The sequence below is a fragment of the Camellia sinensis genome, chromosome 15, assembly GCF_055761805.1.
Source record: "Camellia sinensis isolate YWXY chromosome 15, ASM5576180v1, whole genome shotgun sequence".
In the NCBI taxonomy this organism is placed as follows: Eukaryota; Viridiplantae; Streptophyta; class Magnoliopsida; order Ericales; family Theaceae; genus Camellia; species Camellia sinensis.
Window position 1 is genome coordinate 67,493,716 of NC_138975.1, and position 144,179 is coordinate 67,637,894.

At 38.4% G+C, this 144,179-nt stretch overlaps 1 long non-coding RNA gene and 1 pseudogene across 1 annotated transcript; both read left to right on the forward strand.

The window, feature by feature from the left end:
- The first annotated feature begins 31,776 nt into the window (after nt 1-31,776).
- Nucleotides 31,777-45,399, forward strand: LOC145813960 (uncharacterized). The gene is made up of 2 exons (XR_014357449.1): nt 31,777-33,200; nt 34,207-45,399. It is a non-coding gene; the product is annotated as an uncharacterized LOC145813960 (long non-coding RNA).
- A 5,792-nt stretch (nt 45,400-51,191) lies between these two features.
- Nucleotides 51,192-77,082, forward strand: LOC114323246 (protein SEMI-ROLLED LEAF 2-like; annotated as a pseudogene).
- Nucleotides 77,083-144,179: the final 67,097 nt, after the last annotated feature.

Below are 144,179 nucleotides of genomic sequence, written 5' to 3' on the forward strand. Positions count from 1 at the left end.
GATCGTTAATGGTTCTTATTGTTAATATTATGTTTCTTGCAAGTATGTTGATTTGAAAATCTAAAGGCATCATTGTGCAATACATTTTACTTATTGTTGACAAAGAATACTAACGTTATGTGCAAGATATCTATAGTGATTCATGATGAGCCAAGGGAACGTATGAGCACTATGGAATTATGGTATTCACGTATCTCTGATATTATTCAATCTGTATAACATGCTTACCTTTTGTTCATAATTATCAGGAATGTCCTGTTAGACTTAAGTTAACTAAGTTAACTAAGTTAACTCATGTGACTGATGTAACGGTTACCATTAGTACTCTGTTAGTTACAAGTCAACTATGTTAACTTATACGAGCGATCAAACAAAGGTGTATGCTTCTATGTGCTACTGAGTAATAGATCAAGTGAACTACGCCGTTTCCTAAAGAATAAAGAGAAATTATGTTCATTCTTGAAGAACGAATTTTGAGTAAATATGAGACTGTTATAGGTTATCAAGGGTAGAAACCTTCGATGAATCAGAATACTTGGAAAGCTATGTGTATTCGCGTGAATGAGAATTTATTCAGAAACCACGACATAACGACAAAAAGGTTTAACATGTTCTGTAACCCTCCTGAGAATGTGAATTATTTTATCTTTGTTAAGTATACGATAATAACATGATGTGAGAAGAAATGCCCTATTTCCTAACGTGTTACGTTTTGAATCACGGAATGATTGTTCACTTATATAAAGGTATTTAAGGTATTCTTAGCGCAAGGCCCTTACCCGGGGGTCATAATACCGTGGTTTAAGTATGTTACAAGTATACGAATGTTACAAGTTCAAGTATGGTACAAGTTTATGTATGTTACAAGTTCAAGTATATACAAGTCTACGTATGTTACAAGTTTACAAGTTTAAGTTTGTTACAAGATTACGCAATGTTATAAGTTTAAGTCTGTTATAAGTTCACGTATGTTATGAGTTCTAGGATATTACAAGTTTTTAGTACCGAGGAACAAGAATGCTTTATATGGACTTGTTAGCACTATTGAAGAGCCAGGTATAATTAAGTTTGAATTCTGATTTTTGTTTATGAATTAAGTAAAATGCATATGTATGAATTTGTTCTCGTTTATGATATGACATGACATGTATGGTTGGTCTGTAAAACCTATTAATTACTGGTATGGAACAAAGTGCTACTTGGAACTAAGTGCTACATTGTGAGCCACCTCTAGAGTCCATGTGAGCCACCTCTTGAGTCCATACATATATGAATGAGGCTTACAGCCAATCTGGGCCTGTGGCCATTCTATATGATCTATGAGGCCAGAGGCCATTCTGTATTTTCGGTATGGAGCAAAGTGCTGTAGGGAACTAAGTGCTGCAATGCGAGTCACCTCTAGAATCCGTACGAGCCACCTCTTGAGTCCATACATATATGCAAGTTATGAGGCCTATGGCCATTCCAGATAAGTTATTATAATATGAAACAAAGTGCTACACGGAACTAAGTGCTACTAAGTGAGTCACCTCTAGAGTCCGTGTGAGACACCTCTTGAATTCATACACACATGTTTCAAGGGCCTCGTGCCACATGTTCAAGGGCTTCATGCCAACCTTTTATGGGCTCTATGCCAACTTTCAAGGGCTTTATGCCAACTTTTCAAGGGCTTCATGCCATATGTACAAGGGCTATATGCCACCATGTTTAAAAGTTTAATGCTAATATGTACAAGGGCTATCGCCACTTTTTTTTCAAGGGCTTAAAGCCAGTATGTTCCAAGATATTATGTTTCAAGTCAATATGTTTCAAGACTGGGCCTTAGGCCATTCAAGAATTAATACAGAATCAATTAACCTTATGCCTTATTATTTATGTATGCATATGATATGTATTTTAATTCAAGTTGAGCATTGAATCGTTATGTACTATTATTCACTGAGCTTCGCTCACTTTGTGCTATGTTTGTTCTGTAGGTAATCACTTTGGGAGTCCGTCTTAACCCTTGATGCTCACCCTTCAGTTGTCAACCTCAGTTTGTCCAGGCTCCCAGACCAAGTCTATGCATTTATGTCAAGTTCTGATAAGATTTTGGCTTGCACTTTGATTATTTACCTAAGGTTAAAATGTATATATGTGGTCCCTTTTTATACCAATGTTCGATTATGCAATCATGTATGTGTATGGATATGTAGAAAAAGAAAATGGCCCTCACGAATGTGATCCTGGCATGTTAGGTTTAGCTCAATGGATGCTTTTCTGTGTTATTTTATTATATTAAGTGCTTCCGTTCAAGCCCCATATGATATGTATATCAGGTTAAGTGCCCGTTTCTGTATGGGTCATGCCCGAACTTTTAGGGGCGAGTTTGAGGCGTGACATGACCCTCATAGTAAAAACGAGCTTAGTGGCCTTCTTGCTAATATCTTGGACAGTGAGAGTGACGGGACTCGTGCTGAGTTGCCAAGGGAAGTTTGTGAATATCCAGTCATATTTCCTGAGGACCTTACTAGTTTGCCACCCCACCTGGAGATTGAGTTCACCATTGACTTAGTGCCTGGAACGGCACCAATTTCTATGGTGCCGTATAGATTTGCACTCGCAGAGTTGCATGAGTTGAGGATTCGACTCCAAAAGCTTTTAGACAAGGGTTTCATTCGCCCTAGTACATTGCCTTTGGGAGCACCGACTCTCTTTGCAAAGAAAAAGGATGGGTTGTTGCAGTTGTGTATCGATTACCGTAAGTTGAATCGAGTTACCGTCAAGAACAAATATCCCTTACCCAGAATAGATGATTTGTTTGACCAACTTAAAGGGTCTTGTTGCTTTTCGAAGATAGATTTGAGGTTGGGGTATCATCAGTTGAGAGACCGGGAGGAAGACATCCAAAAAATGGCCTTTTGTACGCGTTATGGCCACTATGAGTTCCTTGTAATGCCATTTGGGGTGACAAATGCACCATCTTCCTTTATGGATTTGATGAACCGAGTTTTTAGAGAGTATTTGGATCACTTTGTGGTCGTCTTTGTAGATGACATTCTAATTTATTCGACTTCCAAGGAAGAACACGAGACTCACTTGAGGGTAGTGCTTGACTTGCTTAGAAAACATTAATTGTATGCCAAATTTGAGAAGTGCAAGTTTTGGTTCACCGACGTGAAGTTTTTGGGCCATTTAGTGTCAAGGGAGGGAGGAACTGTAGATTCTTCAAAGATAGACTCTGTAAAGGATTGGGAACAACCTAAAAATGTTTTTGAGATCCGGAGTTTCTTGGGATTGGCGGTTACTATCGGCGTTTTGTGAGGGACTTATCTAGATTTACCACACCTCTGACTAGATTGACTAGGAAGGGGGTTAAGTTTGTGTGGACTGAGACTTGTGAAAAGTCTTTCCAAGAGCTTAAAAGTAGATTGACTATGGCACCGGTGTTGATCATTCCGGAGAGAGGTTTGGGTTACACCGTTTATTGTGATGCGTCTCAAGATGGGCTTGCTTGTGTTTTGATGCAAGGGGGAAAGGTTGTAGCTTACGGTTCACGACAATTGAAGACTCGTGAAAAGAATTACCCTACCCACGATTTAGAGTTAGCTGTAGTAGTGTTTGCCTTGAAAATTTAAAGGCATTACTTTGTGAGAATTCTCTACTGGGCTTTATGCTCACCCCTATGGGTTTTGGTGCAGGAAAGGACATGGTGAACCCACCAAATTAGGGGGTGGAAATATGTTTTGAGAGCACAAGGCTCTTTGTTGTGATTGTGAATTTTTGTAAGCCAAAGGCTAAACATGTATGGGTAAAAGAGACCATTTTGTGTAACCGGGCTTATGCCTTGGAAGATGTAAGCCCTTAAGGGCATTTTAATTACTTGAGACTAGATGCTTCACATGCTATAGATTCATGTGTTTTTCATACCGTTGAATGTATAATTCGCATGTGGAACTTTTGTATAAACTTTGTTGATTAATGATGTAAAGATGGGAAAATTGTTATTATTATTTAGTGGATTTTGGTTGACGTAGTTAATTTATATTGGATATTTTCGGGGCGTTACAACTTGGTACCAGAGCTACCGAGTTTGAATACTTGGGTGTAGACACCCCATTTTTAACTGTCCTCAAGACTTGGACGTCACTGTTTGAACGCTCGGTGATCATCCATGTTCGTGTTTGTTTTGAGTTCCCGGAGGCCTCGGCCGCGCGCCTTGCCTCAAGATCTCTTAACTTGCCTGTTCTGTGCTTGGTTTTGCACCAAGGACTTGTGTTTTGTGCTTCTGAGGGTGGGAAGAGGCTTGTTAGTGATCCCTGAAACCCACCGGCCGTGGCATGATGCCACCGGCCTTGTTTTTTTTCTACCGACCAAATGTTTGGTCGGTCGGCATTCTCTTAGGTGTATCGGCCTTTTTGTGTGGTCGGCCGACCATTTATTTGGTCGGTTGTCTCTTTTTTTGGCCGATACCTCCTTTTTGCCTTTTTCAGGCATTGTGCATGCCAGCTGTGCCAGCTGGAGTGCACAGACCTGTCCTCCATACACATGTGTGGAGGAATTTGCACTTTTTGCACCCTTTTGGTCTAGCTTCTTGAGGAAGCTTGGACCTTTGTCTTAGCTTCCTCAAGAAGCTTGGACCCCTGTCTCAGCTTCCTCAGGAAGCCTTGGCCCATTAGCCATAGCTTCTTTAAGAAGCCTTGACCCCTTTTGTTTAGCTTCTCTTGGAAGCTTAGGCCTTTGCCTTGTCTATATAAGAGGGCCCTCCCTCTCCTTTGGAAAGGTTCAGCAAAATCAGAGTTATATAGCATATATACACCACTCTCTCTCTATATCTTCCTCTCTCTCTCTCTCTCTTCATTTGTATGTGTTAGAGGGCCTAAAAGGGTGTTTTGTTCTAAGTTTTGCACTAAGACACCTAGTATTACACCATACTTCGGTTTTGGAGGTGTTGAGAGTTTGTTCTTGGAGTTTTGAGTTGGTTTTGATCAGAAAAAGGGGGCTGGACTTGCTGTTCTTGAAGTGTTCTTCAAGGGTAAAATCTATTGCTTTATATTCCCCAATCTTGCACTAGCTTTTAACCTACTTTGCATGCTGTTTTCAGCTTTGTATATAACTGATAAAAACTTTGATTTTTCATGCTTAAGATGTTTCATTAAGGTCTCTTTTGTGTTTGGGGTCGACTTCCTCCTCTTAGGCCTTGTTTGGCCCCTTTTGTGCCTTCTTTGGTTGAGCTTTGAATACTTTTGTGCATTAGCCTTCTCACCACTAAAATCCAGAGGATTTTCAGTGGTGAAGAAGAGGTTTTGAAGACTTGCATAGAGGAGGGACACCCCTCTCCCTTTGTGTCTCATTTGTTCATATTTTTGGCTCATAAAGGTAGCATGCATGCTTAGTTTTGTTTGGTCTTGTTTCAGAGGTTATTTGGAGTTTATTGAGCATGTTTTACCTCTGTTCTATGTTGGTTCATTGACCCCTTGCATCCATAATGTACTTGCCTTGTATTCCTCTATTTTGCCTAGAAATGCATCTTGCCTTTAGACCTCCATGCTTGTATGTTCTAGCTTGACTTCATGAAGCTTTTGGTCATATTTCATCATGCTTAAGGTCTGTTGGGTGCTGATTTGATCATGTTTTCCATGTTTGGTATAGCCCCTTTGCATTTTGGCTCGTGAGCCTTGAGTGTGTGAGTCATTAGCTTGCATTACCTAGGCTATTTCAGTGATTTGGAATCACTTATTATGCCATTTTAGTTCATGTTTTGTGCTTACATGCTTGCATTTGCTGCCTTTTCAATGCCTTGAAGAGATGTGATCTTATGCTCCATGTTTGGGCCTTGGTGTATGCTTCTTTGTTCAAATCATTTAGAGGTCATCTAAGTGAGTTTTGGGGGTTATTTTGGCATATTATAACTCTGTTTTTCATCACATAATCCATGCCATGTTTGGTTGGGGTGGGTGTAGAGCAATGCTCCCTTTTGTGGCTTTGAATGCCCTTTGTTTTGGGCCCATTTCTTGGCATGTTTTGACCATGTTTCATGCATGTTCTAGTCTTATTTTGGAATGCCCTATGACTGTTTTTGGTCATTTTTGTCCTTTGGGGTTTGGTTGTCATAGCTATGGTTTGAACCCCCTTGTTGGCCTCAAGTTTGGGGCCCTATTGCATGCCTTACTTGCATGTTTTGTTTGAGTTGGCATCACTCCTCATGAGATTTCAGAGTTTATTATAATGCCATATCCTCATATTCATCGCATTTCACTTATGCTTGAAGGTTGTGCATTGTGGTCTAAGTAATGGACCAATTAGTAAGCTTGTTTGCTTTGCATTTTTGTTGCCTTCACCAATCGTTTTGGTCATTGCTTTGGGATGGGCTGAGGTCTCCCAATTATGGTTTAGGTCCACCATTGCATGTTTTGACATGTTGCATTACTTTGGTTTCATGCTTGCATTGTCTCACCTTTGTGCGTTTGCATGTTGTTTAGCTAGTTGCATTCCATATCCTAGTTTGCATGATAGGTTGCATTGCATTGTATCTTACATGTTTGGCACATTGCACTTGGCATGTTTGTTACCTTAGCCCCATATTGCATGCTTGAGACATGTTGCATACTTGAGTCACATTGCATACTTGTATTACATTTTGCTTAGTTTGGGGTGTCAAACCAAGCATGAGAAATGAGGGGTGTTCGTACTCAAAGTGACGTAACGCACCTCAATCCTCGGTCGCCGATGTCCTTGATCTTAACATGATAGGGCGTGTAGCACTCATGTGTCTTGTTGCATTCATTCACATTGAAATGCATACTTGACTTCTTGGACCATCACGCATTGAAATGCACGATTGGTGGTCCGAGGGTCAAGTGCCAAACTCCCTTGAGCCCATAGCATGATAGGGAGAGTGGCCATGCACACATCGCTTTGAAAATTCCATACCATGCACTGTCTGTCCTCTGCTGCTGTCAAAACAGGGCTCTGCAGGAAGAAATGGCCGGCCGACCACTTTTGGTGCCGACCGACCATCAGTGTCCAGCCGGTGGTTCAATATTTGGTCGATAAGCCTATTTCCATGGCCGGTGGATTTGAATTGTGACCGGTGATATTCCACAACACTCAGGGAGTGATTCAGAAGGATTCTAGAAACCTTCATAAATTTCAGAGGAGCAAGGCAGTGTAAACAGAGGCAACAGTGGCATGGTACTGGGTTTTCTGGCAAGGTGAACCGAGCATGCATCATCCCATCATTCCGAGGCGGGGCTGCGGCCACTTTCCTTTTGTATTTAATTTGTTAATTAATTAGAAGCTTTGTAATATTTAATTAGCTACAGTAGTTAATTATTTGTTTAATTTGTATTATTCTTTTGGTCCCTCCGGGCGAGGGCAATTCTGTAATAAGTGTGTGTGAGTGTGTGTATGTCTTCCAACCCCCACTTCTTTCTCCCTTTTACTTACCTGCTTTCAATGGTTAGTATTAGGGCATATTTAAATTAGCATACCTTATGCTATGCATGCGTGCATCCATACATTTGTCTTGCATGCACCGAGCTCGGCGCATCATACTAACTACATTGTATTTCAATTCCAAGTTGAATACGTGTTAGTTGTAACATCATCATATGCCATCTTAGAATAGCCGAGCCTATTGCAGTTGTATCTTGCATGTGTTGCATTAGCCATCTTAACATGAACTAGGATCATGCACATGATTATTAACTAGTTTCTGTTTTGGCTTGGAATACTCAGTAAGCATTTATGTTTTAGCATCCTTGCATGAGTGTAAGTGTTGCCATGATAGCATGCTTACCATGAGGCTATGTGCTTATGTGATATTACTGCCTAAATGCCTGTGGGTGAAGGTTGGATTGCTTGAGTTGGAACAACTCGTTGAAATCCGTATTTTAGCTTACTTGCGAGTAGCAAATTTCGAACCATTTTCCGAACAAATGGATATGCAATGCTTTGTTCCAAATTAAGCGATCTAGTCTATACTTTTGTGTTGTGCGCATCACATAATAAGATTAGCTAATTAATCAGAATAAGAACACATAACGTTTTCAAAACTAGATATCATGGTTAGTAGAGGCCGATCTTCTGATCGGGCGAGCGGGGGTTCTCATAGCTGACCTTCCCCAATCGTACCCAAGTTCCCGAGCCGAGGCAACTTTGGTGATGACAGACACGTGGCCTTAGGCAAATGAGTCAGGGTTTCCTAAATTCCCCTATAAAAAATATTTAGGCGGCGACTCTGTATCTGGCAAAACAGTCCATGTTTGGCACTTCTTTACAAAAAATCTGTTTTCAAAAACGATTTGCCGGATTTGGACTCTTTGGTTCAGATTTAGAACCGTGACAAATTTGAGTCCTGAACTGTGGTGAGCCCAAACGAACGGAACGGGGATTCATTCCTCCCGGGACGTGCGGGGACGTCTATATTGGGGCTTGCAGGAAGTAATTGTTTTGCCACAATGGGTTCATTTCGCATGATTAGGAAATGTTTTGTTTTTCGTGATTATGTGATAACATGCTTATGTGACTATATGGGTATGGAATTGCGCTTTTGGGATGTTATTTGTGCCTATTAGATTCCTTGAGATCTTATTAGAAGGGTACTTGATCAATACTCGTTCTACTAAGAATTCTAGGTTTTTCATTGGACGAATCTCATCACTAAAGGATAATCCGTATGTGCTTACGTGACTAAGTGCTTATGTTGAGTGAATTGAATTGTTTGTGTGGGAAAGTATATATGATTATTGTATTTAACGTGTGAGGCAAGTTGCGAGCACATTTGGAACTATGTGTTAAATTGTTTATCTTGATTCTCTATTAGGATGTCAGGAAGGGGTCAAACTCGTGGTGGTAGAGGTGGAAGGTGTGGTCATGGTCGCCAGGGTGTGCATGGGGTACCGGTCCATGAGGTTCCGGTGCAAGAGGAGGGATTTGGCCGATCTAATATAGCCAAGGAAGTGGGGCAAGCTAAGATACCGGGGCAAGCGGGTCAAGCCGCAATGGGGCCCTAGCCCGAGAAATGGTGGGGCCATTGAGGGAGTCCATGAACATACTTAGGGCGGAGAACCAAGCTAGGGAGAATGCCATAGGGACAAGGGCAAGATTCCTCACGAGGGAGTTTTTGCGGGCGAAGCCGGATTAGTTCCATGGTGACCCCGAACTTAAGAAAGCAAATGAATGTCTGAAACAGACAGTGAAGACATTCGAGATGCTTCACATAGAAGATAGTGAGCTTAGGGTGACTCTTGCGAGTTACTATCTCAAAGGGGACGTGGGTCAATGGTGGAAGTATGCTAAAGGCCGAATAGAACCGACATGGGAGGCATTTGTGGTGGCCTTCCAAGACAAGCATCTACCTGCCACTGCTAGGGAGAGGTTGAGATGGGAGTTCCAGGACCATAAGCAATTCAATATGTCTGTGGCCGAGTTTGGAGGGGCCTTTTCTAGTTTGTCTCGGTTTGCAACGGAGTTGGTAGTGACGGAAGAACGCCGATGCATTGAGTTTGAGAAGAAGCTTAGAACCGAGATCCTGTTCAAGGTTGCCGGGAACATGATCCGGAACTATGACCGTCTTGTGGAGGTGGCCACGCATGTGGAGATTACCATGGAGGGCGAGAATGAGTGACTTCGGAGTTCGAGGTCTAGGGGCCATGGGTCACAAGGGGACTATAGGCCCAACAAGAAGAGCAGAAACACCTTTTCATCCTAATCTCAATCATAACAGTGTAGATCTACCTTTCCCTTGCCTAGTGCGGTCTTGGGAAGGAGTGCACCGAGTGGGTTTTCTTGCTTTAAGTGTGGCCAACCAGGTCACAAGGCCTTTGCATGTCCACAGAAGGGAGGAGGACAGTAGATGTTGCCACAACCACCACCTAACCGATCTCAGAGTCAGTCTCAGAGTAGAGGGCCGGGGCCTACTTGTAATCAGTGCGGTCAGTCAGGGCATATGAGGACAGCTTGCCCGCAGTTGGGAGGCACATCTGGTACATCAAGGTCGAGGCAGACTCAGAGCCACCAGCAGGCTCACTCCGTTCAGACTTCGCGAGTTAATCAATGAGCCGCTTCGACCCAGTCAGTACAATAGGCCTATTCTCTAAGAGAGGAGCAGGTTGATCAGAGGCCACAAGAGCACGTGTATGCTGTTACTACACCAGAACAGTTGTCGGGATCCTCAATTCTGAGAGGTATTTTTCGTTGTGTGTAATTCTTTGGCTAATGTGTTGATAGACACGGGTGCATCTCATTCATTCATATCTGCTACACTCACATTTGTATTGGGGTTTAATGTGGCACAGTTAGCGTCTCTGCTCAGAGTAGAGTCACCAGTTGGGGGTACAGTTGACTTAGATTGGGGGTGTCGTGGTTTTGAGATAGAGGTTGTCGGGTGCTGACCCCCGTTTGCTTTTGTGGTTCTAGACATGTCGAGTTTTGAAGTTAATCTAGGCATGGATTGGTTTTCCTCGTATCGAGTAGTGATTGATTGTTTTCGTCAGAGGGTCACAGTGTGCACCTCGAGTGGTGATTGTTTTTACTTTCTGGAAGACCCGGTTGATAGGGTCTTGTCGCCAGTATTTGACCCTCGTAGTAGAAACGAGCTTAGTGGCCTTCTTGCTACTCTCTTGGATAATGAGAGTGATAGGACTCATGCTGAGTTGCCAAGTGTCGTTTGTGAATATCCAGTTGTATTTCCCGTGGACCTTACTAGTTTGCCACCCCACCGGGAGATTGAGTTCGCCGTTGACATAGTGCCTGGAACGACACCAATTTCTATGGGGCCGTATCGTTTTGCACCCGCAAAGTTACATGAGTTGAAGATTCGACTCCAAAAGCTTTTAGACAAGGGTTTCATTCACCCTAGTACATCGCCTTGGGGAGTGCCGACTCTCTTTGCAAAGAAGAAGGATGGGTCGTTGCGGTTGTGTATTGATTACCGCAAGTTGAATTGACTTACCGTCAAGAACAAATACCCCTCACCCAGAATAGATGATTTGTTTGACCAACTTAGAGGGTCTTGTTACTTTTCGAAGATAGATTTGAGGTCGAGGTATCATCAATTGAGAGTCCGGGAGGAAGATATCCAGAAAACGGCCTTTTGTACGCGTTATGGCCACTATGAGTTCCTTGTAATGCCATTTGGGTTGACAAATGCACCAACTTCCTTTATGGATTTGATGAACCGAGTTTTTAAAGAGTATTTAGATCATCTTGTGGTCATCTTCTGGATGACATTCTAATTTATTCGACTTCCGAGGAGGAACACGAGACTCACTTGAGGGTAGTGCTTGACTTGCTTAGAAAACATCAATTGTATGTCAAATTTGAGAGGTGCGAGTTTTGGCTCACCGACGTCAAGTTTTTGGGCCATGTAGTGTCAAGGGAGGGAGTAACTATAGATTCTTCAAAGATAGACTCTGTTAAGGATTGGGAGCAACCTAGAAATGTTTTTGAGATCCAGAGTTTCTTGGGATTGACGGGGTACTATCGGCGTTTTGTGAGGGACTTCTCTAGATTAGCCGCGCCTTTGACTAGATTGACTATGAAAGGGGTTAAGTTTGTGTGGAGAGGCTTGTGAAAAGTCTTTCCAAGAGCTTAAAACTAGATTGACTACGGCACCGGTGTTGATCATTCCGGAGAGAGGTTTGGGTTACACTGTTTATTGTGATCCGTTTCGAGATGGGTTTGGTTGTGTTTTGATGCAAGAGGGAAAGGTTGTAGCTTACGGTTCACGACAATTGAAGACTCGTGAGAAGAATTACCCTACCCACGATTTAGAGTTAGCTGCAGCAGTGTTTGCCTTGAAAATTTGGAGGCATTACTTGTATGGCAAGAAGTTTGAGGTTTTCTCCGATCATAAGAGTCTAAAGTATTTGTTTTCCCAAAAGGACTTGAATTTACGTCAACGGAGGTGGATGGTGTTTTTAGAAGATTATGATTTCGAGTTACACTATCACCCGGGAAGGCCAATGTAGTGGCCGACGCCTTAAGTCGAAAACGCGTGAGTAGTTTGGCAAGTGTGGCCATTCAGGAATGGGTTATGTTAGGGGATATAGGCCAGTTTGAATTGCATTTGGGTGAGTCCGAAGAAGGTGCAACATTGTTTACTTTGTGTGCTCAACCTGTCTTAATTAGCAAAGTTGTAGAGGCGCAACAATGGGACCGTGAAGTAGAGTTAATTCGTGATAGAATCTCCAATAGGAAGGAAGAAAAGGGTTTGAAAATTCACTCGGATTAGAGCGTACGTTTTCTAGTCCGTTTCTTTATACCTAAGTCTTGTAGAGAGGAAGTGCTTCGAGTGTTCCATCACTCATGCCTTGCGGTACATCCTGGAGGCACCAAAATGTATCGTGACCTTAGCCATCAGTTTTGGTGGAGGAGTATGAAGCAGGAGGTCACATCCTTTGTGTCCAAGTACCTTACTTGTCAACAAGTGAAGGTTGAACATCAAAGACCAGTGAGTTTGTCACAACCCTTACCAATAGTCGAGTGGAAATGGGAACACGTTACCATGGATTTTGTAGTTAGGCTTCCTAAGACACAGTGGGCAATGACGCCATTTGGGTGGCTGTTGTTAGGTTGACTAAATCTACATTTTTCATTCTGATGTGTACCAGCGATTTAGTTGAGCACTTGGCAGAGTTGTACGTTAGAGAGATAGTTCGACTTCATGGGGTTCCAGTAACCATTGTATCGGATAGGGATCCTCGTTTCACCATTCGGTTGTGGCAAAGCCTTCAAGAGGCAATGGTAACTAAGTTGACTTTTAGCATCACTTATCACCCTCAAACCGATGGGCATCGGAACGTACTATTCAGATTTTAGAGGACATGCTTAGAGCTTTTGTCCTAGATTTCAAAGGGTCTTGGGAGAGGCATTTACCGTTGATTGAATTTGCCTACAATAATAGTTATCAAGTTAGTATCGAGATGGCACCGTTTGAGGCCTTGTATGGCCGACCTTGTAGATCACCAGTTTGTTGGGTCGAGGTAGGGGATGCACCGTTGTTGGGTCCGGAGATTGTTAGAGAGACAACCGACAAAGTTGCTCTCGTTTAGAAAAGGTTAGCTACTACCCAAAGCCAACAGAAAAGTTATGCCGATAAGAGGAGACTACAGACGCGCCCCGAGGGCCTCATGCTACAGTTCGGACTCAAATTGTCACGGTTCTTAATCTGATCTCACAATGTACAATGTGAGATTGATAAATCACCAAAGAGCCCAAATCCGGCAAATCGTTTTGGAAAACTGATTTTTGTAAAGAAGTGCCAAACATGGACTGCTTTGCCTGATACAGAGTCGCCACCTAAATATTTTGTTTTAGGAAAATTTAGGAAACCCTGACTCGTGCCTAAGGCCACGTGTCCGTCATCAGCAAAGTTGCCTCGGCTCAGGAACTTGAGTACGATTGGGGAAGGTCATCTATGAGCACCCCTGTTCTCCCAATCAAAGATCGACCTGTACTAAACATGATATCTTGTTTTTGAAAACACATGTGTTCTTATTCCGGTTAATTAGCTAGAATTACTATGTGATGCGCACAGCAAAACAAGTATAGACTAGATCGCCTAATTTGGAACAAAGCATCGCATATCTGTTTGTTTGGAAAATGGTTTGAAGTTTGCTACTCGTAAGTAGACTAAATCGAGGATTTCAATGAATTTCTCTAATTCAAGCAATCCAACCTTCACCCACAGGCATTCAGGCAGTTATAACACATAAGCAATTAGCCTCATGGCAAGCATGATGTCATGTTAACATTAACACACATGCAGTATGCTGAAGCATAAACACTTACAGTGTACTCCAAGCCAAAATAAAGAACTAGTTAGAAATCAATGCATGATCCTAGTTCATGTTGAGATGGCTAATGCAGCACATGCAAAATGCAACTAGATAGGCTCGGCTATTCTAAGATGGCATATGAAATACGACTTGATAACATGCTGTTGAACACGTATTCAAGTAATGTATTGAAAGTACAATGAGGTTAGTATGATGCGCCGAGCCTGGTGCATGCAAGATAGACGAATGGATGCAAACATGCAGGCATAAGTATGCTAGGCAAATGAATGGATGCAAACATGCAAAGCATAAGTATGCTAATTGAAACATGACCTAAAACTAACCAACAAAAACAGGTAAGTAAAAGGGAGAAAGACGTGGGGTTGGAAGACATGCACACACGCACGCACACTTATTACAAAATTGGCCCTCTCGACGAAGGGTCCAAATAAATAATACATGCCGGCTAATTAACTAACTAACAAGCTAAGTAATTATTACATAACCGAATTGAATAACTAGCTACAACTAATTATTACAAAACTTAATTAATTAACAAATTAACTAACTACAAATGAAAAGCAACAAATAAAGCCGCTCCAGCTCTGTTCACAGAAGCAGAAGGGTATGCATGCTCGCATTCGGTTTCTCGCCTTGAAACGCTCTTCGGTTGCTCTTTAGAGGCTCTGTCTGCAGGGTTTCCTCAAGGAATTCCTGCTGAACCTTACCAAAAACATGCTAGGTAGTGCATCAGTGGCCTGCTGGCCATGGGGAGCCACTACCGACCAAAAATGAAGGGGTGTCGGCCAACAACAAGGCACTGCCGGCTATCTGCAAGGCACTGCCGGCCACTGATGTGCTGGGACACCAAGCTGCAGTAGAGCACAAAACAGAGAAAATGGAGGGTCTCCCAAGGGTATGTACGCACTATGCCACCCCATATCATCTCAAAACATCAAGGGAGAGGCATAGTTAGATCTACGACCATCAATCACGCATCCCAATGCATGATGACCAAGATCTAACTTGTGCAAATCAATATGAAATGAATGCACAAATAAACACATAAAGACTAGAACTCTATCATGGATAATCAAGAGCGTCGGCGACCGAGAATCGAGACACGTCTCATCACTTGAAGTATGAAACGCCCCTCGTTCCTCGTGCTCGAATTAACACTTTAATCCAAACGACAATGCAAAACAAGCATGGCCTAGACAATGCTAACTCGAACATGCAATCATGCAATATGACTTAAGCGTGCAAAATGCAGTGTAATAAACATGCAACAACATGTAATGGAACTAGCACGCGACAACATGCAAAGGTAGAGCAAGCATATAATAATATGCAAGACGAGCATGCAATAACATGCAAGGATGGACTTAAACCAAGATGGGCAGCCCTCAACTATGCCCAAATCACTGGCCAGAAGGTGCTGAATTGATGGTACAAAATGCTAGACAAGCATGCATGCCAATGGGCCCAAGAATTAAGGCATAAAGATGCAACTCTTAAGCACACTTGAGAAGTGAAAAGCATGCAAGTATGACAATACTACATGCTTTGAAATGATGTTAGGAATGATGCCAAATCACACACATAACACAAGCATGGCATGCATGAAGCTCAAAAGCTAAGAACTAGCAAAGGGACTTAAACCAAAGCCATACAAGGCAAGCCCCGAAGGACTAAGGGCACCTAAAACAGTCCCTAGGCAGGTCAAAGTGAGACTAAAAACATGCTTGAACCTAGCCAATACAAGCTAGAACACAAGGCCAAAAACATGGAGCATGCAAGGCTACAAGAGGCAATGCACTACACCTATTAAAACCAAACACGGTATGACTTGGACAGCATAAAATAGAGTTACATCATGGTATAACAAGACCAAAAATGCACTGCTATGATGACCCAAAGGCCTAGGCTTAATGGCATCCACAATGATCCAGTCATGAGGCATAAAGAGCCAAGGCTCCAAGGCATTAAAAGCATGTCAAATGCAAGTGTATGGCCACATTTCGTGGACTGAAATAACATTTAAAATGATGGCAACGCATGCAAACATCACATGTATGGCATGGTAGAGGCTTCAAAACCCAAGACTAGCCTAAGCATTTACACTATAGCTATACAAAGCATGAGTAATATGGCCATGGCAGCCCAAAACAGTGTTAGAGCACCTCAAAATAAGAACAAAATCATGCTGGAGCAAAGCCAAAATATGCTAGGATGATGAGTCAAAGCATCATGGACATAAAGCTAGTAAGCAAGATTTGTTCTACAAGTATATGGAGCATGAAAACTACGACCAAACCAGAAAAAGATAGAGTCATGGCATGCCAAATGATAACCAAATACATGTTGAAATGGACTGAACATAAGCTAGGCAAACATGCTACTTTGATGAGCTACAAATGGGATTACACTACACATACAAGATGCATGCAAAAGGTGACCAAACCAGCCATAGACCGAGCCAAGGAAGGTCCTAAAAGTCACAAAAAAGGACCTGAACCAAGCCTTAAAAGTACAGAGAGGCATGCTCCTTTGGAAGGCCAAAAATGCAAGCAAACAAAAACCAAAAGAGAGGGGGCCACCCCCTTTGATTTGAGGCCTCAAAACCACATTCCTACCACTAAAAATCCACTGGATTTTAGTGGTTAGAAGGCCAAACCAAGGCTAGCTCGGAGGCCTTAAGGCATGGCTCAAAACAAGGCCAAACAAGGCCAACAAGAGGGTTGAAGACCCTCAACAGCCAAATGACCTTAAACAAACTTCAAAAGCACTTAAATGCAAGACTTTTTTTAGTTGAAAGAAAAGCCTAAAAAAAATGAGAGGATGGCCAAAATGAGGTACAAAAAAGTGCTAAAAAAGGGAAGAAACTCACCCTAGAAGATCAACTTCGAAACCAGCAACTTCATGGGGTAAAACCTCACTTTCAGAGTTCAAGAAGTCCTCCCAAGAACCTCAATCCAAAGATGGTGGTGTATCTCTAAGTGTTGTAATGTAAAAAGGCAAGGAAAATGGACTTCAAGGCACAAATCAACAACAAAATAGAGAGAGAGAGAGAGATATTTCTTCTCAAAATGATGAACCTCTGCTAAGGAGAGAGGCTCTCTCCTTATATAGAAGAAAAGCAATGCAAAGCTTCTTCAAGTAGCTTGGCAAGAGCTTCATCCCTCCATACACGTGTATGGAGGGCAGATAAAAGGATTCCAGCTGGCTCAAAAGACCTGGAGTGAAACCTGCTGGGACAGGGGTGATGCCGGCCATCATGGATGGCCAGTAGTGGTTCACTGATGGCCGGCAGGCTCAATCAATGGCCGGCAGCAACAAAGTGAAGGCCGGCAGGGCCAAAAGGTGGCCGGCAGTGCACCAAGAAACACATTCTGAAAGGACCAAGTCATGGTCAAAGAATGGGGCAGAAAGGATACAGGGTTTGGAAAGCTCGAACCTATGACGTTCCATTGCAAAAGTTGAATACCCGATGAGCAATCGAACTTGTGTCCGGATGTACCTGCAAGCACAACCAAGTCTTGAGGACGGTCAAAAATGGGGTGTCTACAGAGACGACCTTTGTCTTTTGAAGTGGGTGATCATGTGTTCCTTAAGATCTCACCCAGGCGGGGTTTAATGAGATTCAGTAAGAGTGGAAAGTTGTCTCCGAGGTTTTTTGGGGCCCTTCGAGATATTAGAGAGAATTGGGGAATTGGCATATCGATTGGCCTTACTGCCACAACTTTCGGGGGTTCACAATGTGTTTCATGTGTCTATGCTTAGGAAGTACGAACCTGACCCTTCTCACGTGCTAGATTGGGTTGATTTGGAGGTAGATGAGGATGCCTCTTATGAAAAGCGACCGGTTCAAATATTAGATACCAGGAGCAAGTGTTACGGGGTAAAACTTTACCGTTAGTGAAGGTATTGTGTAGGCACCATGGGGTTGAGGAGACAACCTTTGAACGGGAAGCGGAGGTCCGCTCCAAGTATCCAGATTTATTTGAAAAGGCTTAGTAGTTTTAACTTGTAATATTCACTAATGTTGGAGGGAAAGTGTGCTAAAATTGTTAATCATATGTTATTGAGAATCAGTGCAGATCCCTACTAGACATATTTGTTCATCCCACATTGTTTTTACCATTTTCAGGAACGCAGTCAGAAACGCCGGTTTGAAGATTTAAGAAGTCTATTTTCTTTTATGTGTATTTGTCATATAAAGTGTGAATGAAAGATGTATTGTAATTTGGGATTGATGAGTGTTTAAAGTCACATATGTTTTGGGTTGTTGACTCATATGAGTGTTTAAAGTCACATATGTTTTGGGTTGTTGACTCATATGACCATTGTCTTATTCTTTCAATACCAGGAAGTAACTTCTCTTAGGCTGAGTAGCCGCCAGATTAGCCTCATGCTTTCTTTAGTTTGGGCACAATCTGTCTCTCCTGCAAATATGTCTGGCAACTATGAAGCAATTGCTCATACATACAACCTGGTGCTGATGTTCTCTCGTGGCAAGGTAATTGTTGATTTGTATTCGGTTTTACGGTTTATTCTGATGTTCTTTTTTTTTCTTTTTTTCTTTTTTTTTCTAGAATGTTATTCGGATTGTGGAAGTTTCATATATGTTCATAACACATCTGCATCACAATTTCTATTAAAATCCTAAACAAGGAGGTTTAGCTTTTTGAATTTGTTTGGCGTCCCCTCGGCCCTTGTAGAGACTTGGTTCCTTCAACTAGAGCATAAAACTTGTGCCATACATCAGAACTAATTAATGTTATCTTGTAGATATGGCTTCGATTAGTTTTGTTAATAGCATGTATGCGTGTTTACATGTTGTCTTGGTTCCCTTGCTTTTCCCTCTTTTCCCATTTTTTTCCTCCTTTACTCGTTCCCTTGTCTTTTGCTTTCTTTAGTCTTCCCCTTATTCACTTAGCAACACATGTCTTGATATTGCTATGATTTACATTCACATTGTGCTTTCATTCATCAGTCATTCATTACATCTTTAAGTTTCATATTATTCAACTTTGTAATAATTTGCCTTTGTTATAAGAGAAACCATACAACAGGTTCTTATTCCTCCACTTTTGTAGTTTTTTAACAATTATTTATAATTATTTGACGAAAAATTATTACAAACCATCCTGACCAACCACTGTCTGCCAAATGGGAGTTGTTCCACTACCATCTTTCTGCCCCCCAGGTTACCAAAAACCAAGTGCCATGGTAGCTTTCTATGCTATTGTGGAACTTCCTTTATCAGATATAGTTCCCCATGAGATCTGTGATTTTGGAAATTCATTCATTGGATCATTAGGCATGTTAAATCAGATTTTCCATGACATGTGGTAATCTGGTAGTCTATGGTAGATTTTGTTAATTCTGTTAAATTTGATCAATTCACCATATGTAATAGCATAATTATCCTTTGTTTGTCTCAATATCTTTTTTTGAGCCTTTTTTTTTTCTTTTTTGTTTCTTTTTTTTTTTTTTTTTGGTATACATTTGTAGGTCTTTTCTTATTACAACTCATCATATAGCGATTCCAGTTTTGACCCGTCACTTATTGTACTCCGAATTTGGGTTTATGTTTTCTAAATGTTGTTCATTTTCTTTTGCTCTTTATTTCTCCTTAAATTTGGTTATTTGGTCATTTTGAGTGTGTTTGGAGCAGGTTGGTTACTTAGTTTTCAATGCTTGTGTTGCCCAGAATTTTGGTCTTTCGCTCGAGCGGGCCTTCTTGCGCTCGACCGGGGTTTGCAAACACTTAGTACTTTGCACGTCTACAAAGTACTGAAGGAGTGTTTTCCACGCTCGAGCGGCGTTTCCTACGTTTGAGCGGATGGACGCTTGAGCGTCCATTCTTGCGCTCGAGCGATTTGTTTGTTGTTTGCAAAAGTAATAAACGTGTGTATTCTGCGCTTGAATGGGTCTCTTTTGCGCTCGAACGAAACAATTTTTTTGTGTCTGACCCTCGAGTGTCAACTTTTCCACTTGAGCGGACTGCACGTATATTAGATCGCAAAAGTGACTTTTTACATCATTTTTTCATATTTTTTCATCCTAAACCCTAAAGTTGAGTGCCCCTCTCTCTAAAACCCACCTTCTCTTTACTTTTTCATCTAGATCTAGTGATCTCTTCACCCTACTTCCTTTGATTGAAAGATTGAGCTTCTCAAGATCTTCATTTTTTATCCGAACGAACTTGGATTTCGGTGTCTTTGGAGTTTCAACCTTGCTTTACTTGGTATTCTCTTCTTGAGGTAGGGATTTTCTACACTTTGTTATGATTTTTAACTTAGTTATTTTGTGGTTGTGTAACAACGGTGGGGTTTGGGGATATTTTGAGCAAAACCTAGGGTTTGGGTAAATGTAAAAGAGGGGTTTTTGGTGGAAACGAAATAAATGGGCATGGGGTTTGAAAATGAAGTCATGTTGTGTCAAAATGAGTGATTTTGGTGTTTGGATTGGTATTTTGAAAAGGGGGATATTTGCCCTAAAATGATTATCATATCTATTTTGTATAAACGGTTGAAATTGGTGTTGCAAACATGGAATTGAGTGAGTATTGAAATAGATGATGGAATTGAAAATATAATGCCTCACACACTTGGAAATTTTGATTAAATTATCTGTCATGAGATTGTATATCTGTATTGGGCTATCGGTGGAGGATAACTTTGATTGTTGTAGAAACTGTATGTGGATTAGGTGAATTGAAACTAATCACTCATTGGTTGTCATTGAATATGATTATGTGTGAATACATTGTATATGTATGGTTATTTGGGAGGAGAAATGGGATGTACTCCATGTGTGATTATGTGTTTAAATACATTGCATATGTATGATGTTTAGGAGGAGAAAGGGGATGGACTCCATTATAATTAAGTTGGTCGAAGTGTCCTGGGTGAAAGTCCTGAAATTTTATACATGGGTGCCAATCTCGCGGACGAAATATCTATAAAATGGCAAATTGAAATTTTATACATAGATGCCGATCCCACGGAAGAAATATTCGTAAAATGGCAATTTGAAGTGTTGATATGTTGGTGATGTGATTTTACAACCGTTGAGTTGTAGTCTCATTTGGGTTATGAAAGAAATAATGAAATTGACTTATATGTTGAAATAAATTGGAGGAAAACATATTGGAACATGAAATTGGAATTCTATGGCACTATAAAGTGTGAATGTTTTATTCTGGACATTGTATATGCACATAGCACTTATACCTTTGTTAAATCTCATATATTGGGTTAGATTATTCCTACTGGGCCATGGCTCACCCTATTTGGGAAAAACATTTTCAGGTAATGATGGTATGCCACCACCAAGGCAATAGCACTAGAGGGACTTTCGGGAAGCAAGAGTTTCTTGTTTTGTTTTATTTTTGTATAGCCTAGGGCTAAAATTGTATGAGTTAATCTCATTTTGTTGTAACCAAGTCAAGGCTTGGAAAGGTGTAAGCCCATAGGGCATTTATTTACGTTGGACAATTCTGTATCATTAACTTTATATAATGAAATGGCCATTCACTCTGATTTATGTTGTCATTTATATATGTTCTCGGATTATATTTATTATGTACTTTTGGGGACGTTACACATCATGTTTGCAGAACTCCAGTCGAGAGGCTCTAGTCTAAAGTTTTCCACTAGCTTGTTCCTTGAAAAGAATTTCTCTCATTGAAGGAGGTTAGCATCCAAACCAACTATTATGCTTATATTTTTGTAGGTTGGATGGAATTGCAATTAATTTGCCTATATATGGTGCTTCTTCTTCTTCTTCTTCTTCTTATTCTTCTTCTTCTTTTTTAATTTTTACTTTTATATTTTTATATATGTTTTGTTCTTTATTTCTGTTTTTGTTGTTTAATGAAATGCCATAATAGTGATGTAATGAATGAGTAAGATTGACTTAGTGGGACATCGATTGTGCCAACTAAAGACATGTCCTATTGTTTCCACAGGGCCATTGCCAATATCACGACGCAGATCCCTCTTTACTTTGGAAACTTCGATGATTATCCTTTCATCGAAAGCCTACAATATACTTCCCTTCTTCCATGTGTAAAGGTTGCTCTTATAGATAAAACGATACGTGGTTCATTGCAGATCAGGGTTTTATTTCCATATCCTTATCAATTATTTCCTAAAGCAATCAATGCTGGTGAATGCCAATTCTTTTTTTCTTTTTTTTTGCATCGTCATTCTTATTTACATTATGAAGACTACCTCGTATTGTGAAAATAATATTAGTATAGTATAGACTATACTAATATTATTCTCACACGTATATGCTTTACTATGTTTATATTTTCTAAGGTGGATCCGTTCCTACATCTGGTGAAAGATTGCAAGTTACAAGCAGTTGACACTGGTTCTCCCCTTCCCAAAACTGTGTATGGATCTAAGGAAGATGATAGTTCTGCTTCAAAATCTCTCTTAGAAATAAAAATCACAGAGGACTAGTCTAGGGAATCCTTAGCATCTGTGATTGTGAAGAATTTGGATAAGTCATCATTAGATGTAAAACTTTGGCTTCTTTTGGAAGTATCCTTTTTTGGCTTTTTAGTTCGACTTATTTTTGTGTTTAGTGATTTTTTTTAAAAAATAATGTTGAATTTTTTAAATTTAAAAAAAAATAGAAAATACAAATGGTAAGCCAATTTTCGTAATTATATAATTTGGCTTATTTTTGTTTTTAGTTAAACTTTTTTTCTTTGCAAATTGATTCAAATTTTGTAAATTTTAGAATGATCTTGTCACCACGGACTTAAAAAAATTAAAAAAAAAATTGACTCAAAATTTAAAAAAAAATTCAAATAATTTACAAAATCTTTATAGAACATAAATCAGCGACAGAAAACTTTGTAAGCCATAAATCTTTGTATCATTATACAAAGATCAGAATTATAAATAAATCAGTGATTTATGGCTTATAAATCTCAAAATCTTTATAAGCCATAAGTCTTTGTAAAGATTTATTTATAGATAATTATATGAATGCTTGTAATTAGTTCATTTATTTATAAATAATTAAAAAATAATTATAAAGATTTACAGGTATAAATAAAGGTTTATGGTAGCCGCAAATCTTTATAAGCCATAAAGATTTAATTTAAAGATTTATGAGTGACAGAAATCTTTATAATTATAAGCCATAAAAATTGACTCAAAATTAAAAAAAAAAAAATCAAAAAATTCAAAGGTTTATTTGTAGATAATTAAAAAATAATTATAAAGATTTATGGGTATAAACAAAGATTTATGGGTATAAATAATTATAAAGATTTCCTTCAACCCCTTTGTTGAAAATTTCCTATAAATATAAGCCAAAAATTTCCTGTAAAGATAATTATAAGCCAAAAAAATTTTTCATTATCCCTCTGCCCCTGCACCATAAACAAATAGTAAGTTATAATTGTTGGAGAAGGTGAGACTTATGATTTTGGTGAATGATGATTAGTGAAGGAGTATAGACACATGATACTTCGAGTGTTTGTTGCATTAGGAGTGAGGCATTCAGTATTCCAAGGGTGAGCTACTGGTATACCTCTTTATCTTTTCTTTGTTCAAGCACAGACAACAAAATAATGGAAATCATTTTTTTTTATTTATTTATTTAGATTGGTGAAGAACCCTCAAATGTTTTTTTTTAATTAAAATTAAAATAGACTCTTCTTGATTTGTTTGGCTCAATATTATCATATGTGTGAATGAGAGAGTGGAATTTGCAAATATACAAAGGGATGCTCTACCATTTTCTCTCTTTTCATTCTTGCTTTGCCTTTCACTCAACCACCTCTCTCTACCATCTCTTCTCATTGATTTGGTTCAACCATTGATAAATCTCTAGCCTTTCCTTTCTATCTCCAACAAAATTCATCATTTTTAACAAAAGTCACCTTCTCCTCTAAATTTTAGGTGTGATTCACAATTTCCCGGTGACCTTGAAAAACCCATTTCATATCGATATTAATCAACCATGGAGGGAGAGATGAAAGAGATTTTTCTTAAAATTTACCAAAAGATAAGAAAAACCAAGTTTGATAAGTATTGTGCCGCCGCAAATGTAATTTTTGAAATTTTAAGTGCATCCTTCGAACAATTTGGAGAGGGAAGAAAACTTTTTTTCTTCTTCTTGGTATTGGTACTGCTCTACTGATTGTGGTCTTTGCCATTAGAGAAATCGTTTGGATGAAGAAAAAACACATTTCGGTTAGATTTCTCGATTTATTTGGCTTGATAAGTGCTCTCGTGCAATTTTTTTTTTCAATGCTTCAATTGAAAGTATCACTCAAGTTCTCAGTTTTCTCACTCTTGCTTACGGCAGCCATCATGGGTCACAAGATTTTTTGGGAGCCACGCCATCATCGCTGTTATGCCATGCTATATTGTGATGACTAGGTGTGTCACTAGTTTCGCTCTTCGTTGTTTGACCTTGGGTTTGCGTTAATAGAGTGTCGGGATTGACTTCGAGCCTTGTTGAGTGTTTGGGGTTTGTGGTGTCCGAAGGGCTATTCTCAATTGAATACTTGTTCTTGTTATTCGGTATTGACTTTCACTTGTCTTGGAGAGTGCGAGGTTGGGTCCGGAGTGCGTAGATTTGAGCTGAGGAAGTTCTGGGCTGGAGAACCAGGGCTGCACGTGTGGGGCACGTGGGACGCACATGCGGAGAGGGGCCGCACGTACTAGAGGTGAGGCCGCACGTACAGAATTCAAAAGAGGTTCGGGGCAGCACACTGCAATATATGCAGGTGTGGAGCAAGGTGCGTACGGAGATGGCCGCACGTGCAAGAATGAAGGTCGTACGTGCAGAAAGGCGGCTCTGCACGTGTCGCACGTGAAGGACACTGGGCAGTCCGAAAACCCTATTTTTTTTTTATCTTTTAGTGCTGAATGTATCTCATAGTTTCAACATCTGCCTCTCTCCAAAAACACTTTTGCTCCTCTTTCGTTCTAAAAACCTTCACCAAACACTAAAAATCTTTTATTTTTTGCAATCCATTGGGTCTAGATCTATCATCTCTCACAAGTCTTGAAGATCAAAGCCAAAATTTCACATTGTGTGGTGGAACTCGAAAATCCCTCATCTTTGGCTCTAGGGTTTCATCATCCTCTTCATCAAACTCGAGGTAGGGATTTCTTAAGTTATATATATAGGTTTTGCAAGGATTGATGAGGGTTTTGGATTTGTTTTGGGTATAATGTGAGGGTTTGATTTTTGTTCATGAATATAAGTTTCTTTCAAAAAGGGGGTTTTAAAATCTCAAATTTTTTTTAAAGATAATGTCTTGAGGGTTGTAACCATCTTGGTCAAGGGAATAGTGACTTCATTGGTATCACTTTCAAAGGTTCTGTGTGTGTGTGTGTGTGTGTGTGTGTGTGTGTGTGTGTTGTAAAAAAAAGAAGAAAACCTAGAAATTTTGGGGATTTTTCTTGAATAAAGGAAGATAAGGGTTTATGGGTTGCTATATATGTATATATACATAAATTCATAGTTTCATGTCATGATAAGTAAAGAAAGTGGAGAGTTTTCTTGTTTTATTACAATGTGTGTGTGTATATATATATATTGATGTTGGGTTCTCTACACATGGGAACTATTGAAATTGGAGATTGTTGTGTAATTTTTGCTATAACCTTAAAATGGTGAAAATGATAGAAATGCCTGAATTGGGGACATGTTGTTATGTTATTGATAATTGGTAACAAATTTTGGGCTATTTGTAGAATATCATTGCAAGGAGAAAAAGGAAATTTGATCATGATGGTATGTTGTTGATATTATGCTGGAAGTGGACAATTATGGCATTGCATATTCATTCAATCGAACATTACAAGATTATTATTTAGCTTTGGCATGTGTATAGACATTACAAGCATTATAGTGTTGCAAGTTTTGAGTTGAGATGTGAAATCATTTACTTTGAGAAAGAAATAATGCAAAATGAAATTATTGAAATGTTTTGGGGTAAATACGTTGGTAAGTCCGGGGGTGAAAGACCGAAAACACGCGCAGAGGAGGTACCACTTTCCTTCCGATTAGCAATGGGTAAAGTGGGGTTTTTGGTAGTGCTTGTTTAGCCTACATGCAGACACCAACCTAGGGATTACCTGAGTCGTATTTACCGCCCCTATTGATTAAAATTGGTAGTGTCAGAATTGTTGAGATTTACAAACTGTTATTGAAATATGATGATTTTCAAGAAGGGCATGTAATGAAAATTTTCTTTAAAATGGCATTGCATGGCATTTGCATTTAACATTGGAAGGTTGCATAACTGTATATACTTTGTGAGAATTCTCTACTGGGCTTTATGCTCACCCTTATGGGTTTTGGTGCATGAAAGGACGTGGTGAACCCGCCAAATTAGGGCGTGGAAATATGTTTTGAGAGCACAAGGCTCTTTGTTGTGATTGTGAATTTTTGTAAGCCAAGGGCTAAACATGTATGGGTCCAAGAGACCATTTTGTGTAACCAGGCTTATGCCTTGGAAGATATAAGCCCTTAAGGGCATTTTAATTACTTGAGACTAGATGCTTCACATGCTATAGATTCATGTATTTTTCATACCATTGAATGTATAATTCGCATGTTGAACTTTTGTATAAACTTTGTTGATTAATGATTTAAAGATGGGAAAATTGTTATTATTATTGAGTGGATTTTGGTTGACGTAGCTAATTTATATTGGATATTTTCAGGGCGTTACAACTTGGTATCAGAGCTACCGGGTTTGAATACTTGGGGCTCACGGGAAGTAGTTGTTTTGCCATAAAGGGTTCATTTCGCATGATTAGGAAATGTTTTGTTTTTCGTGATTATGTGATAACATGCTTATGTTACTATATGGGTATGGGATTGGGGTTTTGGGATGTTATTTGTGCCTATTAGATTCCTTGAGGTCTTATTAGAAGGGTACTTGATCAATACTCATTCTACTAAGAATTCTTGATTTTTCATGGGACGAATCTCGTCACTAAAAGATAATCAGTATGTAGTTACGTGACTAAGTGCTTATGTGGAGTGAATTGAATTGTTTGTGTGGTAGAGTATATATGATTGTTGTAGTTTAACGTGTGAGGTTAGTTGCGAGCACAATTATGTGCTAAATTGTTTATCTTGATTCTCAATTAGGATGTCAGGAAGGGGTCAAACTCGTGGTGATAGAGGTGGAAGGCGTGGTCAGGGTCGCCATGGTGTGCATGGGGTACCGATCCATGAGGTTCTGGTGCAAGAAGAGGGAGTAGGCCAAGCTAATATGGCCGAGCAAATGGGTCAAACTGAGATACCGGGGCAAGCGGGTCAAGCCGCAATGGGGGCCCTAGCCCGAGAAATGCCAGGGGCATTGAAGGAGTCCATGAACATACTTAGGGCAGAGAACCAAGCTAGGGAGAACGCCATAGAGACAAGGGCAAGCTTCCTCACGAGAGAGTTTTTGCAGGCCAAGCCAGATGAGTTCCATGGTGGCCCCGAACCTAAGAAAGCAGATGAATGGCTCGAACAGACAGTGAAGACATTCGAGATGCTTCACATAGAAGATAGTGAGCTTAGAGTGACTCTTGCGAGTTACTATCTGAAAGGGTAACGCGGGTCAATAGTGAAAGTATGCTAAAGGCCGAATAGAATCGACATGGGAGGCATTTGTGGTGACCTTTCAAGACAAGTATCTACCTCTCACTGCTAGGGAGAGGTTGAGGTAGGAGTTCCAGGACCTTAAACAACTCAATATGTCTGTGGCCAACTTTGAAACGGCCTTTTCTAGTTTGTCCCGGTTTGCACTGGAGTTGGTAGCAACGGAAGAATGCGGTTGCATTGAGTTTGAGAAGAAGCTTAGAACCAAGATCTTGTTCAAGGTTGCCGGGAACATGATCCGGAACTATGACCATCTTGTGGAGGCGGCCGCGCATGTGGAGATTACCGTCGAGGCCGAGGAGGAGAGACTTCAGAGTTCGAGGTCTAGGGGCTAAGGTTCACAAGGGGACTATAGGCCCAACAAGAAGAGTAGAAACACCTTTTCATCCCAATCTCAACCACAACAGTCTATATCTACCTTTCCCTTGCCTAGTGCGGGCTCGGGAAGGAGTGTATCGAGTGGGTTTTCTTGCTTCAAGTGTGGCCAACCGGGTCACAAGGCCTTTGCATGTCCACAAAAGGGAGGAGGACAATAGATGTTGCCACAACCACCACCTAACCTATCTCAGAGTCAGGCTCAGAGTAGAGGGTCGGGCCTATTTGTTATCAATGCGGTCAGTTACGGCATACGAAGAGAGCTTGCCCGTAGTTGGGTGGTGCATCTAGTACATCAAGGTCGAGGCAGACTCAGACCCACCAGTAGTCTCACTCAGTTCAGACTTCACGAGTTAATCAAGAAGCCGCTTCGGCTCAGTCAGTACAATATGCCTATGCTCCGAGAGACGAGCAGGTTGATCAGAGGCCACAAGGGCATATGTATTCTATTACTGCGCCAGAACAGTTGCCGGGATCCTCAGTTGTGAGAGGTATTTTTGTTGTGTGTAATTCTTTGGCTAATGTGTTGATATACACGGGTGCATCTCATTCATTCATATCTGCTGCATTCGCATCTGCATTGGGATTAGAGGTGGCACAGTTAGCGTCTCCGCTCAGAGTAGAGTCAACAGTTGGGGGTACAGTTGACTTAGATCGAGGGTGTCGTGGTTGTAAGATAGAGGTTGCTGGGCGCTAACTCCCATTTGTTTTTGTCTTGCTAGACATGTCGAGTTTTGAAGTTATTCTAGGCATGGATTGGTTGTCCTCATATCGAACAATGATTGATTGTCTTCGTCAGAGGGTCACAGTGTGCACCTCGAGTGGTGATTCTTTTTACTTTCTAGAAGACCAGGTTGATAGGGTCTTGTCGCCAGAATTTGACCCTCGTAGTAGAAACGAGCTTAGTGGCCTTCTTGCTACTACCTTGGATAGTGAGAGTGACAGGACTCGTGCTAAGTTGCCAAGGGTAGTTTGTCAATATCAGGACGTATTTCCTGAGGACCTTACTAGTTTGCCACCCCACCGGGAGATTGCGTTCACCATTGACTTAGTGCTTGAAACGACACCAATTTCTATGGCACCGCATAGATTTGCACTCGCCGAGTTGCATGAGTTGAAGATTCAACTCCAAAAGTTTTTAGACAAGGGTTTCATTCGCCCTAGTACATCGCCTTGGGGAGCGCCGGCTCTTTTTGCAAAGAAGAAGGATGGGTCGTTGTGGTTGTGTATCGATTACCGCAAGTTGAATTGAGTTACCGTCAAGAACAAATACCCCTTACCCAGAATAGATGATTTGTTTGACCAACTTAGAGCGTCTTGTTGCTTTTCGAAGATAGATTTGAGGTCGGGGTATCATCAGTTGAGAGTCTGAGAGGAAGACATCCAGAAATTGGCCTTTCGTACGTGTTATGGCCGTTATGAGTTCCTTGTAATGCCATTTGGGTTCACAAATGCACCAGCTTCCTTTATGGATTTGATGAACCGAGTTTTTAGAGAGTATTTGGATCACTTTGTGGTCATCTTTATGGACGACATTCTAATTTATTCGACTTCCGAGGAGAAACACGAGACTCACTTGAGGGTAATGCTTGACTTGCTTAGAAGAAATCAATTGTATGCCAAATTTGAGAGGTGCGAGTTTTGGCTCACCGACGTCAAGTTTTTGGGCCATGTAGTGTCAAGGGAGGGAGTAACTATGGATTATTCAAAGATAGACTCTGTACAGGATTAGGAGCAACCTAAAAATGTTTTTGAGATCTGGAGTTTCTTGGGATTGGCGGGGTATTATCGGCGTTTTGTGAGGGACTTCTCTAGATTAGTCGCGCCTTTGACTAGATTGACTATGAAGGGGGTTAAGTTTGTGTGGAGAGGCTTGTGAAAAGTCTTTCCAAGAGCTTAAAACTAGATTGACTACGGCACCGGTGTTGATCATTCCGGAGAGAGGTTTGGGTTACACTGTTTATTGTGATGCGTCTCGGGATGGGCTTGGTTGTGTTTTGATGCAAGGGGAAAAGGTTGTAGCTTACAGTTCACGGCAGTTGAAGACTCATGAGAAGAATTACCCAATCCACGATTTAGAGTTAGCCGCAGTAGTGCTTGCCTTGAAATTTGGAGGCATTACTTGTATGGAGAGAAGTTTGAGGTTTTCTCTGATCATAAGAGTCTAAAGTATTTGTTTTCCCAAAAGGACTTGAATTTACGTCAACGGAGTTGGTTGGAATTTTCAGAAGATTATGATCTCGAGTTACACTATCACCCGGGGAAGGCCAATGTAGTGGCCAACGCCTTAAGTCGAAAACCCGTGAGTAGTTTGGCAAGTGTGGCCATTCGGGAATGGGTTATGTTGGGGGATATAGGCCAGATTGAATTGCATTTGGGTGAGTCCGAAGAGGGTGCAACATTGTTTACTTTGAGTGCTCAACCTGTCTTAATTAGCAAAGTTGTAGAGGCACAACAAGGGGACCGTGAAGTGGAGTTAATTCGTGATAGAATCTCCAATGGGAAGGAAGAAAAGGGTTTGAACATTCACTCGGATCAGAGCGTACGTTACCTAGACTATTTGTTTGTATCTGAGTATTGTAGAGAGGAAGTGCTTCGGGAGTTCCATCACTCACACCTCTCGGTACATCCGAGAGGCACCAAAATATATCGTGACCTTAGCCATCAGTTTTAGTGGAGGAGTATGAAGCGGGATGTCGCATCCTTTGTGTCCAAGTGCCTTACTTGTCAACAGGTGAAGGCTGAACATCAAAGACCAGCGGGTTTGTTGCAACCCTTTCCAATAGCTGAGTGGAAATGGGAACACGTTACCATGGATTTTGTAGTTGGGCTTCCTAGGACACAGCGGGGCAATGACGCCATTTGGGTGATTGTTGATAGGTTGACTAAGTCTACACATTTCATTCCGATGCGTACTGGCGATTCAATTGAGCACTTGGCAGAGTTGTACGTTAGAGAGATAGTTCGACTTCATAGGGTTTCAGTAACCATTGTATCGGATAGGGATCCTCGTTTTACCGCCCGGTTGTGGCAAAGCCTTCAAGAGGCATTAGGAACTAAGTTGACTTTTAGTACCACTTATCACCCTCAAACCGATAGGCGTCAGAACGTACTATTCAAATTTTAGAGGACATGCTTAGAGCTTGTGTCCTAGATTTCAACGGGTCTTGGGAGAGGCATTTACCGTTGATTGAATTTGCCTACAATAATAGTTATCAAATTAGTATCGAGATGGCACTGTTTAAGGCCTTGTATGGCCGACCTTGTAGATCACCAGTTTGTTGGGCCGAGGTAGGGGATGTACCTATAGACGCACCCGAATGTCCCAGGAAAATCCCATTTTATTCATTGGGCTCACTACATTTCAGACTCAATGTCACGATTCTTAATCTGATCTTGCAAAGTGCAATGCGAGATTGATAAATCACCAAAGAGTCCAAATCCGGCAAATCGTTTTGAAAAACTGATTTTTAGAAAGTAGTGCCAAACATGGACTGCTTTGCCAGATACAGAGTCGCCACCTAAATATTTTATTTTAGGAAAATTTAGGAAACCCTGACTCGCTACCTAAGGCCACGTGTCCGTCATCACCAAAGTTGCCTCGGCTCGGGAACTTGGGTACGATTGGGGAAGGTCATGCAATGAGCATCCCCGCTCGCCCAATCAAAGATCGACCTGTACTAAGCATGATATCTTGTTTTTGAAAACACATGTGTTCTTATTTTGGTTTATTAGCTAGAATTACTATGTGATGCGCACAGCATACAAGTATAGACTGAATCGCCTAAGTTGGAACAAAACATCTCATATTTGTTTGTTTTGAAAACGATTTGCTACTCGCAAGTAGGCTAAAATGCGGATTTTGCCACCCTCAAGTGGGCTTAGGAAAACATTATTTTGCCACTCTCAAGTGGGCTTAAAACTCGTAATCAATGAATTGTTCCAATTCAAGTAATCCAACCTCCACCCACAGGTGTAGACACCCCATTTTGACCGGCCCTAAGACTCGGGCGCTTTCTTTTGATTACCCGATGATGACAATTAGAATGTGTTTCTCACAAAATTCTCAGTAAGAAAGATGGAATTTAAGTTTTAATCCCAACCTTCACCCATTTTTTTGGCCAAACTATTTTAGACCTTAAAACCCTCTTTTCAAAATATGTTTTTTTTAAATGTTTCTACGATGTCCCGAGGCTTCCATTTCGATTAAAATATTGCACTTTTCAGTAAACCGAGTAAGGACAAAGTGGAAATAAATGGAAGGGAGGTGAAATTTTTGAAAAATATTTAAAAATATCTTCTTTATAGGTTTGGAGTTGAAGGAAATAGGAGGGGATGAAAGAAAGCTGGTTTAGGAAAAGGATGAGTATCAAATCATTAAGAAGGAAATGAGCAGTCTTCACTAAATTAGGCATTTCTGTTTTTACAATTGGAATTTAAATGTGAGGCTACCACCATTAGAAATTAGACTTCTGGGGCTTCAATTTAGACCCGAGAACCACCTTAGACCAAGTCCAAATAAGGGAGATATGCCCATTTGAAGTTGAGCTTAAGAGCAGATTTTGTTGATCTAGCCCGAGACAGCCTTCACTAAATTAGGCATATCTATTTGTACACTTGGAATTTAAATGTGAGTCCACCACCATTGGAAAGTAGACTTCTGGGGCTTCAATTTGGACTAAAGAACTGCCTAAAACCAAGTCCATATGGGGGAGATATGCCCATTTGAAGTTGGGCTTAAAAGCAGATTTTGTTGATTCGACCCAAAACAACAATAGCCCATTTTTTCCTGGTTTTGGTTCGGTTGGGACAACCCATTTACCCATTTTTTGAGCCATTCAAGTGCATCCACTCATCCTCCATTATACCTAATCATCCTCCATAGTCAAAAAGATATTTTGTTTGCATCCATAAAGGAGTATCCCATGCAACCACCTTGAAAATTTGCCCTCCTATCACATTCTTGTCTCCCACCTTGTCTCCCACCTTCTTTTTGACCTTTACTCTCCGCCTATATAGAATGATCATATTGTAAGAGATGAGGAGGACCACGAAATTGAAGTGAAAGGAGAGAGAAAAGAGTGAAAAAAGAGAGAAAATTTGAGTTGTTTAGCCAAAAATATTCCTATCTTCCATATACACCCCATACCTTCCATAGCTACTGAAATTCCTCATTTCCATACACCAAAACCACTCAAAAAATTCTGATATAGCCAAAGATCAATCGCCTCGATCATAAGGAAGAATGTTTAGTTATTGAAAGTGAGAAAAACTAGAGAGTTAGCCACTTTCCATACCACAAACTCCATAAACTCCATAATTTCGAATTGAGGATTTGAGAACACACTTCCTACACTTGAGGGTGATCAAGAGGAAGTTTGGAAATCAAGAAGTTCAATCTTTCTTTGGAAGGTGAATTTTTAATCTTTCATTTTCTTATATTTTATATCTTCTATTTATATTCTTGCTTCTTATTTCATTGTGTTTTGTTATAATCCAAGTGGTTTGTTTATCTCATATTTATTTTCTTACTTTATATTTCATAGTGTGTTGTTATAATCCTAGTGGTTTGTTTAGCTCATAATTATTTATTTATTTATTTTTATTCGCATACTTTAATTTCATATTAGTTTTGTTGTAATCTTGCATGTTTTACCTCATATTTATTTTTTTCGTGTATTAGTCTCATTTTAGTTTTGTTGTAATTTTGCATGTTCTATCTTATATTTGTTTTATTACTTTAGGTTTATGTTGTGAGTTTGCACTTTTTTTATTTTATTTTATATTTATTTTCTTTTTTTTAATCTAACCGGTAGTGGTTAGTTGAGCCACCTACATATTTTTTGTTTGTTCCTTTTCTTGGTTTCGCAACAAGACAGGTTTTGCTTGGCCTAGTTCGCCGGCCGGCCTATTTGGCCGGTCGGTTAGCTTCTTCCGAACAAGATGGCGTAATCTCCCAATATTGACCAATTTCCACCAGCGGTTCTAAAGAACATGAAGCTTTTATTTTATTTATTTATTTTATTTTGAGTGTATTGTGAGGTTTTTATTTTGTTGTAATATTCTCCTCATCCCTCTCTAATTTGGTTTGTAATTATTCTTTAAAATGTTGTAATAATTCCCCGCCCCGCTTCTTTCTATCCCGTTCTTTTACTTGCTTTCTTTATTTGTACATAAACATCATATTTATTTTTCATCATAGTTATGCTTTGCATCCATGTTTCATGCATCTTGATTCGGCTAAGTTTGCATTTGTGGATTTAATCAATTCCTATGTGATTATGTGCGCTACCTCATGTTCTTGAGATGATTCACATATCATATTTTAGAAGCCGAATCTTTAGTTGCATCTCATGAGTGAATTGTATTAGGGTTTTGTATATAAGATCATGCATATTTTACTAATTTTGTTTTGCAGCTTGTTCGTGGGACATCAAACATGTGAGTTTTTATGCTTTAGCATCCCGTGTGTGTGGGTTTTTCTTACTATGTCTAGCATTCTACCATGAGGCTAGTTGCTTATGTGATATAACTCTATGAATGCCAGTGGATGGAGGTTGTGTCGCTTAATTTGGAATGATGTTGATTTTTCATGCTTGTAAACTCAATTCATTTGGGTTGTACATCGTCAAAACTCTTTCAAAATGAATGGCATAGTCTATACTTGTATGCTTCACATAGTAAATTTTAGGATTTATTAACTAATCAGAACATGAACATATAAATAAAATAAAATTCATATCATGGTTAGTAAAGGCCGATCTTTGATCGGGTGGGCGGAGGTGCTCATTATTGACCTTCCCCTCTCATACCTAAGGTTCCGAGCCAAGCATCCTTGGTTACGACGAACAGTGGCCTTGGCACGAGTTATGGGTTTCCTAATTTTCCCAAAATAAATATTAGGTGGCGACTCTGAGATCTGATGACGCAGTCCATTTTTGACAAAATTGCAATAAAATGGATTTTCAATAAAAGTTGCCAAATCTGGACTCTCATCTATGTTTCACATTGCACTTGTGAGAATAGATCAAAGAGATCTCGGGGGTCCGAACTGTTTAACGCGCGCGGGTACCCCCCGGGCATGTTACAGTTTCTGGTGACTCTGCTGGGGATTTTATGAAACCTTGACTCGAACTCCATGATATGACCTTTATTTTCAATTATATGTTCATTGCATTGCATTCATTGGTGCACTTCAAGTCCTTGTGTTGCCCAGATACTGGTGGGAGCACAGGTAAGCTTTTTGTGACACTACACCTATTTTTATGATACTTTAGAGGCCTTGTGTTGTAACTTTTTGAGATTTGTCAAAAGGGTAGCTTTGCTATGTAGCCCTGCTATCTAGCTTTGCTATCTAAGGTTCTCAGACTCCGAAGAGAGGCTATTTGACTCTTCTGATTTCCTGGGATCTTTATTGGTTATGACCCAAAGGACTCTTTGGTAACGTCACCTTGGCTTCAACCCGTAAAGTAGAGCCAACCTTGTACATATAGTGAGCTATAGTACCTTTCAAATTAGGACAGGATGCTTTCCCATTTCTAGGATGTATGATACCGCTTGTGTGAATAGTGAAACCCTAGATCATTCCAAGCTAGGACAAGATAACCCTACCCTCTTTGGGGGTGTTTGTTCTCTTTCCTGCTTTATGTGTAATGTATTGGATCTATACAGGGGTTCTCAAATTCGAATGAGTGGCTCAAGCTGTTCAGTTTAGCACCATTACTTCAAAAACAAAAAAATAACAAAAACATAAAATCAAAAAAAAAAAAAAAAAATTTGTTAAAAAAAAAAATGCCGATATCCCACAAAGTTGACCATCTCTGTGATTGGGGAGTGACCACCTGTTGATTGCATGAGCTTTATTTTGAATGTTGTGGCTGGCCCACACTTTGACTAGCAATTTATTTTGAATGTTGTGGCTGGCCCACACTTTGACTAGCAAAATTGAGAATGGTTTTATTCTGAGTTCTAAATTGAGTATTGAGTCTAAGTTTGACTCCACCAAGTTTGTAGAGTCAGGCTCGAGTCAGCCTAATGAGTCAGAGTCTGTTGATTTCGATAGTGCTAACCTAGACATTTCTGTCCTGTCTAGGTCCTCTTTGTCATTTTCTTTTGAGTATGTTGTCAAAAGTCTGTTGCCATTGCTGAGTCATAGTCTCTTTTCAATAAACAGAAAAACAAAAAAACAAAATGCCATAAAGTCTGCCTACTTCTCTGTGCCTTAATTCATTGCATTGACCAAAGTTTTTCAAAACTTTTTCCAAAACTCTGATGAAAACAAAGAGGAAGAATTTCCTCGGGATTTGCAAATTTTGATCAACTGAGAAGAAGAGAGGTGTGCTAAGCCTTTGATGAATAAAATCATTTTTGTTAATGTGGGTACTGAGAATGATCCTAGCTTTCCAAATTGGTTCTATCTTATCTTCGTAAGAGTACGGGTGATTAGTCACTTTGTTAAAAGATTTCAAAAACTGTTTTTGCGTGGTCCTACGAAGACATGCTTGGAATTGATTATATAGCATAAGATCCCTCTTGACTCGTGGTCCGACCTCCTTAGCTCCTTAGCTTTCAAACCTTGATTCGAAGTATTCAATGATCATTCAAAGTGTAAGGCTTGCATAGCCGAATTGGAAATAGCCCTTGAACTAGGGGCCATGATGTGATTCAAATGGAGGCAGCCCTTCAACTAGGGGCAATAAGGTCGAATATGATTTAGATTGGAAATAGCCCTTGAACTAGAGGCAATGATGTGATCCAGATTGGAAACAGACCTCGAACTCAGGGCAGAGAATATGATATCAATTTGAAACAGCCCTTGAACTAGGGGTAAAAGTATGAGGCTTGGATAGCTGAAATGGAGGCAGCCCTTAAACTAGGGGCAATAAGGTACCACCCTTGAGAGGCTCGCTGGGTTGAAAACTCGGAAGAGCGACCCAGGCAAAAGTTAGAGCACAAAAAAATAAATAAAAATAAAAAGAAAAATGAAAAGCTCGCAAGGTTGAAAACCCGAAAAGGGCGGCTTTGGCAAAAGTTAGAGCATAAAAGGAGAGTGTCAATACCCGAGTGAACCTTAGCCAAAACTATGTAGGGCCAGTGATTCAGATTGGAAGCAACCCTTGAACTAGGGGCAAGAAGGTCGGATGTGATTCAGATTTGAAGCAGCCGTTAAACTAGGAAAGGTTGGATATGATCAAAGAGTTAAAACTGAATCGTTTCCCAAAGAAGACCGCATAGAAAGGCAAAACCCATAATTTGAGAGAATGAATTTTATTATTGAAGGACAGTCGGGTTCCTATCCACTACACTAGGGGCAACACTAGGGGCAAATTCAGACCCATTTAGTCTAGTCCCTACATCATCATATCTACTGGTCAAGTGTAGCAGTCGTTCTTATAGATGGCCTAGAGATTTCACACCCAATCAACATGGTCAAGTTAAAATAAAAATAACCCTTGAGAGGCTCGCTGGGCTAAAAACCCGGAAGGGCGACCCATGCAAAAGTTAAAGCAGAAAAACAAAAAAAATATATAGAAAAAAAAATGAAATGAACAAAAAAAAATAAAATAAAAATAAAAAATAAAAAATAAAAAATAAAAAAAATAGAAAAATGAAAAAATGAAAAGCTCGCAAGGTTGAAAACCCGAAAGGGCGGCTTTGGAAAAAGTTAGAGCACAAAAGGAGAGTGTCAATACCCGAGTGACCCTCAGCCGGAACTACGATGGCCTGATTCCTATCTTGAGGATACGTAGGTAGCTTCATCTTGAAGTTTGGCCCTAATAATTTTTCAACTCATTCATCTCGTCCATGTTTGCTTGGTGTGTCTTTAGTCGACTTGGTTGTCCTATCCGTGTTTGATTGGTGTATCTTTGTTCTGCTCAGTTCAATTGGTTTGATTTAACTTGGTTCAATTCGGTTCGATTCGATTTGGCGGTTCGGTTCGGTCTGGTCTGGTTTTGCTCGACTTCATTCGGTTCGGATTGGCTTGGTTCGGTTGGCTTGGTTCAGATATCACCTTTGATTATCTGGTTTGGGACTATGCACCCCGATGGTTGATCCCATGTTGTTTGAGTAGTGGCCATTTGCAAAAATAGGTTTTGATTAATTTGAATGAAGTTGACTGATTTTCTCAAAAATTATTCCATTTTTTCAAAACTTGGACCATTCTTTGGATTTAAAAAGGGAAAATTTTTAGTGCTCACAGCTTAGCTTATGTGATTTCAAAACAGAAAATGGAATAAGTATGCTAATCTAACTCTTATGTTGATCAAAACATGTTTACAAAAAAATCAAGAGACAAAAAAAAGGGAAGGCAATGAACTAGGGGCATAGTCGAGTCGAAGATTCTATCTTCTCCACCACTCGAGTCAACTATTCAGTATATATAAGTGTGTATTCATACCAATCAGGGTATTCATACCAGTCAGTGTATATAAGGATGTTCCTTTCATACCAGTCAGTATATTTATACCAGTCGGTGTATTTATACTAGTCAGTGTATATAAGTGTGTTTGGATTAATTTGCTTCTTTTTTTTTAGTTCGTTAGGTCATTTGTTGATTCAGGTCAGTAAAGAGTCAATGTCTAATTCAGAGTTCAAAAATTCAATCATTCTCAAATTCAATCAAACAAATTGTTTTCAAGCTTAAAGTGATATGCCAGTCATGCTAGTGATGAGCAAAAAAAGAAACTGGTTTTATTGAAGTCAGGGGAGGACATCTCCGATTACAGAGATTCAACAAAAAAAAAACACAAAAAACACAAAAAAAAAAACAAAGAGAGAGAGAGGAATCTTTTTCTTCTTTCTTCTCCGGCAACAACCCGGCAGCGAAGATTGCAACCGGCTTCATTTGCACACAACTTCGTTGCCTGACTTTACCATCAGCTGCCTCATTTCATCTTTACTCCTTCGAAGCTTTTGAAGACTCTGCCTCGGCCTTGGCAGAGTTTCCAAAGGAGATTATTCCCCGTCGGCTATCAAATTGGTTGTGCGAAGAAACTCCGAATCGAGTCACAGAGGTTGTCAGTCGTTTCAGCTCTTTGTTCTGCTTTTTCAGCGCACTAATTTCTACTCGAGCGTCTTTGTACATACGTTGAAGAAGGGAGAGTTGTGCGTGTAACTGATGTACTTCACATGTCCTGTTCTGCAGTTGTCGAGACAAGTTGGAGACCGCTGTCATAGTCTCCACACATGACCTCAGCGTATACGAGTTTGCTTCGATGTCAGATTGTGCCGCCATGATTTGTTCAACTGACATCACTGGAAAGTTAAAAACAGGAGAAGGAGGAGGAGCTCGTGGTTGAGGTTCAGGGGAGTCGAAATTGGTCATCTCTATCGTAGACTCGTTTAGGTCTGGAAAAAGAGTGAGAGAACCTTGTGAAGAGGCCATGGCAGAGAAGAGTAATGCAAAAGAAAGAGGTTGCAGAGTGGTGACAGAGAAAGTTTACAGGCTTTTGCTCTGCCTCTCTCTTTCGCAGGCCTCAACTTAAGAAGAGGATGAAGCCAAAGAAGAAGACAAAGAGGGAGGAAGGCTCAAGACGATCATTGACAATCGGGGCAGGACTGGATAGCCTGTCGATCAGGCGCCGCGATTGTTGAAATTGTGCGCCAGACACAACGCTCGAAGAAGATGACGGAAGAGAGAGTGAGACAAAAATAGGAGAGGAGGGAGAATTACATATATATATATATGTATATGTATTGTATATTTATGTATTATATACATTTATTCGACTATTTTTGTCACAAGAGTGGCTTGGTGAAGTGGTCTGATTCGATGTTTGAAGGATGGAAGGCTGAGCCCGAGGTCAGGGGTTCGAATCCCACAACAAATGTTTCTTTTGTTTTCTTTTGGTTATATATATATATATATATATGTCTCGTATACCTACATATATATATATATATATATTTGTTTGCATATTTTGTCACAAGAGTGGTTTGGTTCAGTGGTTCGGCTCAGTGGTTGAGGACTAGGAAACTAAGCTTAAGATCAGAGGGCCGAACCCCCGTATCCATGCATTTTGTGTTTATCCTTTCTTTTTGTGTGTTTTGTGTACGCACGCTGTCATATACCGTATATATCTATGTATATATCCGTATGTCTTTGTATATGTCTGTACATATCTGTATATGTATATATCTGTAGATGTATATATGTATACCGTATGTACATATCTGTGTGTATTTTTGTCTGTATATGAATATATGTATACCGTATATGCATGTCTGTGTATATTGTCGTATTTGTATGTATTTTGTCTATACATGGTATATGTATATGCTATTTGGTTCGAACATACAATTCCTTCTTTCATTCTGTGCATCTATCGCACAATAATCTCACTTCATGCACCTACCACATAAATGCATCAGATTCAATCGCCCTGTCTTGGGCATCGCACTGTCTTGTGCATCATCAAATTCAATCGCACTATCTTGTGCATCATCAAATTCAATTGCCATGTCTTGGGCATCGCACTGTCTTGTGTATCATCAGATTCAATCGCCCTGTCTTGGGCATCGCACTGTCTTGTGCATCATCAAATTCAATCGCCCTGTCTTGGGCATCGCACTGTCTTGTGCATCAAATTCAATCGCACTGTCTTGTGCATTATCAAATTCAATAGCACTGTCTTGTGCATCGTCAAATTCAATCGCCCTGTCTTGGGTATCGCACTGTCTTGTGCATTAAATTCAATCGCACTGTCTTGTGCATCATCAAATTCAATCGCCCACCCTGTCTTGGGCATCATACTGTCTTGGGCATCGCACTATCTTGTGCATCATCAAATTCAATCGCCCTGTCTTGGGCATCGCACTGTCTTGTGCATCCAATTCAATCGCACTATCTTGTGCATCCCTACATCGCACTATCTTATGCACCCCCCACTTGCACTGTCTTGTGCACCCGTATTGTGCTATCTTGCGCATTCACCCATATCGCACTGTCTTGTGCACCTGCATTGTGCTTCATTACGCTATTCTGCGCATTCACTCAAATCGGTTAAAAACAGTCAGGTGTGCCTATCTGTTTACACCACCCCGGTTAAAATACAGTCAGGTGAGCCTGTCTGTTAACACCACCCCGGTTAGAATACAGTCAGGTGAGTCTGTCTGTTTACATCACCCCGGTTAGAATACAGTCAGGTGAGCCTGTCTGTTTACACCACCCAAATCGGTTAAAAATAGCAGATGAGCCTGTCTGTTTACACCACCTCTTCTCCTCTCGCGTGAGACGCGTTAGGATTGCAAATCGGTTAAAAACAGCAGGTGTGCCTGGTGTTTACACCATCTTTCCTCCTTACATTCTATGCATCTAACGCACAATAAAGCACCTACCGCACAATTTTGATTCCATCACACTGTCTTGTACAATTTCAATTTAATCGCACAATCTTGCGCATTACACCATCTTGTGCACTCCCTTGGTCTAGGAGACCTTAAATCCTCTAAAGGTGCAATTCCTTTGGTGTTTGTCGTGCCCGAACGACTTCAGGTGATCCGGTATAACCACCTGCCTGTGTTTGCAATGAGTTCCTATGAGACCAACTGCGACGGTGGAAACTAGAGTTCAAATGGCAATGCCTAGAATGAAAAAGGTTTGGAATTTCCGAGATTAAAGTCTGGTTTAAATACCCAGGGGTGTATCCCCAGCTTGAAATCTGTATGGCAGCCCCATAGGTTGAGGTAGCATGTATGCACCTCAATTCTGGATACTGAACCAACCTAGTCTGTCACCCCATTGGAGAATAGGGAAAGTTGTGAATATGATCAGGAATAAAAGCGGCATCGGTGGCTCCTACATGTAGAGGTTACCCCTTGTCATTCTACCATACCTTCTTCCACTTGCATGAGATGCGTTTGGATTTCGAATCCACCTTTACTCCTTTTACGTGAAACGTGTTAGGATGTCATTTTCTCTGGTTAAAACCTTCCCCCTCTCCGTATAAAATACGGTTAGGTACGCCTGTTGGTTACACCATTGTTGTTCTCCTTGGTTAAAACCTTCCCTCTCTCCGTATAAAATACGTTGAGATACGCCTGTTGATTACACCATTGTCATTTTCTCGGGTTAAAACCTTCCCTCTCTCCGTATAAAATACGTTGAGATACGCCTGTTGGTTACACCATTGTCATTTTCTCTGGTTAAAACCTTCCCTCTCTTCATATAAAATACGTTGAGATACGCCTGTTGGTTACACCATTGTCATTTTTTACTTGGTTAAAACCTTCCCCCTCTCCGTATAAAATACGGTTAGGTACGCCTGTTGGTTACACCATTGTCATTCTCATTGGTTAAAACCTTCCCTCTCTTCGTATAAAATACGTTGAGATACGCCTGTTGGTTACACCATTGTCATTTTCTCTGGTTAAAACCTTCCCTCTCTCCGTATAAAATACGTTGAGATACGCCTATTGGTTATACCATTGTCATTTTCTACTTGGTTAAAACCTTTCCCCTCTCCGTATAAAATACGGTTAGGTATGCCTGTTGGTTACACCATTGTTGTTCTTCTTGGTTAAAACCTTCCCCCTCTCCGTATAAAATACGGTTAGGTACGCCTGTTGGTTACACCATTGTCATTCTCTTTGGTTAAAACCTTCCCTCTCTTCGTATAAAATACGTTGAGATACGCCTGTTGGTTACACCATTGTCATTTTCTCTGGTTAAAACCTTCCCTCTCTCCGTATAAAATATGTTGAGATACGCTTGTTGGTTACACCATTGTCATTTTCTACTTGGTTAAAACCTTCCCCCTTTCCGTATAAAATACGATTAGGTACGCTTGTTGGTTATACCGCCATTCCTCCTATCGCGTGAAACGCGTTGGGATTGCAAGTTTACTCGGTTAAAAACATCAAGTGCGTCTGGTGTTTACACCATCTTTCCTCCTTTCGCGTGAGACGCGTTAGGCTGTTGTTTCACTCGGTTAAAATTATGTTGTGACACATTTGCATGTGATTTTGTGGCACATTTAATGCAATGCACCCCCTGTTATGTTTCATATCATTTGCACGAAGCTTGCCTCTTCATTGTTGTCATCTTCATATCTTTATCATCACTCCATGGCATTGTATTGCATTGCATAATCATGAATTTTCAAACAACTGGCTTCGCAAAGCGTGTAAGTCCAACCTTCAAACTGCATTTTGAGCATGTCACTTCCATTCTGCCCCTGAACTACGCTGGTTTGATTCCTTGCAAAAGGATACGTAGGCAACCTTCGGGTTCAACCACTTGCATTGCATCTTGTTTGTTTGCCCAAGTCTTACGGCCTTGTCAAAAGGGTCGTCTTTGGGCTTTGACATTCACTCACGTCATGAAATGACTTTGAGCTCTGTCAAAGAGGGGCAACTGTAGACACCCCATTTTGACCGGCCCTAAGACTCGGGCGCTTTCTTTTGATTACCCGATGATGACAATTAGAATGTGTTTCTCACAAAATTCTCAGTAAGAAAGATGGAATTTAAGTTTTAATCCCAACCTTCACCCATTTTTTTGGCCAAACTATTTTAGACCTTAAAACCCTCTTTTCAAAATATGTTTTTTTTAAATGTTTCTACGATGTCCCGAGGCTTCCATTTCGATTAAAATATTGCACTTTTCAGTAAACCGAGTAAGGACAAAGTGGAAATAAATGGAAGGGAGGTGAAATTTTTGAAAAATATTTAAAAATATCTTCTTTATAGGTTTGGAGTTGAAGGAAATAGGAGGGGATGAAAGAAAGCTGGTTTAGGAAAAGGATGAGTATCAAATCATTAAGAAGGAAATGAGCAGTCTTCACTAAATTAGGCATTTCTATTTTTACAATTGGAATTTAAATGTGAGGCTACCACCATTAGAAATTAGACTTCTGGGGCTTCAATTTAGACCCAAGAACCACCTTAGACCAAGTCCAAATAAGGGAGATATGCCCATTTGAAGTTGAGCTTAAGAGCAGATTTTGTTGATCTAGCCCGAGACAGCCTTCACTAAATTAGGCATATCTATTTGTACACTTGGAATTTAAATGTGAGTCCACCACCATTGGAAAGTAGACTTCTGGGGCTTCAATTTGGACTAAAGAACTGCCTAAAACCAAGTCCATATGGGGGAGATATGCCCATTTGAAGTTGGGCTTAAAAGCAGATTTTGTTGATTCGACCCAAAACAACAATAGCCCATTTTTTCCTGGTTTTGGTTCGGTTGGGACAACCCATTTACCCATTTTTTGAGCCATTCAAGTGCATCCACTCATCCTCCATTATACCTAATCATCCTCCATAATCAAAAAGATATTTTGTTTGCATCCATAAAGGAGTATCCCATGCAACCACCTTGAAAATTTGCCCTCCTATCACATTCTTGTCTCCCACCTTGTCTCCCACCTTCTTTTTGACCTTTACTCTCCGCCTATATAGAATGATCATATTGTAAGAGATGAGGAGGACCACGAAATTGAAGTGAAAGGAGAGAGAAAAGAGTGAAAAAAGAGAGAAAATTTGAGTTGTTTAGCCAAAAATATTCCTATCTTCCATATACACCCCATACCTTCCATAGCTACTGAAATTCCTCATTTCCATACACCAAAACCACTCAAAAAATTCTGATATAGCCAAAGATCAATCGCCTCGATCATAAGGAAGAATGTTTAGTTATTGAAAGTGAGAAAAACTAGAGAGTTAGCCACTTTCCATACCACAAACTCCATAAACTCCATAATTTCGAATTGAGGATTTGAGAACACACTTCCTACACTTGAGGGTGATCAAGAGGAAGTTTGGAAATCAAGAAGTTCAATCTTTCTTTGGAAGGTGAATTTTTAATCTTTCATTTTCTTATATTTTATATCTTCTATTTATATTCTTGCTTCTTATTTCATTGTGTTTTGTTATAATCCAAGTGGTTTGTTTATCTCATATTTATTTTCTTACTTTATATTTCATAGTGTGTTGTTATAATCCTAGTGGTTTGTTTAGCTCATAATTATTTATTTATTTATTTTTATTCGCATACTTTAATTTCATATTAGTTTTGTTGTAATCTTGCATGTTTTACCTCATATTTATTTTTTTCGTGTATTAGTCTCATTTTAGTTTTGTTGTAATTTTGCATGTTCTATCTTATATTTGTTTTATTACTTTAGGTTTATGTTGTGAGTTTGCACTTTTTTTATTTTATTTTATATTTATTTTCTTTTTTTTAATCTAACCGGTAGTGGTTAGTTGAGCCACCTACATATTTTTTGTTTGTTCCTTTTCTTGGTTTCGCAACAAGACAGGTTTTGCTTGGCCTAGTTCGCCGGCCGGCCTATTTGGCCGGTCGGTTAGCTTCTTCCGAACAAGATGGCGTAATCTCCCAATATTGACCAATTTCCACCAGCGGTTCTAAAGAACATGAAGCTTTTATTTTATTTATTTATTTTATTTTGAGTGTATTGTGAGGTTTTTATTTTGTTGTAATATTCTCCTCATCCCTCTCTAATTTGGTTTGTAATTATTCTTTAAAATGTTGTAATAATTCCCCGCCCCGCTTCTTTCTATCCCGTTCTTTTACTTGCTTTCTTTATTTGTACATAAACATCATATTTATTTTTCATCATAGTTATGCTTTGCATCCATGTTTCATGCATCTTGATTCGGCTAAGTTTGCATTTGTGGATTTAATCAATTCCTATGTGATTATGTGCGCTACCTCATGTTCTTGAGATGATTCACATATCATATTTTAGAAGCCGAATCTTTAGTTGCATCTCATGAGTGAATTGTATTAGGGTTTTGTATATAAGATCATGCATATTTTACTAATTTTGTTTTGCAGCTTGTTCGTGGGACATCAAACATGTGAGTTTTTATGCTTTAGCATCCCGTGTGTGTGGGTTTTTCTTACTATGTCTAGCATTCTACCATGAGGCTAGTTGCTTATGTGATATAACTCTATGAATGCCAGTGGATGGAGGTTGTGTCGCTTAATTTGGAATGATGTTGATTTTTCATGCTTGTAAACTCAATTCATTTGGGTTGTACATCGTCAAAACTCTTTCAAAATGAATGGCATAGTCTATACTTGTATGCTTCACATAGTAAATTTTAGGATTTATTAACTAATCAGAACATGAACATATAAATAAAATAAAATTCATATCATGGTTAGTAAAGGCCGATCTTTGATCGGGTGGGCGGAGGTGCTCATTATTGACCTTCCCCTCTCATACCTAAGGTTCCGAGCCAAGCATCCTTGGTTACGACGAACAGTGGCCTTGGCACGAGTTATGGGTTTCCTAATTTTCCCAAAATAAATATTAGGTGGCGACTCTGAGATCTGATGACGCAGTCCATTTTTGACAAAATTGCAATAAAATGGATTTTCAATAAAAGTTGCCAAATCTGGACTCTCATCTATGTTTCACATTACACTTGTGAGAATAGATCAAAGAGATCTCGGGGGTCCGAACTGTTTAACGCGCGCGGGTACCCCCCGGGCATGTTACAACAGGCATTCAGGCAGTTATATCACATAAGCAGTTAGCCTCATGGTAAGTATGCTATCATGACAGTCACACACATGCAAGGATACTAAAGCATAAACACTTACCGAGTACTCCAAGCCAAAACAAAAGCTATGTTAGAAATCAATGCATGATCCTAGTTATGTCAAGAATGCCTAATGCAACACATACAAAATGCAACTAAGATAGGCTCGGCTATTCTAAAATGTCATGTGAAATGCAATTTGATACGTGTATTCAAACAGGAATTGAAATACAATGAAGTTAGTATGATGCGCCGAGCCCGATGCATGCAAGACAAATGAATGGATGCAAACATGCGAGCATAAGGATGCTAATTGAAACATGCCTTAAATCTAACCATCGTAAGCTGGTAAATAAAAGGGAGAAAGAAATGGAGGTTGGAAGACATGCATCACACACACGCACACTTATTTACAACAGTTGTGCCCTCTCGACGGAGGGTCCGAATGAATAATACAGAACCAACTAGCTAATCTAAGCTAATCTAATTAAACTAGTTATTACACAACAGAATGAATAACAAGCTATAGCTAATTATTACACAACTCTAACTAATTAACAAATTAACTAAGTTAGCAATTAAATAAGCATATAAACTATATGATGTAGGCTGCCTCAGCTCTGCTTTGGATGACAAAGGATGCATGCATGCTCGAGTCGCTTTGTTCGGAAATCCCTCGCGACGCCCCGATTTGCCTCTGTTTGCAATTGATCTCAGAAACTTGCACCAAGCTCCAGAGAGATGAAACTCCACCTTGGGAATCTGTAGGGATGCTACCAACCAGATATTGGCCTTGGAGACCACCGGCCAACCACTTTTTGTGGGGAAAACCAGAAAAAGTGGTCGGCCAGCCACTTTATCTGGTCGGTCGACCAGTTTTTGCTGCTGGTTTCTGGTTTTCTACAACAGAGGGCAAGAAAAGGGCATGGCAAAGTATTTGCAACACATGTATGCGCGACCACTCTCCCTATCATTACATAAGCTCAAGGGAGTTTAGGTCTCGGCCCTCGGGCCACCAATCACGCATCTCGATGCATGATGGCCGAGGGGCCGAATTGCCAACTCAATATGGAATGAATGCACATACAAACACCTAAAGCCTAGAACTCCGTCATGTATAGTCAAGAGTGTCGGCGACCGGGAATCGAGGTACGCTTCATCACTTCAAGTATGAAACGTGCATCGTTTCCCGTGTTTGGACTAACGCTTATTCCAAACACAATGCAACAAACATGGCATGCACAATGCGACTCAATCATGCAACTTAATGCAATACAACTAAGACATGCAAACATGCAAAGGGGTAAACATGTGAACATGCAACTAGCATACACAATGCTATGAATTCCATGGCATACACAATGCTCATGACACTAGCATACATAATACACGTGGCAACTAACATACACAATACAATGAATATGGCATGCACAAATGCAATGTCTAATCATGCAACCACATGGCATACTCAATGCACAATGAACTCAAGGCACCAAAACACACACAAACATGCATAATGCAATGGCCTGAGTCTAAGGCACAAAATACAACTCTCCAAGAGCATTGAAAAGATGAAACATGGAGTACAATGGCATGTGTACCAGCACTGAAATGGAATACAAAATGACTTCGAATCATGCAAACAACTCACGCAATGCATGTTGAAAGACTCAAGTATCGAAAGCTAGTGAAGCATATTACACTAGAGACATGCAAGGCGATGCTCAAATGACCAAACCAACCCCAAACAGACCCTATGCAGGCCAAAACAGTAGCAAAATGAGTTGGGATGATGGCTTTGAAAGGCACAAAAATGGGGCTCATGCAATGGCTCACAAATAGGGCATAAAAGCATAACTCTAAAGAGCACTTAAAGAGTGGAAAAATATGGAAGTATGGCAGCCCTACATGCTCTGAAATAACATTCCCAATGATGCCAAAACATGCAAATATCTTGAGTTAAGCATGCAAGAGACCTCAAAACTCAAAGCTAGTCAAGGCTATTACACAAGCATGCATGGCAAGCATCATTCGACCAAGAGGCCTCAAAACAGAGCTAAGGTAGCCCAAAATATGAACAAAACCATATTGGAGCAAAGCCAAAATGTGCTAGAATAAAGAGCCAAAACATCATGCGAACCAAGCTAGTAAACAATATTTACACTACAAGCATATGGAGCATGTGAGAGGTTACCAAACTAGCCAAAATCAGAGCCATGATATGTCAAATGATGACCAAAAACCCACTGAAATAGAGCTAAAACATGCTAGATTGACATGCTACCTTGATGAGCCATAAATAGGAATACACTACACATATGAGAAGCATGCCAAGGGTGACCAAACCAACCATGGAAAAAGTCTAGGCAGGCCCTAAAAGTCACCAAAAAGCGCCTAAACCAAGCTTTGAAAGTATGAAAATGTATGCTCCTTTGATAGGCCAAAATGCAAGTAAACAAGACAAAACGAGAGAGGGCCACCCCTCTCTAATTTAGGACCTCAAAACCACATGCCAACCACTGAAAATCCACTGGATTTTAGTGGCTAAAAGGCCAAGCAAGGATTAGCTCAAAGGCCCTAAGGCATGGCACAAAACAAGGCCAAACAAGGCATGCAAGAGGGTAGGAGACCCTCAGCACCCAAGAGGCCTTAAACAAACATGTTAAGTGCTCAAAAATGAAGCTTTTTTTAGTTGAAAACAAAGCTCAAATAAGCATGCAAGTATGGCTAAGAGAGTGACCAAAACAAAGCTTAAAAGGGAGAAAAGAGGTTATCCTTGAAGCTTAGCAAAACCAGCAGATTTTTTGAACCAAAAACCAGCTTTTCAACCTCCAAAAAGGTCCTCCAAGAACCTTAGTTCAATGGTGGGGTGTATGGTTAAGAGTTGTGGTGTAAAGGTGAAGAACAACACACACTTTAGGCACCAAATATAGAGATATAGAGGGAGATATACACTTGTGCCTTAGGCAAAAATCAGAACCTCTAGAATGGAGAGGGAGACCCTCTCTTATAGAAAAAAAAAGGATTCAAGCTTCTTGGAGAAGCTAAACTTGGATGCAATCCCTCCATACACGTGTATGGAGGATACAGTTTGTGCCCTCCATCTCGCACAGCTGGCATCCATTCAGTCTGACAAAACAGGGGGAAAGCAGCCGACCAGAAAAGGTGGTCGGCCTGCTACTTTTAGTGGTCGGTCGACCACCCAAAGTGGTCTCCCAGGAAAAAAAGAGGTCGGCAAGGGGAAATGGTGGTCTCCACACTGAAAGCAAGCCAATGGTGGGGTGGGAAACCAGAAAATGTGACCCAAAGACCAAGAAAACCAGTTTCCCGACTAGAAAATCGGCTGGCGGGGAGAAAAGTGGTCTCCAAGGATAAAAGCTGGTCTCCCACCCTTGTACCACTTCCCAAACAAGGAAAGTAAGGTTTGTACCCAAGACAAACCAAAACGAATGCATGACGAGGGTTCGGGAGGCAAAACGCGCGGTCGGGAGCCCCGAAAACCAGCTGTCAAGCTTCAAAAGTGGCGTACGATCGCAAAAGTGGTCTATCGGACCACAGTGTCCCTCTAGATAGAGGAAACGAGGTTTGTTCCAAAAACCGTGCCAAACGGAGAATGTTAAGCGGTCCTGAGCCGAGGCGCACGGCCGACGGCTCCGAAAACCGGAAACTAGTCTCCAAATGGGAACAGTAGCCTACGACCACGAAAAGTAGCCTACAACCACTGAGAGATAGTCTACAAGACCTCTCCCTCCCTCCAAGAAGAGAAAACAAGACTTGGTCCGCGGATCGAGTTAAAGTACAAAGGGTCCCGAGGTGTGGAAGCAAGGCTCTCAGCCAAGAACTCTGAAACCTCGAAACAAGCACAACATGCGCAATCACCGAGCGCTCAATCGATGACGTCTGAGTCTTAAGGTCGGTCAAAAATGGGGTGTCTACAGTACCTTTGTTGGGTCCGGATATTGTTAAAGAGACAACCGAGAAAGTTGCTCTCATTTGGAAAAGGTTAGCTACAGCCCAAAGCCGACAGAAAAGTTATGGCAATAAGAGGAGATGACCTTTGCCTTTTGAAGTGGGTGGTCATGTGTTCCTTAAGATCTCACCCAGGCGGCGTTTAATGAGATTCGGTAAGAGTGGAAAGTTGTCTCCGAGGTTTTTTTTGGCCCTTCAAGATATTGGAGAGAATTGGGGAAGTGGCATATCGATTAGCCTTACAGCCACAACTTTCAGGGGTTCACAATGTGTTTCATGTGTCTATGCTTAGGAAGTATGAACCTGACCCTTCTCACGTGCTAGATTGGGTTGATTTGGAGGTAAATGAGGATGCTTCTTATGAAGAGCGACCAGTTCAAATATTAGATACCCGAGAGCTAGTGTTATGAGGTAAAACTACATCATTAGTGAAGGTATTGTGGAGGCACCATGGGGTTGAGGAGGCAACCTGGGAACGGGAAGCGGAGATTCGCTCCAAGTATCCAGATTTATTTGAAAATGCTTACTAGTTTTAACTTGGAATCTTCTCTAATGTTGGAGGGAAAGTGTGTTAAAATTGTTAATCATATGTTATTCAGAATCAGTGTAGATCCTTACTAGACATATTTGTTCATCCCATGCTATTTTTACCATTTTCAAGAACGCAGTCGGAAACGCCTGTTTGAAGATTTGAGAAGTCAATTTTCTTTTACGTGTATTTGTCATATAAAGTGTGAATGAAAGATGTATTGTAATTTGGGATTGATGAGTGTTTAAAGTCACATATGTTTTGGGCTGTTGACTCATATGACCATTGGTTTATTCTTTCAATACCAGGAAGTAACTTCTCTTAGGCTGAGTAGCCTCCAGATTAGCCTCCTGCTTTCTTCGGTTTGTGCACAATCCATCTCTCCTACAAATATGCCTGGCAACTATGAAGCAATTGCTCATACATACAACCTAGTGTTGTTGTTCTCTCGTTGCAAAGTAATTGTTGATTTGTATTTGGTTTTATGGTTTATTCTGATGTTCTTTTTTTTCTTTTTCTTTTTCTTTTTCTAGAATATTATTTGGATTGTGGAAGTTTCATCTATGTTCATAACACATCTGCATCATAATTTCTATTAAAATCCTAAACAAGGAGGTTTAGTTTTTTGAATTTGTTTGGCCTCCCCTCGGCCCTTGTAGAGACTTGGTTCCTTCAACTAGAGCATAAAACTTGTGCCATACATCAGAACTAATTAATGTTATCTTGTAGATTTGGCTTTGATCAGCTTTGTTAACAGCATGTATGCGTATTTACGTGTTGTCTTGGTTCCCCTGCTTTTCCCTCTTTTCCCATTTTTTTCCTCCTTTACTCTTTCCCTCGTCTTTTGCTGTCTTTAGTCTTCCCCTTACTCACTTAGCAACACATGTCTTGATATTGCTATGATTTACATTCACATTGTGCTTTCATTCATCAGTGATTCATTACATCTTTAAGTTTCATATTATTCAACTTTGCAATAATTTGCCTTTGTTATAAGAGAAACCGTACAACGGCTTCTTCTTCTTCCTCCACTTTTGTAGTGTTTTAACAATTATTTATATTTATTTGACGAAAAATTATTACAAACCATCCTGAACAACCACTGTCTGCCAGGTGAGAGTTGTTCCACTACCATCTTTCTGCCCCCCCGGTTGCCAAAAAACAAGTGCCATGGCAGCTTTCTAGGCTATTGTGCAACTTCCTTTATCATATATAGTTCCCCATGAGATCTGTGATTTTGGAAATTCATTCATTGGATCATTAGGCATGTTAAATTAGATTTTCCATGACATGTGGTAATTTGGAAGTCTATGGTAGATTTTGTTAATTCTGTTAAATTGGATCAATTCACCATATGTAATAAGCATAATTATCATTTGTCTGTCTCAATATCTTTTTTTGGGGCTTTTTTTTTTCTTTTTTCTTTCTTTGTTTTTTTTTTCTTGGTATACATTTGTAGGTCTTTTCTTATTACAACTTATCATATAGCGATTCCGGTTTTGACCCCTCACTTGTACTCCGGATTGGGTTTATGGTTTCTAAATGTTGTTCATTTTCTTTTGCTCATTATTTCTCCTTAAATTTGGTTATTTGGTCATTTTGAGTGTGTTTGGAACAGGTTGGTTACTTAGTTTTCAAACCTTGTGTCACCCAGAATTTTGGTCTTTCACCCGACTGGGCCTTCTTGCGCTCAATCGAGGTTTGCAAACACTTAGTACTTTGCACGTCGGCAAAGTACTGGAGGAGTGTTTTCCACACTCGAGCAGGTGGACGCTCAAGCGTCCAATTTTGCGCTCGAGCTCTTTTCTGCTCAAACAAAACAAATTTTTTGTGTCTGACGCTCGAGCGTCAACTCTTCCACTTGAACGGACTGCGTGTATATCAGATCGCAAAAATGACTTTTTACATCACTTTTTCATATTTTTTCATCCTAAACCCTAAATTTGAGTGCCCCTCTGTCTAAAACCCACCTTCTCTTTACTTTTTCATCTAGATCTAGAGATCTCTTCACCCTACTTCCTTTGATTGAAAGATTGAGCTTCTCAAGATCTTCATTTTGATCCGAACGAACTTGGATTTTGGTGTCTTTGGAGTTTCGACCTTGCTTTACTTGGTCTTCTCTTCTTGAGGTAGGGATTTTCTACACTTTGTTATGATTTTTAACTTAGTTATTTTGTGGTTGTGTAACAACGGTGGGGTTTGGGGATATTTTGAGCAAAACCTAGGGTTTGGGTAAATGTAAAATAGGGGTTTTTGGTGGAAACGAAATAAATGGGCATGGGGTTTGAAAATGAAGTCATGTTGTCTCAAAATGAGTGATTTTGGTGTTTGGATTGGTATTTTGAAAAGGGGGATATTTGCCCTAAAATGATTATCATATCTATTTTGTATAAACAGTTGAAATTAGTGTTGCAAACATGGAATTGAGTGAGTATTGAAATAGATGATGGAATTGAAAATATAATGCCTCACACACTTGGAAATTTTGATTAAATTATCTGTCATGAGATTGTATATTTGTATTGGGCTATCGGTGGAGGATAACTTTGATTGTTGTAGAAACTGTATGTGGATTAGGTGAATTGAAACTAATCACTCGTTGGTTGTCATTGAATATGATTATGTGTGAATACATTGTATATGTATGGTTATTTGGGAGGAGAAAGGGGATGTACTCCATGTGTGATTATGTGTTTAAATACATTGCATATGTATGATGTTTGGAAGGAGAAAGGGGATGGACTCCATTATAATTAAGTTGGCCGAAGTGTCCTGGGTGAAAGTCCTAAAATTTTATACATGGGTGCCGATCTTGCTGACGAAATATCCGTAAAATGGCAAATTGAAATTTTATACATGGGTGCCGATCCTGCGGACGAAATATCGGTAAAATGGCAATTTGAAGTGTTGATACGTTGATGATGTGATTGTATAACCATTGAGTTGTAGTCTCATTTGAGTTGACTAGTCTAGGGAATCCTTAGCATCTATGATTGTGAAGAATTTGGATAAGTCATCATTAGATGTAAAACTTTGGCTTCTTTTGGAAGTATTCTTTTTTGGCATTTTAGTTTGACTTATTTTTGTGTTTAGTGATTTTTTAAAAAAAATTATGTGAAATTTTTTTAATTAAAAAAAAACACAAAAAAGACACAGGTAAGCCAATTTTCGTAATTATATATATATATATATATATTGGCTTATTTTTGTTTTTAGTTATAGTTTTTTTTTTTCAAAATTGATTCAAATTTTGTAAATTTTAGAATGATCTAGTCACGATGGACTTAAAAAATAAAAAATTTGACTCAAAATTAAAAAAAAATCAAATAATTTACAAAATCTTTATAAAACATAAATCAGCGACAGAAATCTTTGTAAGCCATAAATCTTTGTATCAATATAAAAAGATCAGAATTATAAATAAATCAGTGATTTATGGCTTATAAATCTAAAAATCTGTATAAGCCATAAATCTTTATAAAGATTTATTTATAGATAATTATACGAATGCTCATAATTAGTTCATTTACTTATAAATAATTAAAAAATAATTATAAAGATTTATGGCTATAAATAAAGGTTTATGGCAGCCACAAATCTTTATAAGCCATAAAGATTTAATTTAAAGATTTATGAGTGACAGAAATCTTTTTATAATTATAAGCCTTAAAAATTAACTCAAAATTAAAAAAAAAATCAAAAAATAAAAAGATTTATTTGTAGATAATTAAAAAATAATTATAAAGATTTATGGGTATAAATAATTATAAAGATTTCCTTCAACCCCTTTGTTAAAAATTTCCTATAAATATAAGCCAAAAATTTCTTTCATTATCCCTCTACCCCTGCACTACAAACAAATAGTAAGTTAAATTGGTGAAGAAGGTGAGACTTATGATTTTGGTGAATGATGATAAGTGAAGAAGTATAGACACGTGATACTTCGAGAGTTTGCTGCATTGGGACTGAGGCATTCAGCATTCTAAGGGTGAGCTCTAGGTATACCTCTTTATCTTTTCTTTGTTCAAGCACAGACAACAAAATAATGGAAATCATTTTTATTTAATTTTTTTATTTTTATTTTTTAGATTGGTGAAGAACCCTCAAATGTTTTTTTAAATTAAAATTAAAATAGACTCTTCTTAATTTTTTTGGGTCAATATTATCATATGTGTGAATGAGATAATGGAATTTGGAAATGTACAAAGGGATGCTCTACCATTTTCTCTATCTTTTCATGCTTGCTTTGCCTTTCACTCAACCACCTCTCTACCATCTCTTCTCTTTGATTTGGTTCAATCATTGATAAATCTCTAGCCTTTCCTTTCTATCTCCAACAAAATTCATCATTTTCAACGAAAGTCACCTTCTCCTCTAAATTTTAGGTGAGATTCACATTTCCCGGTAACCTTGAAAAACCGATTTCATACCGATATTAATCAACCATGAAGAGAGAGATGAAAGAGATTTTTCTTAAGATTTAAAGATAAGAAAAACCAAGTTTGATAAGTATTGTGCTGCCGCAAATGTAATTTTTGAAATTTTAAGTGCATCCTTCGAACAATTTGAGGAGGGAATAAAACTTTTTTTTTTCTTCTTGGTATTGGTACTGCTCTAGTGACTGTGGTCTTTGCCATTAGAGAAATCGTTTGGATGAAGAAAAAACACATTTCGGTTAGATTTCTCGATTTATTTGGCTTGATAAGTGCTCTCGTGCAATTTTTCCTTTCAATGCTTCAACCGAAAGTATCACTCAAGTTCTCAGTTTTCTCACTCTTGCTTACGGCAGCCATCATGGGTCACAAGATTTTCTGGGAGCCACACCATTGTCGCCGTTATGCCATGCTATATTATGATGACTAGGTGTGTCATTATTTTCGCTCATCCTTGTTTAACCTTGGGTTTGCCTTAATAGAGTGTCGGGATTGACTTGGAGCCTTGTTAAGTGTTCGAGGTTTGTGGTATCCGGAGGGTTTTTCTCAATTGAATACTTGTTCTTGTTATTCGATACTGACTTTCACTTGTGCCGGAGAGTGTGAAGTCAGACCCGGAGTGCATAGAATTGAGCTAAGGAAATTTTGGTGCGGGGCACGTGGGCCGCACGTGTAGAGAGGGGCTGCACGTGCGAGAGCTGAGGCCGCACGTACAGAATTCAGGGGAGGTTTTGGGTAACACACTGCAATATATGCAAGTGCGGAGCAAGGTGCATGTGGGGATGGCCGCACATGTAGGGATGAAGGCCGCACGTGCAGAAAGGAGGCTCCGCACGTGTGGGACACGTGTCGCACGTGCGTAGAGGGGCCGCACGTGCAAAATTCAGGGGAGCTTTGGGGCAGCACATTGCAATATATGCAGGTGCAGGGCAAGGTGCGTGCGGGGATGAAGGCCGCATGTGCGGAAAGGAGGCTCCGCACGTGCGGGGCACGTGCCGCACGTGCAGGACGCTGGGCAGTTCGAAAACCCTATTTTCTTAATCTTTTAGGGCTGAATGTATCTCATAGTTTCTACATCTCTCTAAAAACCCTCACGAAACACTAAAAATCTTTGATTTCTTGCAATCCATTGGGTCTAGATCCATCATCTCTCACAAGTCTTGAAGATCAAAGCTAGAATTTCACATTGTGTGGTGGAACTCGAAAATCCCTCATCTTTGGCTCTAGGGTTTCATTAACCTCTTCATCAAACTCGAGGTAGGGATTTCTTGAGTTATATATATAGGTTTTGCAAGGATTGATGAGGGTTTTGGATTTGTTTTGGGTATAATGTGAGGGTTTGATTTTTGTTCATGGATATAAGTTTCTTTCAAAAAGGGGGTTTTAAAATCTCAAAAAAAATTTAAAAGATAATGTCTTGAGGGTTGAAACCATCTTGGTCAAGGGAATAGTGACTTCATTGGTATCTCTTTCAAAGGTTCAATGTGTGTGTGTGTTTTGTAAAAAAAAAAAGAAGAAAACCTAGAAATTTTGGGGATTTTTCTTGAATAAAGGAAGATGATGGTTTATGGGGTGCTATATATGTATATATACATAAATTCATAGTTTCATGTCATGATAAGTAAAGAAAGTGGAGAGTTTCCTTGTTTTATTGCAATGTGTATATATATATTGATGCTGGGTTCTCTACACATGGGAACTATTGAAATTGGAGATTGTTGTCTAATTTTTGCCATAACCTTAAAATGGTGAAAATGATGGAAATGCATGAATTGGGGACATGTTGTTATGTTAATGATAATTGGTAACAAACTTTGGGCTATTTGTAGAATAGCATTGCAAGGAGAAAAAGGAAATTTGATCAGGATAGTATGTTGTTGATATTATGTTGGAAGTGGACAATTATGGCATTGCATATTCATTCAATCGAACATTACAAGATTATTATTTAGCTTTGGCATGTGTATAGACATTACAAGCATTATACTATTGCAAGTTTTGAGTTGAGATGTGAAATCATTTACTTTGAGAAAGAAATAATGCAAAATGAAATTATGGAAATGTTTTGGGGTAAATACATTGGTAAGTCCGGATAGAAAGTGTAGATGAAATTGACTAAGTTGGCCTGAGTGTCCGGGGTGAAAGACCGAAAACACGCGCGGAGGTTCCACTTCCCTTCCGGTTAGCAACGGGTAAAGTGGGGTTTTTGATAGTGCTTGTTGAGCCTACTTGTAGACACCAACCTACCGATTACCTGAGTCGTATTTACTGCCCCTATTGATTAAAATTGGAAGTGTCGGAATTGTTGAGATTTACAAACTGTTATTGAAATATGATGATTTTCTAGAAGAGCATGTAATGAAAATTTTCTTTAAAATGGCATTGCATGGCATTTGCATTTAACATTGGAAGGTTGCATAACTGTATATACTTTGTGAGAATTCTCTACTGGGCTTTACGCTCACCCCTATGGGTTTTGGTGCAGGAAAGGACGTGGTGAACCCGCCAAATTAGGGTGTGGAAATATGTTTTAAGAGCACAAGGCTCTTTGTTGTGATTGTGAATTTTTGTAAGCCAAGGGCTAAACATGTATGGGTCCGAGAGACCATTTTGTGTAATCGGGCTTATTCCTTGGAAGATGTAAGCCCTTAAGGGCATTTTAATTACTTAAGACTAGATGCTTCACATGCTATAGATTCATGTGTTTTTCATACCATTGAATGTATAATTCGCATGTGGAACTTTTGTATAAACTTTGTAGATTAATGATGTAAAGATGGGAAAATTGTTATTATTATTTAGTGGATTTTGGTTGACATAGTTAATTTATATTGGATATTTTCAGGGCGTTACATATATGATTACCATGAATTTGGTTTACTACTATTGACTGAGGTTAGACAACAATACAAAGAGATTATACTCGAGTGCCCCTTCTGCACTATGCCCCGCCAGCCAGATCACAAGTGGTTGTATTTCCAAGATGTCGCTGATGATCTTATTCATGATTCTATGGCTCATTTGGTTCCTCTTCCGTAGTCTGATACGTATACAGTCTAGCTAGGGTAGGGTTATGTTATATGCTAAGTTGCTTTGTACAGTCATATATATATGGTATATATTACTGATTATAGGATTTCTCATGATGTAAATACTATATTGTACATAGTTACGCGCATATATACCTGACTTTCAAATTGAATGTATATCGTTATATTATATATCCAACATCTTTTATATATATTTGTTGCATACATGTTTCATATTGTTCTCAATGTATTATTTTTTTCTCAAATCTCTCTTTTACTTGTCTAAACTAAAATTTTAACCTTTTGATCCTTATGAATTTATTATTCGTGTACTAGCCAATCATTCCGTTTTTCAAAATTTTTAACTTATTTTGGGAATAGAAATATAGATGTATTAATACCATCTTAATCAATAATCAGTGGCATTTATTTCAATGCTAAAATTTTGTAAATTTTTCATCTTCCTTTTTACTTGAAAACAAATTTTCTACTATCTTTAGTTCTTTGACACGTATGAGGTTAATCTAGTTTTGCCAAAAAAAAAATGATCATATATAAAGGATTGTTTCTCCAGTTACTTGTTTTTAGATAAAAATGTCAAAAAGTGAAAAAAAAAACCGAAAAACTTTTTAGTCACCAAAAAACTTCCTTGTTTGCGAAGTAAGGTTTTTAGCCAAAAAATACTATTACTTGTCAAATTATTTTTCTACTTTTTTTACACATCTTTTCATTATATAAAAAAAAAATCAAAATCAAAATGTTACTAAAAATATCAATTCTCAAATGAACCTTAAGTCACAGATCTATATGAAAATGAACACTATACCCTAATATACAAAATGTGATTAGTCTAAATATGTAAACCTCTTACCCAAAAAGTATAAATGACCCCATTCAAAATGATAGCTCTCACTATTGCAACAAATCAAAATATATATATATATATATATATTGTTGGCCCACTCTTTAAGTGTGACTCCATATATACTACTAAAAAACAAATTTAACCTTTTCACACCTTATTAAAAAAAATACAAAAAAATGAAACCCCAAACCAAGTGTGGTTGATTTTCAATTATGAGTTTCATTTATTTATTAACATAGCCTAAGTCAAAAATATCGGGGAAAATACAATTATGTAAACCCATAATTCTGTTTCGATCATGATAATTTGAATTCAGAGAGTAGCCTTCCCCACCTTTTCAAAGTTCATATTGATGTGATTTAGAGCAAATTGCCAATTGTAATATTCATTTATTAGATATATTAGATATAGGCCGAGTTTTTTTTGGCAAACAAACACTTTTGCAAAGGATTACTAAGTTGAGATCCTTAAATCAGAAGTTTGTTTTGAACTAATACGTACCAATAATGCTAAGAATACATAATAGAATAGAAGAAAAAATAATGAATGGCTGATATTTATTATGAATGTAGCCCTTCCATAACTAGATTTTATCCTAGTCCTCCATTGCATTTTAGTTTTATCATTCTGTGATCAGCCTTTTATAATTCATTTAAATTTTACCTTACAAATATCTTTCCAAATTAAGTCTCACTCTATTAAGGATTTCCACTAGCTTTAGCTATCCATTATTAGAAAAACAAGATTAATATTGTTTGCTCCGTGGATTAAAATAGCCATCACAGATCCATCAAGGTAAATCCTATTTTGACGCATCATGAACACAGAGCCTTGTAAATGAAGCTATCCATTTCACACGTTGTGAATGATATGAAATAAAAGAACCATAAAAAATCACATTATTTTGTATAAAAAACAAGTACACAAATTCTATTATATATCATTACTTAAATTAAACTGTAAACCTCATAAACATGTTAATTTCTTGATCCATCAAAATGTCTTGGGATTAAAGATTTGAGAGGAAATTGTAGAGGGAAAAAAAATGAAGAAGAAGAAGCTATAATTTTTTTCACTTTTGTGTTTTCTTTCTTTGTTTTTTGGTGAACCCTCAAAAAATGGCACGTAGTTATCAACTTAAAGGGTGAAGAATTCAAATCACAGAGCTAAGTCAGTGGTGGGCTAATAAAGTTTACCAAATTGGGAGAATTTCTATCCTTTGATTTCTTTTCGCATACTTTATTATTGTAATAAAATTGAAAAATAATTCATACACACAATTTCTTCTTTTAAATTCTCAAATGACGTGACAAGTAAAATTTGAAAAGTTGACGTACATTTAAATATTTCTTCAAAACTCTACTTAGATGCGTTATGTCTTATCACCTTATTATGGAATTATTAGGGAAACAAATTGTGTGAATGTGGCACTGCTGTTAATAAAATAAAAATTTGATTAACAAGTTAAATATTGATTAATAATGTTTAAATTAATTGTATATTACGTATTACACGCATTTTTATGCATTATGTATAAACACTTTAAATTTCTAATCAAATGTTCTAAGAAATTCATTAACAAAATTCATAAAAGAAAAGGAAAGGAAAGCAAGGGATGAGAAGTGCAATTATTTACATTTTAATTCTTCAATACATTACCAAAATATGTTTCCCTAGTGTTACTCCTAAAATCTCATTTGTCTTCATTCCTTGATATTTATTGGCTTTTTCAAGGAAAAAAAAAAAGTATTCTTTTTTACAATTTAGAGTGATCACATTTGGTACCGTTTAATATAATTATATGATACTAATTACATCATTTAATAGGTTGTATTCTTGAGTAGAAGTATCCATAAAACAATGTAGTTACTCACACTAGATAATATCTGTGATATCATAAAAGTAATATTAGATATCATGAAAGATATATAATGAAAAATTTCATCAAGATTCTCCACCCTCTAATTACACACACAATAAAATACCACACACTAATCAAATGATGAAAAATCTTCATAAAATATTTCAAGATACGTAACGTTATTCGAGATGTTTTTATGTAATTATAAGGGAATATGTTTGAGACTTAAAAAAAGATTCACAATTTGACCTGTGGTATGATTAGGATCAATTTTTAATTTATTACACATCGACTTAACTCTCTTATCACATTATTATGTGTAAATTTATAATAAGTATGAATTTTTAGCATTTCGCAATTATAAGTATCCAATTAATTAAATTTGTTGTGGAAGTCATCCGTTCAAATAGTAGAAAATAAATGATTGAAGTGATTCGAGATGGATTCTGTGGTGGCTATCCAATAGCACCATGCAATTGGTTGGGATTAGCAAAGGAAGAGAATCTCCATCCAAAACCAAAAACATAGCCCCAAACAAAAAGGCAACAAAATAACGAAGGCAAAATCACGATATATGATCAGATCCACATGAAGCATAAAATTCAAATTTGGGGCAGCTTAAAAGATACATAAAACATGAAACCAAATTTATTTTCGAGCATTTCTTAGCAACAAAACAAAACATAGGGAGAGGGAGAAATGTGAGTGGATTAAGCATATTTCAAGAGATTCCAATTTGGATAAAGCATACACTTGAGCTGAATTTCAATCTTGGGAAGGAAAATTAAACAAACATGAAAACAATCTTGGGAAGGAAAATTAAACAAACATGAAAACATAAAATTAATTTTATTTTATTCTTTTCCTTTAATTTCTTAAGCATATTTTGGGAAATTCATGTCAGACCTTCTATTCGAAAGGACCGATGGGGGAACTGTGTTGCCATGAATCTTATTTCAGAAGAAGAACCCTTTTTTCTAGACCATACAATTCTCAGTTCACAATAAGATTTTAAAGCTTGCATTACCAAACAGTTAAGGTGTGTTATGTACTAAGAAAGTAAATGATTTATCCCTTTACCCACATACACACACACAAAAATAGTTCAAACAAACAACAGATGTTATGAGGCACCTCCGGAAAAGCATTCATTACTTACTCGATGATGCAAATTTAGAAGCAGAGATAATCAATAGGAATAGAAAATTTCGACAAGCAGTTGATGAGTGCCTTGTGGAGTTATCACTCAAGGTATCATTTATCTCTTAATATTCCTTAATACACCTGCAATGTTATGGACTTGTAGTTCTTTGGATCTCAAGCTGGAAATACTTTTGATGCTACATTTTGGTTTCTAATTTGTATTTGAATTTTTAAATATTTCACTTGTTCTAAGTGTCCTAAACTTTTAAAAGAATTTTGTAACTATATTTTGAGAGATTTGATATTGAATAGCCATTAACAAACAAGTTGGAGAAGCAAGCCCAATTCTTGACACCATGGCTGTGATGTTGGAGAACATCTCAAATATTACAGTTATAGCCAGAACTACTATTGCTACCATTTTTCGTACTGCTCAAATCGCAACCTCTATTCCCAATTTGTCATATAAAAACAAGGCAAGGAAGTTAAACTTTTGTAATAATTATATTGCTGTCTCTTGTTATTTCAATCCATTATCCAACCTTGTATCCGAGTTTATCTTTTTCTCCTCAACCATTTCCTGAGGCTTTATTTCATCAGTTACTCCCAGCTATGGTCCATCCAGATCATGAAACTCGAATCGGAGCTCACCATTTTCTGTTGTTCTTATGCCATCTTCAGTTTGCCCTCAACCAAGTTTAGCTAGTCCTAAGTCAAAGAATCCTGCAGATCTTGCAAGAACTCTCTCAAGAACTATTTCTATCTTTTCTTCTTCATCTGCCCTATTTGGGAAGATGGGAAATGAAAGATCTTCCGTAAATTCTAGTCTTGATAACAAAGAAAAACTAGTTACTGAATGACAATGAACAAACAGCAACAACAGGATGTTGAACAGAATCAAGTCAATTTATAGTTGGGTCTATAGCATCAAAAGTGTATCAGTACTTCCAACAGTAGATGAAAATTATGTCAGCAATTTAAATAAGGATTTGGTAGGTTTTGGCATTTTCATTTCTATTTAGAAACTCTTATTTTTTAAATAGCTTAATATACATTGTTAGGCCCATTTCTTAACAACCTAAGCTTTTGGCATAATTGATAACTTAACATGGTACCAGTTTAAGATCTGACTTTAGCCCTTAATTGAGACTCCTTATAGGTATCAAGTCACATATATTTTGGATTGTTGACTCATATGACCATTGTTTTATTCTTTCAATACCAGGAAGTAACTTCTCTTAGGCTGAGCAGCCGCCAGATTAGCCTCCTGCTTTCTTCAGTTTGGGCACAATCCATCTCTCCTGAAAATATGCTTGGTAACTATGAAGCAATTGCTCATAGATACAGCCTAGTGTTACTGTTCTCTCGTGGCAAGGTAATTGTTGATTTGTATTTGGTTTTACGGTTTATTCTGATGTTCTTTTTTTCTTTTTTTTTTCTAGAATATTATTTGGGTTGTGGAAGTTTCATCTATGTTCATAACACATCTGCATCACAATTTCTATTAAAATCCTAAACAAGGAGGCTTACTTTTTTGAATTTGTTTGGCTCCCCTCGGCCCTTGTAGAGACATGGTTCCTTCAACTACAGCATAAAACTTGCACCATACAACTCATCTAGTCTTCAAAACTAATTAATGTTATCTTGTAGATTTGGCTTCGATCAATTTTGTTAATAGCATGTATGCGTATTTACATGTTGTCTTTGTTCCCCTGCTTTTCCCTCTTTTCCCATTTTTTTCCTCCTTTACTCTTTCCCTTGTCTTTTGCTCTCTTTAGTCTTCCCCTTATTCACTTAGCAACACATGTCTTGATATTGCTATGATTTACATTCACATTGTGCTTTCATTCATCAGTGATTCATTACATCTTTAAGTTTCATATTATTCAACTTTGCAATAATTTGCCTTTGTTATAAGAGAAACCTTACAACAGGTTCTTCTTCCTCCTCTTTTGTAGTTTTTTAACAATTATTTTATAATTATTTGATGAAAAATTATTACAAACCATCCTGACCAACCACTATTTGCCAAGTGGGAGTTGTTCCACTACCATCTTTCTGCCCCCCAGGTTACCAAAAACCAAGTGCCATGGCAGCTTTCTAGGCTATTGTGGAACTTCCTTTATCAGATATAGTTTCCCATGAGATCTGTGATTTTGGAAATTCATTCATTGGATCATTAGGCATGTTAAATCAGATTTTCCATGACATGTGGTAATCTGGTAGTCTATGGTAGATTTTGTTAATTCTGTTAATTCGCCATACATAATAAGCATAATTATCCTTTGTCTTCCTCAATATCTTTTTTTGTGCCTTTTTTTTTTTGTGGGTATACGTTTGTAGGCCTTTTCTTATTACAACTCATCATGTTTGCAAAACTCCAGTCAAGAGGCTCTAGTCCGATGTTTTCAGCTAGCTTTTTCCTTAAAAAGAATTTCTCTCATTAAAGGAGGTTAGCATCCAAACCAACTATTATGCTTATATTTTTGTAGGTTGGATGGAATTGCATTTAATTTGCCTATATATGGTGCTTCTTCTTCTTCTTCTTCTTTTTTTTTTTAATTTTTACTTTTTATATTTTCATATATGCTTTGTTCTTTATTTCCATTTTTGTTGTTTAATGAAATGCCATAATGGCGATGTAATGAATGAGTAAGATTGACATAATGAGACATCAACTGTGCCAACTCAAGACATGTCATGTTGTTTCCACAGGGCCATTGCTACTGTCATAACGCAGATCCCTCTTTACTTTGGCAACTTCGATGATTATCCTTTCATCCAAAGCCTGCAATATACTTCCCCTTCTTCCATGTGTCAAGGCTGCTCTTATAGATAAAACGGTACGTGGTTCATTGTAGATCAGGGTTTTATTTCCATATCCTTGTCAATTATTTCCTAAAGCAATCAATACTGCTGAATGCCAATTTTTTCTGGGGTTTTTTTTTTTTTTTTTTTTGCATCCACATTCTCATTTACATCATGAATACTACCTCGTATTGTGATATACTATACTAATATTATTCTCACACATATATGCTTTACTATGTTTATATTTTCTCAGGTGGATCCGTTCCTACATTTTGTGGAAGATTGCAAGTTACAGGCAGTTGATACTGGTTCACCCCTTCCCAAAACTGTTTTCTGGATCTAAGGAAGATGATAGATCTGCTTCAAAAATCTCTCAGAAATAAAAATCACAGAGGACTAGTCCAGGGAATCCTTGGTATATGTGATTGTGAAGAATTTGGATAAGTCATCATTAGATGTAAAACTTTGGCTTCTTTTGGGAGTATCATTTTTTGGCTTTTTAGTTAAACTTATTTTTGTGTTTGGTGATTTTTTTTTAAAAAATTTGTCAAATTTTTTAAACCTAAAAAAAAAAAATAGAAAGGTAAGCCAATTTTCGTAATTATATATATATATATATATATATAATTTGGCTTATTTTTGTTTTTGGATAAATTTTTTTCCTTTCAAAATTGACTCAAATTTTGTTAATTTTAGAATGGTCTAGTCATGACGGACTTAAAAAATAAAAAAATTGACTCAAAATTTAAAAAAAAATAGAATCAAAAAATTTACAAAATCTTTATAAGCCATAAATCGGTGAAAGAAATCTTTATAAGCCATAAATCTTTGTATAATTGTAAAAAGATCAGAATTATAAATAAATTAGTGATTTATGGCTTATAAATCTCAAAATCTTTCTAAGCCATAAATCTTTATAAAGATTTATTTATAGATAATTATATGAATACTTATAATTAGTTCATTTATTTATAGATAATTAAAAAATAATTATAAAGATTTACGAGTATAAATAAAGATTTATGGCAGCCACAAATCTTTATAAGCCATAAAGATTTAATTTAAAGATTCAAGAGTGACAGAAATCTTTGTATAAATTATAAGCCATAAAAATTGACTCAAAATCAAAAAATCAAAAAAAAAATCAAAAAATGCAAAGATTTATTTATAGATAATTAAAAAATAATTATAAAGATTTATGGGTATAAATAAAGATTTATGGGTATAAATAATTATAAAGATTTCCTTCAACCCCTTTGTTGAAAATTTCCTATAAATATAAGCCGAAAATTTCCTGTAAAGATAATTATAAGCCAAAAATTTCTTTCATTATCCCTCTTCCCACGCACCATAAACAAATAGTATGTTATAATTGGTGGAGAAGGTGAGACTTATGATTTTGGTGAATGATGATAAGTGAAGGAGTATAGACACGTGATACTTCGAGAGTTTGTTGCATTGGGAGTAAGGCATTCAACATTCTAAGGATGAGCTCCAAGTATACATTTTTTTCTTTTCTTTGTTCAAGCACAGACAACAAAATAATGGAAATCATTTTTATTTATTTATTTTTTAGATTGGTGAAGAACCCTCAAATGTTTTTTTTAATTAAAATTAAAATAGACTCTTCTTGATTTTTTTGGGTCAATATTATCATATGTGTGAATGAGAGAGTGGAATTTGTAAATATACAAAGGGATGCTCTACCATTTTCTCTCTCTTTTCATGCTTGCTTTGCCTTTCACTCAACCACCTCTCTCTACTATCTCTTCTCTTTGATTTGGTTCAACCATTGATAAATCTCTAGCCTTTCCTTTCTATCTCCAACAAAATTCATCATTTTCAACGAAAGTCACCTTCTCCTCTAAATTTTAGGTGAGATTCACCATTTCCCGGTGACCTTGAAAAACCCATTTCATACCGATATTAATCAACCATGGAGGGAGAGATGAAAGAGATTTTTCTTAAGATTTACCAAAAGATAAGAAAAACCAAGTTTGATAAGTATTGTGCCGCCGCAAATGTAATTTTTGAAATTTTAAGTGCATCCTTCGAACAATTTGGGGAGGGAAGAAAACTTTTTTTTTTTTCTTGGTATTGGTACTGTTCTAGTGATTGTTGTCTTTGCCATTAGGGAAATCGTTTGGATGAAGAAAAAACACATTTCGGTTAGATTTCTCGATTTATTTGGCTTGATAAGTGCTCTCGTGCAATTTTTTTTTTCAATGCTTCAATTGAAAGTATCACTCAAGTTCTCAGTTTCCTCACTCTTGCTCACGGCAACCATCATGGGTCACCAAATTTTCTGGGAGCCACGCCATCGTCGTCATCATGCCATACTATATGATTACCATGAATTCGGTTTACTACCATTGACTGAGGTGAGACAACAATACAAGAAGATTGGACTGGAGTGCCCCTTCTGCACTATGCCCGGCCAGCCGGATCACAAGTGGTTGTATTTCCAAGATGTCACTGATGATCTTATTCATGATTCTATGGCTCATTCAGTTCCTCTTCCGTAGTCTGATACGTGTACGGTCTAGCTAGGGTAGGGTTATGTTATATACTAAGTTGCTTAGTACAGTCATATATATATGGTATATATTACTGATTATAGGATTTCTCATGATGAAAATACTATATTGTACATAGTTATGCGCATATATACCTGACTTTCAAATTGAATGAATATCGTTATATTATATATCCAATATCTTTTATATATATATATGTTGCATACATGTTTCATATTGTTCTCAATGTATTATTTTTTTCTCAAATCTCTCTTTTACTTGTCTAAACTAAAATTTTAACCTTTTGATCCTTATGAATTTATTATTCGTGTACTAGCCAATCATTCCGTTTTTCAAAATTTTTAACTTATTTTGGGAATAGAAATATAGATGTATTAATACCATCTTAATCAATAATCAGTGGCGTTTATTTCAATGCTAAAATTTTGTTAATTTCCATTTTCCTTTTTCCTTGAAAACAAATTTGTCTACATCTTAAGTTCTTTAACACGGATGAGATTAATCTAGTTTTGCCAAAAAAAATAATCATATATAAAGGATCGTTTCTCAAGTTACTTGTTTTTAGATAAAAATGTCAAAAAGTGAAAAAAAAAAAAAAAAAAAAAAAAAAAAAAAAAAAAACGTTTTTAGTCACCAAAAAACTAATGCCATGTTTGTGAAGTAAGGTTTTTAGCTAAAAAAATCACTATAACTTGTCAAATTATTTTCTACTTTTTTTTACACATCTTTCATAAAAAAAATCAAAATGTTACTAAAAATATCAGTTCTCAAATAAACCTTAAGTCATAGATCTATATGAAAATAAACACTAAACCCTAATATACAAAATGTGATTGGTCTAAAAATGTAAACCTTTTACCCAAAAAGTATAAATGACCCCATTCAAAATGATAGGTCTCACTATTTCAACAAATCAATATATATATATATATATATTGTTGACCCACTCTTTAAGTGTGACTCCATATATACTACTAAAAAACACATTTAACTTTTTCGAACCTTATTAAAAAATAAAAATGCTAATAAATCAAACCCCAAACCAAGTGTGGTTGATTTTAAATTATGAATTTCATTTATTTATTAACAAAGCCAAAGTCAAAAATAGTGGGGAAAATACAATTATGTAAATTCATAATTATGTTTAGATCATGATAATTTGAATTCACATAGTAGCCTTCCCTACCTTTTCAAAGTTCATATTGATGTGATTTGAAGAGCAAATTGCCAATTGTAATATTCATTTATTAGATATAAGCCGTATTTTTTCTGGTAAACAGACACTTTTTGCAATGGATTACTAAGTTGAGATCCTTGAATCAGAAGTTTGTTTTGAACTAATATGTTCCAATAATGCTAAGAATACATAATAGAATAGAAGAAAAATAATGAATGGCTGAGATTTATTCTGAATGTAGCCCTTCCATAACTAGATTTTATCCTAGCCCTCCATTGCATTTTATATGAATCATTTTGTGATCAGCCTTTTATATTTCATTTAAATTTTACCCTAAAAATATCTTTCCAAATCTTAATTCCAAATTAAGTCTTACTCTATTAAGGATTTCCACTAGCTTTGGCTATCCATTATTAGAGAACTACGATAAATATGGTTTGCTCCGTGGATTAAAATGGCCACCCCAGATCAGTCAAGGTAAATCCCATTTTTGGGCATCATGAATACAGAGCCTTGTAAATGAAGCTATCCATTTCACATGTTGTGATTTATATGAAATAATTTTAAAATTATGAATTAAAATAATTGATACTTTCATTTGAAATAAAAGAACCATAAAAAATCACATTATTTTGTATAAAAAACAAGTACACAAATTCTATTATATATCATTACTTAAATTAAACTGTAAACCTCATAAGCATGTTAATTTCTTGACCCTTCAGAATGTCTTTGGATTAAAGATTTGAGAAGAAATTGTAGAGGGAAAAAAAATGAAGAAGAAGAAGCTATATTTTTTTCACTTTTCTGTTTTCTTTCTTTGTTTTTTGGAATGGCCCATAGTTATCAACTTAAAGGGTGAACAATTCAAATCACAAAGCTAAGTCGGTGGTGGGCTAATAAAGTTTACCAAATGGGAAAAATTTCTATCCTTTGATTTCTTTTCGCGTACTTTATTATTGTAATAAAATAGAAAAATAATTCATACACACAATTTCTTCTTTTAAATTCTCGAATGACGTGACAAGTAAAATTTGAAAAGTTGACGTACATTTAAATATTTCTTCAAAACTCTACTTAGATGCGTTATGTCTTATCACCTTATTAAGGAATTATTGGAGAAACAAATTGTGTGAATGTAACATTGCTGTTAATAAAATAAAAATTTGATTAACGAGTACCTTAAAATATTGATTAATAATGTTTAAACTAATTGTATATTACATATTACACGCATTTTTATGCATCATGTATAAACATTTTAAATTTCTAATCAAATGTTCTAAGCAATTCATTAACAAAATTCATAAAAGAAAAGGAAAGGAAAGCAGGGAATAAGAAGTGCAATTATTTACATTTTAATTCTTCAATACATTACCAAAATATGTTTCCCTAGTGTTACCCCTAAAATCTCATTTGTCTTCAATCCTTGATATTTATTGTATTTTTCAAGGGAAAAAAAAAGTATTCTTTTTTTACAATTTAGAGTGATCACATTTGGTACCATTTAATATAATTATATGATACTAATTACATCATTTAATAGGTCATATTCTTGAGTAGAAGTATCCATAAAACAATGTAGTTACTCATACTAGATAATATCCATAATATAATAAAAGCAATATTAGATATCAAGAAAGATATATAATGAAAAATTTCATGAAGATTCTCCACCCTCTAATTACACACACAATAAAATACCACACACTAATCAAATGATGAAAAATCTTCATGAAATATTTCATGATACGTAACATTATTCGAGATGTTTTTATGTAATTATAAGGAAATATGTTTGAGACTTAAAAAAAAGATTCACAATTTGACCTGTGGTATGATTAGGATCAATTTTTAATTTATTACACATCGACTTAACTCTCTTATCACATTTTTATGTGTAAATTTATAATAAGTATGAATTTTTAGCATTTCGCAATTATAAGTATCCGATTAATTAAATTTGTTGTGGAAGTCATCCGTTCAAATAATAGAAAATAAATTATTGAAGTGATTTGAGATGGATTCTGTGGTGGCTATCCAATAGCACCATGCAATTGGTTGGGATTAGCAAAGGAAGAGAATCTCCATCCAAAACCAAAAACATAGCCCCAAACAAAAAGGCAACAAAATAATGGAGGCAAAATCAAGATATATGATCGGATCCACATGAAGCACAAAATTCAAATTTGGGGCAACTTTAAACAAACATAAAACATGAAACCGAATTTCTTTTCGGCATTTCTTAGCAACAAAACAAAACAGAGGGAGAGGGAGAAATGTGAGTGGATTAAGCTTATTTTGAGAGATTCCAATTTGGATTAAGCATACCCTTGAGCTGAATTTCAGTCTTGGGAAGGAAAATTAAACAAACGTAAAAACATAAACTTAATTTTCTTTTTTTCTTTTCCTTTAATTTCTTAAGCATATTTTGGGAAATTCATGTCAGACCTTGTATTTGAAAGGACCGGTGGGGGAGCTGTGTTGTCATGAATCCGATTTCAAAAGAAGAACCCTTCTTTCTAGACCTTGCAATTCTTAGTTCACAATAAGATTTTAAAGCTTGCATTACCAAATGGTTGAGGTGTGCTATGTACTAAGTGTAGACGTCCCCGAACGTCCCGGGAGGGAAATCCCGTTTTGTTCATTTAGGCTCACTACAGTTCGGACTCAAAAGTCACAGTACTATATCTAATCTCGCAAAGTGCAATGCAAGACCGATGAATCATCAAAGAGTCCAAATCTGGAAAATCGTTTTGGAAAACAAATTTTTAGAAAGAAGTGCCAAACATGGACTGCTTTCCCAGATACAGAGTCGCCACCTAAATATTTTATTTTGGGAGAATTTAGGAAACCCTGACTCATGCCGAAGGCCACGTGTCCGTCATCACCAAAGTTGCCTCGGCTCGGGAACTTGGGTACGATTGGGGAAGGTCACTTCGTGAGCACCCCCGCTCGCCCGATCAAAGATCGGCCTCTACTAACCATGATATCGAGTTTTGAAAATATTATGCATTCTTATTCCAGTTATTAGCCTAGATTTACTACGTGATGCGCACAGCATACAAGTATAGACTGGATCGCCTGAATTGGAACAACACATCTCATATTTGTTTATTTTGAAAATGGTTTGATGGTGCTACCCACAAGTAGGCTAAGACGTGGATTTGCCACCCCCGGGTGGGCTTAGAAAACGTGATGGTTTGCCACTCTCAAGTGGGCTTAAAACTCACAATCAATGCATTATTCCAATTCAGATAATCCAACCTTTACCCACAGGCATTCAGGCAGGTATATCACATAAGCACATAGCCTCATGGTAAGCATGCTATCATGGCAGTCACTCACACGCATGCAAGGATGCTAAAGCATAAACACTTACCGAGTACTCCAAGCCAAAACAGAAGCTATGTTAGAAATCCATGCATGATCCTAACTATGCTGAAATGCCTAATGCAACACATGCAGGAATGCAACTACAATAGGCTCAGCTATTCTAAAGATGGCATGTGAAATGCTACAACTAACAAGTATTCAACTTGGAATTGAAATACAATGAAGTTAGTATGATGCGCCGAGCCCGGTACATGCAAGACAGATGAATGAATGCAAACATACTATCATAAGTATGTTAATTGAAACATGCCCTAAACTAACCATCACAAGATAGTAAATAAAAGGGAGAAAGACGTGGGGTTGGAAGACATACACCACACACACGCACACTTATTACAACAATTGGCCCTCTCTCGAAGGGTCTGAATAAATAATACAGTCCGAATGAATAATTAACTACTCTAGCTAATTAAATATTACAAAAACCCTAATTAATTAACAAATTAACTAGGAAAACGAATAAACTAGCATGCAATACTACAAGTAATGGACTGCCTCAGCTTTGTTTTGACTGATGAAAGATGCATGCATGCACGAGTCGCCTTGTCGGTAAATTTCATCGCGATGCCTCGCCTCACCCTTGTTTGCAATTGATCTCAGAAACTTGCACAAAGCTCCAGAAGGCTGAAACTCCACCTTGGGAAGGCCACCGACCAGTTATTAGCATGGGAGACCACCTGCCGACCACCCTTTGTGGTGGAGACCAAAGAGGGTGGTCGGCCTGCCAGAAAATCTGGTCGGCCGACCAGTTTCCACCTCTGGTTTCTGGTTTTTTCTGCAACAAAGGCAAGAGAGAGAAAAGGCAATGTATTTTCAACAAATGTGTGCACGACCACTCTCCCTATCATTGCACAAGCTCTAGGGAGTGTAGTCCTCGATCCTCGTGCCACTAATCACACATCTCGATGCATGATGGCCAAGAAGTCGAATTGCATGACTCGATGTGAAATGAATGCACATATAAGCAAGTAAAGCCAATAACTCTATCATGGACAGTCAAGAGTGTCGGCGACCGAGAATCGAGGCACGTTTCGTTACTTAGAGTACGAAATGTCCCTCGTTTCCCGTGTTCGAACTAAACCCTACTCCAAACACAAAGCAATGAGATGGCATACACAATGCGACTAACATACAACCTAGCTATGGGCTAAAATGGCATACACAATGCACTTACGAAGACTATCATGCACACATGAACTAAATGGACATACACCAATATGAGTGGACCTCAGCCACACTCACATCAGTGGCCATAAGATGAAAATGAGACAACCGAAATACATGCAAACATGCACGGATGCAAAGGATCGACCCTAAGGTACAACATGTAACTCTAACAAAGCATGGAAAGGGATGACATATGGCATATAATGACACAAATTCTAGCTCCGAAATAGCATATAAGATGGTCCCGAAACATGCAAACAACTCACACAATGCATGCTAGATGGCCCGGATACCGAAACTAGTGAAGTGCGTTACACTGGAGGTACACAAAGCAATGCACAAATGGAAAAACCACCCCCAAACAGACCCTAGGCAGGTCCAAGACAGTGGGAAAATGGCCTAAAATGATGGCTCAAAGTGCATGGAAATGAAGCTCATTCAATGGTCCGAAAACGAGACATTTATGCACAACTCTCAAACGCATTTAAAGAGTGGAAAACATGACAATATGGCATGCATGTGAGCTCTGAAATGTGATGTGAAATGGCCTCAAAACATGAAAACACCTCAGCACATGCATGTAATAGACCTCGAAACTCAAAGCTAAGCATGGATATTGAACTACAAGCATGCAAAATAAGCATCATTCGACCATGAGACCCAAAAAAAAAGCTGAGGCAGTCCAAAATATGCACAAAATCAGTTTAAGGCATGGCCAAAAAGTGCTAACATGAAGGGCCAAAACAACATGCAACATAGGCTAGTAAGCATGGTTTACACTACATGCATATGAAGCACATGAGGGGCCACCAAACCAGCCAAAAAAAGAAACATGGCATGCCAAAATATGACCAAAAACCCACTGAAACTCAGTCAACACATGTTAGAATGAAGTGTTCCTTTGAAAGGCCAATGAGAGGGTTGTTCTACACATATATGATGGACACACAAAATGGAAAAACTACCTCTAGACAGAGGTTATGAGGGCCCTAAAACTCACTAAAAATGGCTTGAAATGAGTCTAGGAAGCATGCAAGTAAAGGCCCCTTTGGAAGGCCTTGAAGAGGATTACTCTACACATACATAATAGACATTCAACATGGCAAAAAGGGCTCTAGACAAAGCCTATGCAGGTCACAAAACTCACAAAAAGTGGCATGAAACATGGCTTTGAAACATGCAAATAGGGGCTCCTTTGTAAGGCCAACAAAGCTAGTAAACAAAACATGGGGTGAGAGGGTCACCCCTCTCTGATTTTAAGGCTCAAAAACACATGTTAGCTACTGAAAATCTGCTGGATTTCAGTGGCTAAAAGGCCAAACCAAGGCCAACACAAATGCTCTAATGCATAGCTCAAAACAAGAGGAAATGAAGCATGCAAGGGGGTAGATGACCCCCAATAGAAAAATGGCCTTAAACAAACATGTTTAGAAGCTCAAAAAAAGACTTTTTTCAGTTTATGACAAAGCCTAAATATGCTTGAAAATAGAGCTAAACTATGAAGCAAAATAAAGCTACAAAGAGGGAAATAGAGACTTATCCTTGTAGAGAAGAAGGCCAGCAGCTTCTGGACCAATGTAGCAAGCTTTCAACCTCTGAAAAACAGCTCCAAGGTGCTTAGAGTGATGGTGGAGGTGTTGTGCTTGGAGGTGTAGGGCAATGGTGCAAGAACTATGGAGTTTTGGAGCTCAAGTGTAGAGATATAGGGAGAGAGGTGTATAAGCTTTAGATACAAAAATCTCAACCTTGGCTCAAGAGGGAGAGGCTCCCTCTTATAGAAGAGGAGGTCCATAGCTTCTCTAAGAAGCTTGGAGCAGAGAGGCTAAGCTTCTAAAGGAAGCTAAACCAAAAGGGTCAAGCTTCTTGAGGAAGCTAGACCGAAGGGGTCAAGCTTCCTCAAGAAGCTAAACAAAAGGTCAAGCTTCTCTTAGAAGATAAGTGTAAAGGACCAAGTTTCTTTAAGAAGCCAAAACAAGAGGGTCAAACCTCGGAGGATGGAGCAAATGCCTCCCAGCTGGCACAGCTGGATTGTACTCAGTGAGACAAAAAAGGAGAGAGCTGGCCGACCAGTTCATGTGGTCGGCCGACCACTCCCCCTAGTCGGCCGAACAGGTTCAAAAGGGTCAATCTCAAAAGGTGGTCGGCCTACCAGGATTGGTGGTCTCCCAGGTGAATGCAACTCAGTGGTGGAATGGGAGACTAGAAATTGTGGCTCAAAAGTGAGGGAGACCACTTACCTGTCAAGAAAAACCGGCCGACCAGGAAAGGTGGTCTCCAAGAAGAAAAGGTGGTCTCCCACCCTACTACCACCTTCCTAACAATGAAACTAGGGTCCATGCCAAAAATGAACCCACACCGATGCGAAACGAAGGTTCGGGGGCCAAAACGCGCAGCCGGGGACCCCGAAAACTGACTATTAAGCATCGAAAGTGGCGTGCGACCACAAAGGTGGTGTCCCGGGCCACAGTGTCCCTCTAAGGAGAGGAAACAAGGTGTGTGCCAAAAACCGGAGCAAACGGAGGTAGTTAAGCGGTCCCGAACCGAGGCACACGGCCGACGACTCCGAAAACCAGAAATTGATCTCCAAACGGGAAAAATGACCTACGACCACGAAACGTAGCCTACGGCCACTGAGAGATGGTCTACGAGACCTCTCCCTCCCTTCGGGAAGAGAAAACAGAACCTGATTCGCAAACCGAGGCAAAGCACAGAAGAGTCCCGAAGTCCGGAGGCAAGGCTCTCAGCCGAGACTCCGTGACCTCAGAACGAGCACAACATGTGTCATCACCAAGCGCTCAATCGATGACGTCTGAGTCTTAAGGTCGGTTAAAAATGGGGTGTCTACTCTAAGAAAATAAATGATTTATCCTTTTACCCACACACCAAAAAAAAAAAAAGAAAAATTAGTTCAAACAAACAATAGATGTTATGAGGCACCTACGGAAAAGCATTCATTACTCACTTGATGATGGAAATTTAGGAGCTGAGATAATCAATTGGAACAGAAAATTTTGAGAAGTAGTTGATGAGTGCCTTGTGGAGTTATCACTGAAGGTATCATTTATCTCTTAATATTCCTTAATACACCTGCAATGTTATGGACTTGTAGTTCTTTGGATCTCAAGCTGGAAATACTTGGGATGTTACATTTTGGTTTCTAATTTGTATTTGAATTTTTAAATATTTCACTTGTTCTAAATGTCCTAAACTTTTAAAAGAATTTTGTAACTGTATTTTGAGGGATTTGATATTGAATTGCCATTGACAAACAGGTTGGAGAAGCAAGCCCAATTCTTGACACCATGGCTATGATGATGGAGAACATCTCAAATATTACAGTTATAGCCAGAACTACTATTGCTGCCATTTTTCGTACTGCTCAAATCGTAGCCTCCATACCAAATTTTTCATATAAAAACTAGGCAAGGAAGTTAATTTTTTTTTAATGATTATATTGCTTTCTCTTGTTATTTCAATCCTTTATCCAACCTTGCATCCGAGTTTATCTTTTTCCCCTCAGGCATTTCCTGAGGCTTTATTTCATTAGTTACTCCCAGCTATGGTTCATCTAGATCATGAAACTCGAATCGGAGCTCACCGCTTTCTGTTGTTCTTGTGCCACCTTCAGTTTGCCCTCAAGCAAGTTCAGCTAGTCCTGAGTCAAAGAGTGCTGCAGATCTTGCAAGAACTCTCTCAAGAACTGTTTCTGTCTTTTCTTCTTTAGTTGCCCTGTTTGGGAAGATGGGAAATGAAAGGTCTTTCGCAAAGGGAAATTTTAGTCTTGATAACAAAGAAAAACTAGGTACTGAAGGACAAAGAACAAACAACAACAGCAGGATGCTGAATAGAATCAAGTCAACTTAGAGTCGAGTCAATAGCATCAAAAGTGTATCAGTACTTCCAACAGTAGATGAAAATTCTGTCAACAATTTAAATAAGGATTTGGTAGGCTTAGGCATTTTCATTTCTATTTAGAAACTCTTATTTGTTAAATAGCTTAATATACATTGTTAGGCCCATTTCTTAACAACCTAAGCTTTTGGCATAATTGATAACTTAACATGATATCAGTTTAAGATCAGACTTTAGTCCTTAATTGAGACTCCTTACTCCTGTAATTAATTAAACTGAATATTTCGATCTAAGTTTTGGGCATTATAGCGATCCCGGTTTTCCCTCTCATGTTTACTATATTCCGGACTCAGTTCTGTTGATAGTTGTTGTTGACTGTATTTCATTTTCGTCCTTTAACTCTTTGTATTTGAGTTTAGACTTGTCTTGGGCGTGTTTCAAACAGGTTGGTTGAGCTTTTGTCCCAACTCTTGTTGCCCAGGTTTTTAGTGGTCCGCTCGAGCGGGTCTTCTTGTGCTCGAGCGGAGTTTGCATACCTTCAGTAGTTTGTCTGTCTACAAAAATACTGCAGATGTGTTTTTCACGCTCGAGCGGATTTCTTTACGCTCGAGCGGGTATCCTTGCGCTCGAACGGGTGTTCAATGTCTGTAAAAGTACTGGAAGAGTGTAATCTATGCTCAAGCGGGTGTTCCTTTGCGCTCGAGCAGGTGGAGTTTTGCAGTTGTGTCTTGGCGCTCGAGCCGGTATCCTTGCGCTCGAGCGGGTCCAGTTTTTGTGTTTGACGCTCGAGCGTCCTATTCTCCGCTCGAGCAGGTCATACGTATATCAGTTGGCAGCTGGGTCATTTTAGATCACTTTTTCAACTCTCACTCTCTCTCTTACTTTTCAAAAACCTATTTTGAGAGCTTCTCTCACTACATTTCACCTTCTCTCTAAGGTTTGATCTAGTTCTAGTGTGTTTCTAGCCTTGTCCCTTTGCAAAAAGTGTAGAGCTTGGCTTGGGCTCACTACAAGAGAAAACACTTTCTGTGACCAACATTTTGGTCGCGAAAAGTACCATATTTGGTCGCTAAAACCTTTTCGCGACCAAAATATGTTGGTCACGAGTTGGTCGCTAAAGCCTCGTCACAGATAGTTTTCTGCGACCAAAAAAGCCTTTGGTCGCTAAAAGTGACCATTCGCGACCAACTTTTTTGGTCGCGGAAAGTCCAATTCATATTAGCCAAAAGTAAACTTTTAGCGACCAAAGATAAGTTGGTCGCCAAAAGTCAGCGCCTTGACCCAAAAAAAATAATTCTTTTGTGCTTCCTGAGACTTGAACTCCTGACCAAGGAGTCACCATGCACCCAATCCACTCTGCCAATAACATACTTCTTGTTCATATTTGGCAAAAAAAATATATAACCCATAAAAATTGGGTTATATATTATTTTATAAAACTTTTAATGCCTTAATAGAAAAATAGCATGTAATTACTATAGTATCATTTTTTTAAAAATTTATCCCGCCATAACTTTCCGCGACCAACTTTTTTTTTTGGTCGCCAAAGGGTAATCTTCCGCGACAAAAAAAGCCTCTGGTCGCCAATAGTATACTTTCCGCGACCAACTTTTTTTTTTGGTCGCCAAAAGGTGATCTTCTGCAACCAAAAAAGCCTTTGGTCGCCAATAGCATACTTTCCGCGACCAACTTTTTTTTTTGGTCACCAAAGGGTAATCTTCCGCGACCAAAAAAGCCTTTGGTCGCCAATAGTATACTTTCCGCGACCAACTTTTTTTTTTGGTCGCCAAAGGGTATACTTTCCGTGACCAACTTTTTTTTTTGGTCGCCAAAAGGTAATCTTCCGTGACCAAAAAAGCCTTTGGTCGCCAATAGTATACTTTTCGCAACCAACTTTTTTTTTTGGTCGCCAAAAGGTGATTTTCCGCGACCAAAAAATTGTGGTCGCCAAAAGTTAAATTTTAGTCGCAGAAAGTGGACTATTTGCGACCAAAAAAAATAGGTGGTCGTCAAAAGTGTTTTTTCTTGTAGTGGCTACCTATCAATCCGAAAATCTTAGAATTGGGAACACTTTCGATTTTCTTCACCTCTTCCTTTGAGCTCCGAATTTGAGGTAGGGATAACTACTCATCTTTATGAGTTTTGACATAGATTTTGAGCATTTTGTATAAATGGTTCAATTTGGATGCTAGGGTTTAAGATTTGGAATATTGAGAAAGAGGGGTTTTGTTATTTTAACCCATAAATGTGTATTTCGGGTCTTGAAATGAGATTAATGATGCTAGTTGTTAATATTTGGACCTTGGGTCAATGTTGAATAAAGAGGGAGGAAAGCCCTAATTTTGTTGTAAATTAATTTATATAATTAATTTGGGAAAAGTTATGGAGATATGAAATTGAGTTGAAAATAATGAAATTGGCTTATTATGAGATTTAATGGTGGAGTTGGATTTATTAATCGCTCACTTTTGAAATTGTCGATAAATTATTTGTTGATGCATTTATTATCTGTTTAGAAATAATTAATTTGGGCTATCGGTGGAGGATAGTCTTGATTGTTGTAGACAATGCATGATGATTAGGCAAATTGAAACTAATCACGTTGAATATGTCATTGAGTATGATGGTTGGAATAATACATCGAATCTGTGTATTGACTAATTGTGCATATGATAATTGTTTATATACATTGTATTGTGAGAGAGGAGATAGGGGATGTACTCCACGGTTTGGGAGGAGATAGGGAATGGACTCCTAAACCGGATATTGTTTGGGAGGAGATAGGGGATGAACTCCATTGATACAGCAAATCTACGTATCTATTATGAAGTATGGAAGTGTTTTAATATGTTAATGATACAGCAAATCTGTATATCTATTGTGAAGTATGGAAGTGTCTAATATGAGTGTTATCTCATTTGAATTGTTGATAAATGGAAATATTGTTGATATGAGTTATAATCTCATTAAGTTATTTGGCCAGGTTCTGAGCCATGTGTATGAATTGAAAATTAGTTAAGTAAAGGAAAATAAAATGAACATGGACATTTTGTCATGAAACTGGAATGTGATATACATTGGTTTATATGAGTTAAACATTTATCAAATGCTAATGTTTTAGTTATTGCTCATATTATGTTTAGCATATCTCTACTGGGCGTTGGCTCACCCTATTTGGGACATCATTGACATGCTACCTCCAAGGACGTAGCTTGGGAGGCTTAGTGGTTGAGAGACCTTTTTGATTACTTTTTGTATTACATGTATATCAAGCCAAAGACTTATTTTGTGTAGAGTTAATACTCTCCTTTTTGTAACCAAGTGTTGACTTGGAAAGTTGTAAGCCCGTAGGGCTTTTACTTTTGTTGTCAACATGTAATACATTCTGTAAGAATACTCTGATTTATGAAATGTGATATCTCTTTCTTGTATCATGGATGTCTGTTTTTTGGTTTATTTTGAGAGCGCTACAGGCATGTACTACTGTTGTATTTATTCGAGAGAAAATATTTCACAGTTACTCAAGTGTAATGATTATTCCTATTTATACTATGTAATTAGAGTTAAATTAAATGTTTTGATAATGTATCCGGATAATAAAATTTTGGGCGTGACAATGTATTAACTCAGTAATATTATACCAAATGCAAAATAAAACAAAATGAAAGAAGACAAATAATCAGGCGCATACCTGGTGAAGATGTGAAAGCTCCTTTAGCCTTATCTTGAAAGGGTCATTCATACTCATATCTTCATCTACCCTCCACAAAATGGAAAGAGAAAAATAATTTTGAAAAAGCAAGGCTCGGTAAACATTCCATGCAGTTAGTTCTCATGAGAATTGATGAGAAATCTTGAAAATAACATGCTGTGGCAATATGAAGAATATACAGTAATAATAACTTGTTGGACATGGTATGCAAATATTCTTTTTTGTGGAGCCCTGGATGTTAATATGGGACTTTGCAATAATCCAAACTCCTTTTTTTTTTAATTCTTCTTGTTTATCTTCTATATTGTGGTCCTCTTGTGCCTTATCCTAAAGAGATCAAACTTATCAGCACAGCATTTGGAATATTTTTTTTAAAAATTTTTTTACTAATGTTTACTATATTTATGTATCAAAAGTTATTAATCATTTAATGTATTACCACTTATTTAATAGGTCGTACTACTCATATTTGTCACTAATGCAAGAATGACTCATCATGTGATGAACAAGTTATAATAAAAAAAATTTATGATCATCATCATTGTATTATTATTATTACTATTGCTGCACAACAATGTGTCTACAGTATTTTTTCAAAAAATTTTGTGGCAAAATATCATGATAGTGGTAAAATAATAATAATAATAATAATAATAACATCTAAAAACATAAAATTAAATACAAAAAATAACTGAACAATTAGGAGTTTTGATAAGTGAGGCCCACTAATAAATTTTGTCCATTCATATGGTTTTTGGACCCCCCCCCCAAAAAAAAAAAAAAAAAAAAAAAAACTTATTAGTAGAAACTATACGAGAATATTTTGAGGAAAAGGATTTATATCATGTCATGTGCTACAATATATTGGTTGAGATTAAATCTATGTTACCTAAATCGTGAATTGTTTCAGTACAATGAACGAGACATAATGGGGCACGGACTGGGACCGGGACCGGGACCAAGACCGAGAATATGGTACGTCACATGCTATAAAACAAAATACATAAGGGTAGGGGTATATAGATCACACAAATAGAATTTAAGAGACTACTATGATAGTAATTGTATTTTAAGAGTTAGACTTTCAATAAAATAATTACAAATTAATAATGTAAAAACACAATTCTATAAATAATATGGCCCATTTATTTAGTTATTTATATTTTTTGTGGTCATGTATCTAGATTTTAGTTGATTACATTTAATTTTTTATCCCTCTTATAGAATACTTTCAATTTAAGGCAATATGAAAAAAGAAATTTGGAATGCATTAAATTGCTAATTTTTCTATTTTAAAACAAAAGTGTATAATGTTTCAAGACATACACTTCAAAACGTGAATTGTGAAGATATTTGGCAGATAACATTGGACGAATTCTGTCCGGCTTTTAACTGTAATAAACACTATAATTTACAGAGAGATACACATGCGAATGGACTATTTTAGTTGATTTTTTATAAAATGATGAACAAAAAGTAAAGAGAGTAATACGATAAATTATAATGACTTTTTGATTTTTTTTAGTTGCAAACCTCACTTGCCAAAGGGATAGGGAGGCCTATTTTGGAAAGTAAGTTAAAAGCAAACATTTTGGGATTTTTTTGGTGTTTTTTTTTTTTTTTTTGAAAAATGGTCCAAAATAAAGTAGAAAAATGATGTGATCCAAAAAAGCTAAAAAATTCAATAAACTAGCTTTTAACCTAGTTGTCAAAAGAGGCCTCAATTGAAGGGATTCACCACAATCAAATGGTGTGTTAGGGGTGGATAAACATTCATATGATCCACCAAAATAAAATGACTCGAATCAATCTTCTACAAAATTGATTGTTTCAATGGTTTGAGTGGAGGATGTATTTTTCCCAATCCACTTAAGTTTGGACGGATGACGGATGGGAAGCCATCCAATCCAACCCGATCTACCAACCCACTTAAGAAAATGAAATTATACTTTTATACTTTGTGTTAAAAAAAAACTTTTATTTAGTAATTATATTTGCTAGTTATAAAATATGACAGTTAGGTTTTTCATTATAAAAAATGAAAAATACAAAATTTTGGATGCAAAAACAATAAAGAATTACTGAAAAATAATTTGAAAAAATGCTCAAAACAATAAATCTCAAATAGCAAAATCAATTTGCATCTACCTTTCAACTCGCACAGCCCACTCAATCCACATTCGCTAACTAAGTAAACAGATGTAGATTAATTTTTTTCAATCTACCTAAATTTAGATGGATGACAAATGATAGATCACCCGACCTAATCTAATCCCCAAGCACCCCTAGTGTGTATCACTCTGAAACAAAAGTGAGACCTGGAATGGAGTGGTTAAAATTTTATTTCTATAATTAAAATTATATGTTAAAATATGTCCTATGATAAATATAAAAAAAAAAAAAAAATGATAGAAAGTGAGGTCTATTTTCGTGCGTCAAGTGTTATTAAGTGTGTGCGTTCAAAAAAAAAAAAAAAAAGTGTTAATAAGTGTACAGTACAATGAAGATAATAAAAGAGAGTTAGAGGGTTTGAACTTGAGGGCTTGTGGGGTCTATAATAAGTTTCGTTTTGATTGTTCGAATTATTTATTTTGTAAGATTTTTTTGTATATCTCATTCATAAAAATAAAAAATAGATTAATCCTATAATCATAGTCACTTTATTTTATTGTATTTGTTTTTTAAAAAATGAATGGTCAATTTTTAAAAATATATTTGTGTTCTATTTTTCTTTTTGTCTCGTGTCGATAATTTAAACCATTAATTTTTTAGGGTCCTCCGTGTCTCATCCATACAAAAATTATGTCTATCCAATAATCATAATCACTCTATGTTATTGAGTTTGTCTTTGAAAATGTATGGTCTACTTACCGCTTATTTTTTGGAGATAAAAACGAAAAAATGAAATGATTATAATTATTGGATTAACTAAATTTTTTTCATATATGATATACACAGATGCCTTACAAAATGAAAGATTTGAATTATTAAAACAGGATCTATGATAGGTTTCATGAGCCTTTCAAGTTTAAATTTAAAGGTGATTTTATTTACACACCATCAATCCTCTCAGTACACACTAGGTCTCTAAATGGATCAAATTCGGATCAGATTCGTCAAAATCCGAATCTGATCCAATTAAGACAAACCCAAATCCAATCCGAATCCATTTAGCCTATATCCGATTTTAGATCACCCGAATTTGACTCCAATGATTTCAAATATCCAATCCGATAATTTGATTCAATTCGATTCGATCCGATCCATTTATTTATTTATTGAGTTACAATTTTATATAATTTGATATTTTTTTCATTTTGTATTTTCTTCATTCAAATTGAGAATAATCGAATTGGATTATCGAATTATTGGATCGGATAAGATTTTTACATATTCAATCCGTTTGATAAACGGATTAACCGGATTCGGATTATCGAACACCGAACAGGAAGCTGTACTGAGGCAGTTTGAACGAGAAAGAATTGAAGACAGCCGGGGAACTGTAATTGCACGACACCCTGTAGGGGACACTTATGATGTGAAGATAATACAAAAAAAGCCGAACAACTATTTGTCGGCTGCTGAGGGCGAATGGTGGGACGATAACGATCTGCATTTGGCGCATACTGATGAAGACTGGGGCGATCGCGCCCCGAATAATACATGGTATGCTGAGGAGATAGATCATCTCACTCGCAGTGGATGGTATTTTAAACCGCCGCACCTAGATTAAGTAGAGGCGTCTGGAAAGGACAAAGAGGCCGAAAAACAAAATGAGAAACAACTAGAAGAGGAGTCAGTGCTAAAGCAGCTTAAGAAAATCCAAGCTGATATCTCTATCTGGGGTCTTCTCATGGCCTCATAGGTGCACCAACAAGCAGTATTGTCGGCAATGGACAAGGCTAAATTGTCCATTGATACTACACCCGAGCAACTTGTGGGCCTGGTCTTTCCAAGTGGAGCCAAGCCAACGCGAACCTTCTCTGACAAAGAGCTGTTGTCGAAAGGCTTGCTCATAACAAGCCATTATATATCTCCATGGAATGTCAAGAGAAATGAGTGCCGGTCGTATTGGTATATACTAGTTCTGCCATTAACGTTTGTCCTTCCCGTACTACCTACGCAATTGGCCTCAAACTGGCGAACTTTGTTCCCACAACCTAGGTGACACGGGCATATGATAAAACAAGTAGAGAGGTCATGGGTACAATGCAAGTGAGAGTTCAGATGGGCCCATCAGAGCAAAAGATCAAGTTTCACGTCTTGGATGTGCCAGCTACCTTTAATTTGCTGTCAGGAAGGCCTTGGTTGCACCCTGTGAAGGCTGTTTCCTCAACTCTCCATCAGATGTTAAGTACCCTCACGGGGGAGGAGTGACAATTGTTTTTGGGAACTCATCTATCCATCCACTGCCAAAGGTGACTACACCAGTGTTAGAGATCACATATGGTGAGGAGGATATGTTCCTCTCGGGATTCACCCTAGCTGAAGCCCGAGTAGTGTAGACCATTCTGGTTGCAGACGAAGACATGTACGTTAGCGCTCAGTCCATCTATTTTATAAACAAACTGCGACACGTTCCAGGAATGGGACTTGGAAAGAGTGGTTGGAAAGGTGTTACAGCACTGGCAGAGGTACCACATAACCCGCATGCTTTTGGATTGGGCTATGTGCCCACTAGAGAAGACTGGATCAGAAAAGGGAAAGAAATGAAAGGCAAAGCCAAGGCCAAGTAAGCTGGAAAACACTATGAACTCATCCACAGGCCAATCTGGAGGACACTGAATGGCCATTTTGTTCAGGAAGAAGAGGATTTCCCTTTTTGTGGCTTCCCTGAGCCTTAGGTAAATTCCTCAAACGAGTGTGTCCCTGAGTTCGAGATCTTCTTTGACCATCAGCTGCAGGACAGTGATGATAAGGAAAGGGCTGAACCAAGTATCAAAGCTGAACAGAGCACAGAAGATGACTCAGATAACAGAGAGCCTGGAGTAGGGGCAGCACTGGCTAGTCTCCTAACAGCTCTTGCGACCGACCTGGAGAACTTGGGGGATAACTTTACTATTTCCATAATCGGCGAAGAACCTGGTGTGGACCCGGCTGGTGGCATTTTAGATGAATTAAAGGCACCACATCTTACATGGCAGCTGGAGAAAAGCTATCTTTCCAGTTCTGAATCGAGTGATGAGCCAGAATCTGATTTCACTAAGTCTGTGGGGTCGGGATCAAATTCAAGTTCTTCTGAGTCTGAGTCTGGTACTTCTAAGGGTGGTAACCCGGATACCAAAGTCCTGTCTAGGTCTTTATTCAGCTTTTCTTTTGAGTCTATAACCAAAGATCTGGAACTTTTGAATGAAAACTCTACAGATTCTGTGTACTTTTTTGTGCCGCTGGTTTATTGTATTGACCAAGATTTTCAAATTTTTAATGAAAATGAAGGGGAAGAAACTCTTTTGGCTTTGAAAAACTTGATTAATCAAGAGGATGAGAGGTTTGCTAAACCCTGTATTGATGAAATCATTGCCATTAATGTAGGTACTAAGAAGGATCCGCGCCTGGTCCAGATCGGGTCCACGTTGTCTTCGGAGGAATGTGAGCGTTTAATCGTTTTATTAAAAAATTTCAAAGATGTTTTTGCATGGTCCTACAAAGACATGCTTGGAATCGATCCCGAGATTGTACAGCACTAGATCCTTCTTGACCCTGAGGTTTAACTAGTCAAGCAGAAGCTGCATAAAGTTCATTCAGATTGGGCATTGAAAATCAAGGAAGAGGTCACCAAGCAGATTGATGCAAGATTCTTGTTAGTATCCGAGTATTCGACCTGGTTGGCCAATATCGTCCCAGTGTTGAAGAAAAATGGTAGGACTTGGGTTTGCGTCAACTTTTGGGACTTGAACAAAGCCAGTCCGAATGATGACTTTTCTCTGGCGCATATTGATAAATTGGTAGACTTCACTATGGGCCGTGCATTGATATCATTTATGGATGGGTTTTCTAGGTATAACTAGATTTTGATGGCACCTGAGGATAGAGAAAAGACTGCATTCACCACTCTGTAGGGTACCTGCTGTTACCGGGTTATGCCATTTGGGTTGAAAAATGTCGGAGCTACCTATCAGAGGGCTGCGACCACCATTCTGCATGACATGATCCACAAAGAGGTTGAGGTGTATGTAGATGAGATGATTGTCAAGTCCAAAGAACGAGAGGGCCACTACACCGCGCTGGAGAAATTCTTTCAGCGGATCAGGGAATACAGATTGAGGTTGAACCCACAGAAGTGCACCTTCGAGGTAACAGCAGGAAAAATGCTGGGATTTCTGATTACACAGAGGGGAATTGAAGTAGATCCTTCCAAGATGAAGGCCATCTTAGAAATGCCAGCACCAACGACTGAAAAGGAGGTGTGTGGCTTTCTGGGGAAAGTGCAATTCATAAGACGATTTATTTTCAAATTAACCTCAACTTGTGAACCACTATTTGGTCTCCTAAAGAAAGGAAAGAAATTCCGTTAGGACGATCGCTGTCAGTTTGCCTTTAAACCGGTTAAGCAGTACCTCTAGAATCCACATGTGTTGTCACCACTAGAGCCGGGGAAACCTCTGACTTTGTACTTGTCAGTAACAGATACGACCATGGAATGCATCCTTGTTCAGGAATCTGAAGATAGGGTGGAGAAGGCTATCTACTATTTAAGCAAGAAGATGCTAGACTATGAGACCCGCTACACTCCCTTAGAGAAAGCTTGCCTAGCCTTGGTATGGGCTACCAGGAAGTTGAGGCACTACTTGTTAGCTCACTCTCTAATCCTGGTTTCAAGATTAGATCCCATCAAATATCTCTTTGAGAAACCAGTGCTTATAGGTAAGCTGGCTTGTTGGTTGCTTCTTCTCTCCGAATTTGATCTCAAGTATGTTGCTCGCAAGTCAGTTAAAGGAAAAGTTATGGCAGAATTCCTGGCAAACCACCCGGTAGAAGGAGATAAGGCAGTGGAATACTTGTTCTCAGATGAAGACATTCTGCATGTGGAAGAGGAAACATGGACAATGTACTTTGATGGAGTGTTCAATCAGTACGGTTATGGGATAGGTGTGTTACTGATAGCACCCGACGACTCCCATTTACCTTTAGCCTTCAAACTTTGGTTTAAGGTGTCCAACAATGAAGCAGAATATGAAGCATGTATTGCTGGTTTAGAAGCTGCCCTAGAACTAGGGGCAATAAGGTTGGATGTCATTGGGGACTCAAACTTGGTTGTTTCTCAAGCAAACAGAGACTGAAAAGTCAAAGAAGAGAATATGAAGGTTTACCATCAGGCCTTGGATATTCTGATTCTGAGGTTTGAAAAGTTGATATTCACGCATCTATTAAGAGAGAACAACAAGTTCATTAATGCTTTGGAAACTCTATCCTCTATGGTAGACATCTCACTTGGGGTCCGGATGCGTCTGATTATCATCGAACAGAAATACATGCCGGCTTATGAGACCATTGCCACGATAGATAAAGTGCAAGACAAAAACCCCTGGTATTACGATATTTGGAACTTTCTAGAACAGGCGATATATCGACCAGGGGCAAATACTAAAGTCAAATGGGGAATATGGTGCCTGGCCGTCCAATTTATCATCTGCGAGGATAAGCTGTATAAAAGAGGTTATCGGGAAATGCATAAACTGTGTGTGTAGGAAGTAGAATCGAAGCGCCTTATAGAGGCTATCCACGGAGGAGAATGCGGGGCGCATATGAATAATGTGAAGCTAGCCTGGAAGATCCTCAGACAAGGCTATTATTGGTCCACCATGGAGGAGGATTGTATTGGTTTTGTACGACGATGCCACAAGTGTCAAATTCATGCCAATCGCATGAATATCTTGCTATGAAAGCTCTACAACGTGACTTCACCATGGCCTTTCTCAGTCCGGGAAATTGATCTTATCGGTGCAGTCTCACCAAAAGGGTAGAATGGACATGAGTATATTTTGGTGGCGATTGATTATTTTACGAAGTGGGTGGAAGCTCAATTCTATGCAGTGTTGAAGGCATCGCATGTGGCCAAATTCATTAGAAACAATATCATCTGCCGATATGGAGTTCTAAACGAGATCATATCTGATAATAGCTTACACTTAAAGAAGAGGTGGTGGATCTGCTCAAGAAATACAACGTGGCTTTTCACAAATCGTCGGCATACAGACCACAAACCAATGGAGCTGTTAAGGCCGCAAACAAGAACATCAAAAATATCCTACAGAAGATGGTTAAGACCTCCAAGGATTGGCCAGATAAACTACCGTTTGCACTTCAAGGCTACCGCACCTCAATCCGAACATCCATAGGGGCAACTCCTTATTCTCTTGTCTATGGGATGGAAACCGTTTTGCCAATTGAAGTTGAAGTCCCGTCATTGCGAGTTATGCCTGAGTGTCAGATAGCGAAGGTGGACTAGCAACAGAGCAGGTTTGAGAAATTAATGTTGTTTGATGAGAGGAGGCTAAAGGCATTGTATCATGTTCAGGGCCACCAGAGCAGAATTGCTAAGGCTTTTACCAAGAAGGTTAAGTCTAGAAATCTCCAGGAAGGAGATATGGTACTAAAAGACAACCGAGCTCCCATCCATGACCTTAGGGGCAAGTTCAGACCCAATTGGACTGGTCCTTACATCATCAAATCTATCTGGTCGAGTGGAGTAGTTATTCTCATGGCCTAGGTGGCCTAGAATTTTCACAACCGATCAATATGAACAAGTTGAAGAAATACTACCCCTGAGAGGCTTGCTAGGCCAAAAACCCAAAAGGGCGACCTAGGCAAAAATTAGAGCATGAAAAATTAGAAACAAAGAAAAACTGAGCTCACAAGGTTGAAAACCCTAAAGGGCGACTTTGGCAAAAGTTAAAGCGCAAAAGGAGAGAGTTAATACTCGAGTGAACCTGAACCAAACTACGTAAGGCCTAATTTCTATCTTTGGGATACGCAGGCAACTTCATCCTGAAGTTCATCCGTAACCATCTCCAACTCAACTATCTTATCCGTTTGTCTGATCAGGTCATCTTTGTTCATCATCTGTTAGTTTGGTTGTGATCTTCATTTTGGGAAGAAAAGCTAGTTATAATGTAGAGCAGTAATGGTATGCAATCAGGGGCAGTTATGATCTTTTGATTCGAGGTTGTACATCTTGAGGGTCTAATTCTGTGCGTGTTAGGTAGTGATCATTTTTGAAAATGATTTTGAAAAGTTTTAATAAAAGTTGATTTTTCTCAAAATTTTACCTTTTACAACTTAGACCATTTTGGGACTAAAAGGACAATTTTTAGTGCTCACAACTTTAATTCCATTGATTTCAACACAAGTACATTCTCCAGCTCTCTAAACTAAATCAAAGTTGCTTTTACATCATAAAACTTAAAAAGAAAGGCCAAAGTAATAAACTAGGGGCATATGTGAGTCAGGTGCTCCTGCGTCCTCTGCTCGTGCTTACGGAAACCTCTATAGCCAAAGTTGACCCGGCTTGTGCCTCATCCTCAAACCAAGCCAAGCACCCACCAGAAAGGGCATAATTGAAACTAGGGGCAGGGGTCAAAAGCTCTCTTGTCCTCTAGGCAGCAAGGTACCGAGTTAAATGTGAAGCATGAATCAAAAAGGAAGCCAGGTATTCTACACCCTCGTCTGGACGGGTTTGATCATGCCCAAACTGGCGTCTGAACCGAAAGGGAAAGTAGAACACACAGTGTGTAAGGCCAATCAACTATATGCCTGGCTGTCAAGACATATTGTAAATCATCTCAATCAGATTGAGCTAGGGGTAACACCAAGCTATGTCAGCTACAGATCTGCAGCACATCTAGTTGCTCCACTATCCCTCATTAGGAAAGTCCACTAGTCGCTAGCGAAAGAAGTAAACTCGAGCCGAATATTCAGGGCAAGGGTCTGCTACTTTCTGCCTATCCATGACTCATACCTGGAAAGGGATGAAAAATAAAAGAGATTAAAGAATAGGGAGATGTGTGTGGAGAGAAAAGTAAAGAAAGGGCTTTGAGAGAAAATAGAGCATGAGTAATAATACTTGAAGAAGTAGTGAACTCCCCACAAATCTGGTGGTCTCTCACTAATGAAAAGCATCTAAACCTATCAGGGTCTCGGCTAATGCTAAACCAATGCAACTCTTACCCTCTTTTAGGCATTGGGTCACTTCAATCAACCAAATGTTGGCTCCGCCGCAACTAGGGGCAAGAAAAAAATGTGCAACCATGCATAAGCAGAGGGCATGTTGCCAAAAACCTCGCTAGAGAGGGTTGCCTCTGTCACCGATGTTAGAAAATTGATGAATCAAGTTGGGTATATCTAGCTCTCCGTCATGGGCCAAAGATCAAGCTTCGTGCAAAGTGAGCCCATACATTTGTCCCAAAGCCTGGGCATGGCCAAAAATGGGCTAAAGCATGATTTTCTTATCACGCCGAGTTTTCATCAATGCTCAAAATTCTTCAAGAGTCGGGCACATTTCCTGTGCGTCGAAGCGAAACACATGCATAACCGAGTCCCAACATCGAACCGCGACATGGAGAAACGAAAAACAAGTTGGAGTACGACTTAACGAAAAAAGCGCATTTATGCCGAAACCTCAAAAATTTACCTTTTTTGTGCTGTGTAATGTGGCTATCTAATCCGTGAGCTTCTCGACAAGAAATATCTCCATTTGTGGAAGAAATAGCCGCAAAAATGAGGTTTTGGTGAAGAAATCATGAAGAAAGACCTTTTGTAGAAGATAGGGCTGTGAGTGGAGGCCAACTGTCAACCGTCTGGTGGATCCATCACAAGTGGTCAATCGCCCACTTTTTGGGGCCTGTCGTCCAGTTGTGTGGCCTGCCGTCCACTTGTGGGCCTGGCAGTTTTGGCAGTCTGGTTTTGTCTTGATTTTTGTGTTTTAAGGTCTTGTTTTGAGTCTTTTGGTTTTAGCATGTTTACATAGCTATGTTTAGTTGTTTTTACTTTGTTTTTTTACTTATCGAGTTGTATTTTGGTTGTTGGTCGGCTCATTATCCGATTAAGAACATTGTTCCAATACAATCTATTTTTATGCTATGCAAATGTGGTGTTCATGATGCAAAAGCAATAACTCTTTCAATAAAACTATAGAGTTTTCCCCGATCATAGTTTTTATAGAAGGGAGTACGAGTTTTCAAAAGCAAAAGTAAAAGCCTAACTGAAGTTATACATGTGCTGAACTACCAAAATAAAAGAAGCTAAGCAAAAAAGTACAAAAATCGGTGCCAATCATCTCAAGCTCGAGAGGCCCTCTTTGCCCTTTTCTTCGGAGGGGACTCAGGGGCTTTGTCTCCGTCAGCACCACTATCATAATCAGACTCTAAGCTAGAGCTGGTATCATCATCTCTGATCCCAGCCTCAAAGCCAGCCTCGGCGTTATCTCCACTCCTTGACCCCGAGCCAACATCATTGTTTCCACTCTCAAACTTAGAGCATCGGCTCACTGCCTCCTCGGAGTCACTGGTCTCGGTATCATCGCCACTCAAAACTGGCTCTGAGGAGCAGCTCCAGCCCTGAGCACCCCTATCTCTGCCTCGACCTCGACGCTCATTTCGGCTACCTACTGCAACCTGTCTACTTCGCCTCTCTATTGCTGGAGGAGGTACTGCCAATGCTGGTGTCCTCGGTACTGATGGGATTTGAAAAACAAGTGTCGACATATCAGATACAGTGTATATATTGTCGTTACTAATTGTAGTACCCGAGTGCAAAAGGTACAGTATGAGTACAATGTGTCAGTGCAGTGAATTAGTGTAGTGTGGGATGGTATAAATGTTACGATATGAGTATCAGTGTACCAATGGGAATATGATGGTGTAGTGCACAACAGTGTGAGGTAGCAATGAAATGTAAGAGAAAAATAAGAAAAAATACCTGGATACCGTGGAGACCAAGCTACGTCTCTCTCCTCTGCACCATGCCAACGAGAGAAGCAACCAACTAGAGCAGGCCCTTTGTGTACTTAGTAGGTGCCTACAAGTGTATTTGAATGATCAGTATCTAGAATAGTCAATATTTGAAAATGGAGGGTGCAGTTACAAGCTATAAAGTGCAGTCCATACCTAAGGTGTGCCCCGAGCTCTAACATACCCATGCCCTACCTCAGGTGGCTCTATCGGAATCTGACAGGCTATCCCGATCGGCCACCAACCAGCAACTTGCACAACGGGAGGGCCCTCCCCAATATCGGCCTCGATCTTCTGAGCAGTCTCACCCGCCAAGGAAGCATCTGCTGCATCGCCCGCATGAACTCCAATTAGAGGCTGCATGAGATGAGTCTGGACGAAGGTCGCATAATCGCCCTCCGCTCTGAAATAATCGGCATCCAACCCCACCATAAACTGAATATTAGCCTTAACTGAGAGGCTATCAGCTGTTCTCATGGATGCTGGGGGTGACATAGGAACGACTAGAACGGGTGAGCCCAGAGTCTGGCACATGCAACGCTTACCCAGGAACCAGGCCTAGCAGAATGGACCCTCTAGTAAAATCTGTTATCGAGACGTGGCCCAAGCTCCAACATACTAGTCCCTCACTCCAGCTAGTATCGTCGCCCAAGGCTACTACGTGATCTGTAAATAGAGAATGTACAGATCGTTAGTTGCCATCAGTTATTAAAGTATGAATCAGAATACAAGTAAAAATGACTGTGAGTTTCGAATTACCTCACGAGCAACCACCGTATCGAAGTATCAGTGGTAAAAGGCGAATGTCATATCGTCGCGGCTTTGACGCCGGCATCGGCCATCATATCGTCGCGAGTAAGGCACAGCTGGAGGGATCTCATCCACTAGCTCTGAAGCCAGAGCCAAGAAATAAGCGTAAACCCATAACTGTAAGAAAAGGTCAGCAGTGTTATCAACCATGTATCAACAGATATAAAATAGAAAGTGCAAAGCAAAAAGCACAATGTGTCAACAAATATAAAATAGAAAAGTGCAAAGCAGAAAGCATAATGTGTCAACAGAAAGTGCAAAAGCAGAAAGGTGTGGTGCATACCTCCTAGGCTCTCCAGTAGCCTCCGACCCGCTCTCTCTCTTCATGTGGAAAGTGAAACTCATATAGCCATAGAGTGTGGCGAGGCCAACTCCACTCCAGTCGTGAAATCGGACCTGAGGTAGGGTCACAAGGGCACTCAGTAAGTACAAACCCATGGTATTCCACCTGTTTGCAAACAAGGTGGTATTGAGGAGGAACATCATGAAGCCTAGGACATACTGCTCTACGTCCAAGCCGCTTCCCACTCACCCATATCTATGTCAAAGGGGATCGGATCATCTCTACTCCTAAGCCTGTGATCATCGAGAAGTCGTAAGGGGTCATCATCATCTCTCCAGCGAAAGAGAAGTGGAAAGAGATAGTAGTTGTAGACACCCTATTTTTGACCAACCTTAAGATTCAGACGTCATCGATTAAGCACTCGGTGATTGCGCATGTTGTGCTCGCTTTGAGGTTTTGGAGTTTTCGGCTGAATGCCTTGCCACCGGGCCTCTGAACTCTTTGTGTTTCGGCTCAGTTTACGAACCAAGCCTTGTTTCTTTTCCCTGAAGGGAGGGGGTGGTCTGTGGACCATCCTTTTGTGGTCGTAGACCACTTTTCTCGTTTGGAGCCCAGTTTCTGATTTTCAGAGCCTTCGGTCGCGTGCCTTGTCTTGGGACTGCTTAACGTTCTCCGTTTGGCGTGGTTTTTGAACCATACCTTGTTGCCTCTGCCTAGAGGGACACTGTAGTCTGGGAGACCACTTTTGTGGTCGTAAACGACTTTCGGTGCTCGTAGACTAGTTTTTCGAGTCTCTCGGCTGCGCGCCTTGCCTCCGGGACTTTCGTCTTGCATCCTTTTTGGTTTGTTTTTGGCACAAACCTTGTTTTCCTTGTTTGGAAGGTGGTACAAGGGTGGGAGACCAGTTTTTCCCCTTGGAGACCACTTTCCTTCCTGCCAGCCAGTTTTCTGGTCGGGAAACTGGTTTTCTTGGTCTTTGGGCCACCTTTTCTGGTCGGCCACCACACCACCACCTTAGTTTCATGCTGTAGACCATCTCCCCCCATGGCCGACCACTTTTTTCTCTGGCCGACCACTTCCACTGGTCGGCTAACCAGTAGAAGTAGCTGGCCGACCACTTCAAGTGGTCGGCAGCTTTCCATCACCTTTTTGGAGATATTTTCTATCCAGCTGTCACAGCTGGAAGGCACAAAAACCATCCACCATACACGTATATGGAGGGAAGGCCTTAGACCCTAAGCTTGTCCAACAAGCTTACACTTTTGTTCTCTATAAGAGAGAAACCCCCACCCTCCTCCTCCAGGTTCAGATTTTTTTGGCTGGAGCTATAGATACACATATATCTCTATATCTTTCTCTTGGTCTCATTTTTGTGCTTAAAAGTGTAGTTTTGTCATACTATTACACACAAACACACACTCAAACACCACCCTTTTGTTGCTGAGGCTCTTAGAAGCTGGTTTTGGTGTTTTTGGTTTGGTTTGAGCTCAAAAAAGTTGCTGAAGTTGTAGCTTCAAGGTGGTTCTACAAGGGTGAGCCTTTAACCCCTTAAACCTTGGTTTTTGATTAAGCTTTTGGACCTGTTTTCATGCTTATTTAGGCTTGACTTCCTACTGAAAAAAGTTCTGATTTTGCATGCTTGTGATGTTTGTTTAAGGTCACTTTTGTGTTGGGGTAGTCTACCCCCTCTTAGACCTTGTTTGGCCTTGTTCTTGTGCCATCTGTTTAAGCTATTGGGACCTTGTTTTGGTCTTCTCACCACTGAAACTCAGAGGAATTTCAGTGGTGGAAGTGGTGTTTTGAGGTCCTAAATAGGAGAGGGTCATCCCCTCTCCTTGTGTCTTATATGCTTTCTTTGAATGCCTCATGTTTGAGCGTGTTTGTTAAGCTTATTTTGGCCATATCTTAGCATGTATTTGGGGTTATTTTGACATGGCATACCACTGTTTTGACTTGGTTTTGTCATCCCTTGCATGCCTTATACACTTGTAGTGTAAATGTTGCAAACTAGCTTTGTATACTTCATGAAGTAGTATGTCTTTCTAGTTTGTTTTGAGTCCATCTCAACATGTTCTTGGTGTTTTTTTTTTTTTCCATGATATACCTCTGTTAAGGTTTGATTTGATAGCCCCTTGCATGCTCCATGCACTTGTAGTGCAATTCCATGAACTAGCCCAATGTGTATCATGCTTTAGACCATCATTCTAGCATGATTTTGGCTTAACTCTAAGAAGTTTTATCCATGTTTTAGCATGCTCTAGCTCTGATTTGTGTTTTTTTGGTCATGCATGCCATGCTTTGTATAGATATAGTGCATTCTAGCTTGTTAGCTTTGTGTATCAAGTCCACTAGTATGCATTACCAGGACTATTTTCATGATTTGGCATCATTTGAAATGAGATTTCAGTGCATGCTTCATGTTCATACACTTGCATTTGTCACTCTTTCCATGCTTTGGAGAGTTTGTGTTTTATGCCTTAACATGAATCATTGCATATGCCTCCATGCCTAAGCTTGCGAGCTATCATTTCAGTGTGTTTTTAGGGTTATTTTGCCATGATATAACTCTGATTTTTTTTGGCAAAGCCATCTCATGTTTGGTCTTAGTAGGTGTAATGTAATCTACCTTATTTGCCTTGCATACATCATGCCTTATGCCCTTCATGCTAGCTTGTTTTGGTTTCCTTCCATACATGTTTTACACTCATTTTGACATGTTCTAGGACTGTTTTGGGTTGCCTTTACATATGCTTCATGTTTTGTATAGCTATAGTACAAATGCCTATGCTAGCTTCAAGCTTTGGGTACCATAGCATGCTTCATTTATGTTGTGTACATGATTTGGCATCCTTTAACATGACATTTCAGAGCATATAGACTTGCCATGTTCCTACTTCTTCCACTCTTTAAGTGCCTTTGAGTGTTATGCATTGTTGCCTTGTTTATGGCCTAGTGTGTATGCATGCATGCCTAGGCCTTTGAGCCCCCATCTCAGCATATTTTGGTCTTTGTTTAGACCTGTTTGAGCTCTATCCATGGCTAGTTCTTACATTTGTGCCATGTATTGCATGCCCCCTTTGTAGTCCTCTTTACTAGCTTTGTGCCTTAAGGACTCTAGCATGCTTCATTTTTGTTGTTTGAATGATTTGGCATCATTTCTTACTTCATTTCAGTGCATATAGTGTTGTTACACTTCCACATTTTTCACTCCTTGCACACTCTTGAGGGTTGTGCTCTTAGGCTTACTTGATGAGCCATTGCATTGAGCATGCATCGTCTTGCATTTCACGCCTTTATTTCATCATAATGGCCACTGATTTGGGTATGACTGAGGTCTATCCATGTTCGGTTTAAGTCCATTGAGCATTGTGTATGCCATGTTACCTTGCATTGTGTATGCCATGTTACATTGCATTGAGCATGTTTGTTTACATGTTCTTAGCATTGAATATGCCATCTTTTTCTTAGCATTGTGTATGCCATGTTGTTTGCATTGTGTATGTCATGTTGTTATTTGCATTGTGTATGCATGCCCTTAGCATTGGTAGTTTGATCATGTTGCATTGCATGTTGTTGCATGCTTGTCCCATGCATGATTGTTTGCATGCTAATGTTGCATTACATTGAGTTGCATGCATTACATTGTATTTGGCATACTTGTGTTGCATTTGTTTGGATTAGGTGTTAGTCCAAACACGAGGAACGAGGGACATTTCATACTTAAAGTGATGAAACGTGCCTCAATTCTCGGTCGCCGACCCTCTTGATCATGTATGATAGAGGTCAAGGCATTTATGTGTTATGTGTGCATTCATTTCACATTGATTCATGCAATCTTGGCTTCTCGACCATCATGCATCGAGATGCGTGATTGGTGGCTTGAGGGTCGAGAACCGCAGCTTATGAAATGATAGGGAGGGTGGTTGTGCACACATACCTTGCAAATACATTGCCATGCCCTTTATTGCTCTCTGTTGCAGCAAAGTGGAAAAGTGCAGCAAAACTGGTCGGCCGACCAAAAGAACTAGCTGGCCGACCACTTTTTCTGGTCTGCAGCAAAGAAAAATGGTCGGCCAGTGGCTGGAAACACCCCTAGGTGGTCAGCAGCCCTCCCACAGGTCCCCAAGGTGAATTAGAAGCTTTCTGGAGCTTAGTGCAAGGTTCTGAGGACAGTTGCAAACAGAGGCAAGTTGGGGCATCGTGACGAATTTCCAAACGAGGCAACCGGGGATGCAAACACTTATCGCCTCGAGGCTCCTGTTTTATTGCTTTCCTTAGCTAGTTCATGCTTCAGTTCTGTATTTAAGTAATTAATGTGTTTAGTTGCTTATCTGTGTTATAATAACTAGTTAGTTAACTTGTTAGTTAATTAGCTTCATTTTGTACTTAATTAGTTAACTAGGATTAGTTAATTAGTTTTGTGATGTAATAATTAGTTTAATTAGCTTAGATTAGCTAGTTAGCTCATTATTCGGACCCTCCTTCGAGAGGGCTAACTGTTGTAATAAGCGTGCGTGTGTGTGATACATGTCTTCCAACCCCCATTTCTTTCTCCCTTTTACTTACTAGCTTTCGATGGTTAGTTTTAGAGCATATTTCGATTAGCATACCTAATGCTCGCATGCGTGCATTCATTCATCTGTTTTGCATGCACCGGGCTCAGCACATCATACAAACTGCATTGTATTTCAATACATTTACTTGAATACGTGTTCAACAGCATGTTATCAAGTTGCATTTTTGCATGTGTTGCATTAGCCATCTTAACATGAACTAGGATCATGCATGATTTCTAACTAGTTCTCTATTTTGGCTTGGAGTACACTGTGAGTGTTTACGCTTTAACATCTTTGCATGTGTGTAAGTGACTACCATGTTTAGCATGCTTGCCATGAGGCTAACTACTTAACTGATATAACTGCCTGAATGCCTGTGGGTAAAGGTTGGATTGCTTGAATTGGAACAATTCATCAAATCCCCGATTTAGCCTACTTGCGAGTAGCAAACTTCAAATCATTTTCACAAACGAACATGCAATGTTTTGTTCTAAATTAGGCGATCTAGTCTATACTTGTATGCTGTGCGCATCACATAGTAATTCTAGGTTAATAACCATAATAAGAGCACATGTGTTTTCAAAAACAACATATCATGTTAGTAAAGGCTGATCTTTGATCGGGCGAGCGGGGGTGCTCATTGCATGACCTTTCTCTCTCGTACTCAAGTTCCCGAGCCGAGGCAACTTTGGTGATGACGGACACGTGGCCTTAGGCACGAGTCAGGGTTTCCTAAATTTTTCCAAAATAAAACATTTAGGTGGCAACTCTGTATCTGGCAAAGCAGTCCATGTTTGGCACTTCTTTATAAAAATTAGTTTTCCAAAACGATTTGTTGGATTTGGACTCTTTGGTGATTTATCGGTCTCACATTGCACTTTGTTAGATTAGATTCAGAACCGTGACATTGAGTCCGAACTATAGTAGCTCAAAACAAAACGATTCGCGTCCTCGCGGCGCGGAGAGCAGGGTTCTCGAGGGCGGTCTACAGTAGTATCCCACCACCTCTCCACCAATGCTCCGAGTAGGGCCTAGCTAGCCATATGCCGTGAGAGCCCTGTGCAGAATAAGCCAAAGTCAGCCTCATCAACAAGGTCGCAGACCTCGGGCGAGAGCTCATGATACCAATCTCTGACCGTCACCACCCCGTAACCCCTGCAAGAACAAGAGTTCCCCTATAGCAAACAAAGAGTGAATCAGATTAAAGACAATGATAAAAGAGCAGTTAGATGAAAGGCAGTGCAAGAAATACAATCAAATGAAAGGTAAGAGAGCATGACAATAAAGTTTGTACCTCGGTAGCACCGTAGGAAAGGTGGGAGTCCGGCTCTCTCTGTAAGATATCCTCTGGCAATCAGCAAAATCGTCAAAGCACATCATGCCTCCAGGTGCCATCATGTACGTACAAGGGTAATAAGTGACAGGATCAAAGGGCCTTATCCTCAATGGTAGTGGCTCAGGCTCGAGCCCTAGAGCAAACTCTACCTCGAAGTCAGCGGCAATGTCTTCTGCTGCCTCGTCGGCCTCAGGGACCGTCGGCTTCTCAACCTCTATGGATAAAAGTACAAGTGGAACCTCGGGAGGGGCATCATCATGAGGAATGTCGTCTGCCATCTGAAAAGTGGGTGAAGACTGGCGAAAAAGCAAAGAAAATGAAGAAAAAGAGGAAAAACTTGAAAAAAGTCAACCCTAGAAGAGAGAAAATGAGAGAAAAAGTCAAAACTCGAGAAAATTCACAAAACCGAAGAGAAACTTGAGGAAAACAAACCCAAAGTGTCGAAAACTTGAGAAAATCAATGAAATCAAAGTCTGATTGGTTCAAAGTGTAGAGGATCAAAGAGGGTTTATGAATAAAGTTTGCGTGAGGCGTTGGAAAATGCGTGCAAAGCACAAATCTAGAGAGAAGAAGCACCTAGAGAGAGAGGGAGTGTAATAACCCAACCCTCTTATTTGCTTTAGGTTTTAATTATTTTGGTAATTATATGCTTGATGTGAAATTCCACGTGAAATTGTGTTTAATTATGAGCGTTGTTTCCATTTTAGAATTATATCTGTCGGTTGTGAGAAAAACTTGTTAAAATCGAGACCTTTGGATTGGAAATTGAAAGCCTTAGAGGTGCAGTAATCCAAAATTGACTTTACAGTTCTGATCACCATGATTTTTAAGCCGTCATGTGAATTTTTATAAAAATTTAATTCGTAACGAATTAAATCGATTTAATTGAGCCCAATTCTCAAATTAAGCTTATTAGGACTCATGACTTAAGCATATGGATAGATATAGGAAATGTAGAGGACTTAGAATCAAAAGGAGAGAAAAAAATCTTCTGGAGGAAAGAAAGGAAGAAAAGAGAAAGAAAAAGAAAGCAAAGGGCAAATCAACTAGGCGCTTGGTAGATTTGAGGAAGAGTTCAAGGATTTGAAACTCCAAGTAAGTGTAAGCAACCTAATTACTCTAAAACTACTTTTAATTCCTTATTCTCAAGTATTTGAAGGAGGTTTTTCACTCTTTAGACTAGGGTTTTGGATGTAATTGAGAGGATAAACATGAGACTCACCAATTTTCCTTGTATTTGCTTAATTTAGGGGTTAAATGATGATGTATGGGATTACTTTGAGATAGCTAAGGGAAATTCATCTTTCAATCTCCAAGTTTTGCATATTATGATCTTCCTATGTTGTGTCTCTTTTCTATATATGTTTACATCTCTTGTGGCTATGAAATAAAGTATGATCAAATTGTGGGAACTCCTTTTTGCATGAGTTATGAGTTAATTATTTGTCAAAGTCATGTTTAGTATGTTATATGCTGTGATAATGAAGGAATTTTGCTTATAATTGAGCCTTGGGATGCCTTGGAATGATTGAATTTTTGTTTAACTTTGGAGTGCACAAAACAGAGGCTCCGATCGCACGTGCGGAGCCCATGGCCGCACGTGTAGGGCACAGTTGCACGTGCAAGGCTCACAACCGCACATGCGGAAAACAGGGGAACTGGAAGATGGCATTCTGAAATAAAAGCACGTGCGGCGCACCTTCCCGCACGTGCCGCTAGGGACTTCCGCACGTACGGCTTGAGGAGAGAAATTCTGTTGACTTTTTATGCTTTTCTCAACCCTCTAAATATGTTAAAATGTCCATTTGACTCTTCTGTAATGTGTATAATTAAACGGAACTTAACGAATCGAATAACAAGTGAACAAGCGAATGCTTACAAGTGTGTGCTGTGTGTAGGTCGCATACCGAAAGAGACTAACGTGCAACCACATAACTGTGAGTAATAGTAGTATAAGTTATGTTTTGTTTATTGCTTTGATCATGCTTTTGTTTATGAATAGCATATGTGATGGGTTTGACTACGTGATTGGAACTAACTGCGATAATTGTACAATGTCACTATCATAGACTCGAGGTCATTGAGAACCACGGAATAAAGGTGGGCCCAAGGCCGTTATGATATGAATGGTTAATGATTTATGACATACAACTCAAAGGCCAGGATAGATGGCTCATGCCGATGTTCCATCTACTTTGTAACGATATGGATCACATGTGACCAATGGCGTTAAGGCCAAGGGAGGTGGGGACATGACAATGTTCCATCTACCCTACATTAATCTAGACAGCTGTTGAATTTTTGGTTAAAGCTATTCTGAACTGTATTGGGCCTAAGGATGTTTTGTAACCTATGCGGGCCTGAGGTCGTTCTGTATCAAATTATGGGCCTAAGGCCATTCTGAAGTATGTTTACAACTAAGACCTGTACATAGTTTATATATAATCTCTAACTCTTGTGCTTATGCGATTATCTTTTCTGCATTGCTATTATTCACTGAGCCTTGCTCACTTTGTGTTTATGTATGTGTGTATAGGTCATCAACGAGGAGATCAACCATAGGTTAGCTTGAAAAGCCTTTCACTGTACTTGTTTCATAATATGCCCGTTATGGACATTTGCTGTATAAATAGGACCCTTTTTGTTTTTGTTTTTTGGGAGGTCCCATATATGGATAGGTAATGGCATGTTTTGATGGCTTTGGGTGACTTGTCTTAGATGGTTGTAATATATAGCCTACGGATTGCCACCCTTTATGTACAAACACTCATGTATGGACTCTATATATATATGTAAATATGATGTATAATGTGACGTGATCCGGGCATATAGTCACGGCTCAATGGTTGTTTATTTTGATATTATATTTGCTTCCGTTCAGGCCCCACAGGGAATATAGTTAAGAATATTTAACTCCGAGGCTAAATTTTAGGATGATCATGCCCAAACTTTTAGGGGCAAGTTGGGTTGTGATAGGGAGAGTGGTTTTGGCCTTGGGTGTGTGAGAAAATGAGGTGTGGTGATGTGTTTAAAAAGACCTGTGCCGAAATGACAAATCTGTCCTCGAAATTGCATTAGTGGCCGGTAGGCCTCATTTGTGGCCGACAGCCCTCTTTTGTGGCCTAGTGCTGGTTTTGTTCCTCTTTGCCCTAACAATGTACGAGAGGTTCTCTTTTGGGTCCAGATTGATTTTCGAGGAGCTCGAAACTGTGTTCTGATTACGCCGTTCCTAATACCCATTGTGTTTCGGCACGCGAACGTGCTCCACTTGCCAATATGAACAAGGTGTATCCTTTTTTAGCATTTTGCAAAGTCGGTAAGTCGAAGGTTGTTTCCGAACTTCGCTTTTTTTCGTTTTGTCAAGTTATATATCTATTATTTTCTTTTGCATAAAACATGTACTTTTGCATGATTTTTATCTTGCTTTCGAATCTTGCATAAAACATGCTTTCGTTTTGAACATGCTTTTAATTTATGCAAAGAACATGCTTGCAATCTTGCAGAGAACATGCTTTCGATTCTTGCATGGAACATGCCTTTAATTAACATCATATGTCGATTGTCTATCTTGCATAGAACATGCGTTGTCACTGTATTGATTTTCAATTTTTTTTAGTTTGTGCATCTATCGCACCCACCCACTTTTTGCATGTATCGAGTTATCTCAGGATGTGTGACACGCGACCCTAAGCAGTTTTTCTCCTCTTCTAACGATTTTAGCGTGATTAGAGTATTTCAAGAAACGGGACCCTAAGCGGTTTTTACCTCAGGATGTGTGAAACGCGACCCTGAGCGGTTTTTCTCCTCTTCTCACGATTTCAGCGTGATTAGAGTATCTCAGGATGCGTGAAACGCGACTGTAGACGTCCCCGAACGCCCCGAGAGGAACGAGCTCCCGTTCCGTTCATATTGGGGTCACTACAGCTCAGGACTCTCAAATTTGTCACGGTTCTAAGTCTGAACCAAAGAGTCCAAATCCGGCAAATCGTTTTGAGAAAAACAAATTTTGAAAGAAGTGTCAAACATGGACTGCTTTGCCAGATACAGAGTCGCCACCTAAATATTTTATTTTGGGAAATTTAGGAAACCCTGACTCGTTGCCTAAGGCCACGTGTCCGTCATCACCAAAGTTTCCTCGGCTCGGGAACTTGGGTACGATTGGGGAAGGTCACTTCGTGAGCACCCCCGCTCGCCCGATCAAAGATCGGCCTCTACTAACCATGATATCTATTTTTGAAAACATTGTATGTCCTTATTCCGGTTATTAGCCTAGGTTACTATGTGATGCACACAGCATATAAGTATAGATCAGGTCGCCTGGATTGGAACAAAACATTTCATGTTTATTTTTGAAAGGTGGTTTGCTACTCGCAAGTAGGCTAAAAATGCAGATTTTGCCACCCTCGGGTGGGCTTAGAAAAGATGGTTTTGCCACTATCTAGTGGGCTTAAGACAAACAGTTGGTGATTTATTCCAATCCAAGTAACCCAACCTTCACCCACAGGCATTCAGGCAGTTATATCACATAAGCAATTAACCTCATGGTAAGCATGCTATTCATGGCAGTCACTCACACGCATGCAAGGATGCTAAAGCATAAAACTCACCGAGTACTCCAAGCCAAAAAATGAAGCTAATTAGAAATCCATGCATGAATCCTAAGTATACAGAAATGCCTAATGCAACACATGCAAGAATGCAAACTATAGCAGGCTCGGCTATTCTAAACATGGCATATGGAATGCTACAACTAACATGTATTCAATTTGGAATTGAAATACAAATGCAGTTAGTATGATGCGCCGAGCCCGGTGCATGCAAAACAGATGAATGAATGCAAACATGCTATCATACTGTATGCTAATTGAAATATGTCCTAATCTAACCATCATAAGCAGATAAATAAAAGGGAGAAAGACGTGGGGTTGGAAGACATACAACACACACACGCACACTTATTACAGTTGTGCCCTCGCGCAGAGGGTCCGAATAAATATACAGTCCCGAATAAAAGAATATTACAGTCCAAATATTACAGTCCGAATAATATACAAATTCCTAATTAATTAATCAAATTAAATAATAAAATAAATAAAACTGGCATGCAAGCCAGGGACTGCCTTGCTTCTGATGGATGGTGCATGTCTGGGTTGCCTTGCGCGGAAATCCACTGGGATGCCCCACTTAGCCTCTGTTTGCACTTTTTCTTGAAATGCGCGCCAAACTCCGAAAAGTTGCTGATTCTTGATTTTTGCTGCAACAGAGAGCAGGAAAGGGGCATAGCAATGTATTTTCACAGATATATGCATGCCTCGATCCTCGTGCCACCAATCACGCATACCGAGGCATGATGGCCGAGGAGTCGAATTGCACAATTTAATATAGGATGAATGCACATGAAAACACAACAAGACCTAACTCCATCATGGATGATCCGGAGTGTCGGTGACTGGGGAATTGAGACACATTCCGTCACTCGGAGTACGAAATGCACCTCGTTTCCCGTGCCCGGGCTAACTCCTATCCCGAACACGATGCAATATGCATGACATGCATGGAATGCAACTAAGATACAGCCTAGCATGCACAATGCTATGAAAATGAGATGCCTCGAAATGCGTGCACACGGGCACGCAAACCGAGAAAATGACAGAATGCGATCTAAGATACAACCTAGTATGCACAATGCTATGAAAATGAGATGCCTCGAAATGCGTGCACACGGGCACGCAAACCGAGAAAATGACATACGCAATGTAAATGACATGGAAATGTGATATGGGCTTACACTAACATGAGAGAGCCTCAGCTACACTCACATAAGAAGCCGATGGATGAAAATGAAGTGCCTCGAAATGCGTGCACACGGGCACACAAATCGAGGCCATGACATATGCAATGCAATATGGCAAAAATGGCACATAGAATGCAACATGGACTTATACTAACATGAGAGAGCCTCAGCCACACTCACATAAGAGGCCGATGAATGAGAATGAAGTGCCTCAAAATGCGTGCACACGGGCGCGCAAACCGAGGCAATGGCATACGCAATGCAATGGTATGGAAATGGCATATAGAATGCAACATGGACTTATACTAACATGAGAGAGCCTCAGCCACACTCACATAAGAGGCCGATGAATAAAAAATAAGTGCCTCGAAATGCGTGCACACGGGCATGCAAACCGAGGCAATGGCATATGCAATGCAATGGCATGGAAATGATATGCAAACATGCCAATGGAATTTCAGCAGCAAAATGAGGGGGAAAACAGCCCCGAAATGAGGCGAAAACACACCCGATGCATGGAATCTCTCCCGAAATGCAAAATCAGGCACCCGAAATGGCCTATAGCTATACCAAACATGCATGATTGGTACATGGAATGAAAAGACAGAAGCAAGACAGCCCCAAAATAAGCATTTTACCAGTACAAAACATGGCCAAACAGCAAGCAAAGATAGGGCAAAATTAGCATGCGAAAATGGCCCTAAACATGGGATTAAGAAGCAACTCATAGCTGCTGTCCTCAAACAGGTTAGGACCCTTCAACAACATTGAAGAGGGGCCAAAAATAAGCACTTTCACAGAACTGTAAAAACCTCAAAAACAAACATAGATAAGGCTAAATTTTTATGCAAGAAAACGGACCAAAAGGTGGCCAAAGAGGCAAGTGGTATATGCACAGCCCAAATTGAAAAATTCCCTTCTACAAAATTGAATAGGGACCAAAAATAAGCATGTTTACAGAACTGTAAAAACCCAAAAACAGTATACAAACATGCTAGAAATGCAATGCAAAATAAGGCTCAAAAGAGGCTATAACATGAAGTATGCAAAATATTCCACAAATGGCCAAAGACCCTTAATGAAACATGTTAAAAAGGTCAAAATAAGGCCATCTCTAGGCCTGTAAATCATCCAAAAATGGAAGCATGATAGGCTTCCAAAGCATGCAAGAAAACGGTATTTAAGGAGGATATTGAAGCAAGTGTAATATGGAGGGCTCAAACAGGGTTGAGCCCTTAATGAAACAAGAAAATGAGCTCAAAAAAATGACCTTTTCAGTTTTGGTCGGAGCTCAAATTAATAAGCATGTATGGCTTAGAGATGGTGCAAAAATGAGCTAGAAAAGAGGGAAATTGGACTTACCTTTGAAGACCAACACTTTTGTTGCTTCTTGGACCAGATTTGGTGACTCTAAGCTGCTGGAATTCTTCCCCTTGATGCTGGAATGGAAGGGTGGTGGTAGAGCTTGAAGATGATGAAGAAATGGAACCCAAAACTTGAAGGAAATGGGGTGCTATGTATGTATCTCCTCCAAGCAAGCCTTGTAACCCCTTTTCTTGAGTTGGGAGGCCAGAAAAAATGCAAGAGAGGGAGAGAAGACTCCAGCCAAGTGTGGAGGGAATTGAGGCTCTTGTTCCCCCACAAAATATCCCCCGGATATAGATATTTTCTGGGGGAAACAGCTGTACAGCTGTAAAGTACACAGAGAGAGGAACATGGCCGGCCAAGTATTTTTGTTGCAGGTGGCCGGCCGGCCACCCCCCCTAGCCGGCCAGCTAGGGGTCAAAAGGGTCAAGTATAATTAGTGGCCAGCCACCACATATTGGTGGCCTCCCATGTCTCCTCTTCACAACCCTGTGGTTCGAATTTGGAAACTCTAAAACAGAAGAGAGAACAAGCCATTTTCAAGAGGGGTTCAAAAGGGTCAAATGGAATTAGTGGCCGGCCATGAACTTTTAGGGTCCTCCCATGTGTGTACAACACAAATATGTGGTTCAAAGTTCAAGAAAAATGGCCCAGGTTGTTCAACATTGGCCCGGAAGGAGGGGTTCAAAAGGGTCAAGCAACATTAGTGGCCGGCCATGAACTTTTAGGGTCCTCCTATGTGTGTACATCACAAATATGTGGTTTGGGGTTGAAGAAAGTGGCTCCAAGGTGTTCAACATTGGCTCGGAAGTGCGAAAAACGGGTGCCGGAGGGTGAAAATGGAATATAACTGGTTGCCAAGATAATTGCTGGCCTCCCACCCTCCAGTGACCTTCCTGATGATAAAACAGAGGCACCTGCCAAAAATGAACGAAAATCGATGCGAAATGAATGCTCGGGGGCCAAAACACGCAGTTCGGGATCCCGAAAATGAGCTGCTAAACACCGAAAGTGGCGTTCGGCCACGAAGTGGGTTTCTCCGACCCCAGTGTCCCTCAAAAGGGAGCAAATAAGAAGTATGCCAAAAATCAGAGTGAACGGAGTCGGTTAGGCGGTCCCAAACCGAGGCACTCGGCCAATAGTCCCGAAAAATCGGAAACCGGGCTCCGAAATGGGCAGAATGGCCTACGGGCACCAAATGTAGCCCACGGTCACTGAGAGATGGTCTACGGGACCTCTCCCTCCCCTCAGGAAAAGAAACAGAGAAAACCGAGTCTGGTTCGCAAACCGAGACAAAGCACAAAAGAGTCCAGAAGTCCGGAGGCGGGCTCACGGCCGCGACTCTGAAACTTCTGAACAAGCACATTATGTAATATCACCAAGTGCTCAATTGGTGACGTCTGAGTCTCAAGGTCGGTCAAAAATGGGGTGTCTACAGCGACCCTGAGGGGCTTTTATCTTAGGACGCATGAAACGCGACCCTGAGTGGTTTTTCTCATCTTCTTACGATTTTAGCATGATTAGAGTATCTCAGGACGTATGAAACGCTACCCTAAGCGATTTTTATCTCAAGACGCGTGAAATGCGACCCTGAGCGATTTTTCTCTTCTTCTCACGATTTTAGCGTGATTAGAGTATCTCAGGACGTGTGAAACGCGACCTTGAGCGGTTTTTATCTCAAGACGTGTGAAACGCGACCCTAAGCGGTTTTTATCTCAAGACGCATGAAACGCGACCCTGAGCGGTTTTTCTCCTCTTCTCACGATTTCAACGTGATTAGAGTATCTCAGGACTCGTGAAACGCAACCCTGAGCGATTTTATCTCAGGACGCATGAAATGCGACCATGAGCAGTTTTTCTCCTATTCTCACAATTTCAGCATGATTAGAGTATCTCAAGACGCATGAAACGTGACCCTAAGCGATTTCTCTCTTCTTCTCATGACTTTAGCGTGAGTAGAGTTATCTCAGGATGCGTGAAACGTGACCTTGAGCGATTTTTCTCTCCTCTTTTCACGGCTTAGGCGTGGTTAGATTGCGCATTTTTAGTTCTTTTTGCGTGAAACCCATTTCAATTTAAGCTTAAAGCTTATTCATATGTTGTTATCTTGTTATTGCTTATTGCATCTGTTATTGCTTAGTGCATCATCTTGCATGATCATGAATTTTCAAAATAGCTGGCTTCGCAAAACGTGTAAGTCCTGCTTTCAAAGTATATTTTTTGTGCATATCATTTGCATCTTGCCCCTGAACTACGTTGGTTTAATTCCTTGTAAAAAGATACATAGGTAGTTTACGAGCTCAACCAATTTAATTTATGTCTTGATTGTTTTCCTAAGTCTTAAGGCCTTGTCAAAATAGGTCGTCTTCAGGCTTTGACATTCACTCATGTCATTTCATGACTCCGAGCTCTGTCAAAGAGGGGGCAACTGTAGACACCCCATTTTTGACGACCCTTAAGACTTGTGCGCCACTGATTAATTACTTAATGATGAATGTGTACGCTTGTCAAATGCTTGATTTCCTCAACAGGAAACCTCAGTTTTGAACCTACAAACCCTGTGCCTTGTTTTGGACCAAAACAGTAGTTTTTAAGGCCTGGGCATCCAGGGACCTGCAAACCCACTAGTGTGGCCTACCGCCCACTAGTAGTGGCCTGCCGACCACTTGTGTAAATTTTCAAATCTTTTTCCCAGTTGTGCCAGTTGTCTCCACAGATACATACACTACATCAGCTGTGTCTGTGTAGATATTTCTGAGGTGGTCTTATATATTTCTATATATACTTGACCCTCTCTCATTTTTTTAGGGTTAGAAAATTTTGGAGAACAAAAGTTTTGGAAAATATTTCTCTCTCTACATTTCTCTCTCTCTCTCTCTCTCTCTCTCTCTCTCTCTCTCTCTCTCTCTCTCTCTTGCAACTTACATAACTTTTGCCTAGACACTCTAAACCAAACCTTGAGGGATCTTTGTTGAGGTGCTTAAGCTTGCATTTTAGCACTTGAGAGTGTGAAATTAGTGGTTTGGGAATTTAAGGGATCATTCCTCTTCAAGAGGTATACATTCTAGTTCTTTTGTACCATCTCTTTCTCATCTTTTCTTGCTATTTTTGAGTTGTTTATCATCTTTATTTTTGGGCTAAAACTTGTGATTTAAAGCCATTAAAAGTAGAGGGGTGGATCACCTTTCTTTGAACCTTGTTTCATAGGCTTTTACCCTTGTGTTTCCCACATTTTTATCAACTTTTTTTGAACTTTTTACCACTAGTTTTCAGAGTTTTCCAGAGGCTAAAAATCATGTTTTGAAGTCCCGAAAATGTAGGAGGTAGCCTCTCCTCCTTGTGCTTGTTTATTAGCTTAATTGTTCCATGTTTTTAGCTTACTCTTTTAGCTATTTTTACTTTAATTCCAGCACTATTTTGAGCTAATTTAGGACTATTTTTATGTGTTAGTTTCATTTATGCTTTGTATTGCATGCTTGTAGTGTAATAGTCCTCATATGCTTAGTGGTTTAGGCCTTAGCCACCAACTTATTTGAGTTGATATCATTTATTTCTTACTTTCCATACTTGTGTTCACCTCTAAGCATCTCTGCAATCTCCCTCATTTCTTGGCCTTTTCTCTTTGTTTTGAGAGTTGCTCCAAAAGGAGTGTTGTTTAAGCTTGAAGGGTGATATTGTGCTTAATGGTTTAATCCCTTTGGGGGTTCATTACCAACAGCATGATCTCCCTCTCATGCCTAAAACAACATTTGGTTTGACACTTCTCTCTAATAGTGGACTTAAAGCTCATTATTAGACTTAATTGACTAATGAATGGAAGGTAATTAAAATGAAGCAAGATAATAAAATGGTTTGGATTCAATAAGACCTCAATTGAACCTATTGAGTCTTAAGTTGTTTCATACTTGTTAGTGATAAAAATGGTTCAAGAGTCAATGTCAACCCTTTCTCGTGATCAATTCATGATAGGGAGGAGGTTTTGTTGGTCTTTTTTTACATTTATTGAAATTGTATCCCTTGGTTCATAAGTCATCACGCAATGAAATTGTGCCAATTGATGGCTTGTGAATCAAGCCTACCCCTCCTTTGAGCTGTTTGATGGTAAGGAGAGGTAGGGTGGACAAACATCCCTTGAGAATGTTCTGTTTGTGCTTTGTTTATTTTCTGTTACAGCAGGAGAAATCCAACATTAATGGTCGGCATGCCACCTTTACTGGGCGGCAGGCCACTACTTCTGGCCTGTCAACCACTTTTTCCAACAAGGCAGTGTACTGTTTCCTGCTAAACATAGTAAAAACTGAGGTGAAAAATCAGTGCAATCTTTTGACTGTGCAACAGAAACATTCCAGTGACAAAATGGAGAGCATTTTTGGGTGGAAATCCACATCCATGCATGAACCATCCCTCGATTCTCAGGATCTGTTAAAATAATGTTATAATAGTAGTATGATGTACTTAAAGTAGTGGACTTATAACTAATTAGTTAGTTTAGTTAGAATAGCTAGTTAGTATTGTGTTGTACTTAATTAATTAGCTAAAGTAGTTAGTTAATTTGTGGTGTTGTAATAATTAGCTAGCATAATTAATTTATCTTATTTGGGTTGTAATAGATTAGTTAATTCATAGTAATTAGCTAGGGCATTTATTCGGACCCTCCTGTGCAAGGGCAAAAATGTAATAATGTGTATGTCTTCCAACCCACGTCTTTCTCCATTTTATTTACTCGCTTATGATAAGTAGCTTAGAACATCATATTTCTTTTACATTTCCCATGTTTGCATCCATTTGTTTTCCATGCATGAGGTTCGGCTCATCATTCTAACTAAGTATTGTAGTTTACATACTTCGTTGAAAACGTGTTGAAACTGCATGCTATCAAGTTGTTTCAAATGCCATATTAGTAGCTCAGCCTCTTAATTACATCTTGTATGTGTTGCATTAGACATATTTTGCATTAGTTAGGACCATGCATTTTTCTAACTAGTTTCTCTTTTGGCTCGCCTCGGGAATTGGGGCAAGCATTTATTACTTTAGCATATTTCATGCGTGTGATTGTCGTGGTGATAAGCATGAATACCATGAGGCTAAGTGCTTAAATGCTATATCTGCTTGAATGCCTGTAGATGAAGGCTAATTGCTTGAATTGGAATAATTTGAGTAATGTGCATATGAGATCACTTTTTCAAGTGGTACATATTCGAAACAATTTTCAAAAAACAAACATGGGATCAAAGAGTTCTAATTTTTGCAAATTAGTCTATACTTGTGTGCAACACATAGTAAAGTTAGTCTAATAATCAAAACAAGAGCATATAATGTAAATAAGAAACACATCATGATTAGTAGAGGCCGATCTTTGATCGGGCGAGTGGAGTGCTCAATTCATGACCTTCTCCTCTCGTACCTAAGTTCCCGAGCCGAGACACTTTGGTGATGATGGATAAGTGGCCTTTGGCATGAGTCTCGAGTTTCTTAAATTTTTTAAAAATATTTAGGTGGCGACTTTGTATCTGGTAAAGTAGTCTGTTTTTGGTATTTTGATTCAAAATTGATTTTCATAAAAGATTTGCCAGATTTTGACTCTTTTGTGTTTATCTATTTCACATTGCATTTGTGAGATCATAATCAGAACCATGGGAGTCCAAACTGTAGGGCTATCGTATCCGAAAGGAGCACAAAAGTCAAGCTACAGCACGTCAGTTGGGACACCGTACTCCTCATGAAACTCAGCTAATGTGTCTGGCGTGTTTACCAAGAAGCGATGTCGCCCTATGTAGCTTGGTGTGATTTGCTCGGCAGAGCATGTTGGTTAAATTATGCAGCGACTGCTCGGTCTTTGAGAGCGCTTGTGTTGGTGTACCTGATCTCCTAGGATTCAGCATAGTGAAAAGGCACAATTAAGTGCGAGTGACAACGCGGTCGTACACATAAGCACGATTTTAGCTTGATCTTGCGGATAAGTTGGATTTTAGCTCAACCGCACAGACGAGCTAGGTTTTAGCTCAGTTGACAAATGAGCCAAATTGCAGCTCGATTTTGTATTGAGTAGGGTCTTAGCTCGATCTGCCTGATAGGTGTGGAGTTAGCTTAGCCACCCAAGCATAGATTTTTAGCTCAATCGCGAGGCCTTTATGTCGCTTTCTTCATAGCTCGATTTCTTCCATAGACATGACAAGCATGAAGTTTGCTTGGCCGAGTTTTGATTATGGATTAAAAGTTGGGTTTTTGCTTGGTCTAGCCTAGATCTATCCATGTTTATCTTAGGAGATGAACAGTGAGATGAATAGCCAAGGCTTAGAGGCCATTTAACACTAGGGGTGGTTCGAAACCCCTGTAAATATGTGTTTTTAGCAAGATTTGTTTGTTGTTATCATGATTTGAAGGTGGATAATAATAGTTTAAACTCAAAGGCATGAAGAATAGGAAAAATTTAATAGAGGGCAATGAAGAACACTTAGGCCCCATTTGTTTGAAGAGTTAAAAGGGGGATTGGGATTGGTAGTGAGGTGGGACCCATTAATATTCTGTTTGTTTTGAGAGATGGGGAGGGGATTGATAGTGATCTTCGGATTATGAATCCCCTTGAGGAGGGGATTCGGATGGGCCTCCAAGACTTTATATTAGAAAAATAATCCGTTGGACTAGAAATTTTTTATTTTTTTCATGTTGGGCATTTTTTTTTTTTTGAACATTAATGTTTAATTTTTTTTTTTTGTATTTTTTGTTAAGAATCATTATTTTATTTGTTTTATTTTTTTTTGAAAATTTTTTATTTTTTTTAAATTTTTTACACGTTGGGCATTTTTTTAAAAACATTAATGTTTAATGTTTTTGTATTTTTTTTATTTTTTTTATTATTTTATATTAAAATAATTTAACAATCCCTACACTAACAACTATCATCAAAACAAGCACAATTTTACTTAATCCCCTCACTATCAATCCTCTCACTAATAATCCCCTCATTATCAATCCCTTTCATTCTACCTCTGAAAACAAACAGGTCTTTCCGAAAATGGAGAGCTTGTGAGGTTAAAACTCCAATTGGCACTTCCATCGGTGGGAAATGCTCCGATGATGGAGATGAAACAGAATCTCCGATGGAAATGCTTTAAGTTGGGCATTGGACGCAAGAAATCAAGGCTATATGCTTTGGTTCACTGGGTATTCCGTCTGAAATGGTGATAAACAGTAAAGAGTAAATGGGGAGACGACAACAGTCAAGCCCAGCCCTGAGATTTCCGAGGCCCAAAGCCAATAATCAACTAATAAATTTCTGGGGCCCTTCACATTTTTTTTTCATTGAATGAAAAAAGAAAAAAATTTGAAAGTAAAGGACAAAAGATTTGTGTCAAAATCACAAAAAATATTTAGCATTACATTACAATAACTAATAAGTATCGCTTGATCCTCACTCTTCTTGTAATTTTAGAAGCAAATAAATCAATCATACTTGCACAATCTAATTTTTTTGCAAAATCGTTTTCAATGAATAACAATGGTAATTATTTTAAATAGGCCTTTCAATTTTTTAATGGATTAATTTATTTTAAGTTAATTTGGGCCTTCCTTAATTTTTTTTGTACTTAGAATATACTTAATATATTAGACTAAACTATAATAAGAGAGACCCTTTTTTGGGTCTATTTTCAATGGATAACAATGCTAATTTTTTTGAATGGCCTTTCAATTTTTTAATGGATCAATTTATTTTAAGTTAGTTTAGGCCTTTTTTTTTAATTTTTTAGACTTAAAGCGTACCTAATATATTACACTAAATTATAATAGGAAGGGGCCCCTTTTTTGAGTCTATTTTGAGGGGCCCTAGGCCATGGCCTTCTGGCCTATGCCCCAGGGCCGGCCCTGACAATAGTATATATGTCTTGCACTCGAAGGAGGGGATTTGAAAAACTTCTTGGGGAATCGCGCCCATCATCATGACAAAACGATGTGTGTCCCCCTAAAAAGATGTTGCGTTAGAGTAATGGGGGGACCCAGGCTCTCTGATGCATCAGATTTGCACCAGGCATATCAATGAACTAGGCGTGGAATCAAGCTCGGCCAATTATGGGCAATCCGGCTTATGCTGAAGCAAACCAGATTAAGGGAAAATTGAGAAGGGAGTTTTGTGTCGTGCTAAAGGGGTCGAGCTATGATGGGCCAAGCCCAGCCCACTACTTTGTGGTTAGCTGGGCCACTAAAGATGGACTTGAGTCTGCCTTACAGAACTAGCCGAGCTCCCTCTTACTGGCCGAGATGTTTTTCGTGTGAATCAAGCTAAGACAACCGTGCTGTATAGGACTGAGCAGAATTGGATCCTTGTTTTGAGTGGCAACATGGCACAGGATTCACGAGCAAAGATCACGAGCTTAACTAAGTTGTTGGTAGCTCAGCCAAGGGATGCTCGGTTGAGTGCTTCTCGTGCCCCAACGATTTGTGGGGGACAAACAATGACCTGTCCAAGTTAATGTTGTCCCTGACAAGTACATACATATAAAGGAATAACGAAACATAACGTCCTTGCCCCAAAGACAATGGGGATAATGTGCACTACATGGAGAAATGAGACAAGTTGTCTATATAAGGCCTACGAGTCCATTTTGAAGGGTAAGCAATCTTGAGCCAAAGAACTCTCTCATTCTCCTATATTCTCTAAGGGTACTAACTTGACCATCGGAAGGGTTTTTCGACGATACACCCGCTGGTTAGCACATTTATGTTATGTTTGCAGGAGAAACGACGCCATTAAAGTGAACAGAATACGGAGGCAAGGAGTACGGAAGTGAAGATTATTTGCTCTCTGTACATGGCGCATCTCCTTTTTTTCTTCTTTTTTTTATTAAATTTCTAGATCAATACCCTTACCAAAATTCTTTCTAGAATTTAATATTTAAAAGACTTCTACTTAAACTATTACCCATAAACAAAACTTAATAGAATTATACATACTAAAAATATTTTACAAATTAATTTTATTCTATATTTTTCACTTTTTTTAAATTAAATATTAACAATATTTATTTTTATGAAATTTATTATATATATTTATGTAAGTTACATTTTTATAATATGATAGAGCTAAAATTATTAATATAAACATAAATAATTTATTTAAAAGTAATATATGTGCTGATTTAAGTAGTGCTTTTATGGAACAATATGATTAAAATTATTAAAATAATAATTAGAATCATTATTTAAATTTTAAATTATTGTTTTTTTTTCCTCCAATTTAATGATTATTTTCAATATTTTATAAAAATATAAATGATTTAACTAAATTTTATATAATAAAAAAATATGTTTAACCTGTGCATCGCAAAGGTTAACTACTAGTTAAATATGTAATAAAAATCCTCCATTACATACATAAAATGAAGAAGATAAAAGATTAAAAAAAAAAACATCCATTCATGAATGAGCTATAAATAAGAATTGTCATGATTGGTAGTTAAGCTCAAGAGTTGACAATTGATAGAGAGAGAAATTATAAAGGAAGAAGGGAAACACAAAAAAGTATCGTTTGGCTTATATTAGACATTAGCATAGTGAAGTAGTTTTAGAGATGTACCTTTCAAACTCAATACAATTTTTAGAAGATTAGAAATAAAAGTTAAATTTTAGTTCTTCATTTCCTTGCTGTTAATTCAAAAAAAGTTCTGGAATCTATCGAGCCAAATCGAATATCGACACGCAACCTGATCATTGTTTCAGAATTTATGTTAAGGCATTGTTGATTGTGACTTGATAAAAATTTTACCAACAGCCATTAGGACGAATTGAATTTATTCTCATCTATTGATTTAGTGAAAAACATCATTCATATTAATAATTAACTAGTGGTCACCCGCGATGCACGAGATTTTAAAAAGTTAATAATCACTAAAAAAAAATTATTATTTAATTGTATTTTTTAATATTTTTATTTAGTTTGTGTATAAATCTTATATCACATCATTAAAAATATTAAATATATCACATTATTACAAATTTTAAAAAACTATCATCCATTAAGTAAATCATAACATATATAATAGATAATTTATCTAAGAATTATTTCAGACAATCAAAAATAGAGTGTTGGAAAATGGTTTTATATAGGCATATTATTTAGCCCATTTTGGGTGGACCCCAAACGTCTTTTGGGGTGGGTCCGAAGAGGTGAAGTGTTCCTTGCCGTGTGGCAAGTCACACGGTGAAGACGGAACGTCAAAACCATTTATGAGTGAATGGGAAGTTGACGTCGTTTTTGAGTCTAACATTAATTTTTATTTGATAAAATTCATTTGGATTTTTTTTCAATAAAAATTATTGTGGGAATTTAATTTAATTCTAATTCAAATTTTGGATTCCTAAGTGGTTTCCTAAAGTTTGTAATTGTGGGAATTAATTTAATTCTAAATTTAAATTTTAGGTTCCTTGATAGTTTCCTAAAATTAATACCTTTTCTTTTATTTATTAAACTTGTTTAATATATATATATATTTTTTTTAAATAGTTTAATAAAAATAAAATAAAGGTGAAATAGTTTAACTGTTCCAACGGGTCTCTTTTCAATTAATTTGAAAAGTTGTTCTTACTACGATCAAAACAAGTTTTGAAATTTGAATAGTAGTAGGTGCACCTTTTCACAAATTGTTTTGGACCTGTTCGGGGCAATGTTGTTGCCTATATATACTGACCATAAATCCAATATTTAATCCTCCGGAAAAAATCAGTCTGGTTTTGGTCTTTGGTAGTCCTAAATTTTGCATTTAGTTTTTTTTTTATTCTTCATATTAGTTTTAGTATAAATTTCAGAGAGTTAGAACACAGGTTTGGTTCGCCGAACAAATTGTTTGGAGTACTACTACAATTTATGAAGATCATTGTATCCTGGGAGATAGACGCCACTCAACCGTAAATACCGTAGCGGGGCGAATCTGTCTTAAGGACAGAGTATCACACACTCGACTTGGTCTTAATTTTATTTGGGTTCGATAGATAAATCTGGTATGTTATTTATTTATTTTGTTTGAATTTATTTTCAAGTTATTTTATTTTACACAGAAGATTGTTCCAACAATCTTAAGACAGATTCGAATTATTCTGTTTACAGAATATTTCGTTTGTTTTCCTTTTTCATTCTTCGTAAATAATTTCGGAAGAAAATTATTTTCTGTGGATTTACAAAATAATATTCTGGTTGGAAAAACAAATAGTGATTATATGCTATTTGACAGATAGTAGTAATATACTGTCTCTTTTCTTTGACAACAACTAGTAGTACGATACTGGTGTCATTAACAATTCAGAATATATTTTTGTGGAATTTTTTCAGAAATTAATTTTGGGTTTTAGAAATTATTTTCTGAGTTTTCATTAATTAAAATTCTGTTTCAGTATTTTAATTATTGAAGTGTTACTGAAATTAATTTCTTGTGTGGAATTAATTTGGTTAAATAAAATTTTATTTTATTTCCAAATTAATTGAAAAATAAAAGTTATAGTTTTTATTTCTTTTATTTTACAGAATTTAATTTCTTGTGTGGAATTAATTTGGTTAAATAAAATTTTATTTTATTTTCAAATTAATTGAAAAATAAAAGTTATAGTTTTTATTTCTTTTATTTTACAGAATTTAATTTTCTGTGTGGAATTAATTTGTTTAAATAAAATTTTATTTTATTTTCAAATTAATTGGAAAATAAAAGTTACATTCTTGTTTCTTTTATTTTTACAGAATTTAATTCTGTGAATTTGGTTTAATTTTTTGTGTAGTGTAAATTCTAATTATAATTTTGTTTTATATATTTGAATTGATGGCTACTGAAACAAATGCCCAAACAAGTACTACTGTGGTGGCTGCAATGACGCCAACCCCCTCTCCTGTTGTAACAGTACCGGTAAATCACGGTGAAAAGCCAGAGAAGTTCTTAGGAACTGACTTTAAAAGATGGCAACAGAAAATGTTGTTCTATCTTACAACTCTGAACCTGGCTCGTTTTCTCCGTAAAGATGCTCCTATCCTGAAAGAGGATGAAACCGACCGGCAAGTGGTTGCTGCGGTTGATGCTTGGAAACATGCCGATTTCCTTTGCCGGAATTATGTCTTGAACGGACTTGACAACACATTATACAACGTCTACAGTCCAATCAAGACTGCAAAGGAACTTTGGGAATCGTTGGAGAAAAAGTACAAAACGGAAGATGCCGGCTCAAAGAAATTTGTGGTTGGCAGATTCTTGGATTTTGTAATGGTTGATTCAAAAACTGTGATCAGCTAAGCTCAAGATTTCCAACTCATTCTGCATGACATTCACGCAGAAGGTATGTTTCTCAGTGAATCCTTTCAAGTTGCAGCCTTAATTGAAAAATTACCAAAAGGCTGGAAGGAATTCAAGAACTACCTCAAACATAAGCGCAAAGAAATTTCTATGGACGAGTTAATTGTGCGTTTGAGGATTGAGGAGGACAACCGCAATTCTGAAAAGCGAGCTGGTAAGCATCCTATGGAGTCTAAGGCAAATGTGGTGGAATATACTTCAAAAACCAAGAAACGAAAGTCTTCTGGAGAAAGTTCATCACAAGGCTCTAAAGGGGGGGATAATAAAAAGTACAAGTTTAATGGCAAATGTTACATCTGTGATAAAGAGGGACATCGGGCCAAAGATTGCCGTAGCAAAGGCAAAAATAAAAGAAGAACAAGCAAGAAGCCTGCTCAAACCCACATGACTGAAGTGGACAATATTTCCAATGGTGTCGATGACATCAATCTTTCTGCAGTTGTTTCCGAGGCAAATCTTGTCGGAAATCTTAAAGAATGGTGGGTGGACACTGGTGCTACTCGCCATATCTGTGCCGACAAAAAGATGTTCACATCTTATTCTACAGTGGACAATGGTGAACAACTCTTTATGGGCAACTCCTCAACTTCCAAAGTTGAAGGACAAGGAAAGATTGTACTCAAGATGACATCTGGAAAGGAACTCACTCTTAACAATGTACTGCATGTATCGGACATTCGCAAGAATCTTGTTTCCGGATCTTTGTTGAGTAAGAATGGGTTTAGGCTAGTTTTTGAAAGTGACAAGTTTGTACTTACGAAAAACGAGATGTATGTAGGAAAAGGTTACATGTCTGATGGCCTTTTCAAGTTAAATGTAATAACAGTTGTACCCTCAGTTATTAATAATACTACATCTTCTTCTTACTTGCTTGAGTCTTCAGATTTATGGCATGGTAGACTAGGACATGTTAATTATGAATCTTTGCGTAGATTAATTAATATGGAATGTTTACCTAAATTTAACATTGTTTCAAATCATAAATGTGAAGTATGCGTTGAGGCAAAATTATCTAAAACTCCTTTTCATTCAATTGAAAGAAGTACGGAACCACTTGAATTAATTCATAGTGACATTTGTGATTTTAAATCAATTCAAACTAGAGGTGGGAAAAAATATTTTATCACTTTTATAGATGACTATACTAGATATAGTTATGTTTATTTAATTCGAACCAAGGATGAAGTTTTGGAAACTTTTATTCAATATAAGAATGAAGTTGAAAATCAACTTGATAAGAAAATTAAGAAACTTAGAAGTGATAGAGGTGGTGAATATGAATCACCTTTTGGTGAGTTTTGTAAAATACATGGAATAATTCATCAAACCACCGCTCCTTACTCACCTCAGCAAAATGGAATTGCTGAAAGAAAAATAAGACTTTAAAAGAAATGATGAATGCCATGTTAATAAGTTCTGGATTACCTCAGAACTTGTGGGGGGAAGCAATACTTTCTACTAATTATATTTTAAATAAAGTACCCCGAAAGAAAATAAATCAAACACCTTATGAATTGTGGCATGGAAGAGTATCATCCTACAAATACTTAAAAGTGTGGGGGGTGTTTGGCTAAAGTGGTTATTCCTAGTCCTAAAAAGACTAAGATAGGTCCTAAGACCATTAATTGCATTTTCATTGGTTATGCCAAGAATAGTAGTGCATATCGGTTTTTGATTCATAAATCAAAACATTCTGAAATGCATGTAAATACTATTATTGAATCTCAGAATGCATCGTTCTTTGAACATGTATTTCCGAATAAGATTGGACAAGAGACTAGTAATAAGAAAAGATCTTTTGATGCTATTACTAGTAATGATCAAGAACATGATCAAGAACAAGAGTTAGATCAAAATGAAGAAGAGGAACCTAGGCGTAGTAAACGTGCTAGAACCTCAAAATCTTTTGGTCCAGATTTTCTAACATATATGATAGAAAATGAGCCTTTAACTTTTAAAGAGGCTATGTCCAGTCCTGAAGCTCCTTTATGGAAAGAAGCTGTCAACAGTGAAGTTGAATCCATCTTGCAAAATCACACTTGGAAATTAGTGGACTTGCCACCAGGTTGTAAACCTCTTGGGTACAAGTGGATTTTCAAAAGAAAATTGAAAGCGGATGGATCAATAGATAAATACAAGACAAGACTTGTAGTCAAAGGTTTTAGACAGAAAGAAGGTCTAGATTACTTTGACACATACTCACCGGTTACTAGAATCACATCCATTAGAATGCTAATTGCCATTGCATCTCTATACAATCTAGAAATTCATCAAATGGATGTTAAAACCGCTTTCTTAAATGGTGAGTTAAATGAAGAAATTTACATGGAACAACCAGAAGGGTTTTCTGTTCCAGGGAAAGAAAAGAAAGTGTGTAAATTGGTTAAATCATTATATGGTTTAAAACAAGCGCCAAAGCAATGGCATGAGAAATTTGACAAGACAATGATGTCAAATGGATTTAAAATTAATGAGTGTGACAAATGTGTTTATATTAAAAACACAGATAAAGGTTATGTCATTGTATGTCTTTATGTAGATGATATGCTCATCATAGGTAGTAGTAATGATATGATTAAAACTACCAAGAAAATGTTGAATAAACATTTTGACATGAAGGACATGGGCATTGCTGATGTAATACTTGGTATGAAAATTACCAAAACATCAGAAGGATATGCTTTGTCACAATCTCATTACATTGAGAAAATACTTGACAAATTCAGCAAAGATGATGATCATCTTGCTAGAACTCCTGTAGATGTTAATTTGTATCTTTCTAAAAATGTACAGGAAAGTATTTCTCAATTAGAGTATGCCCAAATTATTGGAAGCTTAATGTACTTGATGAACTGCACCCGCCCAGATATAGCTTATGCAGTAAGTAAATTAAGTAGATATACGAGTAATCCGGGAGTAGAACACTGGAAAGCAATGATAAGGGTTCTAAGATATCTTCGATTTACTCGTAACATTGGGCTGAATTATACTAGATATCCAGCAGTACTTGAAGGATACTGTGATGCAAATTGGATATCGGATACAAGAGACTCGAAGTCCACCAGTAGGTATGTCTTTACTCTTGGTGGGGCGGCTGTATCTTGGAAATCTTCCAAACAGACTTGTATTGCTAGGTCTACTATGGAATCTGAATTCATAGCTTTAGACAAAGCAGGGGAAGAGGCAGAATGGCTTCGCCACTTCCTTGAAGATATTCCAATATGGCCAAAACCGGTGCCTGCTATATGCATACATTGTGATAGTCAATCAGCAATTGGTAGAGCACAGAGTCATATGTATAACGGTAAGTCACGACACATTCGTCGTCGACATAACACCGTACGACAACTACTCTCTAATGGAATTATTTCCATAGAATATGTTAAATCTAAAGACAACATAGTGGATCCACTAACCAAAGGGTTAGCAAGAGAGTTAGTTGAGAATTCATCGAGGGGAATGGGACTAAAGCCTATTAAATAAGAGTTACCACAACGGCAACCCAACCTAGTTGACTGGAGATCCCAAGATCTAGGTTCAAAGGGACAACCGAGTTGTGATTGACTCAAAAGGATCACTATGGAGTCCAACTCCTACCCATTTCTATGATGAAATAAGTGATGTCTGCAGCGATTTAGGTTAAGTAATACTTTTAATGATTCTTATATCTAGGTAAACCTAGTGGAGTACGGCAGGATACTTTTCATAAGAATCACCTATGTGAGTGTGAACTGGGCCGGTTCTATAAGATTTGTGAAGGGCTACAAGTCTTTAGAGCACTCATGAAAGACCAGGTTGTTCAGGGCCAAAATGAACACAATAGTGAGAACTAAACTGCGTCTGGGAATATACTGTGTGAGTTCTATTGTCTTGGTTTACACAAACGGCTGAACAATTCAAGACATCGTGTTCACTGGTTAGCTAGTAAATCCGATAGTGTCTCACAAGGGAAGGTTCAAAGCCAAAAGCTACCTATCCTTTGCAGGATATTTCCAATTTCTGTACTCTCTGTATTTAGATCATGTTGTTGCATTTTCTCTCCGTCAAATTCCATTCATGTGGGGGATTGTTGGAAAATGGTTTTATATAGGCATATTATTTAGCCCATTTTGGGTGGACCCCAAACGTCTTTTGGGGTGGGTCCGAAGAGGTGAAGTATTCCTTACCGCGTGGCAAGTCACACGGTGAAGACGGAACGTCAAAACCATTTATGAGTGAATGGAAAGTTGACGTCGTTTTCGAGTCTAACATTAATTTTTATTTGATAAAATTCATTTGGATTTTTTTTCAATAAAAATTATTGTGGGAATTTAATTTAATTCTAATTCTAATTTTGGGTTCCTAAGTGGTTTCCTAAAGTTTGTAATTGTGGGAATTAATTTAATTCTAAATTTAAATTTTAGGTTCCTTGATAGTTTCCTAAAATTAACACCTTTTCTTTTATTTATTAAACTTGTTTAATATATATATATATATTTTTTAAATGGTTTAATAAAAATAAAATAAAGGTGAAACAGTTTAACTGTTCCAACGGGTCTCTTTTCAATTAATTTGAAAAGTTGTTCTTACTACGGTCAAAACAAGTTTTGAAATTTGAATAGTAGTAGGTGCACCTTTTCACAAATTGTTTTGGACCTGTTCGGGGCAATGTTGTTGCCTATATATACTGACCATAAATCCAATATTTAATCCTCCGGAAAAAATCAGTCTGGTTTTGGTCTTTGGTAGTCCTAAATTCTGCATTTAGTTTTTTTTTATTCTTCATATTAGTTTTAGTATAAATTTCAGAGAGTTAGAACACAGGTTTGGTTCGCCGAACAAATTGTTTAGAGTACTACTACAATTTGTGAAGATCATTGTATCCTGGGAGATAGACGCCACTCAACCGTAAGTACCGTAGCGGGGCGAATCTGTCTTAAGGATAGAGTGTCACACACTCGACTTGGTCTTAATTTTATTTGGGTTCGATAGATAAATCTGGTATGTTATTTATTTATTTTGTTTGAATTTATTTTCAAGTTATTTTATTTTACACAGAAGATTGTTCCAACATAGAGTAACAAAGGCATATTATAATTAATCACAATAACTAATATATTAAATAAAAGTAACACTAATTTTGTTTAATCAATAGTAGATATAATATAATAAATTAAAATAAAATTAATTTTAATTCCCATTATATTCAGTTAGTGGTTAAAATTTTTTTGCATGCTATTTGTTTTTTTTGGTTATATTGATTCATTAAACACAAATGGTTTGGAATGATTAAAAAAAAAAAAAAAGTTTGGAAATGCGTTAAACTTGAATTGACAAACATAAAGAATATAAATATTTAAATTATTCAAAAAAAATTAACATTTTAAATATGAGATATTTTCCATTTGCTCAAACTCTGAATCTAAATAAAAATAAAAATAAAATAAAATAAAAAAAGAAAAAAATTGTGGTTTGGTTCTCAAAGGAAATGAGTTTCTAAAAATAAATTTAATCATAAGTTATTTTAACAGGATAATCAATAATAAAAAATCAACTGATGAATACATTTAAATTATAAACCCATATCGAATAAATTTTGTCGTGTTCTTCATTTTCAATCTAACATCTGCACCAAAAAAAATTAAACACAAATAATAAATAAGTGAGAGAGTTACAAATTGATAGCAGTAGCACTTTTATAAATATATTAAAAAAAATCTCAATTAAATGATACATTATTAACAAAAAGAAAGAAATAAGGAAAATACAGATTGTAAGAAAAAAATTTAAAAATAAAATAATAATATCCATTTACATAAACTCACTTTCTCACAAATACAAAAACTCATGCAGGTACACAATTCAAATGTAAAGCAAATATTTAAGATTTTTAGGCACCGAAAGGGATCAGAAATGGCTCAATGTTGGTTGTTTTCCTCCTAATCTTCTGTTCATGGTTTCTTTTGCAGGAACTTGTTTTTATATTGAAAAGATTATGCTTTAACAAATATATATATATATATATATATATATATGGAATTCTATCATATTTAAAATTTGTATGGATAATTAATTGATGGTTTTAAAAGATAAACATTAAGTTCAACTTGAAGATAAACTTTAAAAAGATTAAGTTGAAATATATGAAAATTCTATAACAAACTAACAAAAGATAAATATAGATCGTTAAAAAAATTATCTTCTTTTTTGGGATATTTATATCCCAATCTTAATATTTTTATTTAAATATTTTGTTGTTTTTTATTTGAATTTTCATTTTGTAGTTCAAATCTAAATAGTTATATTTTTATTTTTGTATATTTCTTCATCTCTATTTTTTTTTATTTGACTCTTTATATTATTGTGTGGTTGAAATTTGAATAGTTATCTTTTTAATTTATTTTACTTTTTATATTTTTATCTCTACCTCTTTGTTGTTCATATTTAAATATTTATCATTTTTTTTAAAATATGTATAATCCTTTTGGCTTTTGCGATTTAGATAATTGACAAATGGTTAAAAATTAGGAAAAGTGGGAGGGGAGACTTGAGAAGTGACACATAGGAGAGAGAATCCATAAGAATTTAGTATTAAGATTTTGAAAAATTCTCATACTCCACTACATTTAGTACCAAAACCAAACCAAACCAAACCAAGCCTTAAGTCCCATCAAATGGGGTCGGCGACATGAATCCTTCTTCTCCACGCAGCCCTATCAAAGGCCATTTCATTAGTCAAATTAAGTAGATTCATATCTCTATTTATAACGCTAGTCAACGTTAATCTAGGCCTACCCTGTCCCCTGACACTTCCATCTATCGTTACTCCACTACATTTAGTATAGATTCAAAATAAAAAAAGAATAATATGTGACAGAAGGAGAAAAAAAAATATAAGCAAATCAAAACAAAGATTTAGATAGATATGTTTTTTATAGATAAAGATTAACAAATCATATCTTTATTTAAATTTTATTATTTTAATATTTTGTAAATCAATTATTTAATCTTTATCTTTATCTATAGGCCACGGAATTAATTTTTATGAATTATTTATCAATTTTTATATGTTTATTTATCTATAAGTCATGAAATTCATTTTTTTTTTAAATAATTGTTTTAATTTTTTTCTTTATCTCTAGGTCATGAAATAATTTTTCATAAATTATTTATGAAATTTTATATGTTTATCTTTCATTTTTTTAAATCAATTGTTTAACATTTATCTGTAGGTCATGAAATTAATTTTTATAAGTTATTTATCAATTTTTATAAGTTCATTTACGCGAAGAAATTTTAAATTATCTATATGTTGTGAAATTAATTTTTTTAAATTAGGTATTTAATTTTTATCTTTATCTGTAGACCATGAAATTAATTTTCATAAATTATTTATTAATTTTTATATGTTTATCTATATGGAGGAATTTTGAAATTCAAATCTTTATCCATAAACTAGGAAATTAATTTTTATTTTAATTAATCAAACAAATAAAAAATGGAGGAAAATGGAAACATGAAAAACAATCAAAGAGGGTTGCCACGTAAGAAAGAGAGAGTTTTAAAATTATGAGAATTTAATAATGAATATTTGGAGACTTTTGCCAATACAACTACATTTGATTATATATATAGTATAGATATAATAATAACATATCACATAATAAACATATTATGATATAAAAAAAAATTAACATCATATTATTATTATTATTATTATTATTATTATTATTATAAAAGGGATTGCATTATATATTGTTATAGTCAACTCAAATCATGGTTTAATAAGTTAAACGGATTTGTTAACAAAGGAATAGCAATATGCGCATAAATTTTTTTACATACTTCTTCAATATTAACAATTTTAGCATTTGTTTCATATTTATATCTTAACTTGAGGGAACTTGAGGAGTCCATGGAGTTTATTATAGACCATGCTTTGATAATATGAACCATTCATTTTGTAAAATCTTTCATCTATAACTTTCATAAAAAAAAATTAAGTTGATCCGATAATTATAACATTATTATTTTATCACGTTTGTCTTTTAAAAAAAAAAATAGACAACAAATATATTTTTAAAAATAGATATTCTATTTTTCTGAGACAAATACAATAAATATTGACTGGCTTAACTTTTTCATAGATGATATGCAGAGGGTCCTACAAAATGAATGGTTTAGATTATCGAAATGAGACTTATGGTAAGCTCCACAGGCCTCTCAAATTCTTTCAAGTTGATATTTGAACTTAAGAAAAATCCAATCCTTTGTTAAGTTTTTAAATTAGTTAGAACAATTTATTACTCGGCTTGATTAGTTTATATATTAATTCAAATCAAACTTGAACAATCTACTACTCAACTCGATGAATTTATATTATATATATATATATATAACAACGTTATTCGAACTCAGCTCATGTTTGATTAGTTACTCGTTAGAGATGAACTTGTTATGCAAATAAATTAAATTGGGTTGTTTTAGATGTACTATATAAGTGTATTTTTTGACTTTTTAACTAAAAAAGTAAAAAATATATTGAGAGGGTAATTTTGGTAAAAATTGGGCCGAGCTATGAGATGGACTTTATGGCCCAAAGTACGAAGGACTGGGTAAAAAGGCTGAAAAGTTACTCCGGCCCAAGAGAGATAAAGTTACTCCGGTCCGGAAGCAACTTGGAGTTAGGCCGGTCTCAGAGTTAGTTCGGTCATGACATATTGTGGTTAGAATGGTCAAAACCTTGCTACTCGGTAGCTCGGTCTAAACATACCATGGTTTGTACATGAAAGAACCGATATAGGGAGTAGGAAAGAAAGAACCGAACTAAGGATAGTTCAGCCTACTCTTTGGCTCAGCATAGCCAGTATTATTTTGGTCATGTGGTAGTTCGGCCATGGTAAAAATCATCTCACTTGGTTTAAGCAGTAAGGGGGGTGTTAAAGGATAAGCATTATCTTTCAGGAGTATGAATCCTAGGAGGACTCTGCATGGAGGAGTAGAAGTCCTACTAGGATTATGCCACACGAAATCTATAAAAGCTCACAAACATCACCTTGGAGGAGGTAACACACAACTTTGCTCTTTGAATACACAGAGCTTTTGCCTATTTGTCAAGCTTACTGACTTAGGCATCGGAGAGGTTTCCGGCACACACCCGCCGGCTAGCTCACGTTTGTGTTTTCAGGTGATAAAGCAACGTCGTACGGAGGAACGCAGTCTTGATCAACAGGATTATACGAGAAGGTTTATTTCTTTCCCGTACAATTGGCGCCGTCTGTGGGAAAAACAGACAGAACAAAACCTCTTGATTAAGCTTCTCCTCTTTTCAAACAATGGCACACATTGAGGAACTGCCGCAGTCCGCCGTCGACGGGCTAACTCCAGATGGGGGCGCAAGGCGTGAAGGATTACCCTCTGTCCCTCCCATGGCGGACTTGGAGCCCCAACGACATAACACCAGGAGGGATACTAGGGGGAGGTGAACTAACAGCCCCCGTCACTCTCGTTCGCAAAGCCCTGATAGGCAAAGGCGGAGGATCGATCCTCAAGCACTAGAAGACCGCGTGAAAGAGCAAGATGAATTGATAAGAAAGATGGCGGCGGACATGGAGGCCTTGAAACGCCAGATGAAGAAAAAAGAAGTGGCGACAGGAGAGGGGCGCAAAAACAAGACGCCCCCTCGCCACTTAGAAATTCATAGTAGAAATGCCACACCCTCGCAGGGAGCGAGCAGAAGCCTCAGGACGGGCGATACTCAATCGTGGTCTTCCAAAACTCGTCACTCCAGGTCTGAGAAGACGAGATCTGAAAGATCATACACTGAAGGAAGCACGTATTGGCCCTCGCATTCGCACCAAACCAGATCTAGACAAACGGTGCTACCTAGAACATCCGACTTACGAACCGTGCTCGAAGAAAAGGCACGATGCAAGGAGGATGCCAGGGCAAGGGATCCACACAGAGTTTCTGCCTTACAGCGGTTGGCTCCTCGGACGCATGGAAGCGTCGAGGTTAGAATGCCAATTCCACGCCCTGCCTATGAACCAAAAGACAAAGCATTGGCAAGGCTGCAGACTTCGCCGTTTATTCCAGCGATTGAAAACGCGCCCCTACCATTAGGCTTCCTTCAGCCCAAATTTACTACCTATGAAGGGAAGACGGACCCCTACTCACATTTAAGCCACTTTCGCCAGGTCATGGCTGTGTACAGGCGAAACGAGGCCTTAATGTGTATACTCTTCCCATCAAGCCTTGGCGACCTAGGCTTGACCTGGTTCGAGAAACTTCCAGAGGGCAGCATAGCCTCCTGGGCTCAATTGGCAGAAGCATTCATAACAAGGTTCCGAACAAACACTAAAACCCCAGTGGAGATCGACCAGCTACTCTCCATCGACATGGGTGATAAAGAGACCCTAAGATCCTACAACAGTCGCTACTGGGAGACATTCAATCAGATTGGGGACTGCCCCACCAATCTCGCCATCGCACAATATAAAAGAGGCCTTCCAGTTGGGAACAGACTAAGGGATTCGATCACCATGACGCCACCCCTCACCATGGAAGCCCTGATGAAAAGAGTGCATCAGCACATCAGGGTAGAAGAGGATAGCGCACGTGCGAAAGCAAAATCTAGCACGACCATAGTACCAGAAAAGAAAACCTCAGCAAAGGTCAATGCAGTAGATCGTCAGAACAGAAACAGTCGTGGCAGACGAGATAACGGAGAAGACCCAGATAAAAGATGGTTGAGAATCCGCACTGCCATAACAACAGTGTTCAAAAAATCGATATATCGGATTCTAAGCGAAATAAAAGATGAGCCTTTCGTCAAGTGGCCAGCCAAGCTAGGAGAAGCTCAGAAGGACTATGACGAAAGATCACGGTGCACCTTCCACAAAGAAAAGGGGCACCGCACTGAGAATTGCACACCATTAAGACAACACTTGGAGGAATTGGTGGCGGCAGGTCACCTGGATAAATATATTGAAGGAGGGACACAGCCAGCCCCCCAGGACCACAATAACCCCAATGGGATGCCAATCGACGCCCCGTCTCAAGGCATTATCAATGTGATACATGGAGTTTTTGAACCTGAGCGTGTATGCGAGCTCAGGGGATCGATCAAAAAGACTGAGCACTTTAGAGAAGTGCTAAGTGCCCAACCTGCCGTCAAGAAGGGGAAGACAGAGGCAACAAACGTCATGTCCTTTTCGGATAAAGATTTGGAACGAATTTATTGCCCCCACAATGATGCCCTGGTTGTCACTCTCCGAGTCAAGGATTTTGACGTCAAGCGGATTCTGATTGACCAGGGTAGTTCGTGTGAAATCATGTACTACGAAACATTTAAACAATTAAAGCTGCAAGACAAAGACTTGGCGCCTGCCGTATCTCCCCTAATTGGGTTCAACTCCATGCTAGAATGGCTCGTCGGCAAAATAATTCTTCCAGTTAGAGCAGGAAAGCGTGACAAAACAAGTGGAGTTCTGGGTATTGAAGGTCCCATCCACTTACAACATCATCTTGGGCAGAACATGGCTGCATGCCATGCGATCGGTGGCGTCATCTTACCACCAAGTAATGCGGTTCCCCAATGACACCGGTATAATTGAAGAAGTCTACGGAGATCAGATCATGTCAAAACAATGCTTCGCCACGGTGAATGGCAGCCGCACTGCCAAAGGATACGTTCATTCGGTGGAAGAACCAGAAAGTAATGAGCTATTCGCAGACGTCGGCAAAGCGGCGGACCAGAAAGCAGTGGAGGACTTGGTAGAGGTAAAAATAAATGAGAAGAACCCGGATAAGTTCTTTTTGCTCGGTTCGTCGTTGTCCAGCACTGAGAGATTAGAGGTCTTGGAATTCTTGACCTCTAACATCGAAGTATTCGCCTGGACACCCTACAACATGCCAGGCATTGATCCAAGCTTCATCTGTCACCAATTTAATGTCCACCCATCCGCCAGACCAGTCATTCAGCGCACTCGCAGATCGGCACTTCACCATGCCGAAATAGTGGCAGAAGAAGTAGGTAACCTGCTGGAGGCAGGAGCAATTAGAGAGGTGCACTACCCAAAATGGATCTCCAGCACAGTCGTAGTGCCAAAGAAGAATGGCAAATGGCGTGTCTGCGTCGACTACAAAACAGTCAACAAGGCATGTCCAAAAGACAGCTTTCCTCTACCAAGAATAGATCAACTGGTAGACCTGACGGCAGGGCACAATCGACTTAGCTTTCTGGATGCATACAGAGGCTACCACCAGATCGCCATGCCTGAACCAGACCAGGAGGTCGCATCCTTTACAACTCCAAGAGGACTATATTGTTACAAGGTCATGCCCTTTGGCCTAAAGAACGCAGGGGCAACATTCCAACGGATGGTCACCAAGATGTTTGAACCATTGTTAGGCAGAACAATGGAGGCTTACATCGATGACATGGTGGTCAAGAGCAAGAATGAGAATGACCATCTCAAGGACTTAGGAGAGATGTTTGAAATCCTGAAGAAGCACAACTTGCGCCTTAATGCGTCCAAGTGTGCATTCGTGGTAGGATCTGGCAAATTCCTAGGCTTCCTTGTGACCAACCGAGGTATAGAAGCAGATTCCTCTCAGATCAAAGCAATCCAGAATTTGGAGAGACCAAACTCAGTCAAAGAAGTGCAGCATCTCACCGGCATGGCGGCTGCGCTCAATCGGTTCATAAGCAGGTCGTCAGATAGACTACGACCATTTTTTCATGTCTTAAAGGGCAAGTTTGAGTGGGACGAAGAATGCAACCAAGCTCTGGAAAGCTTGAAGGAATATATGTCTTCCCTACCACTGCTTGTTACCCCAGTACCTGGTGAAGAACTCTTCTTGTACCTGGCAGTCTCTCAGCACGCAGTTAGCGCAGTGTTGGTTCGTGCAGAAGGAATCCAACACCTGCCCATCTTTTATGTCAGCAAGACATTGCTGGGAGCCGAAACAAGGTACTTGCCATTGGAAAAATTATCATTGGCCTTAATGATGGCCTCCAGGAAATTGGCACACTACTTTCATGCCCACACCATAGTCGTCCTCACAGCTTTTCCACTAAAAGCTTTGTTTAAGAGGGCAAACTTTAATGGGCGAATCTTGAAGTGGGCTGTAGAGTTGGGACAATTCAACATCAAGTTCCAACCCAAAACCGCAGTAAAAGCCCAATCTTTGGCAGACTTCATCGCAGAGTTTACTCCTGGTAGTCATCATATCTGCCCAATCGACCTGACTGACACAACCGAACTAGGGATGGAAGTTGACGCCGGAATAGCGCAACCCCTAGCAGAAAGCACTCGATCAGACTCCAAGGCAGACCAAACTAAAGATAGCAAGGAAGAAACAGACCAAGACTCGCCAGCAGTCCAATCAAATGGCGAGGGGCAGACAGCAAGCATGGACCTTGAAGAAAACACCATTCTTGACCCCACGACATCATCTGACCCCTCCACTTGCTGGAAGTTGTTCGTTGGAGAGATGTGGAAACTCTTTGTGGATGGAGCATCCAACCGGCATGGTGCAGGACTTGGCATAGTCCTCATCTCACCAGACGGCCTGGTTGTAGAGCAAGCAATCAACCTTGGCTTTCCAGCATCAAACAACGAAGCGGAGTATGAAGCGCTTCTCGCAGGACTCAAATCAGCATACTACATGAAGGCCACCGAACTAATGGTCTACAGCGACTCACAGTTGGCAGTAAACCAAATTTCAGGCGACTATGAAGCAAAAGATGAAAGAATGGCCAAGTACCAAGAATTGGTCAGAACAGAGATCAAGAAGTTTGACGTAGTAAGGATAGAACAAATTGACAGGGAGGAAAACAACAGAGCAGACGAATTAGCAGGCTTTGCCTCAATGGCAGATACATCCATCCCTCATCCATTACTCATCAACTACTTACCAAGACCAAGTATCGAGGACCCAGAAGCAGAAGAAGTATGCTGCGCAGAACTAGGCCCCTCTTGGATGGATCCCATCATCCTGCTCTTAAAAGACGGCATCTTACCAGAAGAGAAAAAAGAAGCCAACAGAATAAGAGCGAAGGCGCAGCGATTTTGGCTTTCCCCATCTGGGGCATTATACAAAAAGTCATTCTCAGGACCTTACTTAAAATGTGTTCATCCCAGCAAAGTGGAAGCATTCTTGTTCGAAATACACGAAGGGGTATGCAGAAGCCATCAAGGAGGAAGATCGCTAGCTTACAGGGCCATTTCACAAAGATACTGGTGGCCATACATGCAGGCAGACTTAGAGAAATATGTGAAGAGGTGTGAGAAATGCCAAAAATTCGCACACCAAATACATCAACCAGCAAGAGAACTCCTACTATTAACTAGCCCATGGCCTTTCGCAATGTGGGGCTTGGACATAGTAAGACCACTTCCAACAGCACCAGGCAACAGAAAGTTCTTTCTCGCAGCAACAGACTACTTCACAAAATGAGTGGAAGCAGAAGCATTGGCATCAATCAAGGAAAAAGATGTGAAGAAGTTCGTCTGGCAGAACATCATCACTCGGTTTGGCATACCAAAAGCACTAATTTCAGACAATGGCACTCAGTTCGACGGCAGAATCTTCAGAAGCTTTTGTGAAGAATACAAGATAGAGTTCTACAATTCTACACCGGCATATCCTCAAGCAAATGGCCAAGCAGAAGCATCAAATAAAGTCATCTTGGATGGACTGAAGAAAAGGTTAGAAAAGGCAAAAGGCAAGTGGGCGGATGAACTTCCTCATGTTTTATGGGCTTACCGCACCACACCTCGACGATCAACAGGAGAGACACCATTTTGATATATATATATGTGTGTACGTTTAGAATAACCTTTTGAGTTTTTAAGAAAGGATGTGTAATAGAATATTGTAATAAAATCAAAATGACCATTCTGTTCTTATTGACTTTTAACTTTTTACCCTCTAGGCTTCCCCTACAAGCTTCAAATGAGAAATTATTTAATAATCTCGGAACACAATGTGACCATACTCCAAGTCAATCATCAATTACTTAGTCTCATGTTGTTCCCCTATCCCCAACATAAATCATGGGCCCCTACCCCTCTCTACCAATCAAAATCTTATGGAGTACTATGTGTCCATACTCCGGGAATACTGAATAATCACTTCTCCCAAATAATATAAATTTTTTGACTCTTTTAATAATTTTTTGACTTTTGTAAATTATGTCAAACCGAGCTGAGTCAATTACTTTACAATCCTAGTATTAATTTGCGTTTTTTTGGGAACATCCATAGCTCTTAGGGTTTATATATATATATATATATATATATATATATTTCTATTTAGCTCCCTATAACTCTTTTTCGGATGAAACTACTCTTAATTTAATTTCATTATTTCTTACTGCCACTGCTATTTTCGACGGCCACCTCTAGCCGTCAATGACCACTGTCAATTTCTGACGATATTTTTTTAGCAACTTGGTGAAATTTCATAGATTTTCAAAATATATATATATATATATATAAAATATAAAAAAATAAAATTTGCGAATAGTGATTTTTTTTTTTTTTAGTTAACACAATTATATACAAGAAATTTCATAGCTTCTAACATAAGAAAATTTTCAATTAATGATTAAAAGTTGTAAAATTGAAAGTCAATTAAATTTTAAATCTATTACTTAGTGAAAAATCATTGAGTTTATTAGCCTGAATTCAATAAAATTGCACGGGTCAGAGAAATTTCACTTAGTCTAGTCCAAGTCAAGGTCAATAAATTTTTTCTAACCATTTACTTTTGTAATTTCACATATTTTGGATTGTTTTGAGAAATTGCTTAAAAACTAGTTTTTGGCTTTCGGCTTTTTATAAATAAAAAATATATATATGTGTAAAAATAGAGAGATGATATGACTCAAAATAGGTTAAAAGCCAAAAAAATCTATCTTTCCAAAAGAGGCCTTTATCTAAGAAAATCAATAAAATGGATGTTTTGATACGTTTTATCACAAAAAACTAGTTCCAACTCATCTGAGTCATTATATACTCTTGCCAAACACTAATTATTCTCAATCAGACTATTGGGTATCTTTTACATCGTTGTTCAATAGTAGTGAACAATCCAAGAACATGATTATATCAGATGATAAGTGTGACAACTCTCACCACTGATTAGTGCTAATCTATGATTAAGCATGTTAACTGACTGATTGACTAAAATCCTGAACTAATTGATTGAGTGTATTAGTTTAAATGCATGTCTATCTATTTGACTGTTAAATTATCTATTCATGTATTATGTTTAAATTGCAAATTGAAGGCCTTATCGGTGGCCGAATCTGAAATTGATTAATGTTTTGTGCTAATTAGAATTTATGTGATTTTATGGCATGTTTAATTGAAATGTGATTTGGTATGATTACATTGGTTTAAATAATGTTAAATTGCATGAGTTGGACTTAACTACCATTTTGCCACTTAGTGGCTTGACACTAGACCATCTCTTTTCTACCTCATTCATGTTGAATACATCTTTTGTTCATCTTTGAAAGACAAAACCGACTAGAGAGACGGAGGATAGGGAGATAGAGTGATTTCATCTTGTTTTGGCTTGGAGATTAAGAGATTTGAAGGCTAATTGCATAGTTGAGCTTCTACACTTGAAATACAAGGTTTAAGGTAGAGAATTCAACCTCTCATTGATGTATTTATGTATTGTCTTGCATGGTTCATGAGAGTTTGATCTAAGTCAAGTTTTGGTTTAAAAATGTTGAATTGAAGCTTAATCCATGCATGCATGTACATGTTCTAGCATTTTGAGGTTGTTTTCAAGGGGATTGTTACATGCATGTTCATATCTTGAGTATAGTTCATGAATTCATCATGTTCTTGAGGAAATTGACTCTTTCGAACAAGTATTTAAAGCTTTAAAGTTGTTTAAATTCATGCATGTTACATTTAAATTATGTTCTTGAAGTTTTCCTTGAAATTGTGTTTAATTGAACTATCCTTGGGCTTCGATTTTGCAAATTGATCTTCAAAACATGTTATACTATGAGTTTACAAGAGTTTTCCAGAAAATTAGCCCAAGATGATCGAATTTGGTACATTTAAAGTTGATTTTGAGCTTGAAGGTTCAATCTGGAATTTCTAGAATTTGGACTCACGCTCGAGCGGGGAGCTTCACGCTCGAGCGTACAATCTGTGTTCATGCAGTCCGCTCAAGCGGGGAAAGTGACACTCGAGCGGGAAATGCGTGCATCCAGTACTTTGCATGTGTTTACAATCCACTCGAGCGGGGTAATGCACGCTCGAGCGAGGACTTGTGTCTCCCGCTCGAGTGGGTATCGAGCGCCTATCAAGCATGAATTTCGTGCATCCAGTACTTTTACTGTAGTTTACAGTCCGCTCGAGCGGAGTAATCCATGCTCGAGCGGAGCCCTTTTGTCTGCATGACCGCTCGAGCGGAGAAATCCGCGCTCGAGCGGGACCCCTGTTTCAGCAAAATTTTGAAAAGTGTTTCTAAGTGCATCTTTGCATCCTCATTCCATCCTAGGCATTCCTAGGGCATTTTTAAGGCATCTTAATGAGGATACTGATGTAGAACCACAATGAGGCAAGTTAGGGACTAAGTCATTGTTTTCCCAACTGTGTAGCTTAGTGTGTGTTTGTTCTGTAACTGTGTAGGGTTGGCATCCGAGGACGCTCACTAGCCTATCTATAGCCCAGAACTCTGTGAGTAACAATGTTGTAAAGATATGTTCAATTGAGATTATTTTTTGAACAAATAACTGTACTGCTTAATGAAATGACATTGTTTACTGAATGAATGTTTGTCCTATTTGCGAACTGTTTTCGTGGCATCCATAGCGATTTACTGTTACTGCTACTGTCACAGAGATCTCTGTCAGTTCCCATGTTAGAACCACTACTGTTTACTGATATGATGGCCATCAACTGACTGTTCGGTCTGTTAAGACCTACTGTACTGTTTGCTATTGGATGTATCACATATGACTATTATGGTTTATAAATGACTGTTATGGCATGAAATACGAGCCACAGACTGAATGACTGATATACTATTGTAAATGACTGTTTTAAATACTGAAATGACATTCATTCTTAACCTCTTTACGCATATGTTATTCACTAGGCTTTGGCTCACTGTTTATATTTATATGTAGGTGTTCAGGCACCGGAGAGGAGTTAGGGGCGTCGGGTTAACTCCTTTTTTGTCAAGCCAACCACTGTGCCTCACAGAGAGGTTCCAAGCCTGACCGAGCCAAGGCTGTTTGAGGTGTTTTAGATTTCTCCCTTTTTGTCTCTGTTTAGTATATACTGTATAGACTTGTACTGTACTGTACTAATAGGGGTTAAGTTCCTGTCCTGGATGATTGTATATGTATGTACATACTGTTTTGTTCCGAATGTGAATGTTATGAAAAGTCTTTTTGCATACAGACTGTCACAGCTCATTGGACATCTATTATCACTGTTTTGGCTTCCGCCAGCCCCTGTACTCTATATTACTGTTATTACTGTTAAGCAAGCCTTCGGTAATCACGGATTACTGGCCGGTTACGGTGCTAAACCCATAGGGGCGGGTTTGGGTCGTGACAGAGTGGTATCAGAGCGATACTAAACCGCGAGTTATACCGCACACACGTGTCCAAATGAGCTATAGGATGTCCTAGAAAAGTAAATAGGGCATTGCATGAGCATGAAAAGTGTGTGTGGCCACGACATGAATATCTGTGCAAATGTGCTAATGTGTTTAGGTATGCAATTGCCTATGTTTATTATTACTGTATTGCATATAGTGAAATGGACATTGCAAGAACTGCTGATGAAACTAAATCATCTGATGCCAGAATGGCAAGGCTTGAAAGAACAATTAAACTGCTAACTGAGGCCTTAAGGCAACAGCAACAACAGAACCAACAGCCCCCACCTCCTCCGGTACAGCCGGAACAGAATGTGAATGATGACATCATTGCTCTAACACAAAAGTTCAGTACGATGAAACCGCCATCATTTCAAGGAGGCCTTGAATCATTGAAGGCCGAAGCATGGGTGTTAGAAACCGAGAAATTATTTGAAGTCTTTCCGTGTTCTGAAGCACACAAAGTGCTACTGGCTACCTTCACCTTATAAGAAGAGGCCAGAAGGTGGTGGATGCTGGTCCGCGACACCAATACTGCTATGAATTGGGCTCAGTTTAAGGGAGCCTTCTTTGAGAAATACTTTCCACAGTGTATCAGGGACCGAAAAGTGACTGAGTTTGAACAACTGAAACAAGGCACCATGTCGGTAGCAGAGTATGAATCTAAATTCATTGAACTCGCCAGATATGCACCACACATGGTGGATATCGATTACAAAAAGGCTAGGAAATTTGAAGGCGGCCATAATGTAGAAATTCTTGACAGGATCAATGTTTTGAAATTGCTGAAATACGTGGATATTCTTGATCGAGCAATAATGGCTGAGTCGAACATCGAAGCATTGAAACAGACTGAAACACCAGCGTCTGAATGGCGTGGTAAGAGACGGAGTTTTAAATTTAAGAAAGGCCGGAATAGTTCGTTGAACAAAAAGCAGAACACAGGGTCAACAAACAGTTCTAGTCAAGGAAACCGTTCTATACTGCCCTGCTCCGAATGTGGTAAGAATCATAAAGGGGTTTGTTATAAAATCTCTGGTACTTGTTACAGGTGTGGCAAGGTGGGCCACATGGTCAAAGATTGCCTTTCCACTTCACAAGGCAATAGTAAAGCTGCACCTAGCGCAGAGCATCCACTGCTCTACCAAAACCCAACCCCAAAGCTACTGGGAAAGAGCCTATGAGGCAAGGTCGAGTGTTCGCACTCGTATCGGGAGATGTGCAGAATACCGAGACCGTTGTGTCAGGTATACTCTCAATTTGTGCTCAAAATGCATATGTTCTGATTAATTCGGGGTCTACACATTCATATGTATCGCATACTTTTTCGCACAAATTAAATAAACCACTGGAACCTATGAACTATCTGTTAGCTGTATCTTCACCTGTTGGGGGATCCATGACTTGTGCTTATATGTACCCTGCATGTGAGATTATTGTTGGAGATGAACATTTGTATATTGATTTACTGCCATTGAATATTGATCATTTTGATGTGATATTGAGAATGGACTGGTTAACGAAATATCATGCTACCATAGACTGTGTAACGAAACAAGTTATTTTCCGTCCACCTGACTTACCTGAATTTGTGTTTAACGGAGTTGGAGTAGTACCACCCCTATATCTGATTTCATCCATGAAAGCTTTTAAACTAATTAGAAAGGGGTGTAAGGGGTATCTATGTTCTGTATTGACTATACCTATTGATGCTAAAACTGATGTGAACAGTATTCCTATAGTCAGAGAATTCCCAGATGTTTTTCCAGATGAATTGCCAGGGGATTTGATTGACAGGGAGATTGAATTTACTATTGATGTGATTCCGGGTACACAGCCAGTATCTAAAGCTCCTTACAGAATGGCACCGACTGAATTGAAAGAGTTGAAAGTTCAGCTGCAAGAACTGTTAGACAAGAAGTTCATCAGGCCCAGTACGTCGCCATGGAGCGCTCCAGTCTTATTTGTGAAAAACAAAGACGGCACACTGAGGCTTTGCATCGACTACCGTGAACTAAACAAGGTAACAGTGAAAAATAAATATCCATTACCTCGTATTGATGATTTATTTGACCAGTTGCAGGGTGCCCAAGTGTTCTCCAAAATTGACCTTAGATCTGGATACCACCAGTTGAAAGTCAAGACAGGGGACATTGAAAAGACTGCCTTTCAAACGAGGTATGGACATTATGAATTCTTAGTTATGCCTTTCGGAGTTACCAATGCACCTGCTGCATTTATGGACCTTATGAACCGAATTTTTAAACCATTCCTCGATGACTTTATTGTTGTATTTATTGATGACATCCTGATTTATTCTAAAAGCACAGAAAACACATGATCATTTGAGAATTGCTTTGCAGACCCTAAGAGAACAAAAACTGTATGCTAAACTGATGAAATGTGAATTTTGGCTTGACAATGTTATGTTTTTGGGACATGTGATCAGTAAGCATGGAATTTCAGTTGATCTGCAGAAAATTGAAGTAGTAGTGAGTTGGCCTAGACCAACAAATGTCACTGAAGTCCGAAGTTTTCTAGGCCTAGCCGGGTATTACAGAAGGTTTGTCAAAGATTTCTCCAAAATTTCCCTACCACTGACACAACTGACTCAGAAGGAGATATTATTTGACTGGACCAATCAGAGGAAATCAGCTCTTCAAGAGTTGAAAACTCGACTAGTGACTGCACCGATTCTCACCTTACCCTCAGGTACGGATGATTATACTATATATAGTGATGCTTCTTATAAGGGTTTGGGATGTGTTTTAATGCAGAATGGTAAAGTTATTGCACATGCTTCCCGACAACTGAGACCGCATGAAAAGAACTACCCGACCCATGACCTGGAACTTGCTGCAGTAGTGTTTACACTGAAAATTTGGCGTCACTACCTTTATGGGGCAACATGTGAGGTGTATACAGACCGCAAGAGTTTGAAATACTTCTTCACACAGAAAGAACTGAACATGAGGCAGCGGAGAAGGTTAGAACTGATAAAAGACTATGACCTGCAAAATTTGTACCATCCAGGAAAAGCTAACACCGTTGCTGATGCACTAAGTCAGAAATCGATTGAAAATTTAGCCTGTTTACTCACCGGGCAGAAAGAATTGCTATGTGACCTTGAAAGACTTGAAATTGAGATTGTTCTGCGTGAACAAGGTGGAACAATAGCCGCTATTTCTGCTCAACTGACACTGATTGAAGAGATTAAAGAGAAACAGCAACAGGATGACTTCTTGAGGAAGATCATCGAAGAACGAGAATCCAAACCGAGGCCGGATTTCAAATTTGAGAATAATGTGTTGAAATTTCAGGGAAGATTATGTGTACCGAGTGATTCTGAACTGAAAAGAAGAATTCTGCAAGAAGGCCACAATTCAAAACTGTCTATCCATCCAGGAAATACAAAAATGTACCAAGACTTGAAACTGAATTTCTGGTGGCCGGGAATGAAGAAAGAGATTACTGATTTTGTGTCGAAATGTCTTCATTGCCAACAAGTTAAAGCCGAACATCAACAACCCGCAGGCTTACTGCAACCCTTACCGATACCGGAGTGGAAATGGGAACATATCACTATGGATTTCATTGTTGGGTTACCTCGCTCTAGTAAAGGTATGGATTCAATTTGGGTTATTGTGGATAGACTGACTAAATCTGCTCATTTCTTACCTGTCAAAACAATTTATAATGCGGACAAATTGACTGTAATCTATATTGATGAGATTGTTAGATTACATGGAGTGCCTGTGTCCATTGTTTCTGATAGGGACTCGAAGTTTACATCGAGATTTTGGCAAAGTTTGCAGACAACATTGGGTACTGAACTGAGACTGAGTAGTGCATACCATCCTCAGATAGATGGCCAGTCAGAATCTAGACTCTGGAGGATTTACTGAGAATGTGTGTTCTTGATTTTCAAGGGAATTGGGAAAGCCATTTGCCTTTAGCTGAGTTTGCCTACAACAACAGTTTTCACTCGAGCATTGGTATGGCGCCTTTCGAGGCATTGTATGGCAGAAAATGTCGATCTCCGATTTGCTGGGCAAAAGTTGGAGATGGGCCTTTGCTTGGGCCCGTGATTGTACAAGAAACTACTGAAAAAGTGAAACTGATCCAACAGAGACTGAAAACCACACAAAGCCGATAGAAAAGTTATGCGGATGTCCGAAAGCGAGACAGAGAGTATGAAGTAGGTGATCATGTTTTTGTAAAAGTGACACCAATGAAGGGCCAAACTCGTTTTGGAGTCAAGGGTAAGCTAGCGCCGAGATATGTCGGACCGTATGAGATTATTGAAAAGATTAATCCGGTGGCGTATCAAGTAGCGCTTCTTCTTGAAATAGAACATATGCATAACGTGTTCCATATTTCAATGTTGAGGGATTACCTCCGGGATCCTTTCCATGTAATTGAACCTACTCGTGTAATGTTGAGTGATGACTACACTTATGAAGAACGGCCTATTCAGATTGCAAACCGACGGATCAAGAAGTTAAGAAACAAGGAAATTCCATTAGTAAAAGTTGACTGGAAAAACCATGGTGGCGTGTATGCCACTTGGGAAAGGGAAGACGATATGATCAAGAGATATCCTGAACTGTTTCCATTGAATCCTGTTTTCTTCCAAAATGAAGATAATTCGAGTTTGGAGGACCAAACTCTTTATAAGGAGGGGAGACTGTGACAACCCTCGCCACTGATTAGTACTAATATATGATTAAGCATGTTAACTGACTGATTGACTGAAATCTTGAACTGATTGATTGAATGTATTAGTTTAAATGCATGTCTATCTGTTTGACTGTTATTAGGTTTAAATTGCAAATTGAAGGCCTTATCGGCGGCCGAATCTAAAATTGTTTAATGTTTTGTGCTAATTAGAATTTATGTGATTTTATGGCATGTTTAATTGAAATGTGATTTGGTATGATTATTTGGTTTAAATAATGTTAAATTGCATGAGTTGGACTTAACTACCATTTTGCCACTTAGTGGCTTGACACTAGACCATCCCTTTTCTACCTCATTCACGTTGAATACATCTTTTGTTCATCTTTGAAAGACAAAACCAACTAGAGAGAGGGAGGATAAGGAGATAGAGTGATTTCATCTTGTTTTGGCTTGGAGATTAAGAGATTTGAAGGCTAATTGCATAGTTGAGCTTTTACACTTGAAATACAAGGTTTAAGGTAGAGAATTCAACCTCCTATTGATGTATTTATGTATTGTCTTGCATGGTTCATGGGAGTTTAGTGATCTAAGTCAAGTTTTGGTTTAAAAATGTTGAATTGAAGATTAATCCATACATGCATGTACATGTTCTAGTATTTTGAGGTTGTTTTCAAGGGGATTGTTACATGCATGTTCATATCTTGAGTATAGTTCATGAATTCATCATGTTCTTGAGGAAATTGACTCTTTTGAACAAGTATTTAAAGCTTTAAAGTTGTTTAAATTCATGCATGTTACATTTAAATTATGTTCTTGAAGTTTTCCTTGAAATTGTGTTTAATTGAACTACCTTTGGGTTTCGATTTTACAAATTGATCTTCAAAACATGTTATACTATGAGTTTACAAGAGTTTTCCAGAAAATTAGCCCAAGAGGATCGAATTTGGTACATTTAAAGTTGATTTTGAGCTTGAAGGTTCAATTTGGAATTTCCAAAATTTGGACTCACGCTCGAGCGGGGAACTTCACGCTCGAGCGTACAATCTGTGTTCATGTAGTCCGCTCGAGCGGGGAAAGTGACGCTCGAGCGGGACATGCATGTATCCAGTACTTTGCATGTGTTTGCAGTCCGCTCGAGCGGGGTAATGCACGCTCTAGCGAGGACTTGTGTCTCCCGCTTGAGCGGGTATCTAGCGCCCATCGAGCGTGAATTTCGTACATCTAGTACTTTTACTGTAGTTTACAGTCCGCTTGAGCGGAGTAATCCACGCTCGAGCGGAGCCTTTTTGTCTGCATGACCGCTCGAGCGGAGAAATCCACGATCGAGCGGGACCCTTGTTTCAGCAAAATTTTGAAAAGTGTTTCTAAGTGCATCTTTGCATCCTCACTCCATCCTAGGCATTCCTAAGGCATGTTTAAGGCATCTTGATGAGGATACTGATATAGAACCACACTGAGTCAAGTTAGGGACTAAGTCATTGTTTTCCCAACTATGTAGCTTAGTGTGTGTTCGTTCTGTAACTGTGTAGGGTTGGCATCCGAGGACGCTCACTAGCCTATCTATAGCCCAGAACTCTGTGAGTAACAATGTTGTAAAGATATGTTCAATTGAGATTATTTTCTGAACAAATGACTGTACTGCTTAATGAAATGACACTATTTACTGAATGAATGT